The sequence below is a fragment of the Schistocerca nitens genome, chromosome 3, assembly GCF_023898315.1.
Source record: "Schistocerca nitens isolate TAMUIC-IGC-003100 chromosome 3, iqSchNite1.1, whole genome shotgun sequence".
In the NCBI taxonomy this organism is placed as follows: domain Eukaryota; kingdom Metazoa; phylum Arthropoda; class Insecta; order Orthoptera; family Acrididae; genus Schistocerca; species Schistocerca nitens.
Window position 1 is genome coordinate 535,321,826 of NC_064616.1, and position 144,179 is coordinate 535,466,004.

A 144,179-nucleotide genomic window follows, 5' to 3' on the forward strand; every position below is an offset into this window, starting at 1 on the left:
GTGATTCACACCCCCATCCTACCTCTTAATAACTGAGTTGTGTCCACGCCCGCTCAAATCGACCGCCCCAGCTCGTGGTCACGGGAGTCCTGTGTTAGATTTCCGGCCGGAGCTGGGGGGGGGGGGGCGGGGGGGGGGTTGTCCTTCCGGGGACTGGGTGTTTGTGTTGTCATCATTTCATCATCACTTGGGAACATGGCGAGACTGGACAGTGAAAACATTGGAATTTTTTTTGTCAACCACGCCATTGAGTTCCCCACAAACCAAAAATCACCACCACCACCACCATCTAATCGGCCCTGAGATTTGTATTTGTACAGAAGACATTGTAATAATTGTCAACATTTCATGTTTTATCCCTATGTTAACCTGTTTCAATTGCATATAAATCCCTTGAACTCGTAACCTATTGCTGTTTGTTTTCAGTGTATGAGTTTTGAATTAACAACATTTTAACGCCCAACGTGGGAGGATCTCGTTGGTTAGATTTGCGTTTACGACAGATACTTTCTAGTTTGTTGGCACAAATAAAATATTTCAGTTTTCACAGCGGTGAAGCAAATCACTCAAACACACATATGTTTATTGAAATTTGCGTTTTGTGACACGCAGCTAGAGTCACTATCGGTATTTTACAAGCGCAATAACATTTGAGAGAATTTATCTTAGAAACGTTTCTATAAGCTCCTCTTATTATCATCTACGTCTACACCCATACTCCGCAAGACACCATACTGGCGGAGGGTAATTTGTATACCTCCGTCACTTTCCCCTTTTCCTGTTTCAGTCGCGAATAGTTCGTGGGATTAAAGATTGCTAGTAAGTCTCAGTGTGGGCTTCAATGTCTCTAATTTTATCTTCCTGGTCTTTTCACGAGATATAAGTAGGAGGAATCAACATATTAGATGACTGTTCCAGGAACGTATGCTCTCGAAACTTTAACAGTCAACCACAGCGTGGTGAAGAATGCCTCTCTTCCAGAGTGTGCCGCTGGAGTTGGCTGATCATCTCCGTGTCGCTTTCGCGCTTACTGAACGATTCTCTAATGAAAAAAGCAGCTCTTTTTTGGCTCTTCTATATTTCCTCTATCCCATCTGATATGGATCTCAGACTAACGAAGAATGTTCAAGCATTGGTCGAACGAGTGTTTGGTGAGATACTTTCTTCGTCGACGGACCACATTTTGAGAATTCTTCCAATGAATCTGTCTGGCATCTGCCTTACCCGCGATTAATATTATTTGGCCATTCCACTTCAAATTTTTCCGTATATACACTTCCAGATATTTTAATGCAGTAACTGCATCCCGTGACAGTTCTGTAAGTCGTGTAATCATGCAGTAAAGGGTATTTCTATGTATTGTAAATACGTTACATTTGGTTATGTTACTATCTGTCTCTCCCTCGTTGTCATTGTCATATAATCTGTCATTATCACTAAATTTCATCAATTTCCACTTGTTCTTTCGCTTTATCCCTGCCCCCGGCACTGTCTCCTTCACTCTTTTTCCCAGCACTGTTTCGTCACTGTCGACTACGTACCACTGCCACTGTGTCCCTATATTTCTCTCTCACTGCCAATGTCTGCTTCGCTCTTTCTATAGCAGGAGTCTAAACTGGAACGCTGCCCTTCGCATGCAGTGTGTGCATTCCTAACGGACCAAACTGCTTAGGTCATCGGTCCCTAGACTTACACATTACTTAAACTAACTTACGGCAAGAACAACACACACACACACACACCCATGCCGAAGGAGGACTCGAACGTCCGGCGGGAGGCGTCGCGCAATTCGTGACATAGCGCCTCTAACCGCGTGTCCAGTCCGCGCGGCTCCGCAGGCAGTCTTCTCACCAAATCATCTATCTAAGCACGCCTCACGACCCTCACTCAAAATTTTAGTTCTGCTATCTCATCTCCCCAACGTTATAAATTTCACAATTGCTCTCTCGTATTTCTTGCTTGAAGAAAATATACTTTAGAGAATCCGACAGATGCGATAATTTCTGAGATTTCCTTTGCTAACCCTGAAGTCTAGTTCCGTAGAAGTCAAGCTGCGAAGTTCTCACAGAGTTGCTATCTCCGCCGCGCGGGATTAGCCGAGCGATCTAAGGCGCTGCAGTCATGGACTGTGCGGCTAGTCCCGGCGGAGGTTCGAGTCCTCCCTCGGGCATGGATGTGTCTGTTTGTCCTCAGGATAATTTAGGCTAAATAGTGTGTAAGCTTGGGGACTGATGACCTTAGCAGGTAAGTCCCATAAGATTTCACACACATTTTAACTTTTTTTTGCTATCTCCTTATAACTTTCTTACAATCGCATATGTTATGCACTTACGGATGACATTAGTGCAATATTTAAAGACGATGATGCGGCCTCCTTAATTTTACCCAAGATTTTACAAGCAGGTTCAATTGCTCTTTTTCCTTTTCATAACCAATACTTTTAATGACCTTAATAGCAATCCATCTCAGCAGTGTCACTAACAAATTATCAGAAATGAAGTTCCTGTTTCAATTGAAAATTTGTTCGAACTGGACCGTGTGCACATGCTCAAATTAGTTTGAAGTATGGCTCTAACTATAGTTTGCTTTGTCCTTATAATATCTATCCTACGAGATAAACGGTTTGATTAAAACAGGACGAAGTAAATATTATGAGAAAGAACGAATTGATTTTTTAAAAGAAATAGCACTATCGTTGACGGTCAAGGATAAAGTAGGAACTGTCTGTAGCTTTCCAAATCCGCATGACTTCTCAGCAATTAAAACTTAAATTTCTGGCAGAGGTTTCTTCGAACCGCCTACAATGTATTTTTCTATTTTTCTATTCTCTAAAAGGGCGTAGGAAAAAATGAATACCTAAAACATTCTGTACGAGCGCTGATTTATCTAATTTTATGATGCTCATTACTCCATACGTAAGTTGGCGACAGTAAAATATTTTCACATTAGGAGGAGAAAGTTGGTAATTAAAATTTAGAGAAAAGATCTCACCGCATCGAAAAACTTCTGTATTTTAATAAAAACCTCTTTGTTTTAATGATTGCCATCCCAACTTGCTTATCGTATCCGAGCCACTATCTCCACCCTACCTCGATAATACGAACGAGCTGCTCGTCTCGGAGCTTTTTCGATGTCATCCGTTGATGCCATGCGATAAGTATCCCATACAGCACAGCAGTACTCTAGCAGAGGACGAACAATCACAGTCTACGCAGTCTCTTTAGTTGACCTGTTGCATCTTCTAAGTGTTCTGTCAATGAAACGTATCTTTGGTTTGTCTTCCCCACAACATTATCTCTGTGATCATTCCAACTTCATTTGTTCCTATTTTGTACTCGTGTGAGTGACCTCATACTTTTCCTTATTAAGAGACTATTGCCACTTTTCACACCATTAAAATATCGCGTCTAAGTAATTTTGCAATTGTTTTTGATCGTCTGATGACTTTACTAGACAGTAAATGACACCATAATCTGCAAGCAACTTAAGAGACCTGCTCATATTGTCTCCTAAATCGTTTATGTAGTTTAGGAATAGCAGAGGGCTATAACATTTCCTTGGTCAACGTCGGATATCAGTTCTATTTTACTCGATGATCTTCCTTTCAGTCAATTACTGCTTACTGTGACCTTTCTGAGAGGAAATCACAGATGCATAGGCACACAAACTGATTCCTAGTCTCTTGTGAGAAAGTGTGTCAAAAGCCTTCTGGAAATTTAGAAATATGGAATCAATTCGAGATCCTCTGTCGATGGAACTCATTAAGTCATGCGCATAAAGAGGTAATTACGTTTCACAAGAATGATATTTTCTGAATCCGCACTAGCTGTGTGTCAGTAGACCATTAACTTCTAGAGAAATCATAATGTTCGAACACGCTATATGTTCCCAAACTCACTGCAAATCGACGTTAGTGGTGTGGGTCTGTAACTCAGCATATTACTGCTGTTTGCTTTCTTGAATATTGGTGTGACTTGTCCAACTTTTCAGTCGTTCGGTACGGATCTTTTGTCTAGCGAGCAGGTGTATACGATACAGGATGACAAATTATTGACGAAAAAAACGTAAATTAGTTACAAACTACGGCATGTACACACTTTATTCCACATGTAAACTACACTACAGATATTCGGATTTAGGTTGTGACATGTTCGATATGTGTACTGGTGATGATGTGGCACAGAGGAACAGCGAAATTTTGCGTGACCCGCTGAAGTGTCTGAACATCTATGCTATCTATGACCTCCTGAATGGCTGTTTTCAGTTTGCAATGCTTTTAGCGTTATTGCTATACACCTTCTCTTTAATACAGCCCACAAAAAGGAGTTACATGTGTTCAGATCTGGAGAATATGGCGGCAAATCGAGGCCCATGCCAGTGCTTCTGGGTACCCCAGAGCCAGAATGCGGTCCGCAAAGCGCTTCTACAGGTCATCAAACACCCTGCATCGATGGGGTGAGCTCCATCTTGCATGAACCACATCTTGTCGAAATCAGGGTCACTTAGGATAATGGGGATGAAATTATCTTCCCAAACGTACCGTTCGGCAGTCACCGTGCCATGAAACAATATCGTACCGATTATTCCGTGACTGGACATTGCACACCATACAGCCAACCGTTGAGGGTGAAGAGACTTCTCGATCGCGAAATGCGGATCCTCAGTCCGCCAAATGCGCCAATTATGCTTACTGAACTCATCCAAATGAAAGTGGTCTTCGTCACTAAACCGCCACACAAATTCCCATAATGCCCCGTGGCCAACCGTGCAGTTTGAACGTCCTAACGCAAACCGCTCAGAAGTTATGACAATTTTATTTCATATAGTTCAATAATTGTCACCCTGTAAATATAATGGTACGCATCTGGACCGGAAGGCTTGCCTTTTTTAAGTGCTATAAGCTGCTTCACTATCCGAGGATATTCACTTCTAATTTACTCGTGTTGGCAGTTACTTTCAATTTGAATTCTGGAATATCTACTTCGTCTTCTTTGGTGTAGGATTTTGGAAAACTATGTTTAACAACTACACTTTAGTGGCGCTGTCATAGACATTATTACCAGTGGTATCGCGCATTGAAGATATTGATTGTGTTTTGAGGCCAGCGTACTTTACATACGACCAGTCTGTTAAAGAACCATGTACCATTCAGAAAAACCAAGAACAGTGTAAGGATGCGAATTCGAAGCGGTATTTGAACACCGCTACTCTCAAGTGCGAGTTTAAAATTACAAGTACTGTGAAAAATATTGTTGCTTTCTTTCCATAACAGTCTAGTTGTTCTACGCACTAACAGAATATAGCGCTACTGCACATAATTCCGTGAGGTAACGTAGAGTGTTCTTACTGGAAGCCTGAGTGATTTCCGCAGGAACTTCCTAGTAAATCACGATTAATGAGACCTTGGTGAGACATCCAAAACCAAAATTTATTAAAATGGTGGGAGGGAGTTCCCGGTGGATGGAAACTGAGAGATGGGGCGTGAAGCATGTTTCAATAGCTCAATTCAAAGTTTCGTTATTGAGAGGTGTAGATCTATAGTGATCCCCAGTTCGACACATCATTGTTTCGTTCGTTAGAAGGTTTCATACGTGGGCGTGCTAAAAAGTAATACCTCCGAAATTTTTACGTGAAAGGTCTTATAACCTTTTAAATAAAACAGACGTTATTAACATTCTGCATCTTTATTCTTCATATCTACATATTTGTTTCTCAACATAGTCACCCTGGCGATGGCCACATTTCTCCCAGAGAGAGCCCAGTTTGTTCATACCGTCGCAACAGAGTGTTGCGCAACCTCATCTCCTTTAACACCGCTTCATCACTGTAAAAGTGGGATGGAAATCGGATGGGGACGAGTTTAGAGGATGATCGCTGACAGTCAACCCAAACCATCTGACTGTTGCAGAGGTCGCTGCGCTCTTGTGTGGTCTGGCATTGTCGTCTTGAAGGGGCGGGTGCTCCATGTATGAAGCAAATCTTCGAAATCGAAACGCTATTATTGTACACTGCTTCTCATGCACCGACATAGTTAAGAAAGTTACACACCCCCATGTTACACGCTACATTTCGGAGCCTTCTAGCGGCTGAGGGGCCCAAATACGTGGGCATGAAGAATAAAGATGTAGAGTGTTAATAATGTTTGTTTTATTTAAAATCCTTTAAAAGTTTTCACAAAAAACGATCGGAGGTGTTACTTTCCTGCACGCCCCCGTAGTTTTAGACTGTCAACTAGATTCACAAACAGAAGCATACAAGGGAATACATTATAAAGAATATCATATACTAATGCTACCAGCCACAATTTTGTGAAATGATAAAATTATTTTCTCTGACTACTTTCCATCCTCGGACAGAGGTATATACTCAACTTTTAAGCTATACATATTTCTCAAGAAGATACATTTCTGTTGTAAAGCATCGTGTATATTGTCATATTGCCATAAAGTAACAGATATCTGAATCCTTCAACGATAAACTAGTAGCATACAATGGGCAGTAAATGTATATGGATGACTTCATAGTTCATGTAATGTACAGAGACGGAGTTTTAAGCCAGTTGACAAATTTGCATTGACACATTGGCAGAAAATGCCTAAATATTAGAAAACATGAGTTCTCTCCATGAAAAATGAAGTGCAAACATTTTTTAACATGTGTACAACCACAGTGAAACACAAATGGTCAAGGGCCCTCTGTGGAATTCAAATGGTTCGCCAGCTTATTGAAATGCTACAGGAGCAGCTCTCAAGCTGAGTACTTAAGCGCCAGCACTCAAGGCACCTCCGCACACTTGCCATCCTTGCACACTGTTCCAGTGGCTCTGGACACTCGTTTGAAAAATCATTCAAGAGGAGGAAGTATATAGCTGGTCTCATGGTGTAACTACATTCCAACAGTTAACTGTATGGTAGATGCTGTATGTATTGCAGATTAAAGATAATGTAGCAGCTTACCTGGTCTCATGGAAACTGGCGTTCCCTCTGCTCTCCCGCGACCGCCACGTTGAACACCAATTTTACGTGGACGTCCACGTCTTCGTCCTGGGTGTGGCTCGGTGTCCTGTTGTCTTCCATTTCCCGGTGCAGACAGCCGACCAGGTCCCCGAGGTCGTCCACGTCCGCGTTTCAGTCCCTGTACGCGGGGACGTCCCGGTCGGCGTACATTAATGTCATCACTAGGACATATCACTTCAGGAACACTAGCACTTACTTGTCCTGCTCCTCGCGGGCGGCCCCGGCCGCGCGGCGGAAGCGGTGGTCGGCCCGGGCGGCGCGGCGGCAGCGGTGGTCGGCCCGGGCGGCGCGGCGGCAGCGGCGGGCGGCGCGGCGGCAGCGGCGGGCGGCCCGGGCGGCGCGGCGGCAGCGGCGGGCGGCCCGGGCGGCGCGGCGGCAGCGGCGGGCGGCCCGGGCGGCGCGGCGGCAGCGGCGGGCGGCCCGGGCGGCGCGGCGGCAGCGGCGGGCGGCCCGGGCGGCGCGGCGGCAGCGGCGGGCGGCCCGGGCGGCGCGGCGGCAGCGGCGGGCGGCCCGGGCGGCGCGGCGGCAGCGGCGGGCGGCCCGGCGACAGCGGTGGGCGGCCCGGGCCGCGCGGCGACAGCGGTGGGCGGCCCGGGCCCCGCGGCGACAGCGGTGGGCGCCCAGGACCACGCTGTGCCAGCGGTGGGCGCCCAGGACCACGCAGTGGGCGCCCAGGACCACGCGGTGCCAGCGGTGGACGCCCAGGACCACGCGGTGCCAGCGGTGGGCGCCCAGGACCACGCGGTGCCAGCGGTGGGCGCCCAGGACCACGCAGTGGGCGCCCAGGACCACGCGGTGCCAGCGGTGGGCGCCCAGGACCACGCGGTGCCAGCGGTGGGCGCCCAGGACCACGTGGTGCCAGCGGTGGGCGCCCAGGACCACGCGGTGCCAGCGGTGGGCGCCCAGGACCACGCGGTGCCAGCGGTGGGCGCCCAGGACCACGCGGTGCCAGCGGTGGGCGCCCAGGACCACGCGGTGCCAGCGGTGGGCGCCCAGGACGATTGCGTGTCTTCATATGAGATGTCATCGCAGCAAATACTGAAAATAAAAGAAAGTTATTAGACATTAATAGATGCACTACTAAAGCTTCTAGATATACTCTAAATGTTAAATAATTAATTAAATCATTGAAAAGTGGGGCCTCTCAGGGATATGGTTATGCGTTATGCTGGCACTTTTTCAAATAGTGCAGTTCAAGACATAGTTCATGAACTGTAGAATATTAAACTACCATGCTGCACATGTTAAGCCTGTACCTCACTATATTTGACATTATTCCCTTAGGAATTGTCAGTTTCATGGACAATTTAAGTACTCAGTAGTAATGCTGCTTTATAAAATTGTAGAAAGGGGAAAATGCAGACAATTTTAGACCTATTTCTATGCCATCTATGTCTGCTAAAGTTATTGAAAAGGCTGTGTATATCAACTTAATTGCGCATTTTATTTCATATAATTTGTTATCAAATGTACAACTTGGTTTTAGAAGTGGTTTAACAACTGAAAATGCTATATTGTCTTGTCTATGTGAGGCACTTGATGGATTAAACAAAAGGTTTAGAACGGTAGGCATCTTATTTGATATAAGTAAAGCGTTTCATTGTGTTGATCACTAAATATTGCTCCAGAAGTGGGACCATTATGGAATACAGGGAGTAGCTCACAATTGGTTCACCTCATACTTTAAGAACAAGACACCAAAAGGTCATTCTCCATAATATAGAGAATGACTATGATGTGGGGTCCGAGTGGGGCATGGTTAAAGGGGAGGTGCCCAGGGATTAGAGCTGGGCCACTCCTGTTCCTTATTTATACACATGATATGCCCTCTACGGTGGCAGGTGATTCTAAAATGATTTTGTTTGCTGATGACACTCACTTGGTAGTAAAGGATGTTGTGCGTTATGCTGGCACTTTTTCAAATAGTGCAGTTCAAGACATAGTTCATGAACTGTAGAAAATAAACTAACACTAAATCACAGTAAAAATCAGTTTTTACAGTTTCTAATACACAGTTCAACCAAACCTGACGGTTTAATTTCACAGACTAGGCACATGATTAGTGAAATTGAACAGGTCAAATTTCTAGTTGTTGAGGTAGATAATAAACTGTCTTGGAAAGACAACATTCAGGATATTGTTCAGAGCCCTATTGCTGCTAGATTTACTATTTGAACATTGTCTCAAGTAAGTGATAGTTCGACAGGAGAAGTAGTATACTTCGCTTATTTTCATTCGCTTATGGTCGGCCGCTGTGGCCGATCGGTCGTAGGCGCTTTAGTCTGGAACCGCACGACCGCTACGGTCCCGGGTTTGAGTCCTGCCTTGGGCATGGATGTGTGTGATGTCCTTGGGTTGGTTAGGTTTAAGTAGTTCTAAATTCTAGGGAACTGATGATCTCTGACGTTAAGTCCCATAGTGCTCAGAGCCATTCGAGCATTTAGAACAATTCGCTTATGACGTATCCTGTTACACTTTGGGGTACTCTTCCCACTTTCAAATAGTATTTTTGGGTCAGAATGTGCGTATCAGGCAATAAGGGGTGTAAGTTCGCAAACCTGTTGTGGTCCCCTGTTCATCAGCCATCATTTCTTGTTAACAATTCAGCTTATTCTGAAGAATTATTAGCGATTGGATCGCACTTCCTTGACTCTTGTGCAGAAAAGCATGCGGTATTCTGCTGCACCCATTTTCATTCAGTAAGCTATCACAAAAGTTCAAAAATCTTAGCAGTAATCCACGCGCTTGGAGGACGTGATGGGATGTCGATGTAACACTGTACACGTACACATCAGCGGTGGGAGTAATGGAACAAAGAGAGCACCACTCCATGTTGCATTGCTGCCAAATTTATTCAAGATGGCGGATTCAAGATAACGGCGATTGATACTGCAACATCGCAATGACACCATGGAGGCAAGTTCTAATCTTGGCGGGAAGATAGGTCAATTGATCTACCTCCACTAACCTAACCCCCTCCCCTTCGCCAGAAAACGGCAGGAAGTTCAAATTCCAGCCTGACAATGAAAAACATTGTGGATACCTACACTAACCTAAGAAAATGGCGGGAAAATAGGTCACTTGGGCTACCTCCACTAACAGTAATCAACTGACCGCCACCTCTTCCTAGGAACTGGTGGGGAAAGGACTCAGCCTGTCCTGGGCTGGTGGATGATTTGGACATAAATCTTTATTTTGCGTGCAGTATTTATTTAAAAATCTGAGGCAGGAGCTCCATCCAGTGTGATCACCACGAGGTCTGGAGTCCAACTGACCTAGTGCAGAGTACTGCCACCAGAAGGTTCTGTCATCCCATGACAGTCTGGGGTGGGGAAATAGGTGAGAAAGGACTCAGCCAGTTCTGGACTGCTGGAGAGAGGAAGGAGTATACTTTATTTATTTTGGAACAATTTATTTAGGATTGCATTTCACACAGTGTATTTATTACACTGATACAAAACACTCGCCCTGACATGCTTGGGGTCACAATACACAGCATTCAAAACTGCAGACTACTCGCAAATAATCGAAATAATGCAGTACACAGCATACAGACCTGCAAACTAGTTGTAAATCACCGAAATAATGCAGTACACTCATTTGCAGACATCGAAACAACTCGTAAATTGTCAAAAGATAATGCATGTGTAATGCTATGCAAACATGCTCACAACACTTAAACAGCAGAAAATTATGCACTGCACAAACACTCATTGCACATAAAAAAAAAAAAACGCTTTCGAACTATCGTCAACCGCATGCCACTGCTGCCTGCAGCAAGCAGGTGGAAATCGCGTCTATTTTTGGGTATACAGTTACAGTTCTTCGAGTGTTATACTGACGTCACATGTCTATGTAAGCGAGAGCCAGGTCATTGTCTGGGCCGCTTGTGCGTGTTTACCATTGCTGATGTGAAACCTCTCCACCTATAAATACTGACATCACAGGTCGCGCTATAGCAACATGTTCCAATGCTTCCCAGAATAGCACAGGCTGCATTGTTCCTAGCGATCCTAACGGGGCATGCGAGCTGTGTCTAGCCTTGCACGTTTTTACCAGCGAAGCGTGGCTGACGCATTGCAGTGAAATGCTCATGTAGCTACAGACTATCGCAAGTGCATCTAAAAGGCTCTCATTGTTATACTGATGTCACATGGCTATGTAAATGAGAGCCAAGTCGACCTCTCGGAAACAGAGAAGTCCCATAAAAATAGTTAACTGTCGCTTTTGTAGGAGCTTTCGTGTGCCTCAGCTTATCTGCATGGAAATTCTTGCCCTAACAGGAGCTGTTTACGAAAATAGCTAAGAATAACACCGAATGCATTCTTTCTGATGGTCCTAACGAGGCACCACTTCCATCATGTGTTACCCTTTCTGGAAATCGTTATGTGCTGCTTTCAACAAACATCTCCGACACACAAACATTGTTACTGCTATGTAGAGGCTCCTATATACCGGTACAAAGGATTTCTTGTGAATGAATGAATCATTATGATTGGCTGTTACTGAATTTACCTGCCAAACTGCTGATGCCACCAGTGTGTAAGCACTGTCCGCCTTTTTTTCTGCAGAAAAGACTTTCAGCGGCAAGAAACGTTTTTGTATAGATCACCATATTGTACTGACAGTGAACACCTGCAAAAGTGATCTACAGATCGTGAAATACATCCCCTGTATTCACCATGCTGCTGTGCAGCGCCAGTAGAGGAAACTACCACCGAAAACGCGGCCCAAGACCACAGCTGCCGAAGAGCGAGTCAAACAGAGAGAGAGAGAGAGAGAGGCCAGCCAGCCATGGACAACTTCACATCCCAGGAGAATGCTATCAATACTGCCAGCAGAAACACTCGTCATATTGAATCTTCTCAACTTTCTGCAGAGTATACATATGACACATTTGGTCCCAAAGACAACAACACAAACTGAGTATTAGGTCACTATTCACCCACCTAGGGGGAGCCGCGAGCCAAATCGTCATAAGGCATCAGCTTTCTCGGACTCTCTGAACTGATGTACAAATGATGGGCAAGCCCCATCTTGGAACAAAGAGGTTACTGTTCATTCTGGAAAGGCATTACTGTTTCCAGCCCCAACCTGTTTGCTTGCTGCTATGCTTTCTACGACCATCGCCAGATTCACAAGAATATTAGGAAACAGACACATATTTATCAGTGTAACTACAATTATATATTAGGATTGCTGCCATAGCCTGACACCGAGCAATGTACTGGATATGTCTCCTCTGTATGAGCGTCATCTGAAATGAATCTCAGTATCTATAGCGCACGTAATTTTTCACATAAAAAAATCTTTCATTCCCCTTATGGTTTGTTGTTGTTGTTTTTGGGGAAGGAGGTCATCTGTCTCATCACATTAGGGAAGGACGGGGAAGGAAGTCGGCCGTGCCCTTTGAAAGGAACCATCGCGGCATTTGCCTGGAGCGATTTAGGGAAATCACGTGAAACCTAAATCAGGGTGGCCGGACGCGGGATTGAACCGTCGTCCTCCCGAATGCTCCCCTTATGGATATCGATGTGCTGAATCTACAACTCCCTCATGATAGGACACGCAGTAGTGACCACTTGTACATATACCATGAAGACTGTTGTACAAAGGCAAGGTTGGTTCCCCTAGGCACAAAGGCATCACTGCTTCTGGCACCGAACTATTTGCTTGCTTGCTTGCTTTCTACACACATCTCCAGACTCTGGGATTACAAGAACACGTGTATTTTCACATGGTTTGCCAGAATATTATACCATTTACGCGATACTTTTGGATATCAGGCACATAGCAGTATCCTACAGATCGCTCACGCAGCATAATTCTGAAGCTATGGACTGGAAATTATTTCTCTACAAACCCGAAACTTTAGTGAGGTGGAGCGTGCTGTGAGCCATTGAGTAACTAATGACCTGCAGCAGCTTCTCCCTCTCTGTCTCTATAATCCATAATCAGTCTACAATTAAATTGTACCTCAATACAACACCATCTCAACTGATCAGTCCATCCACCCTATGTCATCCTTTAATGCAGATGCAAGTTAGTTTAGAGGCAGATGGCTCTTTGTCTTCCTGAAAAGCGTCAAACACAGTAGTCAACTCATGTGTATCACTGTTGTCTCAATAGACATAGAGTAGAATGCTGCCTACTGCTACAAAAGCGACCGTTAACTATTTTTGTGAGACTGAACTGTTTCCAAGAGGTCGACTTGGCTCTCATTTGCATATCCATGTGACATCAGTATAGCAATGAGAACCTTAAGATGTGCTTGCGATAGTGTGTAGCTTCGCGACCATTTGGTGGCGATCCGTCACCCATGCATGGCTGGTAAATGCATGCACAGCTAGACGCAGCTCGCATGTCCCATTAGGATTGCTAGGGACAATGCAGCCTGTGCTATTCTGGGAAGCATTGGAACAGATTTCTATAGCATAACCTGTGACATCAGTATCGATAGGTAGGGAGGTTTTGTGCCAGCAACGGTAAACACGCACGCACAGCACAGCCCAGGCAGTCACTTGGCTCTCATTTACATAAACATCTGACATCAGCATAACACTCCAACAACTCTAACTGTATTCCCGAAAATAGGCACAACTTCCACCTGCTTGCTGTAGACAGCAATGATGTGAGAGCAATGGCGCTGGCTTGCGTCCGGCGGTGTCTCACGGCGGCATCGACACTTATGCGTGTTAGAACAGTTCGCGGTTGATGATAGTTCGAAAGCATTTTTTTAAGTGCAATGAGTGGTTGTGCAGTGCATTATTTTCGGCTGTTTAAGTGTTGTGAGCTTGTCTGCATAGCGTTACACATGCATTATCTTTTGACAATTTACGAGTTGTTTCGATGTCTGCAAATAAGTGTACTGCATTATTTCGGTGATTTACAACTAGTTTGCAGGTCTGTATGCTGTGTACTGCATTATTTCGATTATTTGCGAGTAGTCTGTAGCTTTGTATGCTGTGTATTGTGACCCCAAGCATGTCAGGGTGAGTGTTTTGTATCAGTGTAATAAATACACTATGTGAAATGCAATCCTAAATAAATTGTTCCAAAATAAATAAAGTATACTCCTTCCTCTCTCCAGCAGTCCAGAACTGACTCCCCACCAGTTCCTAGGAAGAGGTGGCGGACAGTTGATTACTATTAGTTATTTTCCCGCCATTTTCTTAGGTTAGTGTAGGTATCCACAATGTGTTTCATTGTCCGGCTGGAATTTGAACTTCCCGCCATTTTCTGGCGAAGGGTGGGGAGGGGAGGTTAGGTTTAGCGGAGGTAGCCCAATTGACCTATCTTCCTGCCATGACGTCATTGCGATGTTGCCATATCTATCGCCACCATCTTGGATCCGCCATCTTCAAGAAATTTAGCAAGAATGAAACGTGGGGTGGTGCTCTCTTTGTTCCACTACTGGCGTCTATGAGAATGATTAGAGTTACAGTTCTCTCTTACAGGTAGAATGGCCACCAGATCGCATTAGTGTTGTTAGTGCTTAGTGTTGTTACCATGCCTGGCTGTACACATAAGGCACGTGACTAGCTTTCGCTTTTGAGTGACTGATGTGAAGGAAACGGATATGGTACACACTCATGTGATCAGTGTTATCAACACCTGATAGAGTTCGAAAGGGGCCTCAGTGTCTGTCTCCACTCGGCTGGCTGGCAGAATTGTGCAGTTTACTGCTTTATGGGGCATTCAGATGTCACAGCATCCCGATGTTCGACTATGTGGGAACATACAGGTAGGCATAATCGTCGTTAAGCTTTAGGTTGACCACGTCTGATCATCACAATGGAGAACCTATGTATTGCGCAGCAAGCAGATCGTGATCTATTCTCATCTGCCCCCGTCACTCGAGAACAGTTAATTAACTCCGTACAATATTCTATGTCATTTCCGCATCATTGGCTGGAATAACACGAGCAATTGGACTAGGGAATTACCATCCCACACATTGGTTGCCATTAACATCAGGGCACAAACGGCTCCGTTTGGAGTCGTGTTGTGACAAGGAAGATAGGATGCTGATGAATGGTGTCGCGTTGTGTTCAGCGATCGGGTTTATGCACTACCCAGGATAACCACCGTCAGCGAATATGGCGGCGAACTGAGGAGAGGTCCCTTTCTGCCAATATTTAGCACAGGCACAGCACTATTACTCATGGCGTCATGTCATGTGGAGCCATCGGGTCTGACTTCAGATCACGGTTGCTTAGTTCAGTAACGGCGTCACAAAAAAAGCTCCTTTGTTTGTAAAAAATGAGGTAGAAGATTTTATATTTTTATCTTGCGTATGTAGTTGACGGTACGACGAAGTTTTCCATCTCCAAAACAGCGTACAACTTTCCGTGGTCAAATAATCAACAAATTGTGGTACTTTTTTCAAGTTTTCGCCTATTACTCGAAAATATGCATCCTAGTTAAAAATGTTACCCGTACCAAAATGAAAGAGCATTAAATTTTGCATCGAATAATCTATTTAAATGTTAAATTCGGTGCAGCCGTTTGCCCGTGATCAGTTCGTTCATCTTTACGAGCTTAGCTAAAAAGTCGGCTCCAGCGACTGTAATTCAAAAAAGGCTGCTTCAAATGAAAATGTTATGTTATCAAATTTATGGACCATGAAATTTCATGTTACAAAAGCATCTAGTTTTTCAGTTTTAGGCACTTGAAAATCAAAATAATTCCATTTTGTTGTTTTTTTGTAACTCAAAATGAACTCTCGATAAATGAAAAAGAGAGTGTTACTTAGTCACATACACTGATTTCTGCAATGAGGCCACGGTCATTCCTATCTTCAGTATTGACTGGGCTCGGTACATTCATGTACAAAAGATTCGGATCAAAACTTACTGTCGACGCTCTGAGTGCATTTTGATTGGCAGCTTCAATAGTGGAAGCGTCACTATTTGAAACGTACTCGACTGCACTATCTCAGTATCCTAACATAACCTGTAAAGGATTCATCCAGCTCATCTCTGATAACGCCAATTTCAACATCTACACAATTGACGGGTTGAATACTGTCCTTTCGATGGGAGGAATCACGGCAGTCTCTCCCTGCACAGCTATGGAATCTGACAAGAACATTGATCGGAAAAGTAGACGATCAGCTTCTGAATTTTTGTTTACCCAAGCGATGCTTCGCAAAGGGAGACAAAGTATTCTGAAGATCTCGTCGTTTAAAGACACCGGGTTCTTCACAGATATCATTTTCGAAGAAGATACAAATGCTGCAGTCGCATAGAAGTTGCTTGCAACTGCACAGGAGAAGTAGCAACAAGAACCACTTGATTTTTACGCTTGTAACACTTATATCGATTAGGAACAGGTTTACATTATATAACTGTGTTTCCACAATTATGAAGTGTTTATTCTTTGTTAGTTAAGGTCATTGATCTGTGACAGGAAATTTAAAGACTTGTAATGTATATATGGAAAAAGACGAATGATTGTTAAAATAATGAAATTTTATAATATATGTATGTTTATAAAGAAAATTGTTATTGGAAACTGGTTCATGCTTAGTGCACTTGGCCGGCCGCAGTGGCTGTGCGGCTCTAGGCGCTACAGTCCGGAACCGAGGTACCGCTACGGTCGCAGGTTCGAATCCTGCCTCGGTCATGGATGTGTGTGATGTACTTAGGTTAGTTAGGTTTAATTAGTTCTAAGTCCTAGGTGACTGATGACCTCAGAAGTTAAGTCACATAGTGCTCAGAGCCATTTGAACCATTTTTTTAGGGCACTTGTGCTGGAAAATGTTAAAGATGTGGGGAAGTCCCTCCGCAATGGAAGTGGCTTGGCGCGATGTAAAAGGTGGTTTCTTCGGTCGAACTGGGCGGCTCCTTGGTGCGAACGGTACGCAGTCAGTGGCCAGCCGTTCCACGCTACACATCGAAGGTTCCAAGGGAGACAATTGGAGGCAGCTTTGCATGGAATTTTGCTTCGGATGTGGCTTTGGCTGTTGCTTGGTATTCTCGGCAATAAGGAATAGCTCTAACACATTAAAAATCCGCCGCCAAGAAGAAATTTTATAGAGCGTTCAAACATCAAGAGCCGTGAGTACAGTTAGCCGTCACGTCGCTTGTCACCTCAACTTCGCCAATGCTCAACCAACTTCATGCATACAGGTATGTATCAGAGCATGGACCACTTAATTTGTGTGAGTGATTTTAATAATAATTCAAATGCTATATATCTGTGTTTGGGACCGTATCTTCTATCCTGATCATCAACCTATGTTCTAACTAATTTCACTTTTGTTGATCATTGCACATTTGACAAACATAAATAAATCACTAGTTCATTTGAAACAGGATAGTCGCTTTTATAAACACTTCGGACGGGATGTACGAATGCATGCTTTCACGGCGATATCTGTTAATAAAACATTTTCGGGTTTCAAGCCGCGTCAAGTGGTTTACTGCCCACGAGGAAGAAGACCTCTGAAGAAGACACCAAGCAGGTTGCATTCTTACAGTTTTGTGGTTCGACAACAGGGAAGATCAATCGCCTCCTGGAGTGACACAATCTTCAGTCCTCCGGCAAAGATCCGGCAACTAATGAAATCTGTGGAAGACGATGTAGGCCTCAGAACGCCAGGAATTTACAAGATAACGTGTGGATGTGGGCAGTTTTATGTCAGCCACACTTCGCACTATTGAACAGCGCCGCACAGAACATGAAAGGTGTTACCGTCTGCGATATCCCGAAAAGTCACCCGTAGCAGAACATGCTCTGGAAAACGGACCCCGAATTGCGTTAGATGAGACCTCTATTATTAAACGGACTAATGGCTCCTGGGATAGCGTGATAAACGAAGCCACAGGGATTAGAATTTCTGACAACACCTTCAATAGAGACGGTGAATTGCAGCTGACTACAGCGTGGGATCCGGTGTTGAGGGAGTTGAAGCCGGCCAAAACAATACCATATATGGTGTGGGACGGAGCACCAGTGACGTCACGAGCGACGGCGCGGCTATATAAGCACGGCAATGACAACCACACGACAGTCATTCACTTGACAATGGCAAAGGAGATCTCTGCCGAAATCTCGTGGGCAGTATACCACTTGACGCTGCTTGAAACCCGAGAACGTTTTATCAACAGATATCGCCGTGAAAGCATGCATTCGTACATTGCATCCGAAGTGTTTATAAAAGCGACTTCAAATGAACTAGTGATTTATTTATGTTTGTCAAATGTGCAAGGATCAACAAAAGTGAAGTTATATAGAATTTTCCTGAAGTACTCTCAGCTTATAGCAAAGTATCATTTTGCAAAAGTACTGTGCCACATTGTGTGTACACGATGGTCCATTGATAGTGACCGGGCCAAATATCTCACGAAATAAGCATCAAAAGAAAAAATTCAAAGACGAAACTCGTCTAGCTTGAAGGGGGAAACCAGATGGCGCTATGGTTGGCCTGCTAGATGGCGCTGCCATACGTCAAACGGATATCAACAGCGATTTTTTTTTGTTTTTTGTTTTAATAGGAACCCCCACTTTTATTATATATTCGTGTAGTACGTAAAGAAATATGAATGTTTTAGCTGGACCACTTTTTTCGCTTTGTGATAGATAGCGCTGTAATAGTCACAAACGTATAAGTGCGTGGTATCACGTAACATTCCGCCAGTGCGGACGGTATTTGCTTCGTGATACATTACCCGTGTTAAAATGGACCGTTTATAAATTGCGGAAAAGGTCAATATCGTGTTGATGTATGGCTATTGTGATCAAAATGCCCAACGGGCGTGTGCTATGTATGCTGCTCGGTATCCTGGATGACATCATCCAAGTGTTCGGACCGTTCGCCGGATAGTTACGTTATTTAAGGAAACAGGATGTGTTCAGCCATATGTGAAACGTAAACCACGACCTGCAACAAATGGTGATGCCCAAGTAGGTGTTTCAGCTGCTGTCGCGGCTAATCCGCACATCAGTAGCAGACAAACTGCGCGAGAATCGGTAATCTCAAAAACGTCGGTGTTGAGAATGCTACATCAACATAGATTGCACCCGTACCATATTTCTATGCACCAGGAATTGCATGGCGACGACTTTGAACGTCGTGTGCAGTTGTGCCACTGGGCACAAGAGAAATTACGGGACGATGACACATTTTTTGCACGCGTTCTATTTAGCGACGAAGCGTCATTCGCCAGCAGCGGTAACGTAAATCGGCATAATATGCACTATTTGGCAACGGAAAATCCATGATGGCTTCGACAAGTGGAACATAGCGACCTTGGCGGGTTAATGTACGGTGCGGCATTATGGGAGCAAGGATAATTGGCCCTCATTTTCCTACGTAATGTTCTACTGATGTTACTACAAGATGTTTCACTGAATGACAGAATGGCGGTGTACTTCCAACATGATGGATGTCCGGCACATAGCTCGCGTGCGGTTGAAGCGGTATTGAATAGCATATTTCATGACACGTGGATTGGTTTTTTTTTTTTGTGGTTTTAGGGCGCACAACTTCAACGGTCATTAGCGCCCAGACTACGTTAGGAATGCACCGCGAGTCACAAGTTTAAAACAGCAACGAAACGGAAAACACGATAAAAGACAGACTGACAGGCATAGGATTAAAAAAAAAGGAAAACAGCATAATCAAATGTCCTTTGAGAGGGTTGTCAAATTGATAAAATGAAGAACGCGAGCAGCTGCTCGTGGGTCATCCGCTAAAATGGCTTCTACAGTACATGGCAGGCCAAGATCAAGACGCAGGGTGTTAAAATCCGGACAGGACGTTAAAATGTGGCGGACCGTCAGCAATTGCCCACATGGGCAGAACGACGCCGGCGCAGCCGTCAGCAGATGGCGATGGCTGAACCGGCAGTGTCCAATTCGTAACCGGGCCAGAACGACCTCCTCCCGCCGAGAAGGGCTGGAGGAGGACGTCCAAGCCGCGGGAAGAGGTTTCAAGGCCCGAAGCTTGTTGTCTGTAAGTGCAGCCCAATCGGCATGCCACAGCGATAAAATGCGCCGACAAATTACCCTGCTACAATCCGACGAAGGGACACAACAAGAAGCTGTCCGAGGCTGGAGGACCGCAGCCTTGGCCGCGGCATCTGCAGCTTCGTTCCCAGGGATACCGACATGGCCAGGAACCCACATAAAGATAACCGGAGAACCGACGTCCACCAGCTGCTGAAGAGAGCGTTGGATCCGGTGTACGAAAGGGTGAACCGGGTACGGATCACCGTGGCTCTGGATAGCGCTCAGGGAATCGGAGCAGATGACATATGCAGAATGTCGGTGGCGGCAGATGTAAAGGACAGCCTGGTAGAGGGCAAAGAGCTCGGCTGTGAAGACCGAACAATGGCCATGGAGCCAATATTTGAAACTTTGAGCCCCGACAATAAAAGAACACCCGACCCCGTCATTGGTCTTAGAGCCATCTGTATAAATGAAGGTCATATTAATGAACTTCGAACGAAGTTCGACAAAACGGGAGTGGTAGACTGAACCGGGGGTAACCTCCTTCGGGAGCGAGCAGAGGTCAAGGTGGACGCGAACCTGAGCCTGGAGCCAAGGTGGCGTGTGGCTCTCGCCCACTCGAAAGGTTGCAGGGAGTGAAAAATTAAGGTGTTGAAGGAGGCGACGAAAGCGAACTCCAGGGGGTAGCAGGGCAGAGACATACAACCCGTATTGACAGTCGAGAGAGTCATCAAAAAAGGAACGATAAGACGGGTGGTCGGGCATTGCCAGTAGCCGACAGGCATACCGACAAAGCAGCATATCGCGCCGGTAGGTGAGTGGCAACTCACCAGCGTCAGCATGAAGACTCTCGACGGGACTAGTATAAAATGCTCCGATCGCAAGTCGTAAACCCCGATGTTGTATGGAGTTGAGGCGGCGTAAGATGGATGGCCGTGCAGAGGAGTATACGAAGCTCCCATAATCCAGCTTCGAGCGGACGATCGTCCGATATAGGCGAAGTAGGACGGTTCGATCCGCTCCCCACGACATACCACTGAGAACATGGAGGACATTTAGAGAACGGGTACAACGGGCAGCCAAATATGACACATGTGGAGACCAACTAAGTTTCCTGTCAAATGTAAGACCTAAAAATTTTGTTGTCTCCACGAATGGGAGAGCAACGGGACCGAGTCGTAAGGACGGTGGGAGAAACTCTTTGTAGCGCCAGAAGTTAATACAGACCGTCTTCTCGGCAGAAAAACGGAAGCCATTGGCGACACTCCAGGAGTATAGACGGTCAAGAGAACGCTGAAGACAGCGCTCCAGGAAACACGTACGCTGCGCGCTGCAATAGATGGTAAAATCGTCCACGAAAAGGGAGCCTGATACATCAGCTGGGAGGCAATCCATTATTGGATTGATCGCTATGGCGAAGAGAGCGACGCTCAAAACTGAGGCCTGTGGCACCCCATTCTCCTGGCGAAAGGTGTCTGACAGGACAGAACCCACACGTACCCTGAACTGTCGATCCATTAAAAAGGAACGAATAAAAAGAGGGAGGCGACCGCGAAGGCCCCATGTATGCATGGTGCGGAGAATGCCCGCCCTCCAACAGGTGTCGTAAGCCTTCTCCAAATCAAAGAACACAGCCGCGGTCGGGCGCTTCCGCAAGAAGTTATTCATAATGAAGGTCGACAAGGTAACCAGATGGTCAACAGCAGAGCGGCGCCTACGAAATCCACATTGTACATTGGTAAGTAGGCGTCGCGACTCGAGCAGCCAAACCAATCGAGAGTTAACCATTCGCTCCATCACTTTACAGACACAGCTGGTAAGCGAGATGGGTCGATAACTGGAAGGCAAGTGCTTGTCCTTCCCCGGCTTAGGAATCGGGACAACAATAGACTCGCGCCAGCATGCGGGAACATGTCCCTCAATCCAGATGCGATTGTAAGTACGAAGAAGAAAACCTTTACCCGCAGGAGAAAGGTTCTTCAGCATCTGAATATGAATAGAATCAGGCCCTGGAGCGGAGGGCCGTGATCGGCCAAGTGCGTTTTCGAGTTCCCGCATGGTGAATGGGGCATTATAACTTTCACGATTCGAGGAGCGGAAGTTAGGTGGCCTAGCCTCCTCTGCCTGTTTGCGGGGGAGGAAGGCAGGGTGGTAATGAGCGGAGCTCGAAACCTCTGCGAAAAAGCGGCCGAAGGCATTGGAGACAGCCTCAGGGGCCACAAGGACGTCATTTGCGACCGTCAAGCCAGAAACTGGTGAGTGGACCTTAGTGCCAGATAACCGGCGCAGGCTACCCCAGACAACAGAAGAAGTAGTAAAACTGTTGAAGGTGCTTGTGAAAGCAGCCCAGCTGGCTTTCTTGCTTTCTTTAATAATACGACGACACTGTGCACGTAATCGTTTATAATTGATACAATTCGCCACTGTAGGGTGGCGTTTAAAGGTGCGTAAAGCACGTCGACGAGCACGTAAAGAGTCTCTACATGCTGCGGTCCACCAGGGGACCGGTACGCGACGTGGAGAAGAAGTAGGGTGAGGGATGGAATATTCAGCAGCAGTGAGAATGACTTCCGTGAGGTGTGCGACCTGACTATCGCAGCTTGTGAAGGTTTGATCCCGAAAGGTCGCCCTGGAAGAGAAGAGCCCCCAGTCTGCTTTGGAGATGTTCCAACGAGATGAGCACGGAGAGGGGGTATGCTGCAGGAGATGGATAACACACGGGAAGTGGTCACTCGAATATGCATCAGAAAGTGCATACCACTCAAACCGGCGGACAAGTTGCGTAGTACATATAGAGAGGTCTAAATGGGAATAGGTGTGAGATGTGTCCGAAAGAAAAGTAGGGGCGCCAGTATTGAAGCAGACAAGATTGAGTTGGTTGAAAAGGTCTGCTAACAGGGAGCCCCTCGGGCAGGATGCTGGAGAGCCCCAAAGGGGATGCTGGGCATTGAAGTCTCCAGTTAACAAAAATAGTGCAGGTAGCTGAGCAATAAGTTGCATCATGTCTGCCCTGGTAACGGCAGACGACGATAGAGTGTAAACGGTACAAATGGAAAAGGTAAAAGTGGGGAGAGTAACGCGGATGGCAACTGTCTGCAGGCCGGTGTGCAACGTGATGGGATCGTAGTAAATATCATCCCGGACCAGCAACATAACCCCTCCATGAGCTGGGATACCTACCACAGGGTGTAGGTCAAAACGCACAGAGGTGTAGTGTGTCAAGGCAATTTGATCGCATGGGCGTAGCTTCGTTTCCTGGAGGGCTACGACGAGCGGACGGTGCAAGCGGAGCAGCAACTTCAAGTCCTCTCGTTTGGAGCGAATGCTGCGAATATTCCAGTGAATAAGTGCCATCGTAAGAAAAAAAAGGAAGATGAAAGAAGGGGTCACCTCGAAGGCCGCTGAGGGCCTGGCTTCGAGCGAGCACTGCCGCCGCTATCAGTAGGCGGACAGTCATCGTCCATTGGGTCTATAGGTTCATCGGCCATCTTGGGAAGATGGCCGGGAGGGGGAGCTTCCTCCGCCGGTGAACGGCCAGATGTTCGGCTACCAGCGGTGCGGCCAGGCGAAAAGGAGGACGGCCTGGGGCGGCAACCGCTGGGTGGCGCAGGAGAAGAAATGCGCCGTGGCGGAGAAGGAGAACTGTGCTTCCTATGAGCCTTCTTGGAAGGTCGTTTGGTGGAAGTACCGGTCGAAGGCTGGGAGGTCGAGGTACGTAGGAAGTCTGCACGGGACGGTTCCTTCTTGAAGGCCCGTGCATCTGACTTCTGGGTCTTCGTCTTAGCAGAAGCTGATGAAGGGGCTGGTGTCTGTGGGGTGATGGGAGGAAGAGGAGACGTCGACCGCGCGATCTTAGCACTGGCCGAACGGACGACCGTGGTGCTGAAGGTCAGATCGCATGTCTGGGTTGCCACCTCCCTGGTAGTCCGAGGAGAGGCGAGGACAGTACTGTATTTCCCCGCTGGGAGCAGCGTGGGCTTCCTACTAGCCAATAGCTTGCGAGCAGCCGAGGTGGACACTTTCTCTTTGACCCGAATTTCTTGGATACAGCGTTCTTCCTTATAGACAGGACAGTCGCGGGAGGATGCGGCATGGTCACCCTGACAGTTCACACAACGAGGAGACGGAGGTGGACAGTCACCCTCATGGGCATCCCTGCCACAAGTGACACATTTAGCCGCATTGGAACAAGACTGTCGAGTGTGATTGAAACGCTGACACTGGTAGCAGCGCGTAGGTGTCGGGACATAGGGGCGAACAGAAATAACCTCGTAGCCCGCCTTGATGCGCGATGGCAGCTTAACACTATCAAAGGTCAAGAAAAGTGTCCGGGTCGGTACAAGGTCATTGTTGACCTTTTTCATGACCCTATGGACAGCCGTCACGCCCTGCTCAGCGAGGAAAGATTGAATCTCCTCGTCAGTCAAGCCGTCGAGGGATCGAGTATAGACCACACCACGAGACGAATTCAAAGTTCGGTGAGCCTCCACCCGGACAGGGAACGTGTACAGGAGTGTGGCCCGAAGCAGTTTTTGTGCCTGAAAGGCGCTCTCAGTTTCGAGTAATAAGGTACCGTTACGCAACCTGGTACAAGATTTGACAGATCCGGCTATGGCATCTACGCCCTTCTGGATAACGAAAGGGTTGACAGAGGAAAAATCCTTTCCGTCCTCAGATCGAGAAACGACGAGGAACTGTGGGGGCAGGCGGTAGTACTTTTGTCACTGGTAGCTGGTCAAGTTTCCGTTTTTGGGCAGAAGTCGAGAGAGATGGAGTGAAATCCATTGCGGAGGAATCCCCCATGATTGCCAGCGTCTCCGATGGCACGCTCTTTCCTTGTGGGGACCCTCTCAGAGGGCACTCCCGCCTTAGGTGAATGTTTACACCTCAGGTCACACCTCCCGAGAAACAGACGGAGGGACCAATCGGCATGGTCAGAAGGTATCAGCTCAGGCAATCACCCCTCCCCGGGCCTGGCCTTTACCAGGGGGTACGCGCGTGCCTTACATGTCTACCCAGAGCGGGGAATTACGCGTTACCCCGTCACCGGCTACGCGTGCGAACGCGTGGGTCGGCCTTCAGGCACGCACAGGGAGGAAGGAAGAAGAGGAAAAAGGAGAGAGAGAGAGAGAGAGAGAGAGAGAGACAGAGAGAGAGGACAGACTGTCTCAAACGCCGAGGCGGAGACCAGAGAAGGCATGGAGAAGAAGGCAATGACAAGGCAAGGAGAAGAAGGCAATGAGAAGCCAAGGAGAAGAAGGCAATGAGAAGGCAAGGAGATTTTGCAGGGGAAAGGGTAAGGAAGACAGTGAGGTGGAGAAGAGCAAAGAAAGGAACCAACCAAAGGAAGGAAGAAACGAGAAGTGAAAAAGCAAAATGACCGCAAATAGAGGTCGTGGAACCGTCCGTCTCCGGACGCAGGCGCTAACTACCCCCTTGAGGGGGAGGGACTCCTTTTAGTCGCCTCTTACGACAGGCAGGAATATCTCGGGCCTATTCTAATCCCCGGACCCGCAGGGGGGACGTGGATTGGTTGTCGAAGCACCATGCCATGGCCCGCAAGTTCACCGGATCTGACGTCTCCGGATTTCTTTCTGTGGGGAAAGTTGAGGGATATTTGCTATCGTGATCCACCAACAACGCCTGACAACTTGCGTCAGCGCATTGTGAAAACATGTGCGAACATTACGGAAGGCGAACTACTCGCTGTTGAGAGGAATGTCCTTACACGTATTGCCAAATGCATTGAGGTTGACGGACATCATTTTGAGCATTTATTTCATTAATGTCGTATTTACAGGTAATCACGCTGTAACAGTATGCGTTCTCAGAAATGATAAGTTCACAAAGGTACATGTATAACATTGGAACAACCGAAATAAAATGTTCAAACGTACCTACGTTCTGCATTTTAATTTAAAAAACCTACCTGTTACCAACTGTTCGTCTAAAATTGTGAGCCATACATTTGTGACTATTACAGCGACATCTATCAAAAAGTGACAGAAGTGGTCCAAACTATAACATCCGTATTTCTTTACATACTACACGAATATGTAATAAAAAATGGGTGTTCCTATTTAAAAAAAACGCAGTTAAGATCCGTTTGACCTATGTCAGCGCCATCTAGCGGGCCAACCATAGCGCCATCTGGTTTCCCCCTTCAAGCTAGACGAGTTTCGTTCTTTGTAGTTTTTTCGTTTGTTGCTTATTTCGTGAGGTATTTGGCCCGGTCACGATCAATGGACCAACCTGTATGTTACTGTCTAAAACACCAGCTTCACAGGTGATGAAAAAGGCAAATAAGTAAAAACTCGTTTGAAACTTAATTTAGCCACGATTACTATCATGAATGATTTTTTTAAGTTAATTGAGCTTAGTGTTGAATAATTTGCCTTGAAAAGTAACATACAAATTATCCCAAGTGACGTTAAGAAGTGACTTCGTTTACATTAAATTTTGCTGCTGAAATAATCATAGAGTTTGACGAGTGATACTATACCAGTTTATGGGTCCCCACCATACTATTCTCATATTAGAAAGATAATTGAAATATTATTGATACTAAGGAAATTTGATGTATTTCCTTAAGTGGGAGTATAGACAGTGTGATTGTTCAAAATGGCTCTGAGCACTATGGGACTTAGCTTCTGAGGTCATCAGTCCCCTAGAACTTGGAACTACTTAAACCTAACTAACCTAATGAGATCACCACATCCATGCACGAGTCACGATTCGAACCTGCGACCGTAGCGGTCACGCGGTTCCAGACTGAAGCGCCTAGAACCGCTCAGCCACCCCAGCCGGCAGTGTGATCGTGATATTTATTGGTTTTATTAGTGGTTGTTACATGTCAGTTAAGTCAGAAGCCCCCCCACCGCCGTCCGAGTTTAGTTCTGCACTTCTTACAGTAACATTTCAGTGCTGATTCAGGTAATGATCTTGATTGTAGCTCCTATTAGTATGAGTTCGGCACAATTTTGCTCTCTATGATTCCTAGTATGTGCATTAACGGAACTTCAATAACTAAAATCCATTTTTCTTAAACATATATTTCCCAATTAATATGCCTAATTGGGCTGGAGACAGTTCATTTTTTTCATTCGTATATGAAATTTACCACTTTCATTAAATCCCAAAGTTAAAATCTGTTTAGTTTTTCTATTAATTGCAATATACATTCACAATTACAGTCCGATACCTTTACCCATTAGTCACACGCCCGATCAAACTTTCTCAAATCCTTTCAGTGGGTAACAGTAGCTTGTATCACAGCAGTTAGTGTTGTACGTGGCTTTTATTGTGACAGGACTTGAGGCTAGATTGTTGGGGAAGAGTGACGTAAAACAAGCTAGTGTTATACGCTCATGAGGAAATTTGAAAATGGTGGTATCCAAGTGCTACAGACAGGAGAAGATGCCGATTCACTGATTGTGGAAACAGCTATTTCAAAATTTGCCAAGTCTGAAAGTTTGACAGTAGTAAGCGAGACCACTGGCATGCTTGGTCTCCTGATGGGTCGAGAAAACAACTACAGCAACCTTTATTTCCATAAACCGGGAAGAGGGATATCAGCAGGAGTTTGGTACACCAGCAATTCTTTCAATTTAGATCCTGTATTTGCCCTTTTCAGTCATGCCTTCACAGAAGTTGATACCACATCCTCTTTTTCTGGCTGTGGCGTCGCAACTAGTGCGCGATCGCCCATTTGTCTATTAAAAGCTTTACTTCAGAATGTATGTGGGCTGCAATGTAAGTCGGTAGAGTATTATACGGTCAGTAACGGACGAGTTGTGTCCTGCAGACTGACGTCACGACCATCTATTGCAGCTGTGTGTGTGAAAGCAGTGGAGTAGCGCTGGCAGGCCACTCACATTATACGAAACTAAAAATATTAATAACTAATAAAGGAGTAACCTGAGGAACGTGATATTTGATGTACAACCTTCTGTTGTGAAGAAAAAAAAAAAACAATATGTCAAAGTCTGAGATCAAAAAACAAATTTTCCGACAGTCAAGAATTTAAATACAATCATGTAATAGTTCACCTTCAGTGACTATGTACGATGATCTGAAAACACTTTCAGTGTTCACATATAAATTTGGAAAGTTTTTAGTTTCAGAAAACCTCTTTGACTAATCTATAACAATAATTTCAAGAATTCTAAGTACATATGTGTATTGTGTGTTACGGTGCTTGTGAATGAGAATGCGTGCGTGAGAGTATGTGGGACGTTCGGCACTATTAAAAAATCATTCATGTAATTCTCTACAGGAACTGGCAAGTGTTCTAACTCTGTAACGTGGGAACGAATCCACTAGTGGTTCCCCTACTAGTGAATGTCGGATGTCCAAGTATGTATGCTTATGTATAAGACAGCCAGAACATTCGCGACTACATAATAAATTTCCAGATGTAGAGTAAAGCTTATAGTTCATTTTGTTTTGTTTATTTAATTAGAGAGTTTTGTGTTACTTAATTTGGTTCAAATGGCTCTGAGCACTATGGGACTTAACATCTAAGGTCATCAGTCCCCTAGAACTTAGAACTACTTAAACCTAACTAACCTAAGGACATCACACACATCCATGCCCGAGACAGGATTCGAACCTGCGACCGTAGCGGTAGCGCGGCTCCAGACTGAAGCGCCTAAAACCGCTCGGCCATTCCGGCCGGCGCTGGGGAAGAAAACTGATCCCTGCGAGTGGTGTTGAATAAAAACCTATCAGGCTTGTTACCCATGACGATTACGAAAGATGCGATGCTACATACGGCACTTAAGATGATTTCCTGAGTATGCAAAACTCTATGCACAGCAGTATTTGGATGTCACATATCTGAACTGCACTGCTCCTCGACGTGCAAACGCTGTTGCTGCTTATCTCACGAGAACGCCACAGAAATTGGGCTCAACAAGGATGAGGAAGAGATAGAAGATATGTCCCAGGATGAGAAAGTTTGTAAAGGTGCCGCAATGGATCCTGAAGACCGGTTGCTGGACCTGGACCTGTTGCAGTCTCCCAAGCAACCTCAATGGAAATTGACCTGTTGCAGTCTGCAAAACGACCTGAATGGAAATGAAATTTGATAAAATGTTAATTTCTGATTGTTAAATTGTTTTTTAACGTTGTCATGTCATTTTATTTGTTCATTTGTACAAATTTTTATATTACTCGTACATAAATACATATCGTTCATTACTATGGACTTGGGTTTCGTTTTAGCAACTCACTCTCACCAATTAAGGCATGGATAAAAGTACAAATGAATGAAGAAAATTAAAAAGATATACAAAGAGAACACATATGTTCTTATTAGAGAGCCGTCTTCCCATTGGAAATTTCATTTCACTGAATAACTATGACTTAAAAGAAAAACAACAGTATGAAATTACTTTGACATTCAAGTGTATGAACTCTTAATAGTGCGTAATACTGAAAGAGTAGATGCTTTTGTACCATGAAATTTCATGCACTACCACTTTCATAACTTGACGTTTTTCATTTGGAGTAGACGTTTTAGAGTAAACAGGAGTTGGAACCGACTTTTCAGCCAAGTTGGTAAAAATGAACAAACTCTAACAACGGATTGCTGCCATACGACTGCACCAATTTTGACATTTAAACAGACCATTCGACGCAAAATTTAATGCTCTTTCAATTTGGTGCGGGTAACACTTTCAGTAGGATGCATAGTTTCCGAGTAACAGGCGAAAACCTGAAGAAAGTGCCACAATTTCTTGATTTTTTGGCCACAAGTTGTTCGCGGTTTTGGAGATCGAAAACTTGCATTTAACATACTGTCAATTATATACACCAGATAAAAAAACAAAATCTTCTACTTCGTTTTTTTGCAAGCAAAACGCACCTCTTTAGTGGACTAGGTAGTGACTGGCGGAACTCTGAATCTGCATCCTCATGTGTTATCTTTCATGCTACAATAAAAAAAATGGTTCAAATGGCTCTGAGTACTATGCGACTTATTTTCTGAGGTCATCACTCCCCTAGATCATGCTACAGTATCTTAGTGCCATTCTTCAACACTACAATGCTCGGCCACACACTCGATGTTTCTCTAGGAACTGTGCGTGATCTAGAGGCTGTGGCTAGCTAGATCCCAATATCTGTCCCTGATAGAAAGTGCGTGGGACCTACTCGGACGTCAACTCCATCCCAGTGCAAGTATCCTGAATATCAAGGACCAGTTATAACAGTCGTGGTCCTGTTTCCCTTGGAAGAAGATACAACGGCTTATGACATCCTTCCCAACCGCATCAGTGCATGCATCTAGGCCGGACGGTGTGCAACGTCATTCTGGTAAGTGGGAGCGTACTGCCAAGGTCTTCGTAAATTTAACTCGACTTTTTGATCACTGAAATAACATCCCGTACCCCATTCATCCGTGACATTCATTTCATTTCCTCTTCACCGTCTGGATGCATCACTTTTTAGTATCAGGCAATGTACGTCTCATGGGGGTCCTGTATTTGCCCGCTGTCTAGTACTGGATATATGATCGTCACATTACATTTCGTTTTAGGTGGAATGCTCGCTATCCGCGTGTGGGAGACTCGAGAGATGCTTCTCCGACGGCTATATTTTGAGAAATTTTGAAAACCTGAAGAAGTCTCCTGGGCAACGGACTTGGAACGCTACTACACCGATAATCCTTTAAACGGGGAATCTGAAAAATATCGACCGTACGGTAGAAGAAACAACTGTTTAGGGTCAGGAAAGAACTAACAAACACTGACAGAATATAGCTTGAGTTTCGTACCGACTGAGTAGCGGCGGTGCTCGCCGAAACAATTGTAAAGGCGTGTGTCCACAAGAAACCAACTTCCGCAAGTAACTACTGCAAACGCTTGCTGGGATGTTTGCATCAGACCAAAAACTTACACACGTTTACTTCTGCAAGCCGCTTCGACAAGTTTACTTCAGAAATCTGCTGCAAATACTTGCAAAAGTGTTTCCATACGATTGCTTCGTGAGATAGGCAAGTGGAAGTCTGCAGCGTCGAGATTAATAACAGAGCAGTCGCCACTGTTGTTGCATTATTATTACTGAGCGAAAATCGATACGAAAAACAAAGCTAAGAGAAAAAGAAACGTTTGGGTGGAGAAATGGATACGGTGGCGAACATACTTAAGTTACCGAGAAACGCTGCTGAGACGAAATAAAGTCAGAGAACTTCGCACCGAATAAAAAATTTCTGAGACTGTGTTACGCTAGTTTCGAACATCTCTTTTCTCCCGCACAATCAGATACTCACAAACAGGATAGAAAAATGCGACAAGCTGTATCACCAACAGATGACCTAATTACTCTTCGATTTTTGGAAACAGTATCTGTTCCCTTCGTAACAAATTTAATGCATTTACGTTTCTGTGAACATTACAAAATCAGCTGCAATTTAAAGACGTCTGTACTGTCATTCTACTTTCCCTTCTGGTGAAACAAAATAATTGGTGAATTCGTGTCGCATTTCCTTGGCTGCGGTGGCTAATTATATACAGGGTGTCCGAGCTACATCTACATCTACATTTATACTCCGCAAGCCACCCAACGGTGTGTGGCGGAGGGCACTTTACGTGCCACTGTCATTACCTCCCTTTCCTGTTCCAGTCGCGTATGGTTCGCGGGAAGAACGACTGTCTGAAAGCCTCCTTGCGCGCTCGAATCTCTCTAATTTTACATTCGTGATCTCCTCGGGAGGTATAAGTAGGGGGAAGGAATATATTCGATACCTCATCCAGAAACGCACCCTCTCGAAACCTGGCGAGCAAGCTACACCGCGATGCAGAGCGCCTCTCTTGCAGAGTCTGCCACTTGAGTTTATTAAACATCTCCGTAACGCTATCACGGTTACCAAATAACCCTGTGACGAAACGCGCCGCTCTTCTTTGGATCTTCTCTATCTCCTCCGTCAACCCGATATGCTACGGATCCCACACTGATGAGCAATACTCAAGTATAGGTCGAACGAGTGTTTTGTAAGCCACCTCCTTTGTTGATGGACTACATTTTCTAAGCACTCTCCCAATGAATCTCAACCAGGTACCCGCCTTACCAACAATTAATTTTATATGATCATTCCACTTCAAATCGTTCCGCACGCATACTCCCAGATATTTTACAGAAGTAACTGCTACCAGTGTTTGTCCCGCTATCATATAATCATACAATAAAGGATCCTTCATTCTATGTATTCGCAATACATTACATTTGTCTATGTTAATGGACAGTTGCCACTCCCTGCACCAAGTGCCTATCCGCTGCAGATCTTCCTGCATTTCGCTACAATTTTCTAATGCTGCAACTTCTCTGTATACTACAGCATCATCCGCGAAAAGCCGCATGGAACTACCGACACTATCTACTAGGTCATTTATATATATTGTGAAAAGCAACGGTCCCATAACACTCCCCTGTGGCACGCCAGAGGTTACTTTAACGTCTGTAGACGTCTCTCCATTGATAACAACATGCTGTGTTCTGTTTGCTAAAAACTCTTCAATCCAGCCACACAGCTGGTCTGATATTCCGTAGGCTCTTACTTTGTTTATCAGGCGACAGTGCGGAACTGTATCGAACGCCTTCCGGAAGTCAAGAAAAATAGCATCTACCTTGGAGCCTGTATCTAATAATTTCTGGGTCTCATGAACAAATAAAGCGAGTTGGGTCTCACACGATCGCTGTTTCCGGAATCCATGTTGATTCCTACATAGTAGATTCTGGGTTTCCAAAAACGACATGATACTCTAGCAAGAAACATGTTCTAAAATTCTACAACAGATCGATGTCAGAGATATAGCTCTGCTCGACGACCCTCCTTGAAGACTGGGACTACCTGTGCTCTTTTCCAATCATTTGGAACCTTCCCTTCCTCTAGAGACTTGCGGTACACGGCTGTTAGAAGGGGGGCAAGTTCTTTCGCGTACTCTGTGTAGAATCGAATTGGTATCCAGTCAGGTCCAGTGGACTTTCCTCTGTTGAGTGATTCCAGTTGCTTTTCTATTCCTTGGACACTTATTTCGATGTCAGCCATTTTTTCGTTTGTGCGAGGATTTAGAGAAGGAACTGCAGTGCGGTCTTCCTCTGTGAAACAGCTTTGGAAAAAGGTGTTTAGTATTTCAGCTTTACACGTGTCATCCTCTGTTTCAATGCCATCATCATCCCGGAGTGTCTGGATATGCTGTTTCGAGCCACTTACTGATTTAACGTAAGACCAGAACTTCCTAGGATTTTCTGTCAAGTCGGTACATAGAATTTTACTTTCGAATTCACTGAACGCTTCACGCATAGCCCTCCTTACGCTAACTTTGACATCGTTTAGATTCTGTTTGTCAGAGGTTTTGGCTGCGTTTTAACTTTGAGTGAAGCTCTCTTTGCTTTCGCAGTAGTTTCCTAACTTTGTTGTTGTACCACGGTGGGTTTTTCCCGTCCCTCACAGTTTTGCTCGGCACGTACCTGTCTAAAACGCATTTTACGATTGCCTTGAACTTTTTACATAAACACTCCAACATTGTCAGTGTCGGAACAGAAATTTTTGTTTTGATCTGTTAGGTAGTCTGAAATCTGCCTTCTATTACTCTTGCTAAACAGATAAACCTTCCTCCCTTTTTTTATAGTCCTATTAACTTCGATATTCAGGGATGCTGCAACGGCCTTATGATCACTGATTCCCTGTTCTGCACATACAGAGTCGAAAAGTTCGGGTCTGTTTGTTATCAGTAGGTCCAAGATGTTATCTCCACGAGTCGGTTCTCTGTTTAATTACTCGAGGTAATTTTCGGATAGTGCCCTCAGTATAATGTCACTCGATGCTCTGTCCCTACCACCCGTCCTAAACATCTGAGTGTCCCAGTCTATAACTGGTAAATTGAAATCTCCACCTAAGACTATAACATGCTGAGAAAATTTATGTGAAATGTATTCCAAATTTTCTCTCAGTTGTTCTGCCACTAATGCTGCTGAGTCGGGAGGTCGGTAAAAGGAGCCAATTATTAACCTAGCTCGGTTGTTGAGTGTAACCTCCACCCATAATAATTCACAGGAACTATCCACTTCTACTTCACTACAGGATAAACTACTACTAACAGCGACAAACACTCCACCACCGGTTGCATGCAATCTATCCTTTCTAAACCCCGTCTGTACCTTTGTAAAAATTTCGGCAGAATTTATCTCTGGCTTAAGCCAGCTTTCTGTACCTATAACGATTTCAGCTTCGGTGCTTTCTATCAGCGCTTGAAGTTCCAGTACTTTACCAACGCAGCTTCGACAGTTGACAATTACAATACCGATTGCTGCTTGGTCCCCTCGTGTCCTGACTTTGCCCCGCACCCGTTGAGGCTGTTGCCCTTTCTGTACTTGCCCAAGGCCATCTAACCTAAAAAACCGCCCAGCCCGCGCCACACAACCCCTGCTACCCGTGTAGCCGCTTGTTGCGTGTAGTGGACTCCTGACCTATCCAGCGGAACCCGAAACCCCACCACCCTATGGCGCAAGTCGAGTTATACAAAAACATTTGCATTTCAGTACATACTCAGCTTCATTACTATACTTGTCCAACATAGTACAAGAGCAAAGACGATTTTTATGCATGATGGTACAGTTCAATGTGGGCACCCTTTGTACCTCGACACATATCGAAACGGTACTCGACTTCTCGCCACAGGTTCATAAGCATGGCAGGTGTTATGGCCTCTATAGCGGCATATATTCGTTGTCTCAAATATCCCAGATCTCGAACCTTTGTTATGTAAATAATGTTCTTGATAAACCTCAATGCACTGAAATCCAGCGGAGTCAGATCGGGAAATTGAGGGGCCAGGCAACTGGACCGCCCACTCCGAACCAACGGTCAGGAAACCTCTTATGGAGAAAAGTGTTAACATCCCTACGATTGCGGTGCGAGAAAATAGAAGAGGTAAGGCAGTATTTCTTATAACAAACCGCCTTGTAATACTGAGTCTGTTTAAAGAAAGTCGAATTACTGCTTGGTGGTTATTCGTTGTGACACACATGTGACTGTTCAATGCGAGGCTGGCGACCGTCATTATGAACAATTTCACAGTTACAGTGGTACACGGAGCAGATATGGGACCACCGACTAACAGTTCTTGCACCGACAGTGGGGTCATAGAAGTCGTGTGTCAAGGCTGCTTGCATCGCTGAGGCCTATAGAGAAGAGGTCCACGCCAGTAGAAGAAATTATTTGCGAAGAACTCACACCAGCAAAAATTTTTAATCCGCGTGTATCATGTGAATTCAACTCTTTGACATAAGACATAATTACGACTACGGTACGATACCGCTGACTCCACTGATACAGTACAATCCTTCCGAAATTGTGCATTTGGATTCCTGTACGAAATCCATGTTTGGAATGTTGAAACCAGTTTAACTCATTACCCCACATTTTCCTGTCATGAATTGGGGTTCGATAGCAACTAAATTCTGTCCAAGACAGCAATGGACTTTGAAGACCAGTTGAACGGAGTGGACAGGGTCTTAAAAGAAGGGTAAGGAGATGTAGTCAAATTTAATCAGGTGAGGGTGAGGGAATTAGATTAGGAATCGTGACACTTAAAGACGTATGAGTTTTGTTGTTTGTGCTGCAAAATAACTGATGATGGTCGACGTAGAGGGGATATACAATGAAGATTGGCCATGGCAAGAAACGTGTTTCTGGAGAAGAGAAATTTGTCAACAATGAATAGAGATTCAAGTTTTAGAAAGCTTTTTTCTTTAAGTATTTGTACAGAGTGTAGCTATGTATGGAAATGAAAATGGACGATAAAAATTTGAGACAAGAAGACAACAGAATTGTTTGAAATGTGGCACTATACAAAAATGCTGAAGATTAGTTGGGCAGATCACGTAACTAATGAGGAGGTTGTTGTTGTGGTCGTTAGTCCAGAGACTAGTTTGATGTAGCTCTCCATGCTGCTCTGTCCTGTGCAAGCATATTAATCTCCGAGTGACTATTGCAACCTACATCATTCTGAATCTGCTAAGTGTACTCACCTCCTGGTCTCCCTTTTCGATTTTTACCCTCCACGCTTCCCTCCAAAACTAAATTGGTGAGCCCTTGATGCCTCAGAACGTGTCCTACCAACTGATCCCTTCCTCTACTCAAGTTGTGCCGAATTCCTCTTCTCCCCAATTCTATTCAGTACCTGCTCATTAGTTACGTGATCTACCCATGAAATCTTCAGCATTCTTCTCAAGCGCCATATTTCGAAACTATTTATCGTCCATGTTTCACTTCCATACATAGCTACAAACCATACAAATACTTTCAGAAAGGACTTCCTGACAAATATATACTCGGTATTAACAAATTTCTCTTCCGCAGAAACGGTTTTCTTGCCATAGCCGGTCTACATTTTATATTCTCTCTACTTCGACCATCATCAGTTATTTTGCTTCCCAGATAGCGAATCTCATCTACTACTTTAAGTGTCTCATTTCCTAATCTAATTCCCTCAGCATCACATGATTTAATTCGACTACATTCCATTATTCTCTTTTTGATTTGGTTGATGGTCATCTTATATCATCATTTCGACATATAGTCCATTCCGTTCAGCTGATCTTCCAGGTCCTTCGCTGTCTCTGACAGAATTAAAGTGTCGTCGGCAAACCTCAAAGTTTTTATTTCTTCTCTATGGATTTTAATCCCTACTCCTAATTTTTCTCGTTTCCTTTACTGCTTGCTCAATACATAGATTGAATAATATCGGGGATAAGCTACAATCCTGTAGCACTCCCTTCTTAATCACTGCTTCCCTTTCGTGCTCCTCGACTCTTAGAACTGCCATTTGGTCCCAGTAAAAATTGTAAATAGCCTTTCACTCCTTGTATTTTAACCGTGCCATGTTTGGAATTTGAAAGAGTATTCCTGTCAACAGTGTCAAAAGCTTTCTCTAAGTCTACAAATGCTGTAAATATAGGTTTGCCTTTCCTTAACCGATATTCTAAGGTAAGTCGTAGGGTCAGTATTGTCTCGCGTGTTCCAACATTCCTACGGAATCCACACTGATCTTCCGCGAGGTCGGCTTCTACCAGTTTTTTCTTTCGTCTGTAAAGAATTCATATTAGTATTTTTGCAACAGTGACTATTAAACTGATAGTTCGGTAATTTTCACACCTGTAAACACCTGCTTTCTTTGGGATTGGAATTATTACATTCTTCTTGAAGTCTGTGGGTATTTCGCCCGTCTCATACATCTTCCTCACCAAATAGAAGAATTTTGTCATGGCTGGCTCACCCATGGCTATAAGTAGTTCTAATGGAATGTTGTCTACTCCCGGGGCTTTGTTCCGACTTAGGTCTTTCAGTGCTCTGTGAAATTCTTCACGCAGTATCATATCTCCCATTTCATCTCCATCTACGTCCTCTTCCGTTTCCACAATATTGCCCTCAAGTACATCTCCCTTGTATAGATCCTCTATATAAACCTTCCACCTTTCTGCTTTCCCTTCTTTGCTTAGGACTGGTTTTCCATCTGAGCTCTTAATATTCATACAAGTGGTTTTCTTTTCTCCAAAGGTCTCTTTAATTTTCCTGTAGACAGTATCTATCTTGCCCCCTAGTGATACACGCCTCTACATCCTTACATTTCTCCTCTAGCCATCCCTGCTTAGCCATTTTGCACTTCCCGAAGATCTCATTTTTGAGATGTTTGTATTCCTTTTCGCCTGCTTCATTTACAGCATTTTTCTCCTTTCATCAGTTAAATCCAGTATTTATTCTGTTACCCAAGGATTTCTACTAGCCTTCACCTTATTACCTCCTTGATCCCCTACTGTCTTCACTATTTCATCTCTCAAAGTTACCCATTCTTCTTCTATTGTATTTCTTTCCCCTGTTCTTGCCAATCGTTTCCTAATGCTCTCTCTGAAACTCTCTACAACCTCTGGTTCTTTTAGTTTATCCAGGTCCCATCTTCTTAAATTCCTACCTTTTTGCAGTTTCTTCAGTTTTTATCTATAGTTCATAACCAATAAACTATGGTCAGTGTTCACGTCTGCCCCTGGAAACGTCTTACAATTGAAAACCTGGTTCCTAAATCTCTTTATTACCATTATATAATATATTTGAAACCTTCCAATGTCTCCAGGGCTCTTCCACGTATACAAGCTTCTTTCATGATTCTTAAACCAAGTGTTAGCTATGATTAAGTTGTCTTCTGTGCAAAATTCTACCAGGCGGCTTCCTCTTTCATTCCTTCCCCCAGTCCATATTCACCTACTGCTTTTCTTTCCTCTTCTTTTTCCTACTATCGAATTCGGGTCCCCCATGCCTATTAAATTTTCGTCTCCCTTAACTATCTGAATAATTTATTTTACCACATCATACATTTCGTCAATCTCTTTACCACCTGCGGAACTAGTTAGCATATAAACATTTACTACCGTGGTAGGCATGGGCTTCGTGTCTATCTTGGCTAAAATAATGCGTTCACTATGCTGTTCGTAGAAGTTTATCCGCGTTCCTATTTTCTTATTCATTATTAAACCTACTCCTGCATTACCCATATCTGATTTTGTATTTATAACCCTGTATTCACCTGATCAGAAGTCTTGTCCCTCCTGCCACCGAACTTCACTAGTTCCCACTATATCTAACTTCAGCCTATCCATTTCCATTTTTAAATTTTCTAAACTACCTGCCCGGTTAAGGGATTCCCACCCGTAGAACGTCAATTTTGTTTCTCCTGATAACGACGTCCTCCGTAGTGGCCCCCACCCAGAGATCCGAATGGGGGAATATTTTAAATCCGGAAAATTTTACCCAAGATTTCGCCATCATCATTTAAATATACAGTAAAGCAGCACGCCGTCGGGAAAAATTACGGCTCCAGTTTCCCTTCGCTTTCAGCCGTTCGCAGTACCAGCACAGCAAGGCCGTTTTTGTTAATGTTACAAGGTCAGATCAGTCAATCATCCAGACTATTGCCTCTGCATCTACTGAAAAGGCTGCTGCCCCTCTTCAGGAACCAAACGTTCGTCTGGCCTCTCAACAGACACCCTTCCGCCGGCCGGAGTGGCCGTGCGGTTCTGGGCGTTACAGTCTGGATCCAAGCGACCGCTACGGTCGCAGGTTCGAATCCTGCCTCGGGCATGGATGTGTGTGATGTCCTTAGGTTAGTTAGGTTTAATTAGTTCTAAGTTCTAGGCGACTGATGACCTGAGAAGTTAAGTCGCATAGTGCTCAGAGCCATTTGAACCACCCAAGACACCCTTCCATTGTGGTTTTATCTATGGTATGGCATTCTGTATCGCTGAGGCACGCAAGCCTCCTCACCAATGGCAAGGTCCATGGTTCATGCGAAGGCACTGGATGGAACTATGGAAAAATGAAATTTATGGCACAAGCTGACTGCAATAAGGGATCGGTTGGTAGGACACATTCTGAGACACCAAGACATCACCAATTTAATACACGAGGGAAATGTGGGGGTAAAAATTGTAAGAGAGAGACCAAGAGATGAATACCATCAGCAGATTCGGAAGGATGTAAGTTGCACTACTTGACTGGAGATGAAGAGGCTTGCTAAGTATAGAGTAGCATGGAGAGCTGCATCAAATCCGTCTTTGGACTGAAGACCACAATAGCAACAGCAGCTAAATACCATAAGATCAAATAAGCATCGCCATTTTGGCCACAGACGGGTCAGTCGAGCCCCATCAGTTTCTCGTCTAGGCAGGGCCTGTTGAAAGCACTAACGACACATGCGTCGGCTTGGGGCACCAAACAGAGGGGCGCTCATGTGCATATTACAACTAGTAGCGAAAACTGAGACTGGTGAAGGTGTACGAGGGAAAGGAGGAGGGGCGGTGAGCGCCAAATGATAAATCGCTTGTATGGAAAAATGTTGTGGAATTGGCTCTGCATCCGTCACCCGATGGCGTCACGTGGACGTGGTATGGAGGGTTTGGGGTTAGCACACTGCACTCCCGTCGGTTTCCGAGTTATAACGCATAGGCTTTGTCAAACACACAACGTACGTAGCGAGGCCACAGCGCCTGTCAGAGCATTGCAGCCTCGTGGCGAAGACGCGTGAATAGCGCTCGTCTACATCACTCGATTTGCACGCGCAAGCGGAAACACGCGGCTGGCGGTCACTCACTCGGTATCGTATGGCGCTCAATCACCGAGTGATGGGCATCAGTCGCCTGACATCGCCATGCGAGTAAAGGGACACGCAATAGGAAGTCGGTCTGGCTCACCTGACTCGCACGCTGTTCCAGCTGCTGCGAGTGACGTCAGAGACCACACAGGCGCTCACAGCTTTGACACAACGTAGCGGCACTTATGGCTCGGCAGGCAATCAAATGCGCTTAGAATTAGAATTTCCATTTAGATGTCTATTTTCCATGTTTTCTAGGGAAAGGCGTACACTGTATGCTTGAGATTCAACAAGTGTTACCATAGTATAAATAAAATTAAAGTGAAAACCGAATTTAAATGTTATTCAAGGTCATTGTTTCAGTTGTGAAATTGCATACTTCTGTGAAATAATTGCTGATGAATTACTGCTCAATTTCAATCAGCTCCTAAAATCGCATAGATATTTACACATTTTTTAATCAGAATAAATTAAAGAGATCTATGTCGAGAGTGTGACACAATATAATTGTGAGCTTTGTTTATAATTAACTAAAAAACTTGAAACCACGCCGTAGGTTTCCATGAATAAATCGACCAAGTGAACTAGTATATGTTTCAAATGGCTCTGAGCACTATGGGACTTAACATCTGTGGTCATCAGTCCCCTAGAACTTAGAACTACTTAAACCTAACTAACCTAAGGACATCACATACATCCATGCCCGAGGCAGGATTCGAACCTACGACCGTAGCAGTCGCGCGGTTCCGGACTGAAGCGCCTAGACCCGCTCGGTCACAACGGCCGGCTGAGAAAGGGGTTTAACACACAATAAAAGAACCTTTAAAAACCAGTTGTCTCGGACTAGCCGGTTAATAGGATACACACTTGCAAATAAATAGAGAACGGAGAATGTTTCACCGCCCAATGGATGTTCGAGACCACCAGGTTTCCAGAGGGTGCGTTTCTGGATGAGGTATCGAATATATTGCTTCCCCCTACTTATACCTCCCGAGGAGATCACGAATGTAAAATTAGAGAGATTCGAGCGCGCAAGGAGGCTTTCAGACAGTCGTTCTTCCCGCGAACCATACGCGACTGGAACAGAAAAGGGAGGTAATGACAGTGGCACGTAAAGTGCCCTCCGCCACACACCGTTGGGTGGCTTGCGGAGTATAAATGTAGATGTAGATGTAGATTAGCAGTTGCCGTTATATATTCATGCTGTGTTTTACAAAATAATGTGCCAGAAAGGGATGACTATAAATATTAAGACACATTGCACGTCCCTCCAGAACTGGAAATTCCCCCTTGTCCCGTAAGCTGTCGAACGTCATCATGCAATTTGTTTCAGGATGCAAGGTAGAACTGGCAGCTTCAACCAGTGTACGGACACTGAAGACAGTGTTCACAATTGGCAGCGCTACAATTGGCAGTGCTACAAAATGAGTGAACGAAGCAAGAACTCAGTAGCTCCTAACGTTTAACATCACCAGACTTTTAATTCAAAGTCTCCTACAGCGTTTATGGAATGCTGCTGGACGTCCAGAATCATTTAAGGTGTTTTGGGATTAACTGGTGAGTGAGCTTGTCGTTAGAATACGAAAAAATTTTTTCGATCTGACATCGGTCAATACAATCACGTAGAGCTTTGAGATACAACATTTTTCAGAAGATACACTGGATTCGAGTATAGAAAAGAGTTCGTATTATTCCCGCGCACTTGCAATTTGTGTATCGTGGAATGTCAAGAGACGATTGTAAGACGTTTTCCACCTTTCTATTGCCAACTGTAATTGTTGCACTAAAGTCTTATCACGGTTTAAAAAGATGTAGTCCATTTTTATTGCTGTCCATGACCAAGGGAGGCTTACATCAAACATCACACACATATAATAGCAAAAGAAATGTCAAAGAAATCGGGTCACGAGTTTAGAATACAATAATGTCTTAAACATAAGATTTAATTAGGAATGCGATTTGAGAGATGTCGTTAAGTCGAATCACAATGAATTATTTGTCAAGAACTACAGCGGAATTAAGGAATTCTCAATTTTTCCTGAAGAAGATTATGAGCTGAAAGTCATACATCGGTGTCATGATTCAAGACTAAATCAGGAGTTCACTGCATGTGTAGAACGTATTTTCTTTAGTGTCATAACGGTAAATCTCCGTAAATCAAATAAAGTTTCTGATGAGAGATTAAAAAAAAAGAGTTGTTCTGATAACTAATTTAAAAGAAACGAAAAGTACATTCGTTTAATGACTGACAAATAACTGGAGCTACAAATGCATCTGGATTTCAAATGTATCTGTTATCTTTAACACTTTTTGTTCACAGGTGACAAATAAGGGCTTTTATCTGTGTAAGCGAAAAATGTTTCAGATAAAGTTTATTCACAAATGGTTCAAATGGCTCTGAGCGCTATGGGACTTAACATCTGAGGTCATTGGTCCCCTAGAACTTAAAACTACTTAAACCCAACTAACCTAAGGACATCACACACATCCATGCCCGAGGCAGGATTCGAACCTGCGACCAGAGCGGTCGCGCGGTTCCAGACTGAAGCGCCTAGAACCGCTCGGCCATAGCGGCCGGCAATTCACAAAAAAGGAATAGTAATTTATACCTGTATTCGTTATTCGCCATTTGCATTAATTTCGCCCAAGTCTGGTGCTAAGTGAAGTGCATCGCGTATGCGCACATTGTGAATTCGCAGCTTGTATAGGAGTGAGTGCGGGCGCTTTAAGTACGTGTTGGTCACGCGGCTATGCCTGCCACGTATACATGCGCTCACGTGGTTGTCATTAGCATTAATAATCTTGAGCAACTTCCGACAACGTTTGTGAATCGTATTATCGCTCTCACTCGCATACCAGAGACGCGTGCGGACCAGGCGGCTGCAGGGCTCTAGCGTCTGTCCAGACAAGTCCCCACCACAAAGGAAGAGAGAGAGAGAGAGAGAGAGAGAGAGAGAGAGAGAGAGAGAGAGAGAGAGAGAGAGTAATATAATTAGTCCTTAGTTCTGATCACAGATTCGAACTCCCAAGGAAATTCCGAGTACATTAATACCAAACAGAGACCGGTCGGTAAATTAACCCGGCAGTGGTGTGCGGGGGTGCAGTGTACCCATTCTGACGAACTTCTATAATTAAATGGTAAATGGCATGTCACACTACTTTGCAGTTCCAGGTAGCTGCTACGAGATGTCAGCAGAGAGGTGGGAGTGTGTTTTTGTAACTTTAGTTTTGCACTGGACTACGTGAGGTGCTGCTAAACAAGTTGGGGTTGGGTTGTTTTGGGGGAAGAGACCAAACTGCGAGGTCATCGGTCTCATCGGATTAGGGAAGGACGGTGAAGGAAGTAGGCCGTGCCCTTTCAGAGGAACCATCCCGGCATTTGCCTGGAGCGATTTAGGGAAATCACGGAAAACCCAAATCAGGATGGCCGGACGCGGGATTGAACCGTCGTCCTCCCGAATGCGAGTCCAGTGTGCTAACCACTGCGCCACCTCGCTCGGTGCTAAACAAGTCTGTGCATGCTGGGGTTTGCGAAACCCCAACACACCACCCTCGTATCTCAAGGCGGAAAAGTCAATATAGCTATTTCATTGCATTTTCCTGCGTATTTTGCCGGCCGCGGTGGTCTAGCGGTTCTAGGCGCTCAGTCCGGAACCGCGCGACTGCTACGGTCGCAGGTTCGAATCCTGCCTCGGGCATGGATGTGTGTGATGTCCTTAGGTTAGTTAGGTTTAAGTGGTTCTAAGTTCTAGGGGACTGATGACCACAGATGTTAAGTCCCATAGTGCTCAGAGCCCAACTTGCGTATTTTGCTTAAGATAAGATATTTGATTACGTAATTAAGAGCAAATACTGTTATAGTTAGCTCGTTACGGGGCTGAAGGACCACGTGCAGGCACTGACAGATGACTACTTGATGAGGGGACAATTTATTCTAATTGTGGAGATGTAAAAGGTGTTATTGTCAGTGGTCACGACACATCAGAGCAGGAAGAAGATGAAAATGTGGTAGGTGGAAGTTATTATCTGGGGTAAAGATGGAAACACTACATGGTATCTGGGGTAAAGATGGAAACACTACATGGAGAAAAGAATTGTGTCATTACGGAGAAATTAGATGAGGAATTGTGAAAATGTTTTGCATAATAAGTGTGTTGTGGTACTGTCTATACATAAAACATATTTTAACGATTTTAACCTAAGCTATTTCAACACAACAGCTTTAGATACAAAACGATAAATTAATTATTGTGCAACTCATTCCCTGTAACTGGTATGTGGTTAATAATAGATCAAATTCCATTTTATGGTTGTAACTGTGTGTTGATAATCAATATATAACACAAAAGTACGTGTACAATGTGCGTGCTACTAAAACTCGGAAAAGAGTCCTGGTACGATCAAGGGAGTTACATGGTGTAGTAGCCCTCTATCCCTCAACCATGAAGAAGGTTCCCGTTTTTACCTGGGAACGTGCTATTGAAGATATAATGGCTGGGAACTTTCACACTCTTGAAATTTCTAGAACATTCCAGAGTATTCGAGAACATTCCTAAGCTTTCGAGACTACTCGAGAGCATTTCACAACATTCCAGAATGATCCACAAAGATCCGGAATGTTCTGGAATGTTCGGGAATAATCTGGAACATTCGGGAAGATTCCAGAATGTTCAGGACCATCCCGGAATATCCTAGAACATTGTGGAACATTCCAGGGCACTCTCAAATGTTGTGCAGTGTTCTGGAACATTGTAGACCATTCGAAGTCTTTTTGGTGTGTTTGGGAATTCGCCACTGCTGGGGCTACCCATTGGTAGGAGTATATAAAGCACGACCCGTCGTGGGTTCGACCTTCAGTTTCTTGTCAGTGACGAAAGGAGCAACCGAGAAAGTAGTGCAGTGAGTGAATACAAACAAACAGTAAAACAAACAACGAAGTGTGAGTAGTCAAAGTGACACAGTGACAGAAAATAAATCGATAATGAAGTGTGAAGAGTGTGTGAAGTTACTTAGTGTATTAGTTAATCAAAAGTTGATTTGATTAATATTTTAGGCAATGCCCAAACGTGAAAGAGTAAGAGATCTTGCCACTTCTGAAGCAAAACGGCGGAAACAAAAAGAACAGAAAAAAAACCGAGACAGATGAAGAGCGCAAACGAACGGCAAGACCACTGTGAGGAGAGAAACCGAAGAACAACGAAATGAACAGACTACAGAATCAAGAACTGCGACACAATCTTATAATAAAAGACTGTGAACTCAAGCCAGCCATGAAAATATCACTGTACTAGAAGCGTGGATGAGGACAAGTGAACAGTACTACCTAACAAACACATTGTAATCGGAAAAATGGATAACGTCTGCCAATTTTGCAAAACGAAAAAGTTCAGTGGAAGTAAACGATGATTTAGCGGCATTAATGGCAAACTTCAGTTACCACCACTGGCGTCAACTCCACAGGAATTTTTACATTACATGACCAGGGAAATTCCAGAATCAAAACATTTTCTTCAAAACATGAAAGCGTACAACGCCTGCTTCCAAACGACTAACACTAACAGAGGTGAAATAGATTTTTTTTTTATTTCCATACAAGGACAAATCTATCACAACATGGGATCATTACTACCGCTACCCAAACGAAGACCATAAATTTCTGCAAGTATATTTCATCGGAAATGAAGTAATAGACATGCCCGAAAGAACAGACACAACATATTCATATAATTTGATAGGCCTAGCTGGGCAATGAACTCACCTTCTTCAGTGCGGATGCACAAGTACGTCCGACTTCTTGTGGGAATCTCTGAAGAGCGAATATGGAGGAAATGGACAGGGGCTGCGGATAGGTGGCGCTCAATGGGAGTGTGGATCGGCTGAGGCGAGCCGAGATGTCCGTGCAGTTGCGCTAACGCTGTGTCCAGGATGGCGCAATGGTTACCGAACCTGCCTAGTCAGTAGTAGGTCCCGGGCTCGAATACCGATTCGGTACACGCTTTCATTTGTCGCCACCGATTCCGCGTAACGTCCCAATGCAGCTAACAGCACTGATTCCATTCCATTTCATTCCATTCAATTCCTTTCCTTTCCTTTCTTACCCTCTCCTCATTCGATTTACATGTAGTCTATGACAGCTGCGGATTCTGCGTGGTGTCTGTTCTTACAGACTGGTCTGAAAGAACAGACACCACACAGTCATATAACTTCTGCTTCCCTAATGCTTCCCTATATTCAGCTTGTTCTCCAGCAGAAAATCCGAAAAATTTGTACATATGTACCTCGGATAACAAAATGAAAAATGTTGTTTGTAAACAAGTACTGTAAGTAGTTAGAATATGTTCGATGAGATTTCGGGATTGCAGCCGGATCATGTTGACTTCTTGCCACGATATTTCGGCTGGCAATCGTCCAGCCATCTTCAGGTGAGTGTCCGTCACTGGAGACTGCAAGTTTTTTTTCCTACTTTATTGTTATTTTGACACCTTATACAAAGGTAGGCCGGCAGCGGCAATACTATGCCGCTCTTCGGCCACAGATAATACGTTGATTACAAGTTGTGGGGGAGGAGGAAAGAAGGTAGGGGGGTAGGGAAAGCCCGGGGGAGGAGGGAGGGAGGGAGAGAGGGTGTCCTCGGGAAAAAACACAGGGTGCGGTAGAGGAGGATCAAAGTTGGTAGGAGGGGTAGATGGAGGGGATGAGGGCATCATCAGGGAGGGGGAGTGGGTGGAAGCCACCTTGGGCGAGGGTACGGAGAGTGGAGAGATGGAGAGCAGGTGGGATGTGGGAATGCAGGTGCGGCAGCGGACAGGGGTGGGAGAGGATGGGGGAGACAAGCGGGTGAGGGGGATCAAGTTTGTCAGAGGTGTAGAGGATCTGTATCCGTTCGAGGAAAAAGAGGAGGTGCGGGACTGGAATAAGGTCATATAGAATCCGCGTGGGGGAGGGGAGACGGATGCGATAGGCGAGACGGAGCGCATGGCGTTCTAGGATTTGAAGGGATTTGTAAAAGATAGGAGGGGCGGAGATCCAGGTGGGATGAGCATAGCAGAGGATAGGGCGGATAAGGGATCTATAGGTGAGGAGGATGGTGGAGGGGTCCAGACCCCATGTGAGGCCAGAAAGGAGCCTTAGGAGATGGAGGTGGGAAAATGCCTTGGATAGTCCGGAGATGGGTGGTCCAGGAGAGGCAACGGTCAAGGGTGACGCCAAGGTACTTAAGGGGGGGGGGGTGAGGGCGATAGGACGGCAATAAATGCTGAGACAGAAGTCGAGGAGACGGAAGGAAGGGTTGGTTTTGCCGACAATGATCGCCTGGGTCTTGGAAGGATTGACCATGACCAACCACAGGTTACACCAAGTGGTGAACCGCTCAAGATGGGATTGGAGAAGGTGTTGGGAGCGTAGCAGGGTGGGGGCGAGGGCAAGGAAGGTAGTGTCATCGGCGTACTGGAGAAGGTGGATGGGGGGTGAAGGCGGCGGCATATCCGCCGCATACAGAAGGTATAAAAGAGGGGAGAGGACGGAACCTTGGGGCAGACCGGCAGAGGGGTAGAAGGTGTAGGAATCCGTGTTATGGATGGTGACATAGCAAGGACGTTGGGAAAGAAAGGACCCGATCAGACGGACGTAGTTGATAGGAAGGGCGAAGGTTTGCAGTTTGAAGAGGAGACCGGAATGCCACACACGGTCATAGATAGGCTCTTTCAAAGTCGAGGGAGAGGAAGATGGCGGAGCGACGAGAGTTGAGCTGTTCGAAGAGGAGATGAGTGAGGTGAGGGAGAAGGGCATCGGCAGAGAAGAACGGTCGAAAGCCACACTGAGTAACGGGAAGGAGGCGGTGCTGGTGGAGATGCTGGTGGATGCGTCGGGTAAGGATGGATTCCAGGACCTTGCTGAAGACTGAGGTAAGGCTGATGGGACAGTAGGAGGAGACAGCGGATGGAGGTTTGTCGGGTTTGAGGAACATCAGGATACAGGTTTTCCACAGGCCGGGGTAGTGGCCGGTGGACAAGACCACATTATATAGCCTGGCCAGGGTGGAGATGTTGGAGGCGGGAGCTTCACGTAGGTGGCGATAGGTAACACGACCGTGACCGTGACCGGTGTTGCGTTTCGTGCGGAGTGTAGTGATGATATCCTGAGTGATGGGGGCATTGACTCCGTTGGGTGTAATGTTGTCCAAGTACTGGAAGCCAGGGGCGAGGGGAGGGACAGAAGTGTCAGTTCGGTCGCGGACATCCGGGAAGTGAGAGTAATCGAACTGGGGATCGTCAGGTTGGTAAAGATATCGGAAAGATAGGAGGCAAAGTGATTGGCCTTACTAAGGTTGTCAGGGAAGGGTTGGTCACTATGAAGGAGAGGGTAGTAGGGGGGGGGGGGTTTAGATCCGGTAAGGCGGCGGAAGGCAGACCAGTAGTTTGACGAGTTGATAGGAAGTGTAGCATTAAGATGGGTGCATGTCTGTCGCCAGTCCCGGCGTTTCTTAGCCGCGAGCAAGTTTCTTACGTGTCGCTGTAGTTGCCGGTGGCGTCGTAGTGTGTCCGGGTCATGCGTGTGAAGGAAGGCACGGTAGAGACGGCGGGATTCACGGAGGAGGAGGACGGCCTCTGGGGGCAAAGTAGGACGGTGCGGGTGGATGGCGACGGTAGGGACGTGGGCCTCCACGGCCTCAGACAAGGTCTGCTGGAGAAAGGAGGCGGCAAGGGTAACATCATTAGGGTGGTGGTACGTGAGGGGGTGGCTATCGACCTGGGTAGAGAGGGTACCGCGGTAGGCATTCCAGTCGACACGTGAATAATCATGGACGTATTTCGGGGAAGGGTCGATGCAAGGATCGGGACGTGGGCGACGACCGTCTGAAACGGTGAGAGACTGCAAGTTCCCGGAGTCAACTTTATACCAAAAATTGGCGCGAAAACGCTTGCGCATTGGCCTCCGTCACAGGGGCGTTGATTTTGTAGGTGGTCACATTTCTTCCTTCTTAGCGCTGTTCTAATCTGATGTGGAGAGTAACCATTACCTCTGAACACCGACTACAAATGTTCCAGCTCCTTTGTAAGGCTGTCTCCATCAGAAACAACATGAGCCCGGTGCACCAACGTTCTAAGGACGCCGGTAGTTTGTGCAGGATGATAACTCGACGCTTGCAGGTAAAGGTCCGTATGTGTTGGCTTACGCTAGACAGAATGCCCTAATGGCCCAACCACTCTCTTAGTAACCAAGACGTCCAAAAATGGCAAGCAACCATCCTTCTCTACTTCCATGGATGTTCTTGTGAATTGCGTTCAGATGTTGCAAGAACTGTGACAATTCTTCTTCACCATGGGCCACACTACAAAAGTGTCATCTACATATCGCCAGAAAACTTTCGGTTTAAGTTCTGCCGAGTCTAGTGCCCTTTCCTCAAAGTCTTCCATAAAAAATTTTACTACCAAATGCGAGAGAGGACTGCCCATGGCAACACCGTCAGTCTGCTCAAAATATTCGTTGTTAAATAAAAAGTAGGTTGAGGAAAGGACGTGATGAAAAGCGCTGTTATGTCGGCCGTGAACTTATTGCTGATGAGCGACAAAGAATCCATAAGAGGAACCTTAGTGAAAAGTGAGATGACATCAAAGCTGACTAGTAAGTCAGTTTCACTGAGTTGAAGTGACTTCAGTCTACTGATAAAGTCAGCCGAGTTGCGAACATGATGCACGCACTTCCCCACAAAAGGTCTCAGTAAAGAGGCGAGATGTATCACTAAATCATACGTGGGGGCGTCAATATTACTGACGATCGGCCGTAACGGAACCTCTTTTTTATGGATCTTCGGAAGACCGTATAACCTGGGTAGTACAGAACTGTGAGGTCTTAGTCTTTTGGCCACTTCTTGCGGAATAGAAGAATTCAGCAGGTCTGATGCTTTCCTTTCCACTTTCGCTGTGGGGTCTTTGTCAATCTTCCGATACATTGGTTCATTCAGCAAATTTTAGATCTTCCGATTATAAACCTCACGCGGCAACAGCACTGTATCGTTTCCCTTATCCGCTAGTACGACCACCGTGTGAGGATCTTCTCGTAGCTTTCGTAGTGCGGCCCTTTCCATGGCAGAAATGTTGCTCTTCTGACGTGGAGTTTTCGTGGGTACACGGCACGTTTCACGTCTTATTTTAGATTAGATTAGTAATTGTTCCACAGATCATGAATAAGACACTTCGTAATGATGTGGAACGTGTCAGGTTAATAAAAGGTGTCTATACAAGATATTACATTACACAAGATATTACATTACACAAGATATTACATGACACTCAATATTTTTAATTTTTAGTGGGGTTGGGGAAATTACCCACTTACTATATCCAAAAATTCATGTAATGAGTAGAAGAAGTTGTCATTAAGAAATTATTTTAATTTCCTTTTAAATGGCTATCTGTCAAACTTTTGATGCTATTAGGTAAGTGACCAAAGACTTTTGTCGCAGCATAATTTACCCACTTCTGAGCCAAAGTTAGATTTAACCTTGAGTAGTGAAGATCATCCTTTCTCCTAGTGTTGCAGCCATGTACACTGCTATTACTTTTTAACTCGTTCGGATTGTTAATAACAAAATTTCATACGTTAATATATACATTGTGAGGCTACAGTGAAGAACTGTAGCTCTTTAAATAAGTGGCTGAGGATGATCTTGGATGAGCTCCAGCAATTATTCTGATTACACGCTTTTGTGCAATGAACACTTTTTTACTCAGTGATGAGTTACCCCAGAATATGATGCCATACGAAAGCAGAGAATGAAAATAGGCGTGGTAAGCTAATTTACTGAGATGTATATCGCCAAAATCAGCAATGACCCTAATAGTATAAGTAGCTGAACTCAAACGTTTCAGAAGATCCTCAGTGTGTTTCTTCCACTTCAACCCCTCATCAGCACCTAGAAATTTTGAATATTCTACCTTAGCTACCGATTTCTGATCGAAGTCTATATTTATTAATGGTGTCATTCCAGTTACTGTGTGGAACTGTATGTACTGTGTTTTCTTCTGCAGCATCACTAGGAAGAGGTCTAACAGCTTCCTCAACAGCACTAATAAAATCAGTCAGAGGCAGGGTTCTCGGCGTAGGGGCGAAGTTCAAGCCTTTCCCAAGCACAGACATTGTCACCTTGTCTAAAACTTCATCCGTTAAATTGACCATGGGACGTCGTAAAGCATCTTCTTGCGGGAACGCTGCTGACAGCCGGGCGAACTTCGAAATCTGTCTTGAAGTAGACTCTTTATGGACCCAGTCCGCTTTTGCCCAGGTCACGCCATCGACCCATGCCCAGGAAAGTGATGGCAGGCTGGATGCAATCTCCATACGTAGATGAAACAGCTGTTTCGATATGACGTCCAGTTTACGGCGAGTAAACCGGATCCTCTCTTTCCCTAGTGCTCAGCTCGCCTTTCATATAATGAATTTTGTTTGCAGCGGCGGTCTCGATAAAATGTCTCACTCTGGCAAACTTCGGGATAGGGCCATTGTCCCGACTCTTGAGTAAAAAACACAGAACTTAACAGTCTCGCTCGCTTATTGCGTAGCTTGTCCAACCTCTGGATTTGTAATGCCATCGCCTCCCCGAAGAGGTATCTGATGTGATTCTTGAAGTTTCCCTGTCGTATTGAATGTTCGATGAGATTTCGGGATTGCAGCCGGATCATGTTGACTTCTTGCCACGATATTTCGGCTGGCAATCGTCCAGCCATCTTCAGGTGAGTGTCCGTCACTGGAGACTGCAAGTTCCCGGAGTCAACTTTATAGCAAAAAATTGGCGCGAAAACACATGCGCATTTGGCTCCGTCACAGGAGCGTTCTCTATCGAAATCCACGCCCTCTGGAGCTACTGTTCTATCTGTGTTGCGCAGGCGCATGCGTAAAGGTGAAAACTACATGTCCGTCCTCTGTCAGAATGCGCGCCCGCATCGCTAAAACCAGACGTCAGATGTCGCCAGACGTGTCATTATGAATAAAATGTCTTCTCTCAGAGAGAATTAGAGAGATGACCGGGTCCCAAGTCTTGTCCAGCTGAAAACCGCCATCACGATTTATAAGATTTTGCGCTAGGCGTATCTCCACAGATTCTTTAATTACTGAATCCCAGAAAGTTTTCGCTGGGGCCAAGATTTTCGTGGCAGAAAAATCCATAGCGTGTCCTGTGGTAATACAGTACTCAGCTACGGCCGACTTACTGGGCTGCGAAAGGCGAGTGTGGCGTTCGTGTTCAACGCACCTTTCATGTACTGTGCGTGTCGTCTTACCGATGTAAGCTTTGCCACACTGGCAAGGAATTTTATAGATCCCGGCATTCCGCAGACCGAGATCGTCCTTTACTGGATCGAGAAGGGCACTTTAACTTGATGTTTCCTTAGAGTCCTGCCTATTTCAGATGAAAGGTTGCCGACGTATGGAAGGAACGCCCTGGACTTGGATAGCTCCTTCTTGATTTTGTAGGTGGTCACGTTTCTTCCTTCTTAGCGCTGTTCTAATCTGATGTGGAGAGTAACCATTATCTCTGAACACCGACTCTAAATGTTCCAGCTCGTTTGTAAAATTTTTTTTACCTATTATACATGAAAGTTTATCCTTTTATTCCAACTACCACACAATCTCATGTCAGCTGCCTGAGCGAAGCTGGTACTCAAGCTAATATACAAGAACATTAGCCCAAAGTACTGTCTTAAGTTAATTAAACGACCAATTTCAATGTTAAAATACTCAAAATACATAAAAAAACTGAATTGGATGTACAGAATCCCACACACTACTAGCGTAAAAATTAGAGGCCATATCACTGAAGAATTAATTAATAAATCGCGTCTTAATTACTCAACTAATTTTCCCAGGTCCGCAGACAACACCGAGATATTATGTACATAGAGGAGGATTAGTTGGAGGGAACAGGATGAGTTTGATTTTCCCGGTTTATTTAATACAGAAAACGCTCAATATGGCGAAATATAGCTCGGCTTCCTAGTCTTTTATTTCGAATCGTCATGGAAGCCACGCTGTGCTGGGCACATACAAGATCTGTCGCGTTGCGGGTATCTGCACCAGTTTGGGCCACCTAACTTGAAGGCAAGAATTCGGCCGCTCCAGTTTATTAGGTTGACTACAAGGACCTTTTCCTATACCCAGGAAGTGCCCTTTAGTTCGTCGACCGAGTCTTCAAATTGCCCGGAGAGCAGCTCTACACTCTATTCCGTTGCAATTACTACATGTGTCGAATCACGAGGTTCATCGTGCAGCAGCTACCACCATTTTGTGGCTAGTGTTGTTTCCCATTACCTTGGGAGCAGCCTTGTGTTAAGCATCTGCGGGTTGCTCTCGATGTTTACAATTTCGAAGCATGCAGCAACCAAGATGGTTGCAGCTCTGCTGTCGTTATTTAGCACCGCGAGATACCGGCGCTGCAAATCGACATGCAGCGTGGTAAGCTCTATTTTCCGACCCCTTTTACTGTAACCGCATTTTTGACGTATGGTTAGCTTCTTTGTTGTAGTGAGACATATCAATTCATTTTGCACTCTCTCTAGCAACTGGTCCGTGTACTGAAGACACCGTTTTTCAGAATAAAATTCAGTCGTTCGTTGCAAATATATTTTTATTACGCCTTACTAGTTTCGACATATTAATTTTTCATCTTCAGAAGCTTAAAGTATTAAGGATACTGTAAGCCTCTAGACCTCGGCTTAGTAAAAATGTATTTGCCACTGACGAAGGAATTTTATTCAGAAAAATATATACTAGAGTTGCTAAAAATTACAGCCACGGGTAAAATGAGGAAGACATTATTGTTTGTATGAACTTTTGTTCTTCTGTAGCAATCCCATTGCTCTCCTCGCGGTTGCTTCATTGTGAATGATACGTTACGAAACGTGTGACAGGGCTGCCTTTCATTTGTGTATCGGTTCAAGAATAGATCATTGCCACATGACAATGACTTTCATTGGTCTGTAACTTCCCAGCTCTCGCTTTAATCAGTTATTTACTCGGCCATTAACGCCTGCAGTAAAAAATGAAGTCCGACGCCTGAGACAGAAGATCAGTAGTTGAATGATCTGCTAGGGAACAATGACAGTTAGAACGATTAATTCAGACTCTTAACAGGAGAGATGACAGAGACCCCAGCTACAGTTATTCACCCAGTCAACCAATCACGCTACAGACGTGGCGACCGTGACAGTACGGACTAGGTTTCACAGACACTAAATTTTCTGTTAGCCGTGGTCGCGAGTTTCCAGTTGCTCACCGAACTACTGTTGTAATAGCGATGAAAAGGACGCAACCTTTTTTCCGTTAACCATACTCTGTAGGTGCCATCGAAATTCATTTCCAAATTCAGAGACTGGGTGGGCTCTTATCACTCTTTTTCTCATTGCAAGCAGAAATACTTTTGCCTTGAGGGAACGCTTGCGGAACAGGAACGGTGATTCGGCGAACGCAGAAGGACAAAAGCTCGACGTCCTGCGTGGCGCAGTGGCTTCTCAAAGATGTTGCGGAAAGCAGCCTTTAAGGCCAATTCACACTGGCCGTAACGCCACAGTCACGTCATGGCACCGTCAACTCACAAGGTGCATTCACATTGTCCGCCGGTTCACGGCACATCAAATCAGTTGAAGTCACGTGCTCTCAACTCGCATGACTGTCCTCAACTTTTTTTTTTTTCGTTTTTCTTCTCGTGGGCATTGCGATCTTCGCAAGATGATTTTCAACTGTTTTTACATGCGAGGGGCACATACACGACGTGATGGCTTATGCATTGATCAGTCAGAACATTATGATCACCTACCTAATAGGTGGTATGTCCATCTCTATCACGGATAATAGCGGCGACGCGTTGTGGCATGAAAGCAATGAAGCCTTGGTAGTTCGCTGGAGGGAGCTGACACCACATCTGCACACACACACACTAATTCGCCTCCATTCCGGGGTGGGGGCGATGAGCTCTGACGCCAAATTCAATCATATCCCAGATGTGTTCGATCGGGTTCAGATCTGGTGAGATGAGGGGCCAGCACATCAATTGGAACTCGCCACTGTGTTCCTCTAACAACTCCATCACGCTCTTGGCCTTGTCACATGGCGCATTACTTGTTGAAAAACGCCACTACCGTCGGGACGCATGATCGTCATGAAGGGGTGTATGTGGTCTGCAGCGAATGTACAGTACTCCGTGGACGTCATGGTGCCTTGCACGAGCTTCACTGCACCCAAGGATGCCCACTTGAATGTCCCCTAGAGCATAATGGAGCCGTCGCGAGCTTGTCTCCGTCTCGTAATACATATGTCAAGGAGCTGTTCCCATGGAAAACGACGGATTCGCGCCATCCCATCGGCATGATGAAGAGAGTATCGGGATTCATCAGACCATGCAATGCTATGCCACTGCGCCAACGTCCAGTGCAAATGGTCACGTTTCCATTTCAATCGTAGTTGTCGATGTCGTGGTGTTAACATTGGCACATGCATGGGTCGTCGGCTGCGGAGGCCCATCGTTAGGAATGTTCGGTGAACTGTGTGTTCAGATATACTTGTATTCTGCCCAGCATTAACGTCTAATGTTAGTTACGCCACAGTTCGCCGCCTGTCCTGTTTTACCAGCCTGCCCAGCTTCCGACATCCGACATCAGTAATGAGAGGTGGCCGCCCAACCTCACGACGCCTGGACATGGTTTCATCTTGGTTTCGCCACGTGTTGAAGACGCTCACCACAGAACTCCTCGACACCCAGCAAGTCTTGCAGCTTCCTAAACGCTCCTCCCGAGCCTCCGGGCCATCGCAATCTGCCCTTGGTCAAACTCAGATAGGTCGCAAGTATTGTCCATGCTACACACGGACAACACGCCCACTGATACTACATGCACCGTGTGTCTGATCAGCATTCATTCTTCATCTGGACAGGTTTATATCGATAGTAGGTAGGTGGTCTTAATATTCTGGCTGATCAGTGTATATGTGGATGGTGGAGACCACAGCTCTACGAAAATTACATTTATTGGACTCAAACGATTTGCAAGTTGGAGGTATATACGAGTATTACAGAAGGTGTACATTAGAGACAGAAGACGAAGTGCAAAACAACGCAAAAAAGTGTGTTCGTCCGAAAAATGCTAAATACGGGAAATTTCATATAGCATACAAGGAGATCGAGGGAGAGTTATCTGCATTTGATAGGTATTTTAGGAAGTCGAAGCATCAGTTTTTTTTTCATTTGTTACGTTACGTTGCACCTAGAATTACTAAAAGGAACATAGTAGTACTGGCTGCCATCAAATACCATGAAAACTTGGTATGTTTAAGATGCAGTTGTCATATCTTCCTCAACACTTGTCCCTTCAAGATTTACAGGTTTTTCTTACATCTTGTATTTGGCTTTTAATAGTTCAAGTGCCTTATCTGTAAAGGTTAGCTAGTGAAACCACACAAATATTGACCTCTGATCTTTACAAAAACACATATTTAAACAAACAACTCTAATACATTACTTGATGTATGCTTCACAAAAACAGGATTCTGCCACTGTTGCAGTGACTGAATGTTTCAGTACATTTCCTTATGAAACATTACAAATGCCTGACAACATACAAATAAATTCCACTTACTAGTCACTCAGAGTCTATCCACAGTACTTTTTCCAATTCGAGTTGCAGCCCTACTGCAGTCCATTTTATTATAAAATATTAAATACGGTAAGTATAAAAATCCATTACATAAATTTGACAGATGGAAAGTTCCAACGGAGTAACCGCAGTGGTAACACCAGTTCCCGTCGGATCGCGGAAGTTTACCGCTCATGGGCTTGGCTAACACGTAGATTGGTGACAGTCAAGAGTCTGCGAAGCGCCGTTGGCAAACGGGGTTCACTTAGCCCTCGTGAGGCCAATTGAGGACCTGCTTCACTGAGAAGCACCGGCTGACAATGGCTGGGAGAGCGGTGTGCTGACCACATGCCACTCTGTATCCACATCCCATGACTCCTATGGGATTAGAATGAAACGGCGATCGGCCGGTAGCGTTGAGCCCTCCGAGGCCTTCTCGGACGGAGTTACCTTGAGTTTTAGCAGATGGTAAGTAATTTAGTACGCCCATATCGTACAATTCAGACTGCTGCCTCAGTGCTTCACAAATTTTAACAAAAGAAATGACGAAACGTAACAGTTTATAATAAAAATAACGAATAACAGTCAACCATGAAAACCACGACGGAACTAAATATGGAGATGTACGCATAATTGTCTATCAGGAGCAAATGAGCTCGGGATCACGTGATCAACAACGGACGGATGACGTCGGCCGCCAAAGCTTTTTCCCGAGATACCTTGACGGTGACGTGACGTGGCAGGACAAATGGTTCAAATGGCTCTGAGCACTATGGAACTTAACTGCTGAGGTCATCAGTCCCATAGAACTTAGAACTACGTAAACCTAACTAACCTAAGGACATCACATACATCCATGCCCGAGGCAGGATTCGAACCTGCGACCGTAGCAGTCACACGGCTCCAGACTGCAGCGCCTAAAACCGCACGGCCACCCCGGTCGGCCGTGGCAGGACAGCCAGTATGGATGCCGTCATTAGAAATGCACTGTAGAATGTTTTGACGTGTGAAATGGCCTTTATATAGAGTCCAGCCCGGCTACCTGCGACGCAGGGCGATGAGCCGTCCCACCGCCTTAGGTCCAGGTCCACGAGGGAGAGGCGCAGGCCGTGGCGCCGTTCAACGCCAGCACAGCCCCGCTGACATCGAGGAGACCGTCGCGCCGCCGCTAACACCGCCAATTGCAGATGCAAATCACTACCACGGAAGTGAGCTTTACGACCAGCTGCTGCCGCAGACGTGACGCGAGCTACGTCGAGCCGGTTGCTAGCAGCGATTGCAGTCCACAGCATGGGAGTGCCCACACGAAGTGCAGAACTGCGCACTTCCTACAAAATTGGACGCACGAAGTGTGGAACTGCGCACGTAAAACGAGAAACTAAGTCCGGAGTTGAACGCCAGGTTTGAGCAGCAATCGCTCGCCACAGACGAAGTTAAAAATTCATATGTTGAGGCCCTACGGGCCCACAGTGAGGAATTTTCGAGCCGTCTCGACTTGCAGGAGCAGGGTAAGTCGCTAGACCAGGTTTTGATTGGAAAAAAAAAAAATTAAGGAAGCGTGGGATAATATGGAAGTAAAACTCGGTTCGATAGATGTCAAGTTCAAATGTGTTGACGAGTTCGGCACACTGAGGCCGAAGAAACTAAGCTCGAGATGCTGAGCAAAACGGGTAGGAGAGTCCAGTACGACCATTTCTGGTCGCACCGAAATGTTCAGTACGCTGGAATCCCTGTTTGATTCAACAGAAGAAAACGAGAAAAATTTGATACAAGAATTTTGAAGAAAACTGTCACGCAATACGCGGACTTTAAATGATTAAACTTAGATTCCAAAATAGCTAATACGGTTGCCCGGGTAGTGCCTGTCCAACGAGTTTTTGAACCTGGGATAGAACAGCTGCTTTCGTATGAGACACGGGAAGGCGGAACAACGGCCACCCCAGCCCGGCACAACAGCCTGGGTCGGCCACTTGGGATTAGCCCCTCTTACCACCCCTCTGTCAGCTGCCGCAGGGGCCGGCACGCTACTGTCAATTCCACCAGCTACGCCGGAAGGACTGGCTGCTGGAACTAACTGACCAGCGGAAAATGCTCCTACCGGAGCACAAAAAATACGAATATGTTCCTGTTTATTTAAAAGACTGACTGAAAAGTGGTGTACCGGCAGTCACGTCTACCTTCCTCAGCACCTTTGAAAATTTTCCCAGAAATTTTGGCATGCGCACATATTGGCTTTTTTTTTAACATGCAACTCATATAACATTCCCAAGAGCTCTCCTAACTGTAACCCACTCAGACCCACTGGTCTATAGCTGTAAGTCTTTCATGCCCATGAACTCCCAGTTGCGCTTTCTCACTCACTCATTCAGTACAACTTACTGTCAAATATACCTTTGTGTTACTCTGTCACAGCCACAGTCCCCTTCGTTCTGTCCTACTGCTACAGTCACCTCTCTCTGTCACTGTCTTCCTCTTGCTGTCTTCCTTTCTGCTGCTACTGCAGGGTGTATACGCGGACAAGGAAAAAAAAAATTCCCGGATATCTCGTTTAAAAAATATGCTTTTTCCCGGGCGAAAATACAATTTTTCCGTGCTAAGTGACATTAGTTTTTCCCTAGATTTTTCCCTGGGAACTGTAAAACTTATGAGTCCTTTTAATGGTTAACGTTTTATACACTGGCGTAGAACTGTCCGGGGAAAAAACTGGGGGAGAAAAGTTTTGGAAATACTTTTGATGAAAAAAAAGAGAAGTTTTGGAAAGACCTTTGTTGTGCAAGCAACATATACGCTGCATATTTTCGTATTATGAAAGTATAAATTCGAATTGCACCAAACACAGCACGTTAGTTTCCGTAGCGTTGAAATCGAGATGTCCTTGTGTAAGCCAGTCGGATCTCATACCCCCTGATCTCGCCAACCGATGACAGCAGATGTTCAGAGCATGGGACACGTGTTCTAGTCATCCAATAGCAAGATCACTGTTACGTAGCGAGAACACACAAAGAGGAAAAGTTAATGGTTTACATTAATATACATAGTATACCACAAGAGAAGCTAAGCTTTCACATGTAATATTGATTTTTTTGCGTCTGTTACACTTCGAAGATAAATCACCCAAATGAGCCAGTAAATTTAAAATAATTACATAAATGTCTGGTCTTCTGGGCTCGAAATTCTTGTAAGTGGCCGGTCCTCCAAGTTTTCAGTTTTAAACGCTCTGTGATTTAAGAAATTCGTCCCACTTTCTCACACGTAACATAATTCAACTTGCGTAAAAATAAATTTTCTTTGAAAGTAATGCTTTTCGAACCACCATTTCCAATACTAACCTGAGACTGTTAGAAATAGGTTCGATTTAGCAGTTGCCAGTGAGCGCCAGAAAACAGGCATAATTGCGCGTGCGCAGCTGCAGTGGTGTAGGAAGCACGCATATTCGTTTGTAGAAAGCACTAAGAGAGCTTCCATTATGCCATAAAAGAAACAGGACATCAGAGGATACTCCAAGAGCATCGGAATTTCGTAAACCATACTAAAACGCATAATTCGGCTTGAAGCGCACATTGGTTTTTTCCAGATTCACAATGGAGTAGCTCCCATCTGACATTAAGCTTTTCAGGGTGGTTTTTGGGATGTAAATTTTCTTGGAGTACCAGTACTGTACTATCTCATATTTGGTTCTTTATTATGGCATAATGCCATACATGGCGGAAGATGAAAACGTGCACCAGAAATTCAGCTTACAGTTGGAACTAGCCAATACTGTGGAATGAAACACTTCGTTTCAAATAAATCGCTTTCCTCAGAGGAAAGAGTAATAAAGCCAAACTTTTTCAGCAAACTGACAAAAATAACTTCATTGTTCTCCAAGGCGATTAATGCTTGACTGCTAGAACTTGGAAATAAAATAAAATCAGAAAATTGAAACTAATAAAATATTTTTGCCCTCCGTAATTATTTGAATGTATTTTAATTCACTTGATAGCTCCCGGCACACAGAAATCCGTTTTATTTTCATTTGAAGTAGGAGCTGTAAACGAAGAGGAAACAGCGAAATCACTTAACGCAAACACGGATCACGTGGAGACTAATACCCTCCCCACTGCAACTCAGACAACTCTGCGCATGCGCGAATCTGGCAGCTAGGACGCGCGAGAAAATTTTTTCTCGTTACTCGTTATCATCTGGCTACCTGCTGCTACTGCCGATACAGCTAACAGCCATACTTCAAGTAGCAGGAAACAGGAGAAAAGTACTGCCATACGCGAGTCAACTGCGCATGCGCAGCATGAGTCTGCTAGCAAATGGTCAAACGAACCTAACGTAAACAGTTGTGACATCACGCTCAGAGAAAGCAGTTTATTATTACGAAGTATTACATAGTCTTCGCCCAAAGGCCTTTGACATATTTTTGCTGTTTGCAGACGCTTGGGTGTGCACGGTGTTTTGTTGTTATACATGGTGCATTTCCTTTGCCACTCGTTATTTTATTGCTGCAGTATCATTCTCCAGTAGCAGGATACAGCAACATTCTTTGCTAGAGAATTAATTCTTACCACTCAAAATTAGAAAATTTTAACTGGAAGCTAAAACAATGAAAAATTTCCGGAATTCCGAAAAATTCCGGGCCTGTTCCCGGTTTTCTCCCGGATGAAAAAATTTCCGGGTTTTTCCCTGTTGTCCCGGGTCGTACACACCCTGTACTGTCTCTTCTAGCTGTCACACTCTCTCTCTTCTTCGTTGTCATTGTCATAGATTCTATCTTTCATTATCACTGGCTCTCACTCACTCCAACTTACTCTTTCTCTTTATCTCACCCCCCCCCCCCCCCCCCCGCCACTCACCCACCTTCCCAATGTTTCCTTCACTCATTTCCTAGCACTGTTCTGTGACTGTCAACTGTGTTCCAGTGCCACTGTGTGTCTCTCACGTTACCATTGTCTCCTTTGCCCTTTCTATTACACAATCACTGTGTACTAACTTCCAGTATTTACCACTTTTCCGTCTCTTTCTTACTGCCACTGTCCCCTTCTCTCTCAGCATAAAAAAGTTTGAATACAGGGTGTTACAAAAAGGTACGGCCAAACTTTCAGGAAACATTCCTCGCACACAAATAAAGAAAAGATGTTATGTGGACATGTGTCCGGAAACGCTCAATTTCCATGTTAGAGCTCATTTTAGTTTCGTCAGTATGTACAGTACTTCCTCGATTGACCTCCATGATTTCATACGTGATACTCTACCTGTGCTGCTAGAACATGTGCCTTTACCAGTGCGACACAACATGTGGTTCATGCACGATGGAGCTCCTGCATATTTCAGTCGAAGTGTTCGTACGCTTCTCAAAAACAGATTCGGTGACCGATGGATTGGTAGGGGCGGACCAATTCCATGGCCTCCACGCTCTCCTGACCTCAACCCTCTTGACTTTCATTTATGGGGGTATTTGAAAGCTCTTGTCTACGCAACCCCGGTACCAAATGTAGAACCTCTTCGTGCTCGTATTGTGGACGGCTGTGATACAATACGCCATTCTCCAGGGCTGCATCAGCGCATCAGGGATTCCATGCGACGGAGGGTCGATGCATGTATCCTCGCTAACGGAAGACATTTTGAACATTTCCTGTAACAAAGTGTTTGAAGTCACGCTGGTACGTTCTGTTGCTGTGTGTTTCCATTCCATGATTAATGTGAGTTGAAGAGAAATAATAAAATGAGCTCTAACATGGAAAGTAAGCGTTTCGTGACACATGTCCACATAACATATTTTCTTTCTTTGTGTGTGAGAAATGTTTCGAAAGTTTGGCCGTACCTTTTTGTAACACCCTGTATATGACCATGCCAAAAATTTTGCGGAAGGTTTTTGAAGGTACTGGGGAAGGTAGAATGAAGCAGCTGGTTCTCAACCTCTTAGTCGAGAATTTTAAATAAACGGGAATATATTAGCATTTCTTGTTCCCCGATAGGAGCATTTCTCAGCTGGTTCGCTTCATATCCCTGCTGCACCAGCACATCTATTGGTTAATAAAATTTAAATAGTTTACCTATGTGAAACTGAAATAACGCAGAACTGATTTTACACCTTAGATCGGATTTTACGAACAAAACAATTTTGCATGGGCTTCATTACTACAACGTGGGGCTCCCAGATCATCACGGGGACATTTTACGGCACATTTCTCCATGCTACGTCACTTCATAAACTGTTTTCGACTCACACCACATTTTATGTGCGTAATTTACACGTAGAAGTAGGGTAATTTTTAACCTCTGTATCTCGGAAACGGATAAAGATATGAAGAAAATGTTCAGGATTGATCGGGATAATAGGAACACGTTGTCAATATTACAGCACTTTGCTGTGCATAGTCGTTTCGGAATCTACGGCTCGGTTTTGATAAAAAAAAGTGTTATGGGTGTTTCTCGATAACGGATGAAGATTTTTGAAACGGAGAGATGATTCTTCTAGATAAATGCCTACAGCATATACCGTTAAAATTTTATCAATTTGCTACAGTTATTTATTATGTAGATTTCGCTTCATACCGGATTTTGCGTGTAGAGGTAAAGTAATACAGAACTTCGGTATCTTGGAAACGGATAAAGATATCAAGAAAATTTTCGAGTTTGTTCGAGTTCGGGACCTTAGGGATATATTGTAAGGATATTTCAGCTATTTGCTGAGCATACCCGTCTTGGAATCCTTGACTGGGTTTTTGTCCGACGGTGACGGCGAAAATATAGTTTAAAAAAAGCTATTTGAGGTTTTCTGAGGAACCAGTGGTGCCTCCGTACGTCCCAACAAGCCCACTATAGGCTAAATCAAATGCAAAAAGAGCCAACTGATTTTCTCAATTTGCCTAAGCAAGAGGAAGTGTGTAATATTCATATTTTGGCCCTGTACTGAAGAATAGTGACACTAATATGATCCTCCTACTGGGGATACAAATACTCCGTAGCCCAAGGGCTATCCAAGATACTTGACGCTACCTTTTTATCAACAACAGAACCCCATGTATGAGCACCAGAAAATTCAGTTTTGATGCCGGGCGTTTTGGACCATATTAGGTACGTATGTTGTCGCATGTATACTGAATAGATCGTTCACTACCACGGAGAGAGCCACTACTGTTCCGGTGGGCTCGAGCATTTTGAATTCACTGGGAGAGGAATTGCCCCAGACCCTTGAAAACCACAGTTACCAGTTGTTGCCACAGACTGTACCTTACGTACCCTCCAACTGGGAGCGAAAAAGTGGACTGAATTTAAAAATTCACCCCTTGGAATTTCTCCAACGTTTTCAAGACTGGTACGAGTCTGGTAATATTGATCCACGACAATTACTAAACTCATGTGGACAACAACCCAAATCCGAGGCGATCCTGTAATGCCAAATAATAGTACGCTATAATGCGGACTTGTACAGATGAGCTGCGATTTCCTGGTTCAGTGCTGGAACCGGGCACGTCAGGAAATAGTTAAAAACGCTTTCTGCTAACGGGGCCAGAATACAGTCCCAGCGGCGAGAGTCTCCGCGAGCTTTTTATCTGAGAAATTTTGGCAGTGCAACACCTGGAGCCACCAATGGATCCCGACGAAATGATCCCATTAATATACCACACGATGCCAGAATTGGCGAGGCGACAGTTATTAACTATTCCAGTCATCAATACAGAATAACCTTTGGAAATACTGTTGATACTAGACAATGGGTTCGATGACCTCGCTGTTTGGTCCTCTCCCATAAATCAACCAACCAATTATACAATTTCCAAGCGGCGACAAATCGTATAGCCGGCCGAAGTAGCCGTGCGGTTAAAGGCGCTGCAGTCTGGAACCGCGAGACCGCTACGGTCGCAGGTTCAAATCCTGCCTCGGGCATGGATGTTTGTGATGTCCTTAGGTTAGTTAGGTTTAACTAGTTCTAAGTTCTAGGGGACTAATGACCTCAGCAGTTGAGTCCCATAGTGCTCAGAGCCATTTTGAACAAATCGTATACTTGCACTTAGTGTAGGAATGGGTCGTGGCAATGACCGGCCACAGAACCAAGTCATAGGTCTGGAGAAGGCCATGCGCAGCACGTCGAGGACGAGGTAACAGCTCTCACCAGAATAATCTGTACGCCAGGAATCAGAGCCGGCCCTAAGCATGTGCAAACGGTGCCACCGTACAGGTCCCCCGCAAAGAATTAGAAGGTAATTTTAATGTTGGTATTATAAACAAATTGAAAGAATAACGTAAGGTGTTTCTGAGTCAACTGTTAATTTTAATTAAGAATGTAATGTAATTGAATCATATACCCACTGGGACACGCGACTACATGGATACAGGTGTACGTCGCAGAGAACTATCGTTCCATCCGAGTCCTGGGAACCAAGGAGTATGATGGGATGCGCAGAGATACGCAATTCATTATCTCTCACGCCCCCCCCCCCCACCCCGCACCCTTGCAACTCACTGTTGTGGCTAACAGTCAAACATTATAGTCATCGGCCAGACGGTATCTCTCTCAGAATAATTTGTTCACTGTAGTGAGATTAAATGTATGTTTCCATTTTACACCGTTCCATGTGTTATGTGTGGGTTCTGTGTTAAGATACAGTGTTTTTCTTGTGCTGTGAAGTTTACAGTTCCGACAGGGGAATGTCTAATGAGAGAGATAGATTTAGGAAATTCGATTCAGATGCTCAAAAGAACAAGAAAAAGCTACATTATGAACAATTTTTGAACTCACAAAAAGGAGCTTTCGAAAAGTTTCTTCGAGCAACATTCCCACAAATTAAGAATAACTAGCCCGGCGATGGTATTAGCAATAACCTCTGATAATTTAGTGCTTTAGATAACAATGAAAAGGAAGTATTTGAATCCGAACATCCTGCTACCACCCATTCAGGTAGGCCTACTAGTAGCGATCCTGAAATAATCACAAATCTGAACCCAGACACTTGGCCTAATACGTTAACATCCTCATGATAGATGAATTTTTACTACACAAACAGAAGAAAATTTTGAACTCATTTTTACGTAAGAACTTGGTCTAGTAAAGAAAAAAGAAACGAAAATGGCTTTGTGTTCTGAATCTACCAACAAAGTTTTTTGCTACAGACTAACTCCGGCGTGCGTGCTTTGTTATTGTAGTAAATTTTTTGGATCTCCTTCAACCGCCGGCCGCGGTGGTATCGCGGTTCTAGGCGCGCAGTCCGGAACCGTGCAACTGCTACGGTCGCACGTTCGAATCCTGCCTCGGGCATGGATGTGTGTGATGTCCTTAGGTTAGTTAGGTTTAAGTAGTTCTAAGTTCTAGGGGATTGATGACCACAGCTGTTAAGTCCCATAGTGCTCAGAGCCATTTTTTTCTCCTTCAACCAAGCTGTCCAGTTATGGACTGTGAGACTGGGTTAATTGTGGTTCAAATGGCTCTGAGCACTATGGGACTTAACATCTGTGGTCATCAGTCCCCTAGAACTTAGAAGTACTTAAACCTAACTAACCTAAAGACATCACACACATCCATGCCCGAGGCAGGATTCGAACCTGCGACCGTAGCAGTCGCGCGGTAATTGTGGAACTGGGCTTCAAGAGCATGAACAATCATTTAAACACATAGAGCCTACAAAAAAGGGCCAGAATGTGAACAATCATTTAAATACATAGAGCCTACAAAAAAGGGCCAGAATGTGAGACAGGTTGAAACAAGGATGGCGGTAATCGATCGAAATGACCTTGAAGTACTACAAAAGGAAGGGAATTTGGTGTCAGGTTCTGACGAGAACTATACTCTCCACCAGGTCCCTGGCTCAGCATAATATATGACCTTACGAGAAAAGAAGCAACAACAAGCGCTATCAAGATAATAATGATTATTGTCTTGGTTTGATTGAAATGACAAAATTTGACCCTGTTTTACAAGAACATTTACAAACAAAAACCGTCGGAACAACAGGCCTTCAAGGCTCAACGGTACCGATCGGCCGCCGCGCCACCCTCAGAATTAGGCGCCACCGGATGGGGAAACGGAGGGGCGTGTGATCAGCACAGCGCTCTTCCGGCCGTTGTCAATATTCGCGACCGTCGTTGCTACTTCTCATTTCTCAGTTAAGTATCTCCTCAATTGGCCTCACAAGGGCTGAGTGCACCCCGCTTGCCAATAGTACTCGGCATACCCGGGCGGTGACCCATCCAAGTGTTAGCCAAGTCCGACAGTGCTTAACTTCGGTGATGTGACAGGAACCGGTGTTATCACCGCGGAGTCTCAAGAAGTTCATGACCATTATCCTAGTAAAGTCGTTCAAAATGAACAAATAAATCTGCTTGCCAACGAAGTAAAAAACAGCAGTGTTAATTTTCTAACAGGAAGTAAATATTTTTCAATCATGCTTGGTTATACTCCTGATACAAACCACAATTAACACATGACATGATTGTTAGGTTTGTAAACTTATCCGAAGACGTAGTGACTGCAGGAGAACATTTTCTCGGTTTTCTGAACGCCACTTCAACAACAGGAGGAAGTTTGACTGAAACCCTTTTGTCGAAACAAGCTCAACTAGGTCTCGATATTCATGATTGGAAAGGCCAAAGTTAACGATAATGGCGCAGATATGAAAGTTCATCTAAGTGATGTTCATGCCCGAAACCTAAAGTGTAACCCGGGAGCATTTTGTATGCCATGTGCTAACCACAGTCTTAATCATATGTTATTAGATGCAGCTAAGTCTATAGTAAAAGCAGTCACATTTTTTGGTGTAATTCAAAGAGATGGGAAATCTTATTGAAAAGGGTAACATCTTTAACAGTGAAGAAGCTTTCAGATACTCGAGGGGAACGTAGGTTGGAGTGTGTCAAAGCTATAACGAAGCAAGATAAGTGAAGAGATGCCCTTCTTGAAGAGAGAAATAGCACTGATAAATCGAAAACAAAGGGTGAAGCACACACGCTTGCTGTGAACGGATTAGAAAACGGAAAGTTTATTGCAGGCGTTGTCAAATGGTATGATTTTCTCCTTGCCATTAACGTCGCAAGTAAGGCACCTCAAGCAGAGAACATGGACGTGAAAGTAGTAACTAATGCTCGGAAAAATTTAGAGTAGTTTCTTGAAAATTTCCGTGACGGTTTTGCTAACGCGCAGCTAACTGCGAAACAGAGAGCTGAAAGTTTACAGTTTGAGCCAAAATATATATTTTAAAGAAAGCTGGCAAGAAGGCGAAGCAATTTGATTATGAAAGTGACGACATGGTTTGCGTGCCACAATTTCCGGTAGAGGACTACAGAACTAGAAAATTGATTTTTTCTATCCTGTCGTTGTCACAGTATTAAAAAGTTTGAAGGAAAGGTTTGGGCAATTGAGTAAGTATTCCGAAATATTCGGCTTTTTGTTCTCTCTAGAATGCTTACGGTACATCCAAGACGAATAACTGAAAATGTCATAAGAAACTAGAGAAAGAGCTAAGTGAAAACGTAAACGGTGAATGTTTAAAAGACATTACTGAACCAGAACTTTTGATGGATATCATAGTGTTCAGAAATATGGTGCCCAAGAATATATTAACTCCAGCGCTAATATTGAAATAGTTAAATGAAATGTCCCAACATTTACAATGCTTACAGAATTTTGCTAATTGTGCCAGTGATCGTCGCTTCCGCCGAAAGGAGTTTTTCATGTTTGAAGTTGATCAAGAGTTATTTCAGGAGCAGCATCTCGCAAGAACCCCTGTCTTCTCTTGCCGTGTTATCAGTGGAACAGGAAGTGGTTTCAAAACTAAATTTTTATGACACTTAATGAATTTGCTCGTCAAAGAGCAAGATAAAAACGTTTTTTGTAAAGTCTGGAAATCAGAAAACCCTTAGCGCCCAAACTCACAAATCATTTATTTTTCACGCAACTATAGAGCACAGTGAGGTGATGAGTACATTTAAGACTGTATCCTAAACAGTATCTGTGAATCTTGCTTGAATTTGAATTTCATTAAATTCTAAGGGCACTCATAGGTGAGTTAGTTTTTATTATTAACATTTTATTAATTACCATACGCCGGCCGGGGTGGCCGAGCGGTTCTAGGCACACAGTCTGGAACCGCGCGACCTCTACGGTCGCATGTTCGAATCCTGCCTCGGGCATGGATGTGTGTGATGTCCTTAGGTTAGTTAGCTTTAAGTTGTTCTAAGTTCTAGGGGACTGATGACCTCAGAAGTTAAGTCCCATAGTGCTCAGAGCCATTTGAACCATCAATTACCATACCTACTGAGATTCCTTCTCCCATTAATTATTTTACTACCACAACAGTAGCTCTGTTGCGGTAATAGTCTTTTGATATGTTGGCAGCAAGTTAACGACGAACTTAAAATTCTTTTAAGCGTGGCAGTGGAGTATCATGTGTGTTACAATTCTTTTAAACGTGGAAACGGTTTATCATATGTATTGTTGGAGGGGCCGGGAGGGGAGGGGGTTCTGCACAGGACCCTGCGCCAACTAAAGCCGACTCAGACAGGAATTTTACGTCAGTACAGCGCTCTAATTCACGAGGGAGAACGCTCAAGGCGAATACAGTGAGAACACACAATCGATAGCGACCGCTTCCCTTGTGGAAGTAGGTCGGATCTAATTACTATTCACCGGAAAAGCCTTCACCATGCAACAGAAATCCTATTGAAGAGTGTTCTCCGAATTCGGGCATCTGACGAGGTATCGTTGTTCAGCTTGACATACGAAATGGGTAGACTACATTTCGCAGTTTGAAGAGATCATTAACACTTTAATCCACGATGCTACAGGACATTCCCTTGCAGAGCTGACGCACTTGAGGCCAGTAATTACGCCCGTGAGAGCTGTAGCACCATTACTTCCTTACCCAGAAGAGGAATTACAGATAGGGCACACTCGAATATGCCAACTTTTAATGATCTCAGTAGGAGTGTTGGAAAATGGTTAGTTAACCCTTCACTCAAATTCGGCCGGTCTGCACTCAGTCAGCAGAACGGCCGAACCCTCGAATGAGTCGCCGTGGATGCATTTCTGGCTGTAAACATACCTCGTCAGTTTCGTGGATGAAATCATCTGTGCCGGCTTTTACAATGAGGTGACTAAAGTCATGGGATATCGATACGCACGGATACAGATGGCGATGGTATCGCGTACACAAGGTATAAAAGGGCAGTGAATTGGCGGAGCTGTCATTTGTATACCTCACGCAGGACACGGTGGCCAATGTGCAGTGACCATTTTCGTCCAAAAGGCTGGGCGAGTTCATTCGCTTGTTGGGAAGGAGAGGACGATAATTGTTTTCCACCTTTCGGCCGGTCAGCGATGACAGAATCGAGGTGCGCATCCTGCATACCGTCTCACACTATTTTACAGAAACTATTCGTTTCATTAAGTGCCCATCATTTAGTTATTGGTCATAGTTATTGTGATATTAACCTGTAAGTAAGACACTATATGAAATTCGGAAAGTGTACAATGGAGAACAGAGGTCGCTATGATTTTGCATTTGGTTCATATTTATATAATATGTTGTTGCGTATCGTTATTATGTAAAACTTTATTACCTATCGTTTTAGTCCACCTACTATGGCCTTTTTCGACGAAAGAATGTAATTTTTAAGGGCATCGACAGCTGGTGAAACAAGAAAAGCTAGGGGTTTTGGAACAACGTAAGTGAAGGCATTACACGATCTTTTTGTTGAGGATGTGCTTTTTCATAAGTTATGGACCTTACTTTTCCTCAGTTCCTCATGTAAAAACCACTGTTTCAGAATTTTTTCGCAGTTGTTTCTGTACAACATATTAATGAGGTGAGACTATAAACTCCACTCTGTTTTGGCAAAAGAAGCAGTCACCGAGTGAGGCGGCGCAGTGGTTAGCACACTGGACTCTCATTCGGGAGGAAAATGGTTGAAACCCGCATCCAGCCATCCTGATTTAGGTTTACCATGATTTCTCTAAATTGCTTCAGGCAAATGCCGGGATGGTTCCTTTCGAAGGGCATGGCCAACTTCCTTCCCCATCGTTCCCTAATCCGATGAGACCGATGACCTTGCTGTTTGGTCCACTCCCCCAAATCAACCCCAAAAGAAGCAAATTTTAACATGGCAACCAGCGAAATGTATAGGTTCTACTCGAAATTCACCACTCATGACGCTTCTCTGAAAGTTACAAATGGTTAACAAGCCAGGCGAAAATAAATCGCTGCATTTTCGGCGGAATTCCTTTTAGATTCTAACGAAAGCAGAGGGAACAGTAGATCATCTTGAATGATCACTATGCAAGTATGGGCATGCAAGGGCCCCAATTGATATTTACAGAAAAATGTGAGCGTAGGCTTTATCTTAGAATAGCGCTTTCCTCTCCAGCCTTCTTTATTTCCCCTACATCGCTCTGAGCGACACCCACTGCTGCTGCTCTCCCCACGCTTCCCCAGCGAACTGCGCATCAAAGTATAAAGGGTACTGCATTGATGGCGTTGTCACTTGTACTCAGGTGATTCATGTGAAAATGTTTCGACGTGATTATAGCCTTATGACGGGAATTTACAGTCTCTGAACGAATTTGGCGTTGATGTGCTATGGCAGCAAAGGACCGACAAAAGTGTCTCTGCTAACACCACAACAACGTCTGTAGCGCCTCTCCTGGAGTCATGACCATATCACTTCGACCCTAGGCACCTGGATACCCGTGGGCTGGTCAAAAAAATGGTTCAAATGGCTCTGAGCACTATGGGACTTAACTTCTGAGGTCATCAGTCCCCTATAACTTAGAACTACTTAAACCTAACTAACCTAAGGACATCACACACATCCATGCCCGAGGCAGGATTCGAACCTGCGACCGGAGCGGCCGCGCGGTTCCAGATTGTAGCGCCTAGAACCGCTAGTCCACCCCGGCCGGCTGGGCTGTTCAGATGAGTCCAGATTTAAGATGGTAGGAGCTGATGGTGGGGTTCGAATGTAGTGCAGACCCCACGAAACCATGGACTCAAGTTGTCAACAAGGCACTGCGCAAGCTGGTGTTGTCTTCATAATGCGTGGGCTGTGTTTACATGGAATGGACTGGGCCCACTGGTCTAGCTGGACCCATCGTCGACTACTTTGAGACCATTGGCAGCTATTCGTGGACTTCACGTTCCCAAACAACGATGGAATTTTTATGGATGACAGTGCGTCATGTCACCAGGCCACAACTGTTGGCGACAGGTTGAAGAACATTTTAGACATTTCGAGCGATCACCTGGCAGGAATCCCACCGAACATTTATGGGACGTAATCGAGGGTCAGCTCGTGCACGTTTCGTACATAAATTCTCAGTGAATTTAAATTTCGTTTAAATTTAACTTATTTTAGTTTGCTAAGATGGCAGAACGCTTTGAGGATTTATTTAGTGGTCTCAATTCTCGTGCAGAAAATCCTACACCGGCAAAACATTCGCAATTGTGGATGGTTATAGAGGCAGTATTGCTCAGTACTTCTGCAGGGCACTGTGCCTGGCAAAAGGAGGTCCGACACGATATTAGGAGGTATCCAGTGATTTTTGTCACCACAGTGTTTCGGTATGTTCTTCAAGTTAAGGTTATCGAAGAGAAAAATACGACAATTAGACGTACGAAGACTACCATTATAACTGTGCTAGTCCCAACGAACAGTTCGTTCTGCGATTCTCGGAAATAGAGAACAAGGAAAACACTGATCGTAAAGGGAAAGGCAGCATTATGATGAAACTTGTACGTAGCTGGCAACTCTCGTCCGGAGATAGTGATTTCAAAAGGAAAGGAACACAAGAGAGAAAAGCAAATGAATGAAAGTAGCGTAAAAAGGAATGTTATGGTACTAGAGTATCAAGCTTGAGACGTAACTGCATGGTAGAATAATTAATTAATTAATGTAGCGCTAGTTACTAAAGAACAAACACCTCAGAGACTGTTAATCATAACAAACGAAATCATGTTACATTAAAAAACTGTGCGAGTGCTGGGCGCCAGAAAGTTGAAGCCGAGCCACAGAGAAGAAAGGCGACCGCTAGGAAATTTAGTAGATAAGATATTTATGTGGCTTAATATTCATATTGTTTGTGTTCGTTATAAGGTGTTTATTTGTGGCGCCGTAAGACTGTTAGAGGTCGTCTCGCAATTGGTCCACAATAGCCTGTCAGTCGCAGGCTCCTACCTCAGAGCACACCAAAATACGAGTCTCTCCGGTGTTCAGACTGTTAGCCCGGACGGTTTGTTGTTGCAAAGCGGCGGCAGCTGGCGGCAAGCGCGCCCCCCAAGGTCACGGCCTAGGAAGCAACAATAGCCACTAGAGGGGCGTTTCAGTGTCACCGACAGTCGGTTGCCTCTCCAGACGCTGAGGCTCACAGTTCACCGCTGCCAGCAACCCCAAGGACGAGGATGGGAAATAACTTTGTGCCCGCCTTTCCAAAATACTGTAAGCTAGTCAATTACGCTAAATTTAAAATTTTTTAAAAAAAATATTGTTTTTAATGAGCTCTTCTACCATATTCCATAAACGTTTCAAAATTTTCAGATTTAGGGACTTACTTACACATGAGTATCTGCTTAAAAAGTGCAGGTAAAAGATAACAACGATTAACGAATTTCGCATCTTTTAACTTTTTTTACGGCGAGCATAAAGTATCCTCTGTCGGTAATGCGCTGACTTGGCTAGAAGATATTTCCAAGTTCCGGACACTACTTACACATCAGGATCTGTTTGAAACGTATATTTTTAATGTAATTCAACAACAATTCGCAAATTTTGTCTTTTTAATATTTTTGTTAGGCTTAAAGTAGCCCCCCTGGTAACACGCGTTATGTAAACTACGTTGGTATTGCTAGGTTAAATGGCTGGCTTACACGCTCGCCTATTCTACCCACCCTATCGTCTAAGCTGGATTCAACAACAGTTTGTCGCACACCGCCGTCCTTCTGTCATCCTGAACGAGCGTTGTGAGTGCCAGAATTTACGTGTAGAATTAAAGGGCCCAACGAATGCTTGCACAGTGATTCGTCCATTTAGATGTCTTAATTGCTTTGTTTATGTGTTTTATTGTTCCCTTGAGAGCGCAGCTGTAACACGGTGACGTGGACAAGTATTTAACGCACTTGGAGATGCCACGGTGCCTGTCCAGACCAGTCCCCACCGTAATAAAGTTAATTCTTAAAATCTGAACACAGATTCTAACTCACAATAAAATTCCGAGTACATAGGTACCAAACAGAGACCGGTCGGCCAATTAATTAAAACCCCGTCAATCTCATTTACTCAATTAATACTGCTACACCAATTTTCCCAGGTCCGCAGTCACTACCGAGGTATTGTCTACATAGAGGATCATCGGCTGCAAGGGGCAGGATAATTTTGGAATTCCCCATTTCTTTAACGTTGAAAACGCTCGAGATGGTGAAAACTAGCTTGGTTCCCTGGCCGTTATTTCGAATCATCGTGGAAGTCACGCGGTGGCGGAGATATACGAAGTCTTCCATGTTCTGGGAATCCGCGCCAGTTTGGGCCACTCACCTTGAAGGTAAGAACTTAGCCGCTCCGAACAGAAGAGAGGTTGGTTACACCTCCAGCTTCAGTTACGCTGGCTCCAAGGACCTTTTCGTATACCAAAGAGGTTCACCATAGTTCGTCGATCGAGTCTTGAAATGGTCCGTAGCGCAGCTCTCCACTCCATCCCGTTGCAGTTATTAAAGGTTTTGCCATCGCGAGGTTCCTCATGCAACAGTTACCGCTATTTTGTGGCAAGTGTTGTCTTCCATTACTTTGGGAGCATCGTTGTGTTAACCGTCTCCGAATTGTTCGCTGCAACTACGATGGTTGCGTCTGTGCTGTCATCATATTTGCACAACGTAATATCACCGCTCCAATCGACATGTAGTGCAGTAAGCTCTAGTCCGACCCCTGTTACTGTGACCGCATTCCTGACCTTAGGGTAGCTTCTTTGTTGCAGTGATTCATATTAATTCATTGTGCGGTCTTGCTTGGGACTGGTCTTTATACTGAAGTCATTGTTGTTTAAGTGAACTTTTGCTTTTTGACTTATCCTACAGCAAGTCCGTTGCTCGTCAAGCGGCTGCTTTATACTGAGTGATACGTTACGAATCTTCTGACACGGCTACCTCTCATTTACGTGTCCGTTTCAGAATAGATACATTGCCAGACGATACTGACTTTCATTGATCTGTAGCTTCCCTGCTGTCCCTTTAATCAGTTCTTTACTAGGCGACGAAACACATGCTGTAAGAAACAAAGTCCGACACCTGGGACAGAAGATCAGCTGGTGAGTGTTCTGCTGGGGAACAATGATAGTTGGTGCAATTAATACACACTCTTAAGAGGGGAGATCATAGAGACTCCAGCCACAGTTACAGCTAGTTACCCAATGAACCAACTCATACAGATACAGGGCTAGTAGACCTACTCTGCCAAGTAGTTTCTGAACTGGCATCATAAGGGTGAGTGCATCCCTTTCCAGTCCCCTCACACGAAGGAAACACCCATGGTAGTACTGGTAACCGAACCCTGGATCTCCAGATTGCAGTCAGCACGTTGACCACTCACCTACGGGAGTGGACGAAGATCATAGTAGAATAATAGGCTTCATTTGGGACCAACTGATCTGACTCTTTTAGAAAGTAACATTATTCAACAGATGCTAGAGAGCAAAAGGTCACGTGTTACACGTAATCCAATTTCACCAGCTGTATTAATATTAATAAAATATAAATCGATATGTTAAAACCACCATAACTTCGAAAATCTTACGGGCCCGCAAAATTTATGATCGGCACAAAAATTCCTCTAAGATGAGACTTTCATAAATAAATTCTCTGTAATTTCATATTTCGTATCAATTTAACTTATTTTACTAAGATGGCAGAGAGGTTTGAGGATTTATTTAGTGGTCCCCAAGTATGTTTACCATCATATTAATAATATATATGAAACGAGTGATAGCCTTTAGGCACCTTTATTCCATTAATAAATACATTTTTACCTATCGTTATGTGTGATCAGATCCCTTTACATGGGGGAGAGGACAGGAATCTCTTTAAATACATTTAGGGTAGACGCCAAGCATCACTTGAGAGTGAACTGATGTTGTGGTAGGTCACGTAGACCTACACTACTTATAAGTTTTGTGAAAGCCAACCAAACAGTGTAGTGTATAAGCACTCCGTCTTCAGGCTACAAGTAGCCCATCGGGACAATCCGAACGCCGTGTCATCCTCAGCTGAGGATGCGGATAGGATCAGCACACCGTTCTCCCGGTCGTTAATATGGTTTTCTGTGACCGGAGTAGCTCCTCAGTTGGCCTCACGAGGCTGAGTGCACGACGAAAAATGGTAACAGCGCACGGCGGCCCCGATGGTCACCCATCCAAGTGCCGGCCACGCCCGACAGCGCTTAACTTCGGTGATCTGACGGGAACCGGTGTATCCACTGCGGCAAGAGCGTTGCCCGTAGTATATAAACATGCCCGATGTTCTTCATATGCTCCATTATATTACGAATTTGTGTCGACATTACCGAAAAGGGTTTTGTTAAATATTCAGCGGAACGTGACCACAACAGTGGGAATTCAAATAAAACATTTGTTAATATTTATCGTCATATAATGCATACTGTTAAAAGTTGGTTACAAATTTCGTTTATGAAAGGTGCTGTAATTCACCACAATATCAAACAGCGTTTAAGTGCTACACTTCTCAGTCTAATAAGAATTACATTGTGTACTGGTGAATATATTTAAGAGAGCCGTTGATAGATTCAGTGATATTCTACTGTACAGGATTCATGTCATGTGTGACAAACAGGAGTCGGACCAGGAAACGAAGATTCCAATGGATAGAGTATCACAGAACAGCCTTTAATTCGCTTTGTGGCAACTTAAGTCCGTTAATGCAAACGAAACAGGATGGAGGTAAGGTTGGTATGATACAAATAAGACGGACGTGTATTCCTGTGAAAAATTAGGAAGGAAGCCATGTCGTCATCTATAGTCCTTAGAGTGTAATTATACTTTCTCTGGGGGATTACATTCAGGACAAAACAGTGGCATTCCGGATAGAATGGGTGACATAACTCAAAAGAATAGTAAGTATTATAGACATCAAGTAATGCAAATTGACGAAAATAGCACGTAATGCAAATAGACGAATATCTCAATACTAACATTATCCTTTAATTTTTAACTACAAAGTAATTATTACTACGGATATCCTCTAATATCCGTATCATCGCATGCTCTACCGACGAGAGTACGCGCTTCGTGACAAGGACATGTTTTCGCGATATCACGTCACTAACGAGGGAAGCTCTTTGTTCCAACAGCCCATAGTAGCACATATGTCGTGTCTTGTGCGTAATGAAACAACAGTCCGGGCAATATTTTCGTTGCGGCGTTAGGTGTAGGCAGTCAAACGCGCGCTGCCTCCAATCTCAGGGGGAACGACTTCTATTACAGACTTAAACATTGTCACTATAGGAAGAAGAAAGAAGGTAAGACTTACCGTTCCGGCGCCAAGGATGGCGGAGGAATTCGGTGGTGTCATTGCAACCATTCAGTTGTTAGCTACTGTATATGCGACATGAGGCAGTCGTGCATAACATGAATCGGGTTGGGTATTATGATCTCGCTCCTCCTAAATGTGAGTCCACTGCCATAACCCTTAACTCGGTGATGTGAAATCAGTTGACTCCGGTAACTGATATGTTCAATGGTAGTTCAGAGCGCTCTGTATCTGCCCCAACGCATATCCCCAGATTACTGTGTAGTCTTTTTGTTTGAATCTCTACAAAATTTTACTTTCTGGATAATCGTTGTAGTTATTAAATGAGGCACAATTTACCATCGGGCTCTACTGACAGGGGAAACAACCCGTATCCCTTCAGGACTTACGATTAAAAACATTGATAATTTTCAGGAGTGACTATTTACCTGGCACGTGTGTGTGCGTGTGCGTGTGCGTGTGCACGCTCGTTGGTGAATCTGTCTTATTTTCTTTTCTAACTTATCTGAAAAGGGAACATTCAAAGTGTCAATAAACGGTCTTGGTTAAAGGTGGCTGATGTGTAGAGGGAACAAAATAGTGCAACAAGTATTTTTTCTTTTTTTTCGTTTGTGTCCAGTTTCACCTTTAAGGGATAAAGCAGGCCCCGAAAAGTAATTTGGCATTTTAGGTTTGGAGGGAATGCCTTCGAAACGATGATATATGAAAAACTTTTTATGTAATTAATGTTCTTGAAAACTTTATAATCAAGTTTTGTAATAATCTGAAATTATTCAAAATACTCCACAACCATTAATTTTGAAAAATGAAAACTTTTGTTAACACACGAATTAAAGAAGCTGTCAAGCCACATACATCCCTGTGTAACGAAGCTGATTTCTGAAATACCATTTTTGGAAGATAAGCTTTACACAGTGTGCCGTCAGAGTATTTCCAACATACCTAATTAAATATCTAAACATTCTTTATTATTCCCATTATTTATTTTTCTTACATTTGTTTCTATGTTTTAACTTGTTATTTTAACTTTTACATTCATAACTTTTTTGTTTTTTAGTTGCCTTTTCACATACGTGTACTTTATTATTTGAAAATAATAAATAACTCATTATTATGATAGAAAATAATTACAAAAATGATGATCGGTGAGGAAACGATTAAAACAACTTTTTTTACAGTGCGCACATAAAACAAACGAAATGTATTCACGTAACATACACGACGGAAAAACCAACATAAAACAGTTACAGCCGTGGGCTGTATACGGCTCTCGATGTTGGAAGAAATTTGTGAGAAGTTTTTCGGATGTAATTCTGTTGAATGATTTTGATGTCAATCTCCATTTGGGAAACAATACAATTAAGCTGTAGCCACTAGTACGTAGTCAATTCTCTACGCCAAAGCTTATCAATGTAATGAAATATGTTCGATACAAATCAGGATATTTAGAGGACCACCAGTGGCAATTTGAAATCCTGCTGAATTTTGTTTTATATTTGCTTCTTCGTAGTGAATATTACGCGAAGGCAAGTCGTCCATTTTATGAGCGTGGTAAAAACCGTTATATTTAAAGCGTTTCCTTACAGATTATCATTATTTTAATTATTTTCTATTATGATAATGAGTTATTATTTTCGAATACAAAATACACGTTGTGAAACAGTAAACTACACAACTAAAAGCCATGAGCTTAAACAGGCCCCGAAACAAAATAAATGTAAATAAAATAAATAATTAGAATAGTAAAGAATTTTAGATATTTTAGTTAGGTATATTGAAAATACTCCCACAGCACACACCGTGTAAAGCTTATTTCCCAAAACTGGTATTTCAGAAATCAGATTTATTACTCAGGGATGTGTGGGGAGCTTAGAACCTTCTTTAATTTGTGTTATAGCAAATGTTTTCATTTTCTAAAATTAATAAATGGTGATGGGGTATTTTGCAAAATTACGTATTATTACAAACGTTGATTATACAGTTTTCAAGAACATTAATCGCGTATCGACTTTTTTATGTAAAACAGTTTTTATGTATCAGCGTTTCGAAGACATTTCCTATAGTACAAATATGCAAAATTACCTTTCGACGTGTGTTTTACTCCTTAAAAATGAAATTAGACACAAACAAAAAAAATACGTACAGCCCTCTCCACACCCCGGACCCCAAGTTTCATCAAGATCGTTTACTCATACTTGAGTATGTTCCCGTTTGAGTAACGCAATGACGAGCAACATTCAGAACGACATTATAAAGGAGAACAGTGCTTTCAAATATAACGGTGGCGTGCTACCAAACAATGTATTTCTTATCTCGCATGATGACGCCATAGTTTATGATGAAGACAAAAACTAATCGATTTGGTTCTGCGTTTAAGCGACTCCCTTTGTATACTGGAGACACATGCCCTTGTCTATAGAAGACACGATCTACACAGATTTTAATTGTAACTTCCCGTGTGGCCTCCTTATAGAAGCAATCCGCTGGGCAGTTGCAATAAAACATCGATATTTTACAGGCTGTGAATACCTCTCTTGTTCGGCCTCTGCCTTTTGATAGCTGCCCCCCCCCCCCCCCCATCGCACGATGTGAAATGCCGCTAGGGACCACGTGGCCGCATTATTCCGGAGCGGAACAAATAGAACGAAATTTTTTGTCTATACTGTGGAGTGCGATGCTGTAAAATTTCCTGGTATATCAAAACCGGAGTTGTACTGGAACACTAGACGCACTATTACCTTCCGCGGGTAGTTCTGTTACCGTACTGGAGATGGGTTCCTATTCAAAATATTGTGTACTCTCTCCCCTCTATTAATCCTCGAAGTATGTGACGGGAATTTCCGAACACCCTGTATGGAAACCTTGACATCGACAAAACATTGCACTCCTTTCTTCCCCTTTTGCTAGATTAGACAGCTTTTACATTTTCGTTATTCACCCCAAAAATTTCGGGAGCAGATACAAGTGTCGGCCATAACACACTCAATATTTTACGTTGTAGTTACTTACAGTAAAGTTCTTTCGTTCTAATTCATGCATGCATGATTTCCGATACATTTAAATGAAGTACTCAATGCAATCATACAAAACTAAATTAAATATTACACAAAGCAGAACAAAATCGACCTGCCTTATAGAACACAATGACACTTTCACAAGCGGAGACATTGTCGCGAATGAAACAATGACCCGTATGTACAATAAATTTCCTTTCATTTACGTCTACGGTCACAAACGTTTTGTCAACAGATTACCGGTTCGGTCTATAATTACCATCGTCAGATCTGCAGCAAAAAATGAAAAAAAAAATACACTCGCAGGTTGTCTATAGCTTAAAAACAATAAATAGACCATAATGAAAAGTACTACTGACATAAATATGCGTTCGTGCGCTTTAAGTATGAAGTGGCATACCTGTTTTATAAAAACAAAGTCCTGATGTAGTGCAGCCATAGCGGCATCGTCAAATATATATAAATAAAATCATATGCCCGAGTCATGTTGTCAGTAGCACTATTGTTCAAAACAAGCTGCCGTAGAGTAGCCACAAGGTGTTTGTGTTGTAAGTTCACCAGATGTCGCTAATGTAAGCATACACTAGTTTTCAGTGATTAATTGAACAGCGCAAAATCAGGGGAGGGGGGGGGGGTACAATAGTTGACGTCTGTAATGAGCTTATAACGTATAAAAGGCAATACAGTAATAAAGAGCGATGAAATAGAACACGACAAAAGTCAGATTGTTAAAAAGAGGAAGAGTTAAGAGACAGTAGTTGGCATATGCTCAAGTGCCAATATTCTAGATAATGACATAAGTAATAAACACCTTCGATTGTGCACGGAATAATATTAAAAAAACTATAAAATATATCGCTAAAGAAGCCACAATGAAGGGAAACATAGTGCTGCCCATAATCAGCGCCCTCTGTTAGCGCTAACGCCAGAATTACGCATAGGCGAGAAGTGGTTGGAGGAACGTGACCGCCAGAGGGCCCCTCCTACCCTTCGGCACCCCGTTGCAAGCAAAGAATGATAGAATTCGATAACAGTGAATGATCAACATTATCTAGTTAATGCAGTATATGAAATGAACAGAGAAGGAACAAGAAAATACTAGTCATGCGTAAAACGTACGAAAAACGAAGTAATTATGTGTGGCACTCAATACTAGGAGAATGTTAATCGATGAACAACGAACTTAAACGGATGTCTTACGACGTCCGCCCTGAGCAGATGATGCGAACAAAATGAGATTAAAAAAAAAAAAAAAGCAAAGTAGGCATTGAATACAACATCGCTCTGCCATTTAAGCAGTTTTGTTGGATCTTTGTTTTTTGCTTTGTAAATTTCAAGCTCCTATACCAAATTAAAAGCACGGCCTTTTTCCACTCTGTGGAGAATACACATACAATTTTCAATGATCCCTATGGAATGACTCATTCAGTTAAATACTGTAGCACAGCAGCTTTGTTCCGTGGCTGTGAGTGTTCTTTAAACCTTAAATTAAAAGAGCGGCATGTTTGACCGATATAATATTTGTCACAGTTACTGCAGTCAATCTTGTATACTCCAGAGCCATCGAATTTGTCATACTTCCCTTCCAGTTTTTTTTTTTTTTTTTTTTTTTTTTTTTTTTTTTTTTTTTTCAGTTTTAGGGTGTTGTTAGCCTAATGTCACATGTGGCTTTCGAGTTAACAACACCCTACAACTACGAATAAAACATAAACTGAAAGGGAAGTATGACAAATTTGATGGCCCTGGAGTATACAGGATTGACTGCTGCGACTGTGACAAATATTATATCGGTCAAACAGGCCGCTCTTTTAAATTAAGGTATGAAGAACACTCACAGCCACGGAACAAAACTACTTTGGGACAACATTTAACTGAAACTGGTCATTCCAAAAGGAGCATTGAGAATTGTATGCGTATTCTCCACAGAGTGGAAAAAAAGGCCGTGTTTTTAATTTAGTATAACACCCTGAAATATATAAAGCAAAAAACGTAAGAACCAACAAAACTACTATATTGACAGAATGACTTTGTGCCCAATGCTTACTTCGCTGTTTTTGACAATGTTTTAATTTAATTACTGCACGCCTCTGTTATATAATATAGTTTGTTGATAGTTTCACCTAGTATTGAGTGCCTCACATATTTACTTCGTTTTTCGTACGTTTTACGCCTGGCTCTACTATTTTCTTGTTCCTTCTCAGTTCATTTCATATACTGCATTAACTAGATAATGTTGGTCATGCACTGTTACGGAATTTTATCATTCTTTGCTTGCAACCGAGTGCCGCAGGGTAGGAGGGGCCCTCTGGCGGTCACGTTCCTCCAACCACTTCTCGCTTATGCGTAATTCTGGCGTTAACACTAACAGAGGGTGCTGATTATGGGCAGCACTGTTTTCTTTCATTGTGGCTTCTTTAGCGATTTGTTTTATACTTTTTTTATATTATTCCGTGCATAATCGAAGGTGTTTATTACTTATGTCATTATCTAGAATATTGGCACCTAAGCATAAGTCAACTACTGTCTCTTAACTCTTCCTCTTTTTAACAATCCGACTTTTGTCAAATGGCTCTGAGCACTATGGGACTCGACTGCTGTGGTCATAAGTCCGACTTTTGTCGTGTTCTATTTCATCGCTTTTTATTACTGTATTGCCTTTTATACGTTATAAGCTCATTACAGACGTCAACTATTGTACCCCCCTTGATTTTACGCTGTTCAATTAATCACTGAAAACTAGTCCATGCCTACATTAGCGACATCTAGTGAACTTACAACACAAACATCTTGTGACTACTGTACGGCAGCTTGTTTTGAACAATAGTGCTATGTTCTATTTCATCGTTTTTTTTATTACTGTACTGCCTTTTAGATGGCCTGCCTGTAAACAGGTTAAAAATAATAATAATAATAATAATAAAGCCTTTTAGACATTATAAACTCATTACAGACGTCAACTATTGTATCCCCCTTTATTTTACGTTGTTCAATTAATTCCCGCATCTCGTGGTCGTGCGGTAGCGTTCTCGCTTCCCACGCCCGGGTTCCCGGGTTCGATTCCCGGCGGGGTCAGGGATTTTCTCTGCCTCGTGATGGCTGGGTGTTGTGTGATGTCCTTAGGTTAGTTAGGCTTAAGTAGTTCTAAGTTCTAGGGGACTGATGACCATAGATGTTAAGTCCCATAGTGCTCAGAGCCATTTGAACCATTTTTTTGTTCAATTAATCATTGAAAACTATTGTATGCCTACATTGGCGAGATCTGGTCAACTTAACCACACAGACATCCTGTGGCTACTGTACTACAGCTTGTTTTGAACAGTAGTGCTACTGACAATATGACTCGTGCATCTGATGTTATTTACATATATCTGATGATGCTGATTTTGCATTCAACTTTTGACGATGCCACTATGGCTGCACTACATTAGGACTTCGTTTTTATAAAACAGGTATGCTTCTTCACACTTAAAGTGCACAAACGCATATTTATGTCAGTAGTACTTTTCATTATGGTCTATTTATTGTTTTTAAGCTGTTGACAACCTGCAAGTGTATTTATGTTTTTCCCCATTTTTTGCTGCAGATCTAATAATGGTCATTATAGACCGAAACCGGTAATCTGTTAACAAAAAGTTTGTGATCATAGATATAACTTAAAGGAAACTTATCATAATGACAATTTTTCTACAGATTCACGACTTAAAAGTAGTGATGGGAAAGCGGAAAAAGTTTTGCTTTCTGTTCAAACCGAAGACTCGTGGCCAAAGAGAATTGGGATCACTTGAATTTGATCTCAGTGTTAGTGACCGAGCGAGGTGGCGCAGTGGTTAGACACTGGACTCGCATTCGAGAGGACGACGGTTCAATCCCGCGTCCGGCCACCCTGCTTTAGGTTTTCGTGATTTTCCTAAATCACTACAGGCAAATGCCGGGATGGTTCCTCTGAAAGGGCACGGCCGACTTCCTTCCCTAATCCGAGGAGACCGATGACCACGCTGTCTGGTCTCCTTCCCCAAACAACCAACCGTTAGTGTGTTGGTGATCGAGACTCTTCAGCTGTTTGCTGATTTGCCCCATTACGGGAAGTTCTCGATAACTGGATATTTTCGCTCTAGTATTATTTCCTTCGTAGTTGGATCATAAGTAGTGTTGATTTCTATCACACAAATTCGTTTCATACACAGAAGAAATTCCAGATAAAATATTTCTGTTTCCCCAAAGCGATTTAATTTCATTCTAGTAATTTAGTTCACAGTGTATATTTTAAGAATTATAATCAGTACGTCAGACGAGAGTGCGAATGCGGAAATTATAATTCGGTCTGCTTTTGTTTACATTGTCAGACTGAAGGTTCTGATGCTTTGGTGCCAGGTACCTCAAGTTGTATGCACTGTCTCACACTAATGAACTCTTGAAGGAGAAAATCGTTGTTCTAGTAGGTCAAAAAACTGAATCTCTCTCCACCTAGCATCAAACTGAAATATGTCCACCGTATAAATTTGGCACACAAATTGTGACATGCTATTCATTCATAAAATTCATTTGTACAATTTACCAAAGAATGCTACCCTACAAGTTTAAGACAAATATAGCACATTCATTATGATAAACAATGAAACCTAGAAATTCATTTTGTATATAGCAGAATGTGGATTTATAGAAGACAAATTTATTTCTAAGGTGCATAAAGAAAATAGTTTTCATGTCTGTCAAGATGATTAACGCTTGCGCTTAGAACGACATGTAATAACATCAAAAATCAAAGATGAAGCCGGTTTCATTTCCACCCTTTCTGGCTGTCCGTATCCGGTTGTAATCACTACATGAAGAACTTGCAGAGTCGTAATCGTTTTAAGTTCAAAATCACTGCTCGGACACCGTATTTGCTTCTCGCATACGTCTGAATGCGGGAAATTACTGATTGAAAAAACTATTTTAACACGTATCTTGAATGGATGAAAGAAATCTGAGCTAAGGTCTTGCGCTCAATTTGATTGTCTATCACATAGCTCTTAATTTCCAGAAGAGTTTTCAAAAGTTAGCAATAAATATTTTTTTCAAAATTTTAAAATATAAAGTAAGTGACTAGATTACAATATTTTCAAAATATAGGTACAAAGTACCCCACCCCAAATCCCTCTTGGTATTGCGAGGATTAATAAAAATTAATCATTATTGAAAAATGACTCTTCAGTGAGATTTGATGCAACTACATCTACAGCAATACTCCACAATTTACACTTAAGTGCCTGCCAGAGAGTTCATCAAACCACTTTCACACTATTTCTCTAGCGTTCCATTCTCTAACAGTTTGTGGGAGAAACTAACACTTACATCTACAAGCGTTAAACGGTTAGTACAATTGTAAGTAGGCTGTTTAGGTTTTTTTATTGGTAACGCCACCTCTGTATGAAAATCACTGGCTGTGCTGTGTGCAGTCTATGGCTGCTTTGCATTGTTGTAATACTCGCCATTGTAGTGTTAGGCAGCTGGCTGTGAACAGCGCGTAGCGTTGCACAGTTGGAGGTGAGCCGCCAGCAGTGGTGGATGTGGGGAGAGAGATGGTGGAGTTTTGAAATTTGTCATGAACTGCTACATATATTATGACTATTGAGGTAAATACATTGGTTGTTCTCTATCAAAATCTTTCATTTGCTAACTATGCCTATCAGTAGTTAGTGCCTTCAGTAGTTTGAATCTTTTATTTAGCTGGCAGTAGTGGCGCTCGCTGTATTGCAGTAGCTTGAGTAGCGAAGATTTTTGTGAGGTAAGTGATTTGTGAAAGGTATAGTTTAATGTTAGTCAGGGCCTTTCTTTTGTAGGGATTTTTGAAAGTCAGATTGCGTTGCGCTAAAAATATTGTGTTTCAGCTTAAGCACAGTCTTGTATAACTTTTCTAAAGGGGACGTTTCATATGTCGACCCTTAGCCTAGGATACCTCATTGGAATCTTCTGATTTTTTTTCTTGTAGTTTGTGTAATTAGTGTAGCTATTGTTTATTGCTAGCGCGTAATTATAGAGAGAATTTCCTTTGTAGTTGCAGTCTTTCATTGTTGTACAGTAAAACAGTTGTGGCATGCATGTAGATTTGCACCAAGTATTTCGCAGCTGCAATTAACTAGATATTATTTTCAGTGCTATGTTAATGTGTTCTCTTGTTTTTGCTCTTCAAATTGTGCTTTTCTGTGTTATCGTGTGAAATATTGTGACAATAATGGCGTGTGAAAAACGTAACACTAGGCTACAAAGTAAACTGAGAAATAATAGTGACGACGAGCGTAGCTTATCAGCACCACTGTGTAATGAATTAACAGACATTCAAAGTAGTAATTTGGTAACTGTGCATAGGGAAATGGAGCGGGCGTCAAATAATGGCGTAGACAATGAAACAAGTAGTGAACAGGGAAGCATTATCGATCGATCGGTCGGCAATAGCTCGCCTCAGGAATCCGAAATGACACGACACGATCTCGCAAATACTGTAGATTCAGGTTTTGGGTTCTCACCGTTTTCTCAAATAAGTCAAGACACATTTCCGGCTTGTCAAAATGTGAATGTTTCCGGTGCAAATTCACTGCCGAAAAGCACTGAGGAACATGTTCCAGACACCAGTGCATTGTTATTACAATTAATACAACAAATGGGAGAAACACAGCAAAAGCTTCAAAAGTTAGACACAATGGAACAAAATCTTCGAAAGTTAGACACAGTGGAACAAAATCAGAGACAAACACAGCAAAAGCTTCAAAAGTTAGACACAATGGAACAACACCAGAGACAAACGCAGCAACAGTTAGACGCAATGGAACAAAAGCTTCAAAAGTTAGACTCAGTGGAACATACGCTTGAACAAACACGTGAAGACTTAACTACTGAGTTACATAACATCGAATCGAAATGTCAAAAAGTCTGTAATGACGTAAAAACACAAATTTGTGAGCATTTTCAACCTATTTTTTCGCGGCATGAAAATGCATTACAGAATCACGAAGCAGCCATAAAAGAACTGCAAACCATTGTTCATGAAAATCATGAGACCTTGTCGGCTAAAATTGACTCAGTTGCATCTACCGATTCGGTTACGCAACTTGTAAAAACTCAAGAAAACTTAAAGGACACAGTAGATTCGATTTCAACACAAATGGAAACTCTGAAACTTGGTTCAGAAAAACACACTGAGGAAATGTGTTCACTATCGGAGAAAGTAGCCGAACTTTCGGATCAGTTCACTAACTTATCTACGAAGGTAGATGATAATCTGAACGACACAAAACCGGTAGTCTTTAATGACACAGAAGAGTGCGAACAAATTAAGAAATTCAAACAAAATCAGAATCAAATTAATACGCAACACCAAAGATAAATCCGGGAAGTACAAGATCAGCTGACTCAGGTAATACAAGAATTACGTATTTCAGAGGGCACTCGCGCTCCAATACGGGAAGAGGGACTTAGAAATACGGAACAACCACAAAATAATAACACAGGACACTTCGGAAATTATGAAAGAAATTGGCAAGGCACACCGAATTTTGAGATGGAACCGCCGAAACGACGTAATAATGACCGACATGCGACTCGCCGACATGATGATTTTGACTATAAGCTGTTCATTACTACACGTAAATTCAAAACATTTAAGAATTCTGCCAACGACATTCATCCACAAGCGTGGCTCCATCAATTCTCTCATTGTTTTCCTCCCAACTGGTCATTAGAACACAGATTAGAATTTATGTGTGGCTATTTAGAGAATGAACCAGCTGTAAGAATGCGATCGGTCATTCACGATTGTCACAGTGAAGGAGATTTTTATCATGCCTTCCTCTCAGCATATTGGTCTCCAGCTATACAAGACCGAGTAAAACATAGCATCATGATGATGAAACACTTTGAACAATCTGAATTCTCCAGTCTTGTGAAATATTTTGAAGACATGTTGCACAAGAATCAGTACCTGTCAAACCCATACAGCTTGCCTGAACATTCACGACATATTATTTTAGCAGGACGTTGCAAAGGTGGCATTGAAGCTTTTCAGGGTCTGTTACAAGAATTGGAAATTGACACTGACAATCGTGGAATGCGGAAACAGGAACATAACAATTACAGGTCACATCCGTCACAATTCCGCGATGAAAGAAATAATAACTGGACACGTCAAGGCTATTCTTGCAACGTAAATCGTGACCAAAACAGACACCACCCGTATGGCAACCACTGGCAGAGTAATAGTTACAGCGTTGCAAAGATGACATTGAAGCTTTTCAGGGTCTGTTACAAGAATTGGAAATTGACACTGACAATCGCGGAATGCGGAAACAGGAACATAACAATTACAGGTCACATCCGTCACAATTCCGCGATGAAAGAAATAATAACTGGACACGTCAAGGCTATTCTTGCAACGTAAATCGTGACCAAAACAGACACCACCCGTATGGCAACCACTGGCAGAGTAATAGTTACAGAGAAAGTTCGCATTTCCGTAGCAATGAATATGACAGAGACAATCATAGAAACAGACAATATGGTAATCAGAACTATTATTATCAAGGGAGACAGAATAATTTCAGACGCAACAGTTCAGCGCGCAGTTACGATTCAGGAAGAAATTCTCCACCACGTGACCGACAAGAAACAAACTGTGTAAACTACCGACAAAACGACAGACCTGAATTCCATCAGAACTGGCGAGCTTCAAACAGGGCAGGGCCTTCTCGTCAAAGTGAATTTTCAGAAGTTAGGTCTCCTAATCCCAATAACGGCGCGTGCCAACAAAGAGACAGACAATGACTCGCACCGCAGGTAGCCACCTGCGCCGGCTGGCTCAGGGAAAAATAACATAGACGCTCACCTTGAGAAAAAAATTCCAGTATTCTTTACCGACGTATACAACCTGATAATTTCATTCAAATCAAACTGTGAGTACTATGAAGAGTAAAGGATAGCACCACATTTCACATGTAAAACCGTTTATTGAAAGATAATCTGCTTTTTAACTTTGTCATTGCCATAAAACTTTTCACTTCACATTTCTAGTATGCATTGTCAGACTTAGAAACTGTTAACATGCAACATTTTGGTTTAATTGAAAATACATTCTGGATTTAAAGTACTTTCTGTGAGATACCAGATGACACAGTGGTTATTTTATGTGACAGCTACACGATTTTATCACGACACTACTAATGAGTGACAATTTACAATGTTGCTTTTTCAGTGTTTCTGTTTTATATCTGCACAGTTTTTCTGTATTATTCTGGAAAGTAAAACATGTTTTAGTAGTAACTTTTGTGGTATAGCAACAATGAGACAGCCTTTTTCGTGGCACAACAATACGTTACTGTACAGTAATTTCTTCATCACGCCAATAAACATAATAACTACGATATCTATTCGCAAAGCATTTCGCTTTCGTTTATGATGAGGTAAGTACATTGACTTTTGGAGAACTTTGCTTACAGAGGACGATAACTACGACACTTCCACAGAATTATCTTACAGCAAGACGCACAGTTAGCGCTACAGGACACGCATTTGAGTGATTAATTTTATACTTAAAACATTTATTTTTAAAGATTTTTGAATTACAAAGAAAGTTTTCCGTGATACATTTCATTCTATTGGTGTAATCTGTAACACCTGAGGGTATAATTACATTAATCCTCAGGGGGGTACACACCTACTTTGTGTACCATGTGTTTGGCAAGCACAAGGAGCCCTAGCTAATATGGTATTTGCTTATACAACTTTACACTTCAGTACCATATTTCTCTAACACATAAATTACACAGCTATCTGATCATTTAACTGAGAGAGACAAACATTTTTTTTTTACTACAACAGAGACTCATGCTTACGCAATTACACAGTTGGATAACTTCACACTTATGAAATTGTATTTTGTCTGTACTTTGTGAACTGTTCATAATTTTTCGGAACCATTGTGATGCTATGAGAGCTTTGAATGATGTATTTGGTGTGGGATCATGATTTTTAAAGTACGTTTGAGGTAGATGACACTATTGAAATGAGCAGAGAATTTGTTTTAGGATTTGACATTATTGCAGAAAGCTACGACGTTTTTGAGATTTGACTGAGGTGTTATGATGTTATTTTTACGACGACGATGTGTATTATGCTGCTGAGGTATGTTTATGATCAATAAGCTGATGCTATATGAGTTATTTGATTATGCTACGTCTCTTATGATGAAATATTGAAGAAGTGTCGACGAATAAGGTAAGGAATAATGAGTAGTGGTTAAGGGACCCTGGTTTGTGAAAAAGGTTGTTGGAAACCAAGAATCCTACTTTAAGAGTTATGAAATGTGTGTATATGCGTGAATGTATCACAATGCTGGCGAAAGTTTTTTGGACGCTGTTATATTTACAGGATTTTGTTTCTACACATTTGTAACGCAAATTCTTGACCTGTGAAATTTTTTATATGAGACTGTCACTGTAGCGGAAACTGGTGTCGTAAATATTTCGGTAAGAAAGTTAAGTGACCACCTGCACGTAATGCGTCGTGGGCACCCAGCTGGGCGACAGCCGCCCGGAGAAAAAGCCATTAGGTGGAAAAAAAAGAGGCCATTAACCTCGCTTCTGACATACCTTTGTAGAAAGCATCGCAAAAACGACACGGTCGAACTTGAAAACATATGATTACACTGTGGAGCTCTTAATTTATGATATTTACTGAAATGCCTAATGACATGACGAGAAATATTTTTACATCTGCACACCTGATTATGACAAGCGTCTTTCTACGAGAGTTGAGAGAATTTCTACTAACTTATGAAATGTCACATGACTATTGAATGATATTTTTATGCTTTGCTTTTCATAGTTGCTTATTTCATTTGATATCTAGTTTCCAGCTGTGTTGCAGCATTGCTTTTATAAAATAAAATGCATTTGCTAATGTGAACACTTTCTGTCAACAGATCTATTAAATAATAATTTTGTAATCCACATTCTTAAAAAAAGGAGCACTTGGAAAGGAAAGAACAATAAGAAGGGACTAGTAACAGTAACTGCACACATAATTTTCATTTCAAGTACATGGTAATATTTTTTTTACAATAAGTTGTCGTGGTGCACCACTTTAATTACATAGACATTAAGATGTGAATAGACATTTCCCTTGTCTGCGTTGTTGTCTTTAGTGTAATATTTTTTCTGCTTGATCTATGCCATGCTTAGGTATTAATTATAGCATTTGCTGCTGCTGTTTGCCATGCATAGTGCTACTAAATTTCACTTTGTATTATTCTTTTAAGCCAGTTTTACTACTGATTTATTTTTCTTGTTTGCTGCTCATTGCCTTATATTAGTTGTAATTTATGCTGCTTGCTTTGCCTTTTGTATTTTTTATCATTGCTGTTTGTGTTAATTGTTTTGTGCTGCTGCATTGCCTCGTTCCTTAGTTTAGCATCTGAGCTCAGTAGATTTAAGTTAGCTTAAGAGGGGGTAGACTATATAAGAGACTGCGTTGCGATGAATTGGAAGAAATGCATTGAGAAGTTATACAAAAAAAGTACAGAAAGCAGGTATAGATAGGACTTTTTGGAAATAATGAAGAATGAAGGGAGATCTCCGAGAAGTAAAGAAAGTTTTGTTTGCAAAATACTGCAGTAAAACAAACCCTGTCCTTTCCTTGTGTTATCCCACTATGTGTTTGTGTACCCTTGGGTAGTTGTGTTTTTCCTGTCTTAATGTGTTAAGCTAATAGGAGCTATGTTGTAGAATTTTTCTGATAATGTGTTATTTTCTTTGTAAAGATGTTTAGACATTATTTATTCTGTTCTGTTTTAATGCTTAGGTGTGAAGTTGATGTTTCAAAAGTTATTCTGATCTTTTATGTATGAACTTATGTCATAATTCCTGTAACACTGATGTATAGGTATATTTTATTCTTTTGTAAAGCCTTTATTACTACAAATGTTATCTGTATTGCTATGTTTTTAATGATGTTTTCTGTATCTTTGTAATTGTATTCTCATGTTATAAAATTGTAATTGACACCAGTTCATCATATTATTAACTTGTAAGTTACATTTCACTGCACACGTTTCTGTTGGTCATAGTATATGGACAATATGTGAGAAGTAGGGACTGTTAGTGTTTGCACATGTGTTGATAATTCAGCAAGGGACTGGATAACAGCATTGCTGGTTCTAAGGACAATTAAAAAAAAAACTTTGTGAGTGCACAAGTGGTGGTTTATGGACTTGCTATATTCTCCGCAAGAATCTTCGATGGTGATTGTGCACCTGCACAGTCGCAACGGATGGCTGCTAGCCATCACTACAAGGACTACAGTGGGTCTGCATCTTTGATGACCCACCAGTACCATTATCTCTACAAGGACTACAGTGGGTCTGCGTCTTTGCTGACTCACCAGTACCATTATTTCTGCAAGGACTGCTGTGGGTCTGCGCCTCTGGTGGCCCACCAATACCGTAATCTCTACCAGGACTGCAGTGGGTCTGCTCTGTGATGACCTACCAAACGATATTCTTCAAAACTTCGATTGACTCCGCTGTGGGTTTGCTCTGTTGTGGCCCATTACCTGTCAGCATGTCAAGAGTCAGCACTGTCTTTCCGTTGGAAGGACAACACTACTTCTTCAAGACTGCATGGAAATCCACTACTTCTGTGTGCAATTTCTTTTACTAATGAGACTTTGTGAAAAAAAAACTGTAATTACTATTATGATGAATGATCAGGACTATCTTTATGGACTGTGAGAAAATTTTAGCTTTTGACCAACATTGTATCAATAAGTGTGTGCATTTGATTTCTTTGTTATTGTAATTACGATTATGAAAAATTTTAACAAATATGTATTGCCCAGTGCCCTAAACAATTTGTAAATTTTTTTGTGGGGAGCATGGGGGCTATGTAAGTAGGCTGTTTAGGTTTTTTTTATTGGTAACGCCACCTCTGTATGAAAATCACTGGCTGTGCTGTGTGCAGTCTGTGGCTGCTTTGCATAGCTGTAATACTCGCCATTGTAGTGTTAGGCAGCTGGCTGTGAACAGCGCGTAGCGTTGCACAGTTGGTGGAGATGGTGGAGTTTTGAAATTTGTCATGAACTGCTACATATACTGTATTATGACTATTGAGGTAGATACATTGGTTGTTCTCTATCAAAATCTTTCATTTGCTAACTATGCCTATCAGTAGTTAGTGCCTTCAGTAGTTTGAATCTTTTATTTAGCTGGCAGTAGTGGCGCTCGCTGTATTGCAGTAGCTTGAGTAGCGAAGATTTTTGTGAGGTAAGTGATTTGTGAAAGGTATAGTTTAATGTTAGTCAGGGCCCATTCTTTTGTAGGGATTATTGAAAGTCAGATTGCGTTGCGCTAACAAAATATTGTGTGTCAGTTTAGGCACAGTCATGTACAATTTTTCTAAGGGGACGTTTCACAATGAGTAACAAGGAAATTTAAGACTTTAGATGCTTTAGTATGTGTCAGAGTTTCATTCACGGTAGAATAAAAACAAAACATGCACTACAGAAGTACGGCCTACTTCCGTCCGTCTTAACAGTCCATATGCCTGAACATTGCGGCCGACGAGCAGTGGCTGATCATACATTTGTTTAAAGATGGGTTCAAGTTATATCAACAGAGTATAGCTGTCTAAAGGCACAACAACAAACAACTCCCTTAATTTTAGATACAAACATTTTAAGTTAGGCTTTACCATGACTGTTATTGATATCAAATGGAACAACACGTTTACTGTTACCAGTCACAGTTTATTTACATTCACAACGCTTCTCAAAATTTTAATTCAGGTGGATTTACATGTGTTAGTATTGTGTGTGTGTGTGTGTGTGTGTGTGTGTGTGTGTGTGTGTGTGTGTTACCTTACGACTTGGGAGTAACCTGCAGTACTGTCTAGTGGAGAAACAGAAACACACTTTCAGAATATCGTTTTGGGGAGGTTTCTGACTAAAAACTAAATGTATATCTAAATGAAATAAAACAATTAAAACAGAATATCTCCAGTGGTTACAGACTCTTTTTCCCTGTCATAATATATTATAATAAACTGCCTTACTTCATGAACAGAGGTGACTTCTAGAAACAACTAGGTGCAAAGGACATAAAGCAAAACAGAAACATTATCTTAAAATACAAAGAATATACAGGGTGAGTCAAGAAGGACTTAACAACTTTGTAATGATAGATATGTCATTTTGTTCCATGCGGCTACCCCCATCAGAGGTTCAAGTCCTCCGGCGGGCATGGGTATGTGTGTCGTCCTTAGCATAAGTTAGTTTAAGTTAGATTGAATAGTGTGTAAGCTTAGGGACCGATGAACTCAGCAGTTTGGTCCCGTAAGACCTTACCATAAATTTCCATTTGTAATTTTGTAGCAAACAGCCTTAAATCTGATTCACATAGGATTACTCCATTCCGTCTCTGATGTTTCATTTGGCCGACGTGAAAAATAGAATCTAAGCTGCCGTTGCATAAGTTACGTCAGATTTGCTGCAAGGAGTGTGGGAAAAAGTTGATTACCAGTGGGATAATTGCTGCATCACAAATAGAAGTCACATTGAATCAAAATGACACTTGACACTTTTATGTGAAACTTCGGGCTGTTTGCTACAAAAGACACACACCTGTCATTTCTGTAAGTTGTCTCAATAAATTTCTATATCATTCCAAAGTTGTTAAGTCGTTTTTCACTCACACTGTATAGAAAACCAACACTGTTTTTTCTGAATAAGCTTTAAAGGATTGTGGACATCTTTAAGTCGATGAATACATACGTTGGTATAAATATTTCAGGTGGTATACAAATCCTTCTCTGTCAAACTTATATAGCTTAAATTTCATACTATTTTATATAATCAAGTGACATGTTGCAAACTTTAAATGCAATAATTATGTTGTTGACAGTGGTAAAATTATACATAAATAATAATTTTGGCTGGGATTCAGATATGGAGGATGAAAGGATTGTGATAAAGAGAGCTAAGTTTTGGATATGGATTTGTGCTATGGATTTGTTAAACTTACATCTGTTCCTTGTTGTAAATAAGAAAATGCTGAGGTAACACATTAATACCGAGTTACAGATATGCAGTTAGATATACTCGTAATAATATAAGATATACGTAGTATCAGACTGCATAGGGTAAAAACTGCTTGTTTTATTTCGGTGAACCAATTGAGTTTTGTGAGTTAGGAAAGTTACTGTTCATTTGAAAAATACACAGGTAAATATGCTAATAACTAAATTAATTCATGGAAAGTATGAAGGGGAGGACGGAGGCACAGAGAGAAAGAGAGAGAGAGAGAGAGAGATTCAGATACAATGGCTGAAAGGAGTGTTTGGAAGAGAGCAAAGTTTCTCAGAGCAGAGGTTTCTTAAGACTGTATCTGTTACATTTATGTCTACGTAATGGTTGGAGTGACCACCACCACCACCACCACCACCACCACATTATGGTTGGAGGAAGGCAGTGGCAAACCACCTCCGCTAGGACCTTGCCTAGTAGGCGGTGCAGGTCTCCCGCATCATCCCCTACACTTCATCAATGGCTGGAGTAATACATTGGCTACACTTTAAAAATGTGAAGGTCGATATACTGTTTATGCTGTTTGTTGATATACATGTAGTCGACATTTGACAAACAAATAGTGGAATTGCCTCATTTGCAGAAATACCATTGTACCATCAGCTTGTATCCCTGTGAGGCTGAGACTTTATGTATATCAACTAATTACATAAACTGTATATCTGTTTGCATATTTTTAAAGCATAACCAATGTATTGCTCCAACATTTACTTAGTCATAACATGTAACAGATACAATCTTAAGAACCCCCTGCTCAAAAGAGCTTTGTTCTCCTCCTGTCACGCCTTTGACCCTCTTTATCTGAATCTCTATCGCTTTCTTTCTGTACTTCCATACTCCTCTTCATATTTACTATGAATTAATTTAGTTGTTTGCATGTTTCCTTTACTATTTCCTAAATGAACAATAACTTACAACTCAATAGATCCACTGAAATAAAACAATCATTTTGTAACCTATTTGAGACTGATATTGCACGTATCTGTGTAATTGTTAAGAATAAATCTATCTGAGTATCTTTAACCAGCAAAAATTGTAATTTAGGTAAAATTTTACCACTGTTGATAATATAATTATTGTACTTTAGGTGTGCAACATGTTACAGATTATACAGGGTTAGAAAAAGGTACGGCCAAACTTTCAGGAAACATTCCTCACACACAAAGAAAGAAAATATATTATGTAGACACGTGTCCGGAAACGATTACTTTCCATGTTAGAGCTCATTTTATTACTTCTCTTCAAATCACATTAATCATGGAATGGAAACACACAGCAACAGAACGTACCAGCGTGACTTCAAACACTTTGTTACAGGAAATGTTCAAAATGTCCTCTGTTAGCAGGATACATGCATCGACCTTCCGTCGTATGGAATCCCTAATGCACTGATGCAGCCCTGGAGAATGGCGTATTGTATCACAGCCATCCACAACACGAGCACGAAGGGTCTCTACATTTGGTACCGGGGTTGCATAGACAAGAGCTTTCAAATGCCCCCATAAATGAAAGTCAAGAGGGTTGGGGTGAGGAGACCGTGGAGGCTATGGAATTGGTCCGCCTGTACCAATCCATCGGTCACCAAATCTGTTGTTGAGAAGCGTACGAACACTTCGACTGAAATGTGCAGGAGCTCCATCGTGCATGAACCACATGTTGTGTTGTACTTGTAAAGGCACATGTTCTAGCAGCACAGGTAGAGTATCCCATATGAAATCATGATAACATGCTCCATTGAGCATAGGTGGAAGAACATGGGGCCCAATCAAGACATCACCAACAATGACTGCCCAAACGTTCACAGATAATCTGTGTTGATGACGTGATTGCACAATTGCATGCGGATTCTCGTCAGCCCACACATGTTGATTGTGAAAATTGACAATTTGATAACATTGGAATGAAGCCTCATCCGTAAAGAGAACAATTGTACTGAAATGACGATTGACACATTGTTGGATGAACCATTCGCAGAAGTGTATCCGTGGAGGTCCATCAGCTGCTGATAGTGCCTGCACACGCTGTACATGGTATGGAAACAACTGGTTCTCCAGTAGCACTCTCCATACAGTGACGTGGTCAACGTTACCTTGTTCAACAGCAACTTCTCTGATGCTGACATTAGGGTTATCGTCAACCGCATGAAGAATTGCCTCATCCATTGCAGATGTCCTCGTTGTTCTAGGTCTTCCCCAGTGGCGAGTCATAGGCTGGAATGTTACGTGCTCCCTAAGAAGCTGATCAATTGCTTCAAACGTCTTCCTGTAGGGACACCTTCGTTCTGGAGATCAGTCTCGGTACAAACATACCGCGCCACGGCTATTGCCCCGTGATAATCCATACATCAAATGGGCATCTGCCAACTCCGCATTTGTAAACATTGCACTGACTGCAAAACCACGTTTGTGATGAACACTAACCTGTTGATGCTATGTACTGATGTGCTTGATTCTAGTACTGTAGGGCAATGAGTCGCATGTCAACACAAGCACTGAAGTCAACATTACCTTCCTTCAATTGGGACAACTGGTGGTGAATCGAGGAAGTACAGTATTTACTGATGAAACTAAAATGAGCTCTAACATGGAAATTAAGCATTTCCGGACACATGTCCACATAACATCTTTTCTTTATTTGTGTGTGAGGAATGTTTCCTGAAAGTTTGGCCATAGCTTTTTGTAACACCCTGTATAAACGAGTATGAAATTAAGCTATATAAACTTGAAAGTAAAAGATTTGTATACCACTTGAAATATTTATTCTAACACATGTATTCATCGACTCAAAAGCTCTCCGCAATCCTTTAACACTTATTTTAGAATAACAATGTTGTTTTGCTGTATATTCTTTGTACTTTGAGATAATGTTCCTGTTTTGCTCCACATTCCTTGCAGCTAGTAGTTTCCAGACAAAATCTTTGTTTACTTGGCAAAGTGACACACCGCAAAAAGAAATGTCGGGTACAGCCTTTCTGCCATACATTTCCAGAGTGACAGACAGTATATTGCGCAAACATGGCATGAAGACTATTTACAAACCGACAAAGAAGATCAAAGACTGTCTCAGATAAATAAGCAAAGGAGAAAAGGGACCCCCACTTGCAATTTTGGGAATATACCGCACACAGTGGAAAAGTTTATGCAAGAGTGACTGGAAGATCATTCACCACTAGGGCACACAACATAAGTGACATTGCAGGCCGGGGCAGGTGGAGATATCGGCCGTGACAGAGCATGCACTGTGTGAGGCCCACCACGTAGTAAAATTTCACCGACACTGAAGTTCTGGCTGCAGAGAAGAGTTATCACACTCTCTTGTTCAGAGAAGCTGTAGAAATACATAAACATGACAACAGCTCCAACAAGAAGGAAGAAAGTCTCAAGGTAAGCAGATTCTGCATTCCCGTGCTGCAGCGAATGACTGTTGCAGTTAGTAAGAGGAGAACCACACTGGAAATGAACGCAGAGAAGCACTTGGATGTTGGCGCGCCAGGTACATATACTATGTAGGCTGCGGCTGCGAACTTGGCTCCAGTCCGCAACCAGCAGTGGAGGGTAACACTTTGGCAATGCTGGCCTGTCGTGCTGGCAAAACATCAGAAATATCAACAGACCAATGTCGGCCGAAGACCAGAGACAGAAGCCTACAGGCGGTTTGTCAACAAGTGCCCACAAAAGCCTTAACAATTTTGTTTAAAAAGTATGACAGTGAACATGTGATACATTACGAGAGAGAAATGAGGCTGTAACAACTGGATGTATTCTATTTTAGTTGTTTTATGTTCACATTTAGATTTATTTTTAGTGTTTAGTCAAAAACCTCCCCAAAATCATGATCAGAAAGAGTGTTGTTGTTTCTATACTAGACACTTTCACAGGTTATCCCACAATCGCAACACAACATACGCATGTCGTATTGACACCGACTCAGAGGGCCATAGACATGGATTCCCAGGTAGATGCAGAGTTTCTTGACTTCCACAAGGCATTTGATACAGTTCCCCACAGTCGTTTAATGAACAAAGTGAGAGCATATGGACTATCAGACCAATCGCGTGATTGGACTGAAGAGCTCCTAGATAACAGAACGCAGCATGACATTCTCAATGGACAGAAGTCTTCCGAAGTAAGAGTGATTTCAGGTGTGCCGCAGGGGAGTGTTGTAGGACTGTTCACAGTACATATAAATGACCTTGTGGATAACATCGGAAGTTCACTGAGACTTTTTGTGGATGACGCTGTAGTATATTGAGAGGTTGTAACAATGGAAAATTGTAGTGAAATACTGGAGGATCTGCAACGAATTGACGCATGGTGCAGGGAGTGGCAATTGAATCTCAATGTAGACAAGTGTAATGTGCTGCGAATACAGAGAAAGAAAGATTCTTTGTCATTTAGCTACAATATAGCAGGTCAGCAACTGGAAACAGTTAATTCCATAAATTATCTGGGAATAAGCATTAGTAGTGATTTAAAATGGAATGACCATATAAAATTAATCGTTGGTAGAGCAGATGCTAGACTGAGATTCATTGGAAGAATCCTAAGGAAATGCAGTCTGAAAACAAAGGAAGTAGGATACAATACACTTGTTTGCCCACTGCTTGATTACTGCTCACCGGTGTGGGATCCGTACCAGATAGGGTTGATAGAAGAGATAGAGAAGATCCAACAGAGAGCAGGGCACTTCGTTACAGGATCATTTAGTAATTGCAAAAGCGTTACGGAGATGACAGATAAACTCCACTGGAAGACTCTGCAAGAGAGACGCTCAGTAACTCGGTACGGGCTTTTGTTGAAGTTTCGAGAACATACGTTCACCAAGGAGTCAAGCAGTATATTGCTCCCTCCTACGAATATCTCGCGAAGAGACCATGAGGATAAAATCAGAGATTAGAGCCCACACAAAGTCATACTGACAATCTTTCTTTCCACGAACAATACGAGACTGGAGTAGAACGGAGAGCCGATAGAGGTACTCAGAGTAGCCTCCGACACTTACCGTCAGGTGGCTTGCGGAGTATGGATGTAGATGTAGATGTAGATCCACCCGTTGATGGAAGCTTAAACCTTCGAAACGCATTGCGGATATAAATAAACGGTGACTGGTAACAGTAAACTTCCAGAATGAGATTTTCACTCTGCAGCGGAGTGTGCGCTGATATGAAACTTCCTGGCAGATTAAAACTGTGTGCCCGACCGAGACTCGAACTCGGGACCTTTGCCTTTCGCGGGCAAGTGCTCTACCATCTGAGCTACCGAAGCACGACTCCCGCCCGGCCTCACAGCTTCACTTCTGCCAGTATCTCGTCTCCTACCTTCCAAACTTTACAGAAGCTCTCCTGCGAATCTTGCAGAACTAGCACTCCTGAAAGAAAGGATATTGCGGAGACATGGCTTAGCCACAGCCTGGGGGATGTTTCCAGAATGAGATTTTCACTCTGCAGCGGAGTGTGCGCTGATATGAAACTTCCTGGCAGATTAAAACTGTGTGCCCGACCGAGACTCGAACTTGGGACCTTTGCCTTTCGCGGGCAAGTGCTCTACCATCTGAGCTTTCAGGAGTGCTATTTCTGCAAGGTTCGCAGGAGAGCTTCTGTAAAGTTTGGAAGGTAGGAGACGAGATACTGGCAGAAGTGAAGCTGTGAGGCCGGGCATGAGTCGTGCTTCGGTAGCTCAGATGGTAGAGCACTTGCCCGCGAAAGGCAAAGGTCCCGAGTTCGAGTCTCGGTCGGGCACACAGTTTTAATCTGCCAGGAAGTTTCATATCAGCGCACACTCCGCTGCAGAGTGAAAATCTCATTCTGGAAACATCCCCCAGGCTGTGGCTAAGCCATGTCTCCGCAATATCCTTTCTTTCAGGAGTGCTAGTTCTGCAAGTTTCGCAGGAGAGCTTCTGTAAAGTTTGGAAGGTAGGAGACGAGATACTGGCAGAAGTGAAGCTGTGAGGCCGGGCGGGAGTCGTGCTTCGGTAGCTCAGATGGTAGAGCACTTGCCCGCGAAAGGCAAAGGTCCCGAGTTCGAGTCTCGGTCGGGCACACAGTTTTAATCTGCCAGGAAGTTTCAACAGTAAACTTGTTGCTTCATTCGAACTCCCTTAATAATAGTCATCAGCCACAGAAGACTTATTTCTCAATCATTTCTTATTTACGTAGTATGTCGTACCAACCGAAATTTACTTGTTTCCTCTAGCATTGTATGCCTCTTCAGTCTTCAGTTGGCGAAAATCGGTAAAAATCGGAAGCCTTTCGTCAATTAGCATATTTGGTTGAACACCTGCCCGCCGAGTCCTACAACGCCGTAGCGAAGTACCAGCGTCAACTTCGTTGTTGCTCGCGAGCGAACTCTGTAGCTAAGTTTTTCTAGCTGCGAGAATATTTAGCAACTTGTTGCGTAAAACGAGTGAGAGACCGCGCTCCCCACTCGCACAATGCAAACACGCCAGACCGTTTTTGAAGGGTGCGCGCAAAGCAGTGCCGCTACAGGTTCTGCTCGCGAGAAACGCTTGCGTGCTTCAGGAGGATTGTATGCCACACGTCGCAGCGATTTGCTTGGCTGGAGGCATTGGGGTGTCGAAATGAGCGGCAGCGACTACTAGGCGACAGCTGCAATATTTGTTTCGCGCCAAGGGCACCAAGAGCACACATAATTGTCCCACTCTAATTATTGAAACATTCACCAGAAATGTCGGCTGACTGCATCTCTGCCTCGGAGGATGAGCAGCTTATCGTGTTAATATCCAAACACTTTATTTTGTGGAACATGGCTGACACCGAGTTGAAAAACTGAATGTAAAAGGAGTCACTTTCCGCAGAAATCGGAAGGAAAATGAATGAAACATGTAAGAAGAATTGCCTTTGATTATGTCCAATGTAAACATTTGTAAATGTATTTGTACTGAGGTTTAAACCAGTTATGAGGATGTTGTTGTTACGGCGATCAGTACTTTGAACGACGTTTAAAATTTGGTCCGTTGAAGTAATCTGTAAATCCGCTCCTCAAGTGAATCCCTCGGCTATGTCATAACAGCATAACAGCCGATGCCTATCACGTCAATCATGTTTTCCTTGGGCAGTTCACTATTTTCTGATATGCCTGCATATATTATTACCACCAACTTTCAAACGCGCAATGATCACCATTCAAAGCTAAGGGAAATTATAGCTCGTACTGAGGCGTTTAGACAGTCATTTTCCGTTGTGCGACCCGCAAGTGGAACAGAGGGTGAGGGGGGGGGGGGCGGGGGGGGGTATATGATTTTGGCGCGAATTGTGCCCTCCGCCACACACCGCTTGGTGGCTAGCGGAGTAAATATGTAGATGTATAAGGCAGTGGAAATTGGCTTTTCTCCGCATCGCCAATGTTGTACGCTCGTTCTTCACGATGTAAGAACATTTGTCTGACTAGGCTACTTTGTTGATCCTATTTATCTTACCAATAACATACAAACTTCCTCCTCTTCCTTAAATTCCATATACTTTCGGAGTGCCGAAATTAATAGGTTTTTGATCGATCACTGCGCTGTATGTTTTGCCTTTGCTGCCTCCGCTCGCAGTGTCGCCCCGCCGGACCTGTATTAGCAAAATGTTCCTCGCAACGCGCTGGAGCTTGCATGGCGCCAATTGGTCACACAGTTGCTCTCGTCTTTCGGAAACTGTAGCATCCACAGCCTTCGAACAATCTGTAAAAATAAATTCAAACCTTTCCGAAACTTTCTCTCTCCGTGACCCTACAAAAAGTGTAAAGGGAAAAAGTTTGTCGCTTACTACGTTGCGTATGTTGGTTTCCTAATAATTCCCCGTCATGCGTGACGTTTTAATTTATTACTTTACTATTACTAATTCTATCGGCCAGAAAATTTTTACACGTCACCGGTAGGTGCTACTGATGCCCAATATACAATTACGTTGTTGTACGACACATAATTCAGGCGATATGGCTTCATAGATGTTGAGTAGCGGTAAAAACCAACCTTTCTTAAAAGCTTAAATATTTCGGTTTCAATAGCACAAAACCTTCATTGAATATGCAGATTTACCAAAGTATTTATTTGCAAGTTCTGCCGTATGGTAGGTACGGTAGGCAATGATGTCTCTATCAACGAAACTTTCAAGTCCAGGTACGTTAGGAACTCCCGTATCTCCACGTACAATGACTACAGTGAGCCAACCATTACCATGAGAAAAAGCATCATTAATATCAATACTAAAATTAAGTCTACAACCACAAAAAACACAAGGTCCGTCGACAGGTGCAGTAGCAGCAACACTCTTAACTGGTATGCGATTCTTCTTGTCTCCAGCTGTTGTGGCGAACTCGATATTCTCGATGGTTTTATAGACTGTCGCCGTTCTAAACTGTCTATAAAACCATCGAGAATGGCTCTGAGCACTATGGGACTTAACATCTGAGGTCATCAGTCCCCTAGAACTTAGAACTACTTAAACCTAACTAACCTAAGGACATCACACACATCCATGCCCGAGGCAGGATTCTAACCTGCGACCGCAGCGGTCGCGCGGTTCCGGACTGAAGCGCCTAGAACCGCTCGGCCACACCGGCCGGCTAAAAAGGGGTGTCGGAAGGTAGTTCTCGTATCACTCATGTACAACTGTCAAATTATAAAAAGCAAAACTTTCACTTTTTACGTTTTGATGTGCCTAGCAAGCACACAGCGGTCTGCGGCCCGCACCCGACAACAAAAGACGCAAGCGTATTCCGCTGCACACTGCGATAAATTTCCACACCTAAGAAAACGCGGCTTACGGGAGTCCGTTGTGTGAGCCGAGCGCACTGTTGCCACAAATAGCACGTTAGCAACAGACGTCCGTTCGGTAGTGGTAGTTCCTCTGTTATGCTACTTTGACGAAATGACACAGCAGCGTGCACCTAACAGTTCAGGTAGTGTCTCTCCCGCTTAATTCTTAAACGGTCTTTAATTCTTGTTCTTTCCTGTCTTTTTCTTGTATCCTCTCTACCTACGCCCTCTGTAGGGCCCTGGATGGAGGCGACTCATGTTATTTTTGCGGTGAATGACGAAACACTTTTTAGATTTCACGACAAATGGCGACATCAGTTTCTGAACTCTGCAAGCCATCTTACAGTGTGTGGCGGAAGGTGCTTATGCTTCCATCGTCTTCCTTGTTCAGTTAACATGGAAAAAATGAGTGTCGGTACGTACGCTGTCGGAATTTCAATAGGAAACATTTGAGCACACTTGCTACTGGTCAGTATCTGTTACACGGCCTTACTTTCTTCAAACTGATACGCCTGTCTGTTTGACGGGGCATTACGAGAGATCGATTGGAGAAGATTTTTTTAAGGGGATCCACCTGGGGGGGGGGGTGGGGATGGGGGAAGTCTGACAACTCCTGCCCACCGAAGACTTCCAACTTGAAAGGTGTGACAAATTGTTTCAGAAGAGGTATCTAATGACTATAATGAGTTATTAAACGATTAAAGCTCCTTGTTGATTCCTAGAACATGAAAAAAATCCTGAAGAGCATGATACACAGAGAAAATGGTAAGGCAGACTTCTCGAGACCAGTATTTTACTAAATCCTCTAAGATTATCCCAGATTTCATAACTATGGCCTTCATAAAACTGACTTATAACGAGTAGACTACAGTGGCAGGAGAGGCCCAATGTTGATGGCGTATAGCTCTTTATATACATTAGTACAGTAACGGCGTCCCGAAAAAGGCCCTTTGCTCGCGAAAATGAGGTAGAAGATTTAATTTTTTTATCTTGTGTGTGTACTTGAAAGTGTGTAGAATCCAAGTTTTTGACCTGCAAACCCTCGGAACAACTTTTTTTGGCAAAAAAAGAAAGTTTGGCACTTTTTTCTGATTTTCAGCTATTACTCGGAAATTATGCATCCTGCTGAAATTTTTGTCATTTCCAGAAGAAGCATTAAATTTTGCGTCGACTGACTAGTTAAATGTCAAAATCGGTGCAGTCGTTTGGCAGCAATCAGTTGTCAAATTTCTGTCAGTTTTTACCAACTTGGTTAAAATGTCGGCTCCAATGCCTGTATCTCAAAATCGGTTACTCCAAATGAAAAATTTGAAATTATCAAAGCTACAGAATGTGAAATTTCGTGTTATAGGCATCTAGGCTTTGAGTTTTAGTCACTATTAAGAGTCTCGGGGTTCAAATGGAGCAACAGCATCTGTTTTATAAGGTTTAAGTGCACCTGGCTCCTTAGTACACAAACAGTGTGCAATCTTCCTAGTCCAGTGTCTCTTAATTCAAGGTTCATCATTTTATGAACAATATTTCACTTCGCATAGGGAAGTCTGCTACGTTTCTCCCAATGAGCATCAATTTCCTCGCCACAACAAAAGCAGTGTTTATTAAAATCAATTACCTTCTTGTATGATCGAAGATGAAGTGCTCAGTGTTTGTCAGAAGAAGTACAATAAATCAAAATTGATTAGATCGTCTTTGACACTATAAATAAACAGTAGGCCCTGCACCTTTACTTACAAGAGGTGCTTGCATTGGAAGACCACACAGATGCTGCTGAATTCAACAAATTTACAACTGAAGGCTACTTCACCATTAATCGAAGTGATAAATTTTGGTGTGGTGTATGATCTGATATGAGAACAGAGCAAACTTTAACGAGGGCAATGAAAGCGAAAGGCGGATTAACTGACGGACATGTATTTTCAGATTCTGTGCTCATCCTTACAGGATATTTGAGAAAAAATGGAAGAACTTTCTGGCGTATCCTCAGGAACTAGCCAGCAACACGTGAATATAAGAGCTTCACACGGAGATCGAAATCCAGCAGACAATGATAAAATGAATGATTGGCACTCATAACATCCATTTCTTCCCAAATGTAATATGCTTATGTCAATAAGCTGTGACGCAATTGGTGATGAACCACTCAAGATAGGGAAGAAGAGGATTCCTACCCTAAAACCCATTAACGTTGCTTCACAGACTACGTATTATCAAGCAATCCGATAAAGACTTGGAGTTCTGTTTCTCATTTGAATTTTCCCCATACCCTGCGCTGTTGTTCACAGAAGACGGTCTCAATAAGGCTACAAAATCATCTCTCTATGATGCATTCACACTTCTCCAACAGAATGAAGTACACAAAACAAAAAGTTTTGTAGTGGATGGTGGCTACCTGCACCAAAGGTTGTTTGACACATCAAAGAAAAGTTTAGAACCATCTGTATGCAATATGAAACATGCTTGAGAAAGCACAACGGATCCAAAATCACATTTATATTTAACGGCTACCCAAGTGATGCTTCGCAATAGGGAGAGAAGTTTTCTGAAAGATCTCATCGTTTGAAGACAGCAGGTTCTTCGTGAGATATCATTTTCGATACAGATAAAAATGCTGCAGTCTCACAGGAGAAGTTACTTGGAAATGGGGGCAACATGAACCGCCTGATTTTGATGATCATGAGGAAACTTGAGTATGGAGTATTCAGGTGCTATACGCAGAGGAAACTGAGGATTCATTAACTGTGGAAACACATACTACCCAAGTTACTGAGTCTGACACTGCGGCAACATTAAGCGAGGACATTGGCGTGCTTGTTCTCCTAATGGTTCGAGGAACCAACTACAACAACCTGTACTTCCATAAACTGGGAATAGAGAAATCAGCAGGAGCGTAGTACTCCAGTAATTCTTTCAATTTCGATCCTGGGTTTGCACTTTCAGGCATGCCTGCACAAGATATGATACCACATCGTCTTTTTCTGGCCAAGGAAAAAGGAAATGACTAAACGTTAATTGAGCAACAGCCACACCTCAAAGCCACTTGTTAAACGCCCAGTCTCATAAGACGTAATAGCAAAGACGGGAGAACAGCTGATGTTAGCACCGAATGAGAATTCCAACTGCGCGACTATGTACGACCTTTTTGTGAAGTCTACCCCGAGAAAATCTTTCAAACTCAGAAGGCAACCCTATCATCAGACGCAGCAAGGTAGCATTCATTGCGATCCTACCATTAGGTGCAATCTTAGCTGGGGAAGAAAGCTGATCTGTGCCAGTGGGCCTGGAAGAAAAACTTATCAAGCTTGTTTCCCGTAGCAAATGGTTCAAATGGCTCTGAGCACTATGGGACTCAACTGCTGTGGTCATAAGTCCCCTAGAACTTAGAACTACTTAAACCTAACTAACCTAAGGACAGCACACAACACCCAGCCATCACGAGGCAGAGAAAATCCCTGACCCCGCCGGGAATCGAACCCGGGAACCCGGGCGTGGGAAGCGAGAACGCTACCGCACGACCACGAGATGCGGGCGGAATTTCCCGTAGCGATGACGAAAGATGCGACGCCACACACGCTACTGAGGTTTCCTGCGCATTCAAAACATAATGGTACATATGGCTATGAGCACTATGGGGCTTAACTTCTGAGGTCATCAGTCCCCTGTAACTTAGAACTACTTAAACCTAACTAATCTAAGGACATCACACACATCCATGCCCGAGGCAGGATTCGAACCTGCGACCGTAGCGGTAGCGCGCAAAACATAATGCACAGCAGTACATGGATGCCTCAAATATGTATTGAACTGCTCCTCTACGTGCAAACACTGTTGTGGCTTAAAACTCACCAGAAACTGAGCTCGACGAGGGTGAGGAAGAGATCGAAGATAGGTTCGAGGACGAAGAAGCTGGTGACGGTGCCGCAATAGATTCTGCAGATCAGATGCCGGACCGGGACCTGGCGCAGTCTCCCAAATAACGTCGATGGAGCTGAAATTTGATAAAATGTGAATCTCTGACATTTAAATTGTGTTTTATTAATATTGTCATGCCCTTCTATTTCTTCAGTTGTACAATTTTTTATATTACTCATACGTAAATACATATTGGCCATTGCTATGTACTTGGGTTTTATTATAGCAACCCACTCTCACCAAATAAGGCGTGGACAAAAACGAATAAAAATACAAATAAGTGAAGAAAACAAAACAGATACACATAGAGAACGCATATATGCTTATTAGGGAGCCATCTTCCCTCTGGAAAATTCATTTCATTGAATAATGACTTAAAAAAAGAAACAACAAAATGGAATTACTTTGGCTTTCAAGTGTAGGAACGCTTAATAATGCCTACAACTGAAAAACTGGATGCTTTTGTGACTTGAAATTTCATTCTCTACAACTTTGATAACTTGACATTTTTCATTTGGAGTAGCCATTCTTGAGTTACAGGCGTCGGTGCCGCCTTTTAGCCAAGTTGATAAAATGAACGAACTTTGACAACTGATTGAGGTCAGACGGTGGCACCGATTTAGGCCATTCGAGGCAAAATTTAATGGACTTTCATATATCACACAAATGTGCCAGTAAACTCTTTAATAATGACGTAAATGTGTGATCTCCTGGGATCGAAATTTTTCTAAATGGTCGTCCTCAAAGAGTTGATATTTACATGAAAGTCCAACTCTCTGTGACGTAAAAAAATTCATCGTACATTCTCGCACGTTGTTCAGCTTGCATAAAAGCAAATTTACTTTGAAACTAACGCTTTTCAAACAACCATTCGCAATATTTTCCCGCGACCTCTTAGAAATAGGTTCGTTTCAACAGTTGCCAGAGAGCACGAGATAATAGGCGTCACCGCGCTTGCGCAGCTACTATGACGCAGGAAACCCGTATGTTCGTACGTGTAAAACATTAAAAGATCTTACATTACGTCATAAAAGAAAAAAGACATCAGAGGATATTCCAAGACCATCGGAATTTTGTGAACCATGCTGAAATGGCCGAGCGATCTAAGGCGCTGCAGTCATGGACTGTGCGGCTGGTCCCGGCGGAGGTTCAGTCCTCCCTTGGGCATGGGTGTGTGTGTTTGTCCTCAGGATAATTTAGGTTAAGTAGTGTGCACGCTTAGGGACTGATGACCTTAGCAGTTAAGTCCCATAAGACTTCACACACATTTGAACATTTTTACTAAAATGCAGAGAATTTGGCTTACAGCGCACATTTGTATGTCCAGATATTAGGGAATAATGCCATACGAGCTATAAGATGAAAAGATGCACTTTTAAAATATAGCGAACAGTTGAAACTAGCCAACAGTGTGGAATTAAACACTTACTAGATAGTGGTCCCTCCCCCCCCTTTCCCTACCTCGAGCGTTTTGAGGTAGGACGCCAAAAATTAAAATGCACATTTCTTCAATCCTTATGTCCTAGCATTTTTTTCTCTTGCTGCTACTGCTTACACAGCTAACAACCACACTTCTGTAGCCAGAAGCGGGAGAAGGTACTACACATGCGCGACTCAACTGCGCATGCGCATGAGCCCGATAGCAACTGCTCAAACGAATCTAATGTAAACAGTGGTGACGTTACGAAGCATGGCACAGTCTTCCTAAAGCCTTTGACACACTTTGTTGTTGGCAGACGCTTTTGTTTTGAGCACATGCGCGTTTCTTTTGCAACTTAAGTTTTATTTTCGTTTTTTTTTCCTCTCGTTCATGTTTTGTTGTTGCAATATTATTCTGCATGAACGGGATACAGTAATCCCCTTTGTCAGAGTATTGCTTCTTACCAGTCAAAATAACAAAAAATTAACTGAAAACTAAATCAAAAAAATTCCCGGAATTCTAAAAAAATACGTGGGTTTTTCCCGGTTTTCTCCCGGATGAAAAAATTCCCGAGTTTTTCCCTGATCTACCGGTTGTCCCGGGTCGTATACACCCTGCAGACGACTTTATAACTCCATCGGCTGGTGTCTTACTTAACGACAGTAAAACGTTTTATACACTAGCTAAGGGGTCCAGTGATACATTACACGCGTAATTCGGCCTCATTCCTTGTGGTCGAAGACACATACCATCGCTGTGTTTAATCGCACAATCCTTATCTCAAAACGCTCGTGCAAACGCAGTATTATTTCCCATCATTTACGACAACGTTATACAACAGTAGAACTGGGATCCACTAGGCTCACAAAACATTTATTATTTTCAAAGCCTTCACCCACACGTTTCAATGTATGTGCGTCACCATGAATGAATATTTAACCCTTCTTCTCTCTCAATGTTTTAACTTACGGCAGAACAGCTTAGAAATGGGAGCTGCTGTTTCGATAACCGTAAACGTGCAGTCGCTTTTAGGATCAGCTGAAATAAAAAAAAATTTGAGCTGCGAGTGGCAGTGCCTTTGAAAACCGAGGATCATGGAGAGACATAATTTATCCCGTATCCCTGGCAAGGCGCCTTGTAACAATGTGCAGAGATTAGAACACCACGACTGCTACTGGTGTGTCTGTAAAACTTGAAGGCGTTTTGATCTGTATTTACTACTTGCACATGGCGAAGTTAAGATATTTGCCATTGCTGATGGTGGACGTTGTAGCCCCGTACGGCGAATATTGATAGGTCATTAGTTTTTTTAAACTGGCCCAGTCCTGTACGTACATCCTCCATAATGGGGTCATTCCGTGACAAGTGGTCTAGTAGTTCCGGCATGATCACCACGGATTTTGATGAAATTTTGTACGAACAATCACACATACTCCCAAAGAACACTGTTAAAGTTTCGCGATCATTAATTCAATACTTCCAGAAATACAGTCATTTGTTTGATCCCATAGTGCAGCTATGGATAGTGCACCCGTGAGTTTTCGGCAACTATGAGACATAATATCTCTGGTAATATTTTCTTGACAGAAACAAAATTTTGTTATTTTGTGCAACGTTTTGCGCTCTCTTAAGCGAAATAATAAAGAAAAATTTCTTGGGTTATTTGCGTATGGATAATTTGAAGCAAAATCGGCAAAAAAATAGACGCTCGGAAGAAATGTTAAGTTTACCTTTTTCTATCTCCGGAAGTAATTGCGGAATGCACCTGAAACCTTGCGCGTAATAATCTACCAATACAAGATCTAGCAACCTCATTCTGCTACTGCTTTCCAATAGTTTACAAACTAAGGGCAAAGTCGATGATTTTTCTACAAAACGTCAAAAATGTCTATTTTTGGCCCACTTTTACAAAAAAAAGTGGCTTCTGCAAACTCTTTTAAAACATTTTAACTACAAAGATAAAGTTCTATTCCACCTAAAGACTATATTTGGTTTTGCAATGCGAGCATGTAAGGCCCTAAAAAGAGACGACAGTGTGAAGGTGCACTGAAAATGGGCACATACTCCACTGGCACTCGAAATAAATCTGACATCATCTACTATGTTCTACAATTATTTACTTCCCCCGGTGGAAGGCATTGCCAAAAGTTTTGAAAACTAGGAAGTGAGAGAAAGTCCGTATAACGAAAAACTTTAAAAAGGGGTGTCTTTTGTTACGATTCATCGGGACATATTTCTGTCAGTTTTTCTGCTATAGCTACCGAATCAAACTGGCTATAACCTTCACAATTCAACTGTGTATTAGCAAGGCAGTGGAAATTGTTGTAGTACAACTGTTGCATAACAGCTGCAGCACACATTGTATAAATAGCCTGTAGGTTTTACACCACTGTCAAATTGTGTAAATTTTTGTGAAGTTCACAGCAGTCTTCCTGACTTTTTTTGCGATGGATTCGTGTTACAGAGAATTATTAGTATGTCTTTTTTTGTGTAATGCTATTCATTTATTAGTTTAATTCCGGTTTAAGATATAGCGTTCTTAGGGTTAACATAGTTTCGGGTTGATGTGGAACATTAGTGCGCACATGAAAAGCTTTATAAATGTGTTGGTATGGCCCATGGTGATTTAACCACTGCTGGTTCCTTTTAAAGTGAGAAAACCAGAATCCTCATCGCCATTGGAGCCAAGCCTAATAGCTGTGATACAGCTGTCAAGGATGAGTTTCTTTACCACAGGTTCCAAAACCTGATAAGGGTTCACTTACACGGGATACCAAGGTGACGATACGTTTCTAGAAGTGTCAAGCTAAAACCAGAAGAGGTTCCTTTTAGGATCCTAAGCTTATGTTTACTTCTAACTGCTTGAACTTTTTTACAGGTTTCATTAATTAGCAGTAGACTGTCATGAGGATAACTATACTGCCGGCCAGATGATGTCACTGATGGGATCGTTTGGGAAGAAATATTGGTAAGACAGAACCCAAAAATTACACTTTTCTTATGTGATTACCTCAGATTATTAGCGCCACAAAAAAGAGGAAACTGTTCTTTTTATTGGCTTCCTCATCCCACTTCAGTTTTTATAAAAAGCATTTTGTAGAGCTGAGTGCTGTAAAAATGCCAAAATGACTAATTACTTGCAATTTTTATGACTCAAGCTCATTTCCTAGTCATCAGAACATCTGATATTATCTTCCACAGACACTATTAAACAACTGTAGAACATAGTAAAAGCTGTTAGATTTAATCTTAGAACCAGCGGAATATGAGTCCATTTTCAACGCACCTCCACCTTGTCATTCTTTTTTAGAGCTGTTATTAGCTCGCACTGGAAAACCAAATACAGTTTTTTAGGTGGTTTAAAACTTGGTCTTTCTAATGAAAACAGTTAAAAGAGTTGTAAGCAGACATTTTTTTTGTAAAAGGTGCACAAAAGTAGCCATAGTGGAGTTTGTTAGAAAAATTGTCATTGTCGCCCTCAATTTGTAAACTATCGGAAAAGCAGTAGGAGAATGAAATTTTATATTCTAAGGCCTTGTATTGATAAGCTATTACGAGTGAAGTTTCAGGTGTATTCCGCAATTAATTCCGGAGATATAAAAAGATACAATTCACATTTTTTTGAGTGTCTAATTTTTCATCCGACATTACTTCAAATTATCCACATGCAAATCGCTCAGGATAACTTTTTTTATGAATTCGATGAACAGAGCGCAAAAATTTGTACAAGGTCGCTTAGTTTTGTTACTTTCAAGACAATATTACGGAAGATATTATGTCTGCAAATTGCCGAAAACTCTGGTGTGCACTGTTGGTGGCTGCGCTGTGGGGTCAAACAAATGACTATATCTGTGCAAGTATTAAACTGGCTCAAGTAAAACTTTATCAATGTTAACTGGGAACATGTGAGAATGTGCACACAAAATTTCAGCAAAATCCGTGATGGTCATGCGGCAACTTTTATCGGAATTTGGCCACCTGTCATGGAATGGCCGAAATGGACTTGATTGATATTAGTCAGTATAAGAAAAAGTCCAAAATACTCCACTAAAAATTAGATCTGACACTTTCCACCCAGATGGACTTATAAATAAATTTACAAGATAGGATTCGGTGGCCCAATGGTAAAGAGGCAGCCAATAAATCCAGAGATTCAGGTTCGATTACTGATAAATCCCAGGTTCTTGTCGATGTGAAAAATGCCGGGTTGCACTGTGATTTGGAATCCATGTTAGAGTGTTCGTCCTCCTATGATTAGTTGGGTCAGTCACTTGAAATAACTGCTTTGCTTAACCAAATTCAAAAGCCTTTTCAAATAGCATACGCCTAACAATGCTAGTAAAGGACGACAATACATGTTACAACTGAAACTGTATTATTAAGTACCATTACTCTTTTTAACGGTTGCCACTGTCATTATTACACGAAGGGTAACTGCCACAGCCGTAAATCAGTCAACGTGACTGCGTGGCAGTTGAAGTAAAGGTGGATGAACATTAATGTTCTCTCGTAAATAACTATTTCGATATAATGCGACAGAGCAATCAGAAAACACATTGGCTGCTTAAGAACCTTTGTTTGTAGGAGCATGATTCAATTGCTTTGATTGCCCAGTTTTGTTAAGGACACTAATGACTCCAACATCTACATCTATATTCTGCAAACCACTGTGAAGTTTATGGCAGAGGGTACGTTCCACTGTACCAGTTACTAGGGTTTCTTCCCATTGCATTCACGTATGGAGAGCGGGAAGATCGAATGCCTGTATGCGTGCTGTAATTATTCTAATCTTATCCTCCCGATCCCTGTGTGAGCGATATGTATACGTTGTAGTATATTCCTAGAGTCATCATGTAAAGCCCGTTCTTAAAACATTGTTAGTAGACTTTCTCGGGATAGTTTACGTCTATCTACCCGAGTCTGTGACTTTAGTTTCTTCACTACCTCACTGACACTCCCTCACGGATCAAACAAACCTGGTGCTGCCCTTCTCCGTACACGTTCAATAATTCCTGTTAGTCCTATATGGTACGGGTCCCACACACTTGAGCAATATTGTAGAACCGGCCGTACGAGTGATTTGTAAGAAATCTCCTTTCCAGACCGTTTGCAGTTCCACAGTATTCTGCCAATAAACAGAACTCTACCACTAGCTTTAGCCACAACTGGGCGTATATGATTATTCCATTTCAAATTCCTACAAATTGTTACACCCAGGCATTGTATGAGCTGGTCGACTGCCACAGTGACTCACTGATATCATACTCATGGTGTACTATGGTTTTTCGTTTTGTGAAGTGCACAATTTTACATTTTTGAACATTCAAATCAACTTGCCAATCTTTGAGCCACTCTGAAATCTTATCAAGATCTGACTGAACACTTATGCAGCTTCTTTCAGACAGTATTTCGTTATTGATAACTGCGTCATCTGCAAAAAGTCTGAGGATACTGTTTAAATTGCTCGCTAGGTCATTAATATGCAGTATGAATAGCAAGGCTCCCAACACATTTCGAAGGCGGACACCAGAAGTTACTTCTACATCTAACAATGACTCTCCATCTAAGACAACATGCTGCGTCCTCCCTACTGAAAAGTCCTCTATGCAGTCACAGATTTCACTTGATACCCTATACGATCGTGCTTTTGACAATAACCGTAGGTGTGGTACTGAGCCAAATTCTTTTTGGAAATCAAGAAATACTGCATCAATATGACTGCCTTGATCCAACGTTTTCAGTATGTCACGCGAGAAGAGCGCACGTTAGGTTTCATATGATCGATGCTTTAGGAATCCATGCTGGTTGGCACGGAGGAGGTGATTGGTCATTTTCAGGTCTTCACGTTACGCTCTCCGATTTAATACAGCTTTAACGAAGCGAGTAACTGAAGCTGTAACTTCAGTCTTCTACAGGTGCGGAATGTCTTAGGCTAAGCACCTAAAGCACTAAACGTAACAGTAATGACTGTTGGGAAGTTGTGTTGTAAGCAACACAGAACTTGTTGCAGGCAATAAGCATACCCACTGAGTATTCAAAACGAATAGCACTGCCTGCAAAAGGCCTGTTTTAATCTGTTGGGACATTTAACAACATTACACGTCCGCTATCGAATTAAAGGTTCATTCTGACGACAATGCCCACCACTCAAACGTTCATTTCGGCAACAATGCCCATCCCATACCTCACTCACGTAAACTACAGCGCCTTAAAATCATCGAGATGCGACCTTCCTTTAAAATACTTCTTGCTGCTCACATGCTTCAACAGAATTGCCAAACCCAGTGCATGCTTTTCATTCACTTATTTCAAAATTTGTCGAAAACTGCTTATTAGAGGAAAACACGCACAGACGTAAAACTAAATTAAAATTAAAAATCTTTACACATTCAAAGACAGAATATAGTATTCCAAAAAAAAAGAAAAAAAAAAGACTTTTACAGTGCAGAAACAACGCCAAATTTCTAACCAATGGTGAGAAGTGAAGATTACCAGGCAAATTCGTTGAAGTTTTTCGCCTGTAAACCTAAGCAAAAAAAAAAAAGGTTCAAATGGCTCTGAGCACTATGGGACTTAACATCTGAGGTCATCAGTCCCATAGACTCAGAACTACTTAAACCTAACTAACCTAAGGACATTACACACACCCATGCCCGAGGCAGGGTTCGAATCTGCGACCGTAGCAGCAGCGCGGTTCCGGACTGAAGCGCCTAGAACCGCACGGCCACATGGCCGGCACTGAAGCAAAGATCACTTCAGTTACTGTTATTATCAAAAGTTCAAAAGAAATATGCGACGTGTATTCACGTAAGATACATTTCTATTTCTCTTGCTAAAATGATAATTAAGCCCATATTATGAACTTCAGTGTATGATTCACAAAGTGATTAATATGTCAGGACTGTGCAACAATAATAAGACGAGCGGTTTTTACTGTTATATGCAAAAGCTTATTGATAAATTAGGAAAAATATTTGTCCGTTAAATTTAAAATAACTAAGACACAAAATTCAAAAACTCGTCGAATGCGATTACTTCAGCAGCGTTGACTTTCCCTTGAGCGAAAAAGTTCTTCACAGTCCCTGTAACGTCTTCAGCAAACACGTCGGTATACGAATTAGCAACGTCGTAAGAAACCAGACGATCGCATTCTGGAATAGTATCTTGACGTAGTTCACCAAATTCATAACTGTTCTTCAACCAGTATTATTACTGAGAGACGCATACACGCTTTCTAATTTTCTTGCTCGCCTACTTTAATATTATGGACATGTAGTGTGATTTACTATTGGGCGACCCTTGCGGACCTCAACTCAGGAATTCGTGGAGTCATTAATTTCGAAGCTGACTTCAGAATACTGAAATGAAGTATTGTGTAATTTCTTGTTAAATTCGCCCTGAAAACTCGAAATCGGGTTTTGTCTCTCTGAATGTTGCCACTGTCTGAAAAGAATTTATTTTTTTAATATACTCTTTATCCGACATAAGCATCGCTGTATCCCCTTTATCAGTCTTTGTTACCATTACGTAAAATAATGTCAGTCGTATCAACAGGTGTAATTTAATTATAGTTCACTGATAATTCCTTTGTAAGTAAAAACTGAACATGTCTAGAATAAACAAGCTACGCAGTTTTCGGTTAGACAGATGACGACGGTACCAAGAAACCGACAAACTATTCACAAAGAACCGAGTACTTAGCAGCCGAAACACACATGAAAACGAAAGTGTATTTGCGTTCCACAAAGTCAGACCTGCACCGGTACATCTTTGGCCAACAAGCACGAATTTCGTCCACGGAGCTCACTACTTCGATAATGGCCACTCTCAAATGGTTCAAATGGCTCTGAGCGCTATGGGACTTAACATCTGAGGCCATCAATGCCCTAGAAAACAGAACTACTTAAACCTAACTAACCTACGGACATCACACACATCCATGCCCGAGGCAGGATTCGAACCTGCGACCGTAGCGTGTTCACTCCCGACTAGTAATAAATGTAAAAGCGTATTGTCTTTTCCTACCTCAAGGTTTTTTAGATCACGGGTGGCTGTCATGCGATTGTTGTGGATTATAATTAAATCATTATTATCAGCTAAAGCTAGCTGACATCAACTGCTGTGTAACAGCTTACTCTTCGACGTTTAGAACTTTGCTCCGTTTTCTTATATTATGTACGCATGTCGTTATTCCAACAACTGTGTAGAAAATATATCAGACGAAAAGTGTTCTTACCTTTTGTTAGCAGGCTGCTGCGAACTCCACCACAAACAGCTCGTAACACGGCGGTGCCACATGCACTACTGACGAATGGCTGCCAACCACGATACTGCGTCGTCGCCGAGGAGGTGGGTGGGTGGAGTGAAGCTCCGCTCCTTCCTGCAGCACCGGCCAATCGCGGGCTCGCTGCTATCGCAAGCCACACCCCCGTCGGCTTTGTTCCGCTTCTGCCGGCGTGGCCCGTGTTACACTGCACAATAACCATCAATGATCTTCCGTTAAAAAATCTATAAAATATTTGCCTTTGCGCTGCACTGCTTTTACTATACCTTCTGTATCTTTTATGGGAGGACGAGCATGGCCCTAGGTTTTATAAAACATTAGTCAAAGATATTTGACGGTGTAATACTGACTAATTTCACCGCGGCCTTGAAAAGTTCCACGCGGAAGCGGAAGGCGTAGGAGGCCAGTGCTTCATATCTGTTGCGCAAAGCACTTACACTGAGCCAGGCATTGGCCAGCGTATGAAAGATAAGAATATCAACGCTGTTCCTGAATACAGCACTGCCTGCAACGACGACTGCAAATCTGTCTATTCTGTGTATTATTCGGGAAGCATAAACATTCTTTTCGTTTTTGTTGCATATATACGGAATGACGGTCTCTCTCCGGAAAAGCAGGTAGTGAAAGATTCCGATGATGCAAAAGAATTACCCTCTCGTAATGGCCCCCAGTTTCTTCAAAGAGGAGGATGATGTTGACGACTGATGTACATAAAATGTCTAGCTGCGTTCACATGTAATCTCAAACGTTTTTACTTATTGAGTCTAGCATATCTTTGTTTAAAAATACACAGCCATCAAAAGTAGCCCCTACAGTCGCATGAGAAGCATCAGTTATTTATATCTATCTTCATAGCAGTTTATGTTATCTTATTGACATCAGAATTCTTCTTCTGCTTACCAATTACATCCCCGTCTCGCCGAGTATTTCGTAAATTTTCAGTGATACATTTTCTACGAAATAATTTGTAATGATCGTTGTACTGTCGCATTTCTTCGTTCCATTCACGTAGCGAGAGCGGGGGAAAGTGATTGTTTAACTGTAGCAATACCAAGGCTTTTCCCATAACGTGGACCACAGGGGGGGGGTTACTTTATGACTATCCTAAAAATATTTAAAAAAAAAACAAAATTCGTTAAGTCTTATATTAACAACATAATTTTTGAAGAGGTACTGATGTGTTAGTGGGATCAGGAACATGAAAATGTCTTTTACCATACTGTTGTCAATATCTACTCACTTTCATTATCATGTACTATCAAGGGAAAATGTGGAGATATTTTGTGCCCACACACACAAAAAAAATGGAAATTTCGTTAATTGTTTTACCCACAACATACTTTTTAAAGGGTTATTGATAGGTCAGTAATGTCCTGAACCAGAAAATGTTGAATATGACATTCCTTGGGGTAAGTGAGCCCTCCCCCCTTGGTACGGGGTGGGTTAAACGCCTGTGTGCGTAATTAGTGTAAACTTGTGCTATCCATCCCCATAGGAGCGTTTGTAGTACATTCCTGGATTCATTTTTTACAACTGGTTCTTGAAACTTTGCAAGCAGTTTTTCTCGAGGTAGTCTGCATCTATCCTGAAGTATCTGCCAGTTCAGTTTCTTCAGCATCTCAGTGCCTCTCTCTCATGAATTGAACAAACTTGCGACAATTCGTGCTGCTCTTCTCTATATATGTTCAGTATCCTCTGTCAGTCATGTCCGATACGGGTCAAACACATTTGAGCAATACTCCAGGATGGGTCGAACAAGCGATTTGTAAGCAATATTATTTGTATACTGATTGCATTTCCCTAGTGTTATACCAGTCAAGCGAACTTTGCCAACTGCTACGACTGAGCAAATGTGATCGTTCCACTTCGTATCACTGTAAATTGAAGATTGGAAATAGTTCCATAATAAAGAATTTCGAGGTTTTTTGTGACATAAGATCTACATGATCAACGCAAGCCGGCCGCGGTGGCCGTGCGGTTCTAGGCGCTTCAGTCCGGAACCGCGAGACTGCTACGGTCGCAGGTTCGAATCCTGCCTCCGGCATGGATGTGTGTGATGTCCTTAGGTTAGTTAGGTTTAAGTAGTTCTAAGTTCTAGATAACTGATGACCTCAGATGTTAAGACCCATAGTGCTCAGAGCCATTTGAACCATTTTGATAAACGCAATAACGTATAAGAGGCTCAAATTGCTACGACTGAATATGTAGTACCAAATGCAATTAACAGCTAGTATGCGGTTTAACAGCCACTGCTGTTAACATACGAAAGGTTCTATGTTCCGCGAGCTTACTCCTCAGTGTTAGATAAAACAGCGTAGGCAACAGGTATTTATAACAGTTTCAGTCGAAAGAAAAGACGATCGGAAAGGTACTGTGGCAGCAATGAGAAGAAAGCTGAAACACTGAGGAAATGAATATGTAAGTTAAAGTAACAAATGTGTTCCTGCAAAATCTCGTCCAGCACAGGAGGTAAGTCTCATTACTGATCGGTAACCTACACCATAACTGGGCAGACTGTCTATTGTTGAGTTGCCAACTGTATTTTTACAGAAGAGGTAAAGGACATGGTACAGCAATCAAAACAAATACAGCCATTTATCGCCAGTAACATGAATGCATCTGACTTCTTAGCTTTCAAGAAAGCACCAGATTTTAATATAAACACAGCAACTGTAGACGTATTCGAAGTACAGTAGTTATGGTTGCACGAACATAAGTCTCATGTAGTTAAGACCAGGAGCACCGGTAATGTATCACAATTTTGAGAAAACATGTACGAGTAGAGGAAGTCAAGAAAATGCAGCTACTTGCCCTGGATGTTGCAAGCCACATTTGTGAAGTAAAGGAGAAAGACTTAATGGAAAAGATGCTCTAACTGACAAACAATGAACACATACGGTTTTACAAAAGCATGATGCCCTTCTGCTTTTTGCTGTTGTGCTGACACTTCGAGCTTTTCATTAAATTTCCACTTTCAGTAAATTCTTCATGCTGTTACAATACAATGTTTGTAATTTCCTTTGGAAACTAGATCCATAATATACTTAACTTTCGAATAAAGCACATAAATAGTGCAATTATGACCATTAATACATAATATGCTTAAAACTCATTTACCTCAAATTCATGGTTTCGGCACTTAGAGCCTTTTTCATTTCAAGTCTTCGATTGCTACACCCACGTATTTGTACGAGTTGACCGATTCCTACTGTGATGGAAGGAATGATCGGATCAGGGTTTAAACGTCGCTTCCACATCCAGTGGTGACTCATTGTTACTGTAGTCGTAGGATATTTCGCTTTTCGTCTTGTGAAGTGCACAGTTTTGCATTTCTGAAGAGTTAAAACAAGTTGCCAATCATTGCACCACTCTGATATCACATCAAGAACGGTTTGAATATACATGCAGCTTTTTCATACAGTCCTTCGTTACAGATATCTGCATATAGTCTTAGGTTACTATTAACATGATCTGCCAGGACATTAATACACAACATGAGTAGCAAGGGCCTCGGCACTCTTCCCTGCGGTACACCTGAAGTTACCTCTGCATCTGTCGATAACTTTCCATTCAAGCCAACATACTGCTTCCTCCCTAACAAGAGATCCTCAATCCAGTCACAAATTTCGCATGATAGCCTATTCAGTGGTCGCCAAACATTTTTTCTTGAAGAGCCAACACTGAAATTGTGGGGCGGGATCTCGGGCCGCATATGTACCGATCATATCATTGACTGGCAATCTAAACAAATTAGTATGTTATGAGCTCCCAGTAGACCAGCTAAAGTAAGGGCGAAGTAAGTTGGCTGCCGGCTGCTGAGTACTGATCGTTAGAAGTCTGACCACTCGGAACATTTCGTATCGACTGGTTTCCATTTCAGAATGCTGCAATCCTCAGAGACACCAAAGCTGTGATATTGTAATTGCCTGATGAAGTGTTGTTGTGTCGTGTGAACAGATGATTAATTGATTAATAACAGTAACTGTGCTTGTATTTAAATACATTATTCAACATTCGTCACTATCACAGATATTTACTGAATGACTTCGAATGTAGTTTTTCTTCTATTGATTATGTTGTAGTACAAGAGCTTCAATTTGATTTCAGTTTCCTTGTTACAAATATGCACTGCATTTGAAAACGGCCCTCTCTACAATGCGCATTCACTGCATTTGAAGATGGCATCTCTCCAATGCGCATTCAAAATTCCACGTTACTTCCGTTTGAAATATATACCCATACCACTTGATCGGTACGAGGCACACACGGCCATGAGTTGTCAGCAAAGGTAGATGAACAATAAAACATCCCCCACCCCCTCACATCTGCTAATGCCCTAGTTGCCGCGTTATTTACTACTCTACCCCTAAGGTAAGCGGTCAACTTTACATAGCTAACGTCCCAGTTCACCAACGCAGATTAAAATAAAGCGCATCTTAAAATATTGCTGTCACTGTAAGTATTTTTTATTTGTTACTAATTGAGAACACTACAGTCTTAAGATGATCTTAACATTGTGAGCACATCTGAAAATTCCGTTAGCTGATGTTGGATGTACAGTGTTATAGAACATGGGCGAGAATAGGGCCGCAAGAATACTTGATTCGGGCCGCATACGGCCCGCGGGAAGCAGTTTAGCGACCACTGGCCTATGCGATCGTACTTTCTATTATAAGCATAGATGTGGTATTGAGCTGCATGCTTTGCACGACTTTTAAGGACGCCACGCGAGAAAAGAGTGAGTTGGGTTTCGCATACTCGGTGTTTTCGCAATCGATTTTAGTTGGCACTGAGGATGTCATCCTGTTCGAGATATCTCATTACACCTGAAATCAGAATATGTTCTAAGTTTCTACAAGAAAAGGACGGTAATAATATTGACCGGCTGTTTTGTGACCCACTTCTGCTATTCTTCTTAAAGATAGGTGTGACCTGTGCTTTCGTCCAACTGCAAGGGACGGATTTTTATCAGAGCGATCTACGATAGATTATGTGTAAAATACGACCTAATTCAGCCGAAAATTAGGTATAGGATCTAAGATGGATTTCATCGGGCCTAGGAATTTTGTTCAATTTCATCGATTTCATCTGTTTCTCAGCACCAGTGGCACAAATATCTACTATATCACTCATGCTTACAGTGATTTGAGAATTAAAGTGGGGCAATAGTCCTGAATTTTCTTTTGTAAAGAAACGTTTGAAAACAGAGTTCAGTATTTCTGCTTCTGCTTTTGCTTTGCTATTATCAATTTCAGTTCCTGCCTCGTCGATGAGTGTCGGGACCCTAAAATTGGCACCACTAACAGCTTTTACATATAATAATAATTTCTTTGTGTTTTGTGAGACATCTTTCAATAATATTCTGCTACGAAAGACCGTGAAGCTTCAAGCATTGCCCCCTTGACAGTCAAACGTGTTTCGTTCAGCATTACTCTATCTATAGCCCTACGATTTGTTTTACATCTACTTTGAAGTAGTCTGCTTGTTAAGAAAAGAAGAGGCACTCGCAATGTGAGTAATTTGCGCCGTTTTACAGTTTTGCCCTGTTACTTGTTGAATGCCAGAAAGGGTGAATGAACTGGTGTTAAAATATAATGAAGCTAAAATAAAGAACCAGCTATCCGCTCTTATTAGGCATAACTAGAATTGTCTTGTTACGCATTTCATGCACTTTAAGGATGGTAGTGTGGTTGCAATTATTGCTGTAAGCTACCGCATGTGCCGAAGAACAGTGTCCAAGATCGTTTATGACTTGTGTGCAGCGATATGGAAATGTCTGGAACACATTTACCTACCTGTGGTATGCGACAACACAACGCTTCCAATTTTTAGAGGAAACAGTTTTCAGTTGTGTAGGAGTTTTTGACAAGAGACATGCTACAGCACGAAAATCTGTTAACTCATTCATCATATATCAATCATAAACACAATTTCTCTGTTGTCTCATAGCTTGTTCAAGGGTACGGAGGACTGGCTGAATTTTTGCCAACATACACGCCGGGGAGGCAAGTCCACGTAATGGTTGTGAATGTGAAATTTCTTGTCTTTTGTTACTGCAAACCACCACATTGAGGCTTTCCATGAGATAATGACCTCTCTGGCCACCTGCTGCTTGTTAATAAGACACTCTGTTTCAAGATTATGTCGCAATAGCCATTGAAAAGTGAGTTTGTGTAATTTATACTGTGTACTGGCGAAAGAAGCAAAATTAAACCCTTAAGTAAGAGAAATGTAGCCGTTATTTTTAACTGGCTGTGGTTCAAGGAATGAGAATTGGTGAAAAATTCAGATGAAAGTAAATCGCCAGTTTTGTTGCAGTTCTGGCGGGATCTTGTACGCCACTGTATTTTTGATAGTGAATTTCTAGAATGGAAACTTGCCAAAAGATTTTCTCCCCAATCTTCATCTGAGAAATATGAACATAATTTGCAGCAAATAGTGCATCATATTTTTTCCTGTCGCCATTCAGAGTGAAGTGATGAACTTCTCCGCCACAGTTCTCTTTTAATGTGTTAGGGTGACAATTATTAAGCTAAAACGTAAATTAGTTACAAACTATGGCGTGACACACTTTATTCAACATGTAAACGTCACTACAGATATTGAGATTTAGGTTATGACATGTTCGATTGCCATCATTGAGGCTGATGTGGCGCAGATAAAGAGCGAAATTCTGCATGACCCGCCGAAGCTCGGGACATCGATGCTGTGGATGACCTCCTGAATGGCTGTTTTCAGCTCAGCAATGCTTTTGGGGTTATTGCTGTACACCACATGTGTTCATATCCGGAGAATATGGTGGCCAATCGAGACCCATGCTAGTGCCTCTGGGTACCTCAGAGCTAGAATGCGGTCCCCAAAGTGTTCCTCCAGGACATCAAACACTCTCCTGCTTCGATGGGGTTGAGCTCCGTCTTGCATGAACCACATTTTGTCGAAATCAGGGTCACTTTGGATAATGGGGATGCCTGTGAGGTAGTCACCGTCCCATCAAGGAGTATCGCACCGATTATTCCGTGACTGGGCATTGTACACCACACAGTCGCCCGTTGAGGGTGAAGAGACTTCTCGATCGGGAAATGCCGATTCTCAGTCCCCCAATGCGCTAGTTTTGCTTATTGGCGAACTCGTCCATATAAAAGTGGGCTTTGTCCATACAGCGCATACTACTTCCCATCATGCCCCGCGGCCAACCTTGCAATTTGAATGTCCTAACGCAAGCCGTTCAGAAGTTATGACGATTTTATTACACATAGTTCAATCAGTAACCTAATTGAACCTTAATGAGTAGTCTCAGGTAATTGATAAAGTAATGACTATCATGTTTTTTTAACCTTGTTATCCAAAGATAAACCAACAGCAAATCTGGTTTTTTTTTTCTTTTCAGTAGAACAATGCTGTATTTTTGCTGCAGAGTAGGCTTGAAGTGCAGAAATGAAATCCTTTGGTAAGTTTCAGTCCCTGCCGTTCATTGTTACAGCTACATTGTGTTACAGAATTCCCCTGGAATTTCATGAGAATTGTCGATTTATTTTCATCTGATCTGCTAAACTTTTCTTCTTCAGAAGTGTCTTCAGTAACTTATCTAGATGCTTCTTTTGTCAGACTAAAACAAAAATATAAGAAATTGATGATTATAGGCATAAATGGAAAGATAGTTTATTATCAAGCTACACAGTGAGGGTAAAATATTTTTTAGCAAATTGTTTCCTTAAAAGTGCAATAACAAGACTGTACCGAAGTTCATATTCACGCACCTGTCATTCGTACAATAATCCGATCGTCGGAAACGTCCTGGTAGGTTAAAACTACCGGGTGATCAAAAAGTCAGTATAAATTTGAAAACTTAATAAACCACGGAATAATGTAGATAGAGAGGTAAAAATTGACACACATGCTTGGAATGACATGGGGTTTTATTAGAACCACCCCATATTGCTAGACGCGTGCAAGAAATCTTTCACGCGTCGTTTGGTGATGATCGTGTGCTCAGCCGCCACTTTCGTCATGCTTGGCCTCCCAGGTCCCCAGACCTCCGTCCGTGCGATTATTGGCTTTGGGGTTACCTGAAGACGCAAGTGTATCGTGATCGACCGACATCTCTAGGGATGCTTAAAGACAACATCCGACGCCAATGCCTCACCATAACTCCGGACATGCTTTACAGTGCTGTTCACAACATTATTCCTCGACTACAGCTATTGTTGAGGAATGATGGTGGACATATTGAGCATTTCCTGTAAAGAACATCATCTTTGCTTTGTCTTACTTTGTTATGATAATTATTGCTATTCTGATCAGATGAAGCGCCGTCTGTCGGACATTTTTTGAACTTCCGTATTTTTTTTGTTCTAATAAAACCCCATGTCATTCCAAGCATGTGGGTCAGTTTGTACCTCTCTACATTATTCCGTGATTTATTCAGTTTTCAAATTTATACTGACTTTTTGATCATCCGGTATGTTCCAGACCGAGACTCGAACTCGTGACCTCTGCCTTTCGTGGTCAAGTGCTCTACCAACTGAACCACCCGCTTGGTCCTGAGTTCGAGTCTCGATCCAGCACACAGTTTTGATTTGCCTGGAAGTTTCGTATCAGCGAACACTCTACTGCAGAGAAAATATGTCAATCTGGACATAAGGTTGATTCTGCTGCGAAAGCAGTAGATTCAAGACATTTGTTTTGGTGATCATCTCAGTGTTAAATTTCCTTTGTGTTTAGGCTAAAGAATCAAAATTTAACGTGGAATCTAGATAAATTTATTTTTGTCTGAATTTTTAAGCATTTCTCGTTTGAAGAAGCATCGTCAGTTACGGATAACAGCTACATTTCTCTTACTTACCGGTTTAATTTTGCTTCTTTTGTCAAAACACAGTACAAACCGCACAAACTCACTTTGCAGTAGCTATTGCTACAGGATCTTGAGAGAGAGTGTCTTATTAAGCAAGCAATAGGCGACCAGAGAGGTCAATATCTTACGGAAAACCTATTTGTGTCGGTTTGCAGCAATATAAGAGAAGAAATTTCAAATTTATTTTCATACTAGCGAATTCTCTTTTCACTAGCTATCGATGGCTTTTTAAAAATTACAGTACTGGATTGAAAAAAGTTAAATAAAAACTATAGCTTCGGCTATATCGACGTAGATGAGAATGTTCTGTGTATTAACCATAAGGCAAAATATTCTCCTCTTGTGTGCTATCATTTCCCAAAGTCTCGTTTCGATATCTCGATCGGTTTAGGACAAATAACGTGTTATACTTCATTCTTGGGCGCGTGCGGTCCCAAGTGAACGTGCTACATAAAGTCAATTTTCTCGAGGTTGTAGACAGAGACCTCCTTCCAGGTCTAAAATTCGGTATGTTAACTAAATTTCATACGCAGCAATATGTGATAGACTATGCACCGAGCCGTGCGGGATTAGCCGAGCGGTCTCAGGCGCTGCAGTCATGGACTGTGCGGCTGGTCCCGGCGGAGGTTCGAGTCCTCCCTCGGGCATGGGTGTCCTTAGGTTAATATAGGTTAAGTAGTGTGTAAGCTTAGGGACTGATGACCTTAGCAGTTAAGTCCCATAAGATTTCACACACATTTAATTTCAACTATGCACCGAAAACAAAATCATAGTGACCCATACTTTTTCATTACAAACTTTTCAAATTTGGGGCAGTTTCTTACTTAAAAGCGAATATCACAATAAGTATGACCATTAGCGAATGATGGCCACTTTACCTTGAAGCTGACGTATAATGCAATACGCAACGTAAAAATCATTTTTTCAACGAATAGTTTCTGTAAAATTGCATGAGAAAGACTGCAGAGCTAATGGAGGGCGCGTGACAGTCTACCCGTATTGGCTGCATCGTGACTAGCAGCTGAACAGCGACCTTTGTGTGCCGGTATAGCTGCGCTGGACAATGCAGACTTTGCGGCTTCCTTTCTGTGCGGCACAATTGTGTTACGTTGTTGAGCTAGAAACTCTACGAGGTGCTCATCAAAGAAAATGACTTGTCAAGGTTTATTAATTGAAAAATATACCGTATTTCGTGCGTGTTTCGTTTAGTAAGACTTCCTTTTGGGATTCCAAACAAGTTGTACGGAAATATTTTCTAAGTGGAGGCTGTTTCCGGTGAATGGTTTACAGTCCAGTGATGAGATCAGATGTCCGTCGGCGTATAATCAGATCTCTATAGTGATGTTAGTGATGACTATTTAAATTTTAAACCTGGGTAAATGCGATTGTGGCGGTATTTTCAGTGCTGCTTCGTAAGTCAAGGACTGCAGGAAGCTGATTCGAGTGCGTCGACTAATGGTCCTATCACCGAACGTAGTGTAGGTCTACTTACGTCGCCCTTTAAAATAGCGTGCATGCGGCAGCGCATGGACCACGCGGACGACGGCAGCGGAAGCTCTTTCGCGACATCTCGAGTAGAAGAAATTAACATTACAAAATTTTCTCCAGTTGATAGATAATTACTCCTTTATTTATAGTTAATGTGTTTCAGCTTTTCAGACCCATATATAGTTCCTCTTAAGAAAGTGTAAAACTGCCCTACTTCAAATAGCACCGTGAGCGAAAGCGTTCCCCTATTTAGGGATGTCAATGACCCGGTACCTAAAACTCCGTGGGAAGAGGATGAATTGCACGGAAACAGGTGATTGTTTTAGTTTCCATCCGCTCGCTAGGACTACTTTGTGTGTCAGGATTTCCCATGACGTCCTTATGTAAAGGGTGGAAGATATGACGGCGCTAACTGAATGCCCCTTTCTAAGACAAAAGGCCAGTATAGGAAAACTGTTTGTTGATATTTTGCCTTCTTAATAGTATTGTAGGTATTGTCTTTGCAGAAATATTCACCCATTCAATGGGGGTCATGCCATTTATATGACAGATAGTACTTTTTCTCGTAGTCCAATCTGAAGATATCTTGTATAAGGCAAAACGCGTCAAAGTATAAAATCCAGTTTTGCAAACGAGAGTGTTTATTCTTTCATACTGTCGTAGCATGTCTGTGGAACTGTGGCTGGTCATGGACGGAAAGAGTGCTATCCACCGTTACCCATGATTTATCTTCCTTTCATCGAATGAAGTTTGCTCCAAAGAGTTTCCAAGAGCTCGCTGAATATTTAGTAACATAAAAGTCCTCTGGACTACCTTAAACATGAAGGAGATTAGGGTTTAGCAACCTGTCAACATCGAGGTCATTAGAGATGGAACACAAGCTTGGATTGAAAGACATCGGCTGTGTCCTTTTAAAGGCACTATCTCAGTATTTGCCTGGAGAGATTTAAGGAAATCACAGATAACCTAAATCGCGCTGGCCGGACACTGGTTTGAACCGTGGCACTCCCGACTGTGAGTCCGGTGTGCTTACCACTGCACCATCTCGCTCGCTGGGACTACCTTGTGTGTCAGAATTTCCCATGACGTCATTATGTAATGGGTGGAAGATATGGCGGCGCCAACTGAAATGTCCTTTTCTAAGACAAAAGGCCAGTATATGAAATGGTGGTCACATGTGACGCTATATATCAAACAAGCTTCTGGAACTTCTGGAGCTCCATGAATTCAAGGAATAGATCGTAGACAACAGAAGGCGAGTTACGACTTCTTGCAGGATGTGGGACAGAGGTTTTCCTTTCCCGCAGTTTCCCATATCTTAAGGCAAAAACGGGGAAAGTTCAGTATGAAATGTGTAGAGTTGGGAAGCAACTGGAGTTACGTTTCTCGTGTTGCAGGGAAGAACGGGGCTTGGGAAATACTTTATTGTGCTATAGCATTAACGTGAGAAAAGTTTCCATTGGCAGCCATGCTTTACGCTGGAAAATTATGAACTATGTGAAGCTGGTATCCGTTGAAGAAATTAACTTTGTAAAGTTGTTGAAGTGTAAAATAAGCAATATTGAGTGACTGACCCTCATAATGTTTAACATATATCCTGCGACATTTTTTTTTTTTAATTCGAGGACGTTGCAAAAAGAAGTTGAAGATTAAGTAGAGGCTGTTAAAGGTGTATGTTTTCCTCTTCAGTGGAGTGGTCTGGGTTTTATATTGAATGCTGTTAGATGCCCTCAGATCAATGGCGAAAAAGTTGTTACTGGTTAGCCTTGTTTCGTGAAGTCATGTCGGAGCTGATAACCCTTATGAAAGCAAATTTCGCTAGTTGAGAGGTATAGGTAATTGATCAGTATCGCCGACAGATGTATCCTTCACCGAGAGTAGGGTCAAAACGTGACGCAAAGAAATGGCGTTAGCTGCACCTAGCTTTCAGCATGTGGACGAGTGGAGTGGAGAGGCTTTTCTCGCGACTACACGAGAAGACAAGAACATTACGAACCCTCATGATACGTTTCTTAATAGTCGAGGCAAATCACTGTCAAATGGCCCTTTTTGTTTTGGTGTATAGAATCCACCTCGTCACTTGTACTTCCCTATCTTGCTTCACTCGAAGTACACAAGACATCTGCTACTCCATGCAAGATGGTCCCCATAGCTGCTCACCCACACAGAAAGGAGTAAGACAGGTAATGAAGATAGCTGTTATAACTACCAAACCCACTCACTCCTTTCATTTTTCTTTACTTCGATTAAACCAGTGCTCATCCATTCTTCTAGCATTTCTATAGTGTTCAAATGGTTCAAATGGCTCTGAGCACTATGGGACTTAACTTCTGAGGTTATCAGTCCCGTAGAACTTACAACTACTTAAACCTAACTAACCTAAGGACATCACACACATCCATGCCGGAGGCACGATTCGAACCTGCGACCGTAGCGGTCGCGCGGTTCCAGACTGTAACTCCTAGAACCGCTCGGCCACTCCGGCCAGCTATAGCGTACATTTCCATATTATTTTTGCATGGCAACGCCATTGCTAAAAATCAGTATATTATTCAGGTATGTTATAATCCTTCCCCCATGAACCATGGACCTTGCCGTTGGTGGGGAGGCTTGCGTGCCTCAGCGATACAGATGGCCGTACCGTAGGTGCAACCACAACGGAGGGGTATCTGTTGAGAGGCCAGACAAACATGTGGTTCCTGAAGAGGGGCAGCAGCCTTTTCAGTAGTTGCAGGGGCAACAGTCTGGATGATTGACTGATCTGGCCTTGTAACATTAACCAAAACGGCCTTGCTGTGCTGGTACTGCGAACGGCTGAAAGCAAGGGGAAACTACAGCCGTAATTTTTCCCGAGGACATGCAGCTTTACTGTATGATTAAATGATGATGGCGTCCTCTTGGGTAAAATATTCCGGAGGTAAAATAGTCCCCCATTCGGATCTCCGGGCGGGGACTACCACTGAGGACGTCGTTATCAGGAGAAAGAAAACTGGCATTCTACGGATCGGAGCGTGGAATGTCAGATCCCTTAATCGGGCAGGTAGGTTAGAAAATTTTAAAAGGGAAATGGATAGGTTAAAGTTAGATATAGTGCGAATTAGTGAAGTTCGGTGGCAGGAGGAACAAGACTTTTGGTCAGGTGATTACAGGGTTATAAATACAAAATCAAATAGAGGTAATGCAGGGGTAGGTTTAATAATGAATAAAAAAATAGGAGTGCGGGTTAGATACTACAAACAGCATAGTGAACGCATTATTGTGGCCAAGATAGACACAAAGCCCATGCCTACTACAGTAGTACAAGTTTATATGCCAACTAGCTCTGCAGATGATGAAGAAATTGATGAAATGTATGACGAGATAAAAGAAATTATTCAGGTAGTGAAGGGAGACGAAAATTTAATAGTCATGGGTGACTGGAATTCGTCAGTAGGAAAAGGGAGAGAAGGAAACATAGTAGGTGAATATGGATTGGGGGGAAGAAATGAAAAAGGAAGCCGTCTGGTAGAATTTTGCACAGAGCATAACTTAATCATAGCTAACACTTGGTTCAAGAATCATAAAAGAAGGTTGTATACCTGGAAGAATCCTGGAGATACTAATAGGTATCAGATAGATTATATAATGGTAAGACAGAGATTTAGGAACCAGGTTTTAAATTGTAAGACATTTCCAGGGGCAGATGTGGATTCTGACCACAATCTATTGGTTATGAACTGCAGATTGAAACTGAAGAAACTGCAAAAAGGTGGGAATTTAAGGAGATGGGACCTAGATAAACTGAAAGAACCAAAGGTTGTAGAGAGTTTCAGGGAGAGCATAAGGGAACAATTGACAGGAATGGGGGAAAGAAATACAGTAGAAGAAGAATGGGTAGCTCTGAGGGATGAAGTAGTGAAGGCAGCAGAGGATCAAGTAGGTAAAAAGACGAGGGCTAATAGAAATCCTTGGGTAACAGAAGAAATATTGAATTTAATTGATGAAAGGAGAAAATATAAAAGTGCAGTAAATGAAGCAGGCAAAAGGGAACACAAACGTCTCAAAAATGAGATCGACAGAAAGTGCAAAATGGCTAAGCAGGGATGGCTAGAGGACAAATGTAAGGATGTAGAGGCTTGTCTCACTAGGGGTAAGATAGATACTGCTTACAGGAAAATTAAAGAGACCTTTGGAGAGAAGAGAACCACTTGTATGAATATCAAGAGCTCAGATGGCAACCCAGTTCTAAGCAAAGAAGGGAAGGCAGAAAGGTGGAAGGACTATATAGAGGGTTTATACAAGGGCGATGTACTTGAGGACAATATTATGGAAATGGAAGAGGATGTAGATGAAGATGAAATGGGAGATAAGATACTGCGTGAAGAGTTTGACAGAGCACTGAAAGACCTGAGTCGAAACAAGGCCCCAGGAGTAGACAACATTCCATTAGAACTACTGATGGCCTTGGGAGAACCAGTAATGACAAAACTCTACCATCTGGTGAGCAAGATGTATGAGACAGGCGAAATACCCACAGACTTCAAGAAGAATATAATAATTCCAATCCCAAAGAAATCAGGTGTTGACAGATGTGAAAATTACCGAACTATCAGTTTAATAAGTCACAGCTGCAAAATACTAACGCGAATTCTTTACAGACGAATGGAAAAACTAGTAGAAGCGGACCTCGGGGAAGATCAGTTTGGATTCCGTAGAAATGTTGGAACACGTGAGGCAGTACTAACCTTACGACTTATCTTAGAAGAAAGATTAAGAAAAGGCAAACCTACGTTTCTAGCATTTGTAGACTTAGAGAAAGCTTTTGACAACGTTAACTGGAATACTCTCTTTCAAATTCTGAAAGTGGCAGGGGTAAAATACAGGGAGCGAAAGGCTATTTACAATTTGTACAGAAACCAGATGGCAGTTATAAGAGTCGAGGGGCATGAAAGGGAAGCAGTGGTTGGGAAAGGAGTGAGACAGGGTTGTAGCCTCTCCCCGATGTTATTCAATCTGTATATTGAGCAAGCAGTAAAGGAAACAAAAGAAAAATTCGGAGTAGGTATTAAAATTCATGGAGAAGAAGTAAAAACTTTGAGGTTCGCCGATGACATTGTAATTCTGTCAGAGACAGCAAAAGACTTGCAAGAGCAGTTAAACGGAATGGACAGTGTCTTGAAAGGAGGATATAAGATGAACATCAACAAAAGCAAAACGAGGATAATGGAATGTAGTCAAATTAAATCGGGTGATGCTGAGGGGATTAGATTAGGAAATGAGACACTTAAAGTAGTAAAGGAGTTTTGCTATTTAGGGAGTAAAATAACTGATGATGGTCGAAGTAGAGAGGATATAAAATGTAGACTGGCAATGGCAAGGAAATCGTTTCTGAAGAAGAGAAATTTGTTAACATCGAGTATAGATTTAAGTGTCAGGAAGTCGTTTCTGAAAGTATTTGTATGGAGTGTAGCCATGTATGGAAGTGAAACATGGACGATAACTAGTGTGGACAAGAAGAGAATAGAAGCTTTCGAAATGTGGTGCTACAGAAGAATGCTGAAGATAAGGTGGGTAGATCACGTAACTAATGAGGAGGTATTGAATAGGATTGGGGAGAAGGGAAGTTTGTGGCACAACCTGACTAGAAGAAGGGATCGGTTGGTAGGACATGTATTGAGGCATCAAGGGATCACAAATTTAGCATTGGAGGGCAGCGTGGAGGGTAAAAATCGTAGAGGGAGACCAAGAGATCAATACACTAAGCAGATTCAGAAGGATGTAGGTTGCAGTAGGTACTGGGAGATGAAGAAGCTTGCACAGGATAGAGTAGCATGGAGAGCTGCATCAAACCAGTCTCAGGACTGAAGACCACAACAACAACAACAATGTTATAATCCGATACTTCATAGGAAATTAGTCGTTAGAATATTGTTTGTTTAATTTAATGACCCGTTGAAAAACAGTTGGAGTTGATGCTCGCCCTATAAATTCGTAAGGTTCGAAGACGACTTGGAAATACTAAAGAACGTAAAAAATATATTGACAGGAGGGTATACGCCGCACATCACCATAAACTGTTTCATTCTGATGTTTTGCAGAACTATTATCATGGCTTTAAACTTACGGAGCATTTTGTGTCCCAGCTGACACTTTGTGTGTAATTGGAGCTTTCTTCACTGTTAGCGAACCTCAGTGTTTTTCCGTACGTAAAATATGTATCTGGAATGTCGTACTCGTTACCTGGAATGGTTAAAATGGCTCTGAGCACTATGGGACTCAACATCTGAGGTCATCAGTCCCCTAGAACTTACAACTACTTAAACCTAACTAACCTAAGGACATCACACACATCCATGCCCGAGGCAGGGTTCGAACCTGCGACCGTAGCAGTCACGCCGTTCCGCACTGAAGTGCCTAGAACCGCACGGCCACCTCGACCGGCCGTTATCTTGAATGAAATTCCTTTTGGTGGCGTATGTAATCAGTGGGAGACGTCTGTCTGCTTCTACCCCGTCTGGCATTACAAACGTCATTCCTGTACAGTCACTATGTGACTGTAGCACATTTGATAATCTTATACAGAGGTTTTATAGTCTTAGATAAAAATGTTTTATTTTTTACAATCCTGTAAGCTCTGATCTCTTAGCTCGTTTTAATTCATCCCATTTGGTTCCACTTTCAAGTGTGAGGTTTGCCTATTGTCGCCTGAAATTCGTGACAACTAGCGTCATTTTGAGCATTCTTCTGTGGCTTACACACAGTTGTAATTATTCTACGCATCTCGCTCTTGCAAAACGAAATGCCAGCACATACACTTCGACTGATTCTGTCTAACGGTTATTCGTCACATTAATTTTGTAAGATTTTCATGTATTTTCTCCCACCGTAAATAATTCACCTTTACTGTACAGGGACAAAGATGAATGAGCGCTCTGCACGAGTTGTGAATAAGATCCCTGACTCTGTCAATGTAATCTGTGGTGCGCTTGGTCGCCAGTCAATTGTACAGTGCTGGGACTGTTTGAAACATAGTAGCGAGCACTTGAGTTTACAGAGAAAGAGATTTGACATTTGTGAATTCGGTAGAAATTATCTGAAATACTTTACTATGCAGATGAAAACTTGTTTGCAGTATATGTTATTGATTCTATGGATGGAGAAGATTTTTGAAAGAATATTTCGAGGCACCAAATGCATGCGAAAGAATGAAATATGTCGTATGATGACACGGTTGGAGGCCGTGGCTGTTATTTGAAGACAGGTGTTGATGGTCTTGAGACTGAAACCAAATTTGTGGCTGGTTGCTGTCTTAACACCATCAAATGAAATATTTGTGTGTCAGAAATATTAACTGTAGGGAATCTTTGTACCTTAGATAACTAATAATATTCATGATTAATGTTAATTTGATCTCTTTGATCTCTTTGTTTCCATTAAGTCAGAAGTACCGCAAATAGCTTAAATGCTTCTAATTTTTTAGTAATGAGGGAATTTTGTTATTGTTAAAGATTTTTCTATTATTGTACAATCTTTTTGACTATAATGAGAGTTTAATTTTTCAAGAACGATTTTCTTTAAAAATCCATTATTCTTATTAAAGTTTTGAATATTTTGTCGTGTCTGCATTGCACCCTACGCCACAGGTTGTTTCTGACAAGCGAATGTCAAATTTTGTAGTGCATAGTTTATTTTTTCATTAGCTATTTCATCTCCTGAAACGAGACACAAATCAACATGCGGAGTATGAGGTAATTTATTTTTATTTCAAGACAGCTCTCACTTTGCATTCATATGAAGAAACAGTTCGTAGTTAGAATTATCAGGTGTTGTGCTAAGCCACCAGATTAATTTACGAGTGAGCAGCGCAGGTAATCTCAAACATTTATTTTCCTTCTGAATAGAGTAGTATTTGTTTCTCATTTTTTTGGACATTTCTAGTCAGAAATTGCACTCCATGTCACGCAACTTTCATAATGTACTTCAGCATTGAATCAGTTAAATACTTTTCACTGATTACACAATTAGTTGCTTTTGGGGTTTAATTAGATTAGTTTTCATTATTTCAAATTCTGTATTTCACTAAGTTTAAATCTTTGATTCACTGCAGTGTTCACATGCGCAACACGGGGCCAACCAACAGACAGTATTGCTGAGCAGTTGAATACAGTATCTAAAGCACGCTTTACACGAGGAGAAAGTTCTTGAAAAAAAAAAAAAATTCAGTATTTTCATTTGCAGATAATTTTTTTTTTTTAAACCGTACAGTCTATTGTGTTGTTATACGACTGTTGCCGGAAGATACCGCAGCTCTATGGGGTGACATATCAGTCACATTGGTCTTCTCCAGGAAATTCAGATCAAGACATTATGAAGTACACGAGTTACACACAGCGCAGTCGCTTCAAAAACGTTGCGTAGAGTTTGCTCAACAATTGACATCGGCCTTTCATTGGCCATCTTCTCCACTGGTGGAACCAGATAGGTGCAAATTTTACAGCAGTAACATAACAGAGATAGTCGCTGTAATACCCCCGACTCAATTATTTTACAAATAATTCTATTTAATGACGCAACAAACCCACTGACTCATGACTGTCTCTGTCAACGGAGCACCAGTCAAAGATTATAAAGTAGTCTACCAACAGTCGATTGAAAGCCAGGCACCACAAGCCAGTACTTCGAGTACTTCAAGCATGTAGGCTGATGGGATGCCCAGAAATGATGGGCAGCATCCTTTCTCGCTGTTATGCAGTTGCAGTTTGAGATACACCTATGCTTCGGAGTTTAATGTATAAAATAGTAAGGCCCGTCACAAGACTCTAAAATTCACAACTACTATAGATAAACGTATCTTGTGGTTGTTGGTTCTCCAATGGATCCATGTTGTATTTGAGGTGATATTAACTTCATAAAAAAAAAAAAAACTTTGAGCAATGTGTGATTCCAGTACAAGAAGACCTACTTTTCTCAGTGTTACCAACACATTTAATAAGGGGGGAGGGGGGTTGTATGTAAATGTGTGCACTTACTTTTTATAAATCTCGTGTTGTCATAAATACTCTTCTCCCCTACCCCAATCAACATTTCTTAAAGCTTAATCACGATCAGCATACATTTCAACATATTGTTCGAAAAATAGTACTGTAACATAATAAATGCTAGTCAAAAAGTAAAATAGCGAATCTTTGTTTACAAAACAACATAATGTACCGACAATCGAACTATAGAAAGAAGGAAAACACGGTAGTATCATAGTTGTGAGAAATTACGTAACAAAACAATATTAAACGCTTATTAATTGCAGGTGACATACTACAAAGCAATAAATGTAGCTGTGCTGCAAATGTCAGACAGACGTGAGAACACCAGTATGTAATAATAAGGTATATGTTTATTTTTCGTGGTGGTATTTCTGTCAATACGCACAGCAGCTAATGTAAATACTACTACATCAAAAAACAGGTAAATATCATAATCCATAAATTCTTCGCATACTGAAGATAGAGAAACTTCTCTGAAACATGAGTGGATATCAAAACAAGAAAAACTGTGTTTGCTGAAAGCAGAACTACATTTCTCCATTATATATTAGGAAGCAAACGCGGACAAGAAAAGAGCTTCGACCACAAAATGATTAGAGCACAGATGTTTGAATGAAAGAAAAGGTCGTTGTATATCGACTGTGATACTTCCATTACTTCAAAATGCTTTCAAAAAAACTGTCGAAAAGAAAGTTACGCAATACTAGGGTGACCAGACGTCCGGATTAATCCGGACATGTCCTCCTTTTTAGCTCTTTGTCCGAGGTCCTGGCGGATTTTTACAGTGTCCGGCTTTTTCGCAAAGTTGAGCGTAATACAGTGAAACTTACAATTCGTCCCGTTCTGTTCCTCTTTTCTTAAATACACTACTGGTCATTAAAATTGCTACACCAAGAAGAAATGCAGATGTTAAACGGGTATTCATTGGGCAAATATATTATACTAGAACTGACATGTGATTACGTTTTCACGCTATTTGGGTACATAGATTCTGAGAAATCAGTACCCAGAACAACCACCTCTGGCCGTAATAACGGCCTTGATACGCCTGGGCATTGAGTCAAACAGAGCTTGGATGGCGTGTACAGGTACAGCTGCCCATGCAGCTTCAACACGATATCACAGTTTATCAAGAGTAGTGACTGGCGTATTGTGACGAGCCAGTTGCTCGGCCACCATTGACCAGACGTTTTCAATTGGTGAGAGATCTGGAGAATGTGCTGGCCAGGGCAGCAGTCGAACATTTTCTGTATCCAGAAAGGCCCGTACAGGACCTGCAACATGCAGTCGTGCGTTATCCTGCTGAAATGTAGGGTTTCGCATGGATCGAATGAAGGGTAGAGCCACGGGTCGTAACACATCTGAAATATAACGTTCAATGTTCAAAGTGCCGTCAGTGCGAACAAGAGGTGACCGAGACGTGTAACCAATGGCACCCTATACCATCAGACCGGGTGATACGCCAGTATGGTGATGACGAATACACGCTTCCAACGTGCGTTCACCGCGATGTCGCCAAACACGGATGCGACCATCATGATGCTGTAAACAGAACCTGGATTCATCCGAAAAAAATGACGTTTTGCCATTCCTGCACCCATGTTCGTCGTTGAGTACACCATCGCAGGCGCTCCTGTCTGTGATGCAGCGTCAAGGGTAACCGCAGCCATGGTCTCCGAGCTGATAGTCCATGCTGCTGCAAACGTCGTTGAACTGTTCGTGCAGATGGTTGTTGTTTTGCAAACGTCCCCATCTGTAGACTCAGGGACGTGGCTGCACGATCCGTTACAGCCATGCGGATAAGATGCCTGTCATCTCGACTGCTAGTGATACGAGACCGTTGTGATCCAGCACGGCGTTCCGTATTACCCTCCTGAACCCACCGATTCCATATTCTGCTAACAGTCATAGGATCTCGACCAACGCGAGCGGCAATGTCGCGATACGATAAATCGCAATCGCGATAGGCTGCAATCCGACCTTTATCAAAGTCGGAAACGTGATGGTACGCATTTCTCCTCCTTACACGAGGCATCACAACAACGTTTCACCAGGCAACGCCGGTCAACTGCTGCTGTGTATGAGAAATCGGTTGGAAACTTTCCTCATGTCAGCACGTTGTAGGTGTCGCCACCGGCGCCAACCTTGTGTGAATGCTCTGAAAACTGATCTTTTGCATACCACAGCATCGTCTTCCTGTCGGTTAAATTTCGCGTCTGTAGCACGTCATCTACGTGGTGTATCAATTTTAATGGCCAGTAGTGTACTTGAAGTATTGGCACAGCCTTCGTGATAAACACGCACGTAGGCGGTGTTAGTAGGTGGCACCAGGATCGTCGATGTTATCGTTGATCGACCTATAAACGAATGCAAATATCGAGTATTTAAAATTTTCGTTTCGTAACTTCGCTTTGTATTGGCTTAGCTTCCTGCAGTGCACGTGTGATTTGTGAGTGTAATTTGTAAACCGAGTGAGTTACGTAAAACGTTTGCCTATACCTTAACGAAAGTGTACATTTTCTGATGTCCTTTCCAGCAAATATACGGCTTTCAAGAAAGGAAGAAATGAATTTGAAGCGGAATGTAAGACATGTGGAGCTGGAACACACGTCTCGTGGCCAATAAAGGTAAGAAATAACTCGACAGATTAACTGTCATCGTTTTATTTCATTGTTTCATAGTCATTCAATTTATTTGTATTCGGAAGGTTAAAGTGCAGTTTACCTGTCGTCAGCTGCTGCTTGAATTGTACACTCCTGGAAATGGAAAAAAGAACACATTGACACCGGTGTGTCAGACCCACCATACTTGCTCCGGACACTGCGAGAGGGCTGTACAAGCAATGATCACACGCACGGCACAGCGGACACACCAGGAACCGCGGTGTTGGCCGTCGAATGGCGCTAGCTGCGCAGCATTTGTGCACCGCCGCCGTCAGTGTCAGCCAGTTTGCCGTGGCATACGGAGCTCCATCGCAGTCTTTAACACTGGTAGCATGCCGCGATAGCGTGGACGTGAACCGTATGTGCAGTTGACGGACTTTGAGCGAGGGCGTATAGTGGGCATGCGGGAGGCCGGGTGGACGTACCGCCGAATTGCTCAACACGTGGGGCGTGAGGTCTCCACAGTACATCGATGTTGTCGCCAGTGGTCGGCGGAAGGTGCACTTGCCCGTCGACCTGGGACCGGACCGCAGCGACGCACGGATGCACGCCAAGACCGTAGGATCCTACGCAGTGCCGTAGGGGACCGCACCGCCACTTCCCAGCAAATTAGGGACACTGTTGCTCCTGGGGTATCGGCGAGGACCATTCGCAACCGTCTCCATGAAGCTGGGCTACGGTCCCGCACACCGTTAGGCCGTCTTCCGCTCACGCCCCAACATCGTGCAGCCCGCCTCCAGTGGTGTCGCGACAGGCGTGAATGGAGGGACGAATGGAGACGTGTCGTCTTCAGCGATGAGAGCCGCTTCTGCCTTGGTGCCAATAATGGTCGTATGCGTGTTTGGCGCCCTGCAGGTGAGCGCCACAATCAGGACTGCATACGACCGAGGCACACAGGGCCAACACCCGGCATCATGGTGTGGGGAGCGATCTCCTACACTGGCCGTACACCACTGGTGATCGTCGAGGGGACAGTGAATAGTGCACGGTACATCCAAACCGTCATCGAACCCATCGTTCTACCATTCCTAGACCGGCAAGGGAACTTGCTGTTCCAACAGGACAATGCACGTCCGCATGTATCCCGTGCCACCCAACGTGCTCTAGAAGGTGTAAGTCAACTACCCTGGCCAGCAAGATCTCCGGATCTGTCCCCCATTGAGCATGTTTGGGACTGGATGAAGCGTCGTCTCACGCGGTCTGCACGTCCAGCACGAACGCTGGTCCAACTGAGGCGCCAGGTGGAAATGGCATGGCAAGCCGTTCCACAGGACTACATCCAGCATCTCTACGATCGTCTCCATGGGAGAATAGCAGCCTGCATTGCTGCGAAAGGTGGATATACACTGTACTAGTGCCGACATTGTGCATGCTCTGTTGCCTGTGTCTATGTGCCTGTGGTTCTGTCAGTGTGATCATGTGATGTATCTGACCCCAGGAATGTGTCAATAAAGTTTCCCCTTCCTGGGACAATGAATTCACGGTGTTCTTATTTCAATTTCCAGGAGTGTATATGTTGGTAGTGGTGCGTCGAATGAAGGGAGGTGAATGGTCTTACGTTTTTCGCTCTGTAAACAATTCCGTGTTGTTGACATAACAAAACAATTGACGCCATACAGTAACCACAATCAATGTTTTTATTTTTTTTATATTGCTCAGTTAACCACCACCTGACCATCAGTAACAATTGATAACTAGTTTTAATTCCCGGCAGAAACACACAACCGTATTGACTGCCTGAACGCTATAAAACGAAATGCATGTTGCTGTGTCACTGAAATGTTAAATTTCTTGCACAGATGGCCATCAATGTGAAAATCACATTGCCACTCAGAAGCATAAAAAAACCTAAAGGCTTCCAGTTCAATGTCTAGGGTAGAGACATTATTTCAGCAACAATAATCTACTTTTGTTATAAGCCACAGAGTTCTTGCTGGAGAAGGAGCATTAGCATTCCGTAATGTTAGGCATCATTTTGGCTACAGATCAATGGATTGTACGCCAAAATTAAATGAAGCAATTTATTCTGACTCGGATGTTGCTAAAAAGATTTTCTCACCCAGAACAAAACTCATAGTATTGCAAATAATGTGATTGCTCCACATCCCTTGACTGTAACAATGGAAGATTTGAGTGGCATATCTTGTTTTGGTGTCTCTACTGATGGAAAGAACCATAGCAATATAAAAGTGTTTCCGATTGTTGTACAATATTTTGACTGCAAACAGGGTGGTTTAAAAACAAAAGTAATCGAGCTAAAATCTACTCCAAATGAAACATCTGAGACAGTTGCAGAGTATATTACAGAAACTTTACAGCATTTGGGTATTGTTAATAAGTGTGTGACATTTACTGGTGATAATGCAAATACAAATTTTGGTGGTACTAACCGCAAGGAAGGCAATAATATATACAGCATATTAAAGACATCTCTGAAAATTGAGCATTTAATTGCAGTGGGATGTCCAGCTCACTTTTTACACAATACAATTCAGCATGGAGATGGTTGTCTTTCTATTGATTTAGAGTGTATTATTGTAAAAATACTTAATTATTTTTCTATTCACACAGTTAGAACAGAACAGTTGCGATCTTTCTGTGAATTTGTTGAAGTTAATTACAAACAAGTCCTGTCTCATGTGAGAACTAGGTAGGTGTCTCTTTTTCCAGCCATTGAAAGGGTACTGGAAATGTGTGCTGCTCTAGCTTACTTTCTCTCTGAAAGCAAACCACAAAAGGTTTTGTTTCAATTTTTTGAGAACAGATTGAGTGAAGCTTACTTATGGTATTTGCATTCATTGATATCTTTGTTCAGTACAAGTATTCTGGAATTAGAAAAGGAGAACAACTCTGTGGTTGATGTCATTGAAATTTTAGAGTCAGTATGTAAAGTGCTTGAAGACTGATTAAGTGAAAAATTCATTTGCCTTAAGGTCAAGCAGCTCCTGAAAATTGCAACAGAGGAAAGCTTCGAGAAAGAAGTCAAACGTTTTATGGAGGGAACTATTTTACTTTATCAATCATGCTATGAATATTTGAAACGGTGGCTCTATATGTTTGAGGACTTCTCATGTTTTAGATGGATGTCACTTAAAAATGATTTTTACTACAGTGATGTTGAGAAAAGCCTTGTGTATTTGTTAGAGAAATGTAAAGCCTTTGAAATTGAAGATGCAAAATGTTTTGATCAGTTCTGCAATTTCAGGCAATTTCTAAAAAGGAATAATGATGATCCAGAATTTAGAACATTATCTTGTAGTAAAAGATGGGCAAAGTTTTTTTTTCTGACAGTAAGTCCGTTGACTGTCACTCAGAGTTGCTGAAACTTGCTGAATACTTTTTAGTATTTCAGGGTATAATGCTAATGCCGATAGAATATTTACTCTAATTACCACACAGTGGACTGATGAGAGGAACAGATTAAACCTTGAATCAGTGAAAGGTCTGTTGATGGTTCAATATAATTTAAAGAATTTTCATGTGTATCATTTTACAATTATCTGTTAAGTAAGCCTAAACTTCTGCAAAAAATTGGTTCCTCCGAGAAGTATCAATAATTGTTAAGGAATGTATGTATGTTATGTCTATAAATAATAAACTCATTTATTAAAATTGAACCTATGTTTGATGGGGAATACTGCAGATGAGGATACCACCAGTCAGCTTTGGACAAGTCACATGAAAGTAGCCAATCAGGAGTGGCGTTTAGGCAACCGTCTTTGTTCAAAATGGTTCAAATGGCTCTGAGCACTATGGGACTTAACTTCTGAGGTCATCAGTCCCGCCGGCCGCGGTGGTCTAGCGGTTCTGGCGCTGCAGTCCGGAACCGCGGGACTGCTACGGTCGCAGGTTCGAATCCTGCCTCGGGCATGGGTGTGTGTGATGTCCTTAGGTTAGTTAGGTTTAAGTAGTTCTAAGTTCTAGGGGACTTATGACCTAAGATGTTGAGTCCCATAGTGCTCAGAGCCATTTGAACCATCATCAGTCCCCCTAGAACTACTTAAACCTAACTAACCTAAGGACATCACACACATCCATGCCCGAGGCAGGATTCGAACCTGCGACCGTAGCGGTCACGCGGTTCCAGACTGTAGCGCCTAGAACCGCTCGGCCACCGCGGCCGGCGCCGTCTTTGTTAAATCTTAAAACTACGTTTAAATATAAAAACAACTGATGCCACACTATCACCACAATCACTGTTTTTAATTTAAAATAAAAGAATATTGCTCTGAGAATCACCACCCGACCAGCAGTAACAATTAACTACTACTTTTACCGGTAATTCCTCGCAGTCACGTGGCTTGTCCAGAGCTGACGGCTGGTATCCTCATCTGCAGTTGACCCTTTTGTGTATCCTCTTTTTTTTCCTTTGTCCTCCTTTTTGAAGCTGTTTGTCCTCCTTTTTAAACAATTGCATCTGGTCACCCT

The 144,179-nt window shown here is 42.7% G+C and overlaps 1 long non-coding RNA gene and 1 pseudogene across 1 annotated transcript; both read right to left on the reverse strand.

Annotated features, from left to right (window-relative positions):
* Positions 1-7,926: 7,926 nt before the first annotated feature.
* Positions 7,927-117,757, reverse strand: LOC126249649 (uncharacterized). Its single transcript, XR_007545636.1, has 3 exons — positions 117,682-117,757; positions 107,960-108,101; positions 7,927-8,054 (listed from the first exon to the last, which is right to left on the reverse strand). It is a non-coding gene; the product is annotated as an uncharacterized LOC126249649 (long non-coding RNA).
* Positions 76,072-76,189, reverse strand: LOC126250008 (5S ribosomal RNA; annotated as a pseudogene).
* Positions 117,758-144,179: the final 26,422 nt, after the last annotated feature.